The sequence below is a fragment of the Euprymna scolopes genome, chromosome 46, assembly GCF_053919585.1.
Source record: "Euprymna scolopes isolate OS-2025 chromosome 46, ASM5391958v1, whole genome shotgun sequence".
NCBI classification, from domain to species: Eukaryota; Metazoa; Mollusca; class Cephalopoda; order Sepiida; family Sepiolidae; genus Euprymna; species Euprymna scolopes.
In genome coordinates, this window is record NC_136527.1 from 5,665,425 (window position 1) to 5,772,321 (window position 106,897).

The following is a 106,897-nucleotide window of genomic DNA, read 5'->3' on the forward strand; positions in this document are numbered from 1 at the left end:
CATACTTATATATCCTCCTCAGAAGTTGGGTTAGAAAAACCCAGTTGATGTCATCATCAGCGACTTTAAAAGTGACAGCGTTTAATTCCAAGTGGTTGATTGACGCCGAAAGTGTAATTCCTGGAAGTAAAAAACGGAGGCGGGGGGGATTTTCTGTCTTTACACGGATGGTGCCATTTAAAGGGAATATAGTAGGGCAAATAGTCGAAAACAGTGTATTTTGGTTCACTTTATCATCTGTGACCTATTTGCGTCAAAATAGTCCATATTTAATAGAAGTTTATAATCTTTGAAGTTACCGTACATATCGGCTGTTAGCGAAGTAGCCATTTTGTTCAGCCAGCAGAAGTTGGATTTTTAACATAAGCAATTGACCAAACAAGATGCCTACTGTGCTCATAACTGATATTTACAGTAACTTAAAATGCTAAGGACTGTATTAAAACATCTTTTGATACTTTTGCATTACACGGGCGACGCCATTGCTAGGGGGCGATAACTCCAATTTCTTCTTGGTAAATAACACGGTAAATAAATAACAAACAAGTTGGGTTTTTTCCCAAACAGAAAAATATTTGGAAACCAAAAAATTTATTGTATAAAAATGTATCATTCAAACACTGCCGTGTTTGAACATATGGTTAAGTGGCAGTTTTAATCATTTAGAACGGCTTTAAAGCTTCACCGCTCAATCATTTTTTTGACCAAATTTCAAACAATTATTACAGTTTATAGATCACCTTCTCAGCTATATTGTGAAAAAGATATTTCAATTTTTTTTCACTAAAACAAAAGTTATGATGAATTTACTGGTGTTTAATATCGTAAAAATATGCAAGAAGGCGAGCAACGCTTTTTATGACTCGTTTTCATAGCAACTACGTTGCTTCAGCAACTACTGTTGCTACTAATTCATTGCTGTCTCAATAAGATAAGTAACAAGTTAAACAGATATAATAAAAGCATGAAAGGGAGATAATTGGGGGGTTTTATTGAAAGCAGACGAGTGCCGTCCATTGTTATTACATGTGTTTATGGGGGCAAAAAAATAAGACTGAAATTAAACAAAGAACAAGCGAATTTAATGGAAGCCTGCAAAAATCATGGATTATAATAGAAAAATGCAAGCATAAAAAGTAATATGGTTAAGCTTAAACATGGAAAAGTAAAGGACTATAATCAATTATTTTTGCTATTCATTTGCACACTGCCAGAGTTACCCCCTTTTTTTTGGGGGGGGGGCTGGTTTTGCCCAACATCGTAGGGAAACAAATACAAATGGCAGAAACTTGTTCCCCCCCCCCTCGCCAATTTTTCATGAAAAACACCTGTCTAGCTGAAACCACTGTCAATAATTTTCTCCACTCTTTATCTGTGCCTAAATCAAAACGTAGATTCCATGAACAAAGCTTCTTTCTTAGAACTGCACGCCTGTGGAACTCTCTTCCGTTTGCCTGTTTCCCACCTGACTACAACTTGGATATCTTCAAGTCCAACATAAACAAATTCCTGACAAACCGCCCCCTTAAGTAAGACGCTTTATCAAAACTCCATTACTAATGATTACTACAATACTATCTCATTGATTACTGTACACGCAATAACCCTTATCCCTGAGTGGCTTCTGGGTCTTGATAAATGGTGAATACTATATAAAAAAAAAAATGTATGTATGTAATCGCGTGCTCCTCTCAAAAGCAGGTTACATTAACCATAAAAAAACACATGCCACAAGCAAAGTGAGCAAAAAACGGAGCCAGAAGTAAAACAAGTTTTAACGAACAACTTTGTTTGGAATATGTGTGGCAGACTGTGCAAGTCTAATGCGGGCCTGAAAAGTCATCTTTGGGCTCACGGACGGGGCTGAGGTGTCGCTGAGGAATGACTGGATAACTATGATGAGGTTGATGGGGAGCATTGGGATGGCTAACGTCTGTAAAGACAATGCAATTAGTGTGTGTATGTATGTATGTATGTATATGTGCGTTGGGGTGGAGAGGGCTCCCGTAAGCCGTGGTGAAGGCAACCTTTCTAGGAGAAGCAAATCTCTGATTTAAAAAACCATAAAGCGGGAGACCAGTACCCGCATTAAGCTGGTCTGCAGTTTAATTTGTTGCTGGCTATCTTGCTCTTGCTTGTTGCTGGATCTCAACATTTTGAACCGAGAGAAAGACTTAGCTGTCGTACAAAGCTAAGACTCTGTAACATCATCTTTGTATAGATACTCTCTCAGGCATTTGGGCTCATGGATTTTAAATGTCTGAGGGAGTGGCACTCGTCTGACAAGAGACGTTGCAATCATCATGTATATGTGTATGTGTATGTGTATGTATGCATGTGTGTATGTGTATATGTGCATGTATGTATGTATGCGTATGAATGCATATATATGTATGTGTATGTATATGTAGGTAAGTGTATGTATATATATGTGCATATGTATGTGTATGTGTAAGTATATGTGTGTATGTATTTGTATATGTGTGTGTATATGTGAATGTATATGTATGTATATGTGTATGCATGCATGTGGGTATGTATATGTATGTTTGTGTATTATGCATTGTGTATGTATATGGGTATATATGAGCGTATGCTTATAGACATGTATGTATGTATGTATGTATGTATATATTTATATGTATGTATACCAATGACCGTCTTGTGTATGTTTGCATGTGTGTGTATGTATATGTATGTGTGCGTAATGTGTATTGTGTATGTATGCATGTATATATGTGTGTGATATGTGTACATATGTATGTGTGCGTGCATGTATATATATATATGTATGTATAACAATGATATGTCATGTCTGCTTGAGCATGTGAATTCACCGGCAGGACTAAATGTCATTTTCGGGCTCATGAACTTTCAGTGTCTGAGGGAGTGGCGCTCGTCTGACAAGATGTTGCAATCATCATCATATCATACATGTGTATGTATGTATGTATGTATGTATGTATCATGATCTTTGTATATATTTATGTATGTCGTGTGTGTGTTTATGTGTGTTCGGGTGGAGAGGGCTCCCGTAAGCACTGGTGAAGGCAACCTTTCTAGGAGAAGCAAATCTCTGATTTAAAAAACCATAAAGCGGAAGACCAGTACCCGCATTAAGCTGGTCTGCAGTTCAATTTGTTGCTGGCTATCTTGCTCTTGCTTGTTGCTGGATCGCAACATTTTGACTGGAGAGAGAGACTTAGCTGTCGTACAAAGCTAAGACTCTGTAACATCATCTGTGTATAGATACTCCCTTAGGCATTTGTCTATAAAAGTGGTCCTGTGGCGATGGAAAAGTTGTGACGCGTGGAGGCTTGAAATGCTGGAAGCATGTAATAATTGATCTCAATGACCATCTTCAGTGTCATGCCTGCTTGAGCGGGTAAATTCACCAGTAGGACTAAAAAAGAAAAAAAAAAGTTATGTTTGGGCTCATGGATTTTAAGTGTCTTAGGGAGTGGCTCTCGTTTGACAAGATGTTGCAATCATCATGTATGTATGTATTTATGTCTCGCAAAAACTTTCGACAGAAACGACAGATCTTGATAGGATTGCTATCATTTTGAAGCTCGATGTCTCGGATGACAAATATCGAAAAAATTAGCCAAAAACATTAATTCCTTCACCCTAAACTCGACCGTTTTGTACAAGGAGGGGTCGATTTTTTTTCGCTGACATTTTAGCAAGTCATTGTCACCGCTGGATTGACTTTGGTTAGTTTCAACGCTTTTGACGTCTGGTCGCGTCATGGAGACATCAGCTAAGACGTCAGATTTTCTTTCACTTTTTTTTCCACCTTTGCGTCACGGATTTGATCCTGTCTGCCTATTACCACTTTTTTTTTTTAACACCTGCCTTCACCCTGGTTGCCTATTGTTGTTTTGATTCCCTCCCCACGTTACTACCAATTTTTTTTTTCAACACCTCTCTCCACATTCCTAGGTTCGAGCCTGCCTGCCGACTACCACTTTTTTTTTTTTTTTTTGCTCAACACACGCCTCCAAACATCCTGGCAATGCCGGACACCCAGGCTAGTATACAATAAGTGTTACCGATCCAAGAAATCTCAATATTCATGAGGTTAGAAGAATACCCGTCCCAAGAATGGTAAAATTAATCCACGAACAGAAAAATTGGCACTTGTGTATTTTAGGTTTAGAGGACAATTTTCGGTGCTTGTTTACATAAGTAACCTTTTAAACTAACGCATTTCAGGTGAAAACATTGTTACGTACTTACATGTTGGGTAGAAATTAGTATAAATTCCAAAAATTATGAAAAATGATCTAGTAGATAACTAATTACCAGATGTATAAGATGTGCTATATGTATTTTTAACAAAAAAAATTATTCACAATTACATTATGAGATCATGTGTTTAGAAATGACAGACCCTTAATTTAAGTCAAGGGAGATAAGTCAGTTTGTCATACTGAATTGGTCGCACAACTCTTCGACATGAAAACAAATGATAAAACTTGATAATCCCCGTTGTCGCAATGTTGCATCTCCATGCCTGTTTTAAAAATATTTTAATGGAATGTGTTCTGATGAACTTGTTGCACTTGTGCCCCCTCGACGTACATATCCCCAACAAACCTGCTTAGCAACAAAATCTCACCTCTTCACTCTTGAGGTTTCTGAATGCCAGAAAGTTTTTTGCTCTAATAGTTTCTTCTCTCGAACTGTTAGACTTTGGAATTCCTTTTCTGCTACCTGCTTCCCCGATATGCAGAAGTTTAAATGTAATGTAAACCAACATCTTGTTCATCTTTCCTAGACATGGTCCCTAATAGTAGCCCCTTACATCGAAGTGGTGATATGCCTTGTTAGGGGTCAATGGGAGTAAAAAAAAAAATTAATTTAGTTGAGCTCAACTGGTCAGCACTGATCCTTAAATTCAATAACTTTTGTTTTACATGCTTTTAGAAATTGTTTCACCTATCTCTGACCTGGTCTCTATTTATCCCTCCTGCTCTCAAATTTACACTTAAATAGGTTAATTTAAAGTGATCCATCTCACCATGAAAATAAAAACTGTTCCATCTTTAATATAAATCTCACCTGTCTGCTTAAATGTATGTATGTATGTATGTATGTCTGCCTAAAACTTTCGACAGAGGCAACGGATTTTCATGAGATCGGTGTCATTTTGAAGCTCGACCTTCAGATAACAAATATTGAAAAATTGGCAAAATTCATCCTCAGCTGGGCACTTTTTGATATACAGGGAGGGGAGATTTTTTCGCTGAATATTTTCGAAAGTCATCCCCTCTTTTTGATTAATTTAAACATACATCACTTATGGTTTGGTGATGGGCGCAACAGCAAACACGTTATGTTTTTTTTTTCACATTCTTTTCTTCCTTCATGGTACAGGTTCAAGCCTGCCCGCCTACTACCACATTTTTTTTTTTTTTGCTCAACACACACCTCCAAACACCCAGGCAACGCCGGGTACCCAGGCTGGTTATATTTTAATATATTATCTCATGCGCCATTTTGAAAAGAATTTCAAGAAAGGAAACAAAATGGCGATAGTGTTCATGCAGATTTTTTAAGGACTTTACAAGACTTTTCAAAGTTTTTTTAAGGCTTTTTCCAGATAAAATTCAAATTTTCAAAGCAAAATTTGGGGTTTGTTTTACAATCCATAGCCTTGTTAGGGGTGAACGTAAGTAAAAAAAAAAAATTATCGATTTAAAAAAAAAAATTTTTTTTTTTTTCAATCGATAACTTTTTTTACTGGATCATTTTTCATAATTTTTGGAATCTATACTAATTTCGACATGACACTAATTATGTTTTCACCTGAAATGCGTGGGTTTAAATAGTTCAAAACAGCAATTGAAGCACATGTTCCCACGCGGAAGTTTTATAGCAAGCCCCACTCTCCCCACAATGGTTTACTTCTAATTGTACAGCTGCTATAGCACAAAACATACCACAGATTTAACCGACATAAGTCCAGTTACAAACAGACAGAAATATATAGAAGCACAAAATAACTGTAAGAAAGAAATAGCGACAGCTAAGAGAGAATTTACTGAAACCACCAAAAAACGCATCGAAGCACAGAAATTAGGAACCCATGACTTCTGGAAAATCTACAACAGTGTAGTAAATAATGGGCAATCAACAATTCCCCCACTATCCAACAATCACTAGGTTATTTACTCAGCAACCGAGAAGGCTAACATGCTTGCCAGTCGGTTTGCCTCGAACTCCACATTGGACCCTGCTAACCACCCCCTCCCTGACTTTTCTTTGTTGACAGACGCCACACTTGACAATCTGAAAATTACTCCTTCTCGGGTGCATGCTATCATAAAAAATCTTGACACTTCAAAAGTATGTAGATCTGATCTCATCCCGGCTGTGCTATTAAAAAAATGCTCCACCGAAGTAGCTCCAGTTCTCTCCAAACTTTACAACAAATACCTTAATGAATCTTGCTTTCCTATCTGCTGGAAAACTGCTTCTGTCATACCAGTTTTCAAGAATTCTGGCGAAAGAACTGACCCAGTAAATTACAACCCCATTAGCCTCCTCCCACTTTTCCCCAAAATATTTGAGTCCATAATTAACCAAGCTCTAGTCCATCACCTTACAGATGCTAAACTTCTGAATTACCAACAATATGGATTTAGGCAAGCCCGTTCCACGGCAGACATCCTTGCTGTAATCTTTGAGCGTATATACCATTCACTGGACAAAGTAGGGGAGGGTAGAGTGGTAGCTCTAGATATATCTAAGGCTTTTGACAGAGTATGGCATGAAGGTCTTCTCAGGAAAATCAGATCATACAGTATCACTGGAAAATATTTAACATAATTAAATCCTTCTTAGATAAGAGAAAAATCCAGGTTGTCCTCGATGGTCATACACCTAAACGATATGATATAAATGCCTCAGGGGTCTATCCTTGGACCTCTATTATTCCTAATATTCATAAATGACCTCCCTGACAAAATTGTCTGTGAGATAGGTATATATACACTCTATAACATACATGACAGGAAAACAAATGAACACACAACTAAAGAAATGGCAGAAACACTAGAGAACGACCTCCAATCTGTAGTGGAATGCGGACAAAAATGAATGGTCACGTTCAATGCTGCCAAGATTTCCTTCTTGTTTCCTTCAATAACTACAAGAAACCTTCTCTGCCACCAATAGCAATGGCCAAAGACTGATTATCTGAAAGTACATCTTTTAAACTCCTTATCCTAACGTTCACAGGAAACATGAATTGGAAAAATTACATTGAGAGCATTGCCAGGACCGCTGCGAAAAAGGTAGGTTCTCTCTTCCGTGCCAGAAAGCTACTAACGCCCGAAAGTATCCTGTACCTCTATAAGGCCACCATTCGCCCATGTATGGAGTATTGCTGTCATATTTGGGCTGGTGCATCTGCTACTAGTCTCTTGCTCCTAGACAAGGTTCAAAAGAGAGTCGCAAACCTGATAGGCCCTGAACTGGCATCTAAGTTTCAGCCTCTGTCCCATCGACGAAATGTTGCATCCCTCTGCCTATTCTACAAGTACTTTAACGGTGAATGCTCCGACGAACTGCAAGCACTTGTACCCCCTCGACGTAAATACCCCGACAAACCCAACAAGCAGCAAAACCCCACCCCTTCACAGTTGAGATCCCTACATGTAAGAAAGCCTTCTACTCCAGTAGTTTCTTCCTCAGAACTGCTAGACTTTGGAATTCCCTTCCGGGTCCCTGCTTCCCCAACTGTACTGACATGCAGAAGTTCAAGTGTAACGTGAACCGACATCTTGCTGCCCAACTCCCTACATGGTACACCTGTAGCTTATGTCCCTGATAGTACCCCTCTACATCAAAGTGGCAATGTGCCTTGTTTGGGGTGAAAATGTAATAAAAAAAAAATGTAAACAAGCACCTACAAACTTAAGCATGACAGAGTGTTTTTTCAAACTTAAGCGAGACAGATCAACACAATTTTTATTTTAAACCTCCCGACAAACTTTCTAGGCCTTATATATACAGATACTACACTTTGATCTTGGCCTTCGGGACCAACATCAAAGTGTAGTATCTGTATATATATAACTCAATGTGAAATATCTGTTCTGATGTTTCACTTCACATTTTTTGGTCTCGGTTAATGGAGGAGAAGTCCTTCATGACTGATATATTTTATTATTTTTTTTACTGGAGAAACTGGGGGTTTGTATTACTGTACACATAGATTCGAAAAAGTTGTCAAAAAACAAATATATAACAAATGTTATCAAAGGCAAGATAAGTTACTTTTCTACCTAACTGGATATATTTTTCGTGTTTTTATTCAATGTAACATGTTTATTCAGCTCGAAAAGCATACAGTGTTTACCGGTGTATTGGAAAATTAAAAATGGCGCTCGACTATTTCTTTAACACGGTAAGTTCGGGAAAAGGTGTTATAAATAATAAACTAGATAAAATACTGTTAGAAATTTGCTCAATATATATTACCGTGACATAGGTCGACATATATTTGGTGTTTTTTTAATAGTATTTTTGTCTAGTTTATTATTTATAACACGTTTTCCCAAACTTACCATGTTAAAGAGAGAGTTGGGCGCCATTTTGAATTTTCCAATACATCGGTTAGCATGTTTTTCGAGCTAAATAAACATGTTACATTGAATAAAAACACAAAAAATATATCCAGTTTTGGCAGAAAAGAAACTTATCTTGCCTTTGATAACATTTATTTGTTATATATTTGTTTTTTGCCAACTTTTTCGAATCTATGTGTACAGTAATACAAACCCGAAACTGGTTTACCCTCACTTTAAAAACTGACCTTGTATCTCACTCTGTCCTCGTGGGGAGGAAAAAAAATGTATTTTTTTACAACCTGCCCCAGCGTAGTATAAACACCCCCAACCTCCCCATGTTAAGAACGGCTTTCGGAATAAACACCCCTCCAACCTCTCCATGTTAAGAACGGCTTTCGGAATAACCCTCCCAACCTCGAAAGCCGTTCTTAACATGGGGAGGTTGGGGGTGGTTATAATACGCTGGGGGTACGTCGTAAAAATTTACAAAAAATAAAAAAAAATTTTGAATTAAAAAAAAAAAGATGATTAGTCGATTAAGTCTGCGTGACCGACAGATCAAAATGATATTAAAGATGCAGCGTGACCGATAATACGACAAGCACATAGTGATGTGGTGTGGACGGATCTTAAACTATAAATATGATCGTCTGATATTTCCTGAAAGTAAGGTTGATTAAATAAAACGGAAAACGAAACGTAACGATTTACATTTTTAAATAATATTTTTAACAATTAAGAATTGAACTGAAAAAGTTCCAAAATAATTTGATTTCGAATTTTTTTTCTTAGATTTATTTCAGAATAAATTTATTTTAATTGAAAAAAAAAAATTCATTTATTTCGTTTTTTTTTTTTTTCATTTAGTCGTTCGAGTCATAAGTTTCACAGCAATAAATAAAAGTAGGTGAATAAACGAAACGGGAAAACGAAACGAAATTTTTCAAAATTCTACCTTGAGCGCTTCTACACTATTGGAACGAAATTTCGGTAATCGTAATACTGAATTTCACATGAAAACAATGGTGTCTATGTATTCCTCGTATTTTGAAGACGATTATATCCAAAAATTACGAAAATCGATGAGGTAGAAAATTATTTATTGAAGAAAATAAAAAATAGAATTTGATGGAAAATGATCGTAAGACACAGAAGAGTTCAAAAGGGAAATAATTTTCCGTTTTGATTTCAACAAGATGGCGGAAATTTTTCACCTGCTACCACGATTAAAGTTTTTTTTTTTTAATAATTCAGTAATATTCAGGTAATTTCGACTGCATAATTTGGAAGCTACCATTGTAACTTGCCAAAAAAAAAAATCAGTTAAAACCATTGTTTTTATCTGAAAACTCCATTTATCGACTACAAAATCTCGTCCCAATTCTGTAGAAGTGCCTACATTTTTTACATGATATACCTTTTATACAAAAAATACATTTTTTTTTTTAAAAAAGGACTCTATTTTTTTTTTATTATTTAAAAAGGGTGTATATGTTCATTTATTTATTTGAAAATTGTGTATATTTTATTTATTTATAAAAAGAAAAGGTATCCAAGTTAATATTTTACAGAGGCAAAATAACCAATGAAGTTTTAACGCGGTCAATGCAAGAGTGCTCAATACCCAAGTAGCGCAAGATCTGCTTTTGTATAAGTAATATCGCCTGAAGAGGTCTCTAGTTATTAGTAACTGTCTGACCGAAACATGTTCATGAATGTGTAGCGACATCTTAATCTTAATGTAAAACAAGTAAAAACATATATAGTGTAAGCAAAAAAATTGTATTTCAATTTACGTTACAATTGTTCCCATGTCCAGTTCGACAATTTCCAGCATTATGTCGTTTGAAAATTTTTAAATTGGAAACAATTGTAATGTAAATTGAAATACACTTTCTGTTGCCACCAGCACTTTGTTTTGAAGTCTTGTTTTTTTCTTACACAGTATATTAATGCTCAATTATAAAATTAGATCATTTTGTAGCTTACCCTTTAAGTCAACCATTTTGGCCTAAAACTCATTGGTATATGAAAATTTACTGAATCTCACGAACTCGGTATAATTACATTAGAAAGCTGATTGACTAACTAGAAATCCTCAACATATATAAAAACAAGAAGCAACTAGAGAATTCGCGCATAAGCCTGACGAATCCTATAGTTGGATGAAACGCAGAATATTCAGTGTAGCTTAATCGCCATATATATTTTATAAATTACTAACTAGCTCTACCTACGTATTGAGCACTTTTGAAGTAAATACTTAAAGTTTACGCATAAATCTATACTTTCGTATACTAAATTTATGTGAATAAATGAAGTAGTTATATATATATATATGTATATACATATATATATATATATATATATATATATATATATATATATATATATATATATATACGAGAAACAGTTGATAAAACGTGTTGAAAAACACTTTGAAATAAGTTAAAAACATATTTTATCTGAAAAGGAAACACTTGGTAAGTGGATAGTCCTTAATCCGCGAGGTTTCGAAGAAATACTTTCCTTCTCATCAGAGGGTAGGAATTAACAAAATGCGGGATCGGATTTTGCATGCAAAAGTATTAAAAATAAGATATGCTTTTACTCTATTCTTATTTCATCAGTGTGGCTAGACAAGCAATTGCCTCAAGCCAAGATCGAAACCTGATCGCCCAAATGACAGTTGGAGCTTCTAATCATGGCGCTATATGGCTGCTGCTATGCGGCCAGTGAATTAACAATGTTTTAATATTGTCCAAATACCTGTAGTGGAATGGGGACAAAAGTGGTTGGTCACATTCAATGCTGCCAAGACTAAACTAGTTTCATTCAATAATTACAAGAAACCCTCTCTACCACCCATAGCAATGGCCAACGACTCTTTATCTGAGAGTCCATCTTTCAAACTGCTTGGCCTAACGTTCACAGGAAACATGAGTTGGAACAATTACATTGAGGGCATTGCCAGGGCCGCTGCAAGAAAGGTGGGCTCTCTCTACCGTACTAGAAAACTACGAACACTCGAAAGTATCCTGTACCTCTATAAGGCCACCATTCGCCCATGTATGGAGTATTGCTGCCACATCTGGGCTGGTGCATCTGCTACTAGTCTCTCGCTCCTTGACAAGGTTCAAAAGAGAGTCGCAAACCTGATAGGCCCTGAACTGGCATCTAAGCTTCAGCCTCTGTCCCATCGACGAAATGTTGCATCCCTCTGCCTTTTCTACAAGTATTTTAGTGGTGAATGCTCTGACGAACTGCAATCACTTGTGCCCCCACGACGTGAGCACCCTCGACAAACCCGACAGGCTGCTAAATCCCACCCCCACACTGTAGAGATCCCTAGATGTAAAAGATCTTTTTACTCCAATAGTTTCTTCCCCAGAACCGTTAGACTCTGGAATTCCATTCCAGGTCCCTGCTTCCCCAACAGTACTGACGTGCAGAAGTTCAAGTGTAACGTGAACCGACATCTTGCTGCCCAAATCCCTACATAGTACCCCAGTAGTTGTTGCCCCTGATAGTAGCCCCCTACACCAAAGTGGCAATTTGCCTTGTTTGGGGTGAAATTGTAATAAAAAAATAAAAAAATAAAAAATACCTAAGCTCAATTTGTTTACACAAAGAGCATCGCTTCATACGCTAATGATAATTTGTATATCACTTCCCAATATGTATGACAAAAAACTATATTCCATTCAAAATGGCGTAATGGAAACATATTAAAGGTATTTGCAGCTTCTCTTCCATTATTCGGATTTTAATCATGTCAAATTACACTTTATTTCCTTTTGACGGATTGATTGCTGTTTCTTCTGATGAGTTTAGGGCATAATAGATTCACGTATTGATATAATAATTAAGTGATTGATTTTGTGCGATGAAACAGATACTGTCAAGAATAGTAAAAGTCAACTGAATTAAAGGAATAAATTATAAGATGGTCAACATCATGAATTTTGGAATATAAATTTTTGTCATTTATTCACTATATTGCTCTGTAATTGCATTGAGCTTCTTAAATAAGGATTGGTATATATTGTAAGTAAATATATTTCTACAGATATATGTGTATGTGTGTGTGTGTGTGTGTGTGTGTGTGTGTGCTATTTATTTTTGTTTGTTTTTGTTTTTGTGATACGTTTTGAATGAATTCAATTATTCAATTATTCACATGAAAGTGCGTTTTTACCTAAATGCGAGTTGGGAATAATTTATCCTTTGACCAATTTCGTACTCCAGGAGCAGCATATATAATATTTTTCAAATATAATTATCCACTGATACGTGTTTCGCTGTCTATGACTCATCAGAGTTGCTCATTCTAGCGAGCTTCGAAATCGGGACCCATTCGAGGGTACCAAGGTTGATGCAGAAATAATGTCGTTTATATATATATATGATTAGATCACTCTGACTGACGTTAAAAACATTTAATAAGAGTTAATGTTTAAATTTCAACTATATCTCTCACGATTAACTGTAGCTGAATGGTTCAGGTCCTTGCTAATGGAGCCAGGCATGACTTCTGTTGCAGGGATTTAAATTTCTCGACTGGCGTTAATCGTGACACCCTGCACTGATGATTCCCGAAAGGATGAAACACTAGTGTCCGTAAGTATTAAGTATAGTAAATAACAATAATAATAATAATAATAATAATAATATATATATATATATATATATATATATTAAATCTGTTTATACAAACATTGATAGGTACATATGTGCATACATGTTTCTGTAATCACCCATATATATATACATATATATTATTATTATTTTTTTTTTTCTTACAAGGAAGTCACCACTTATCAAGGCCCGTAAGCCACTCGGGGATAAGGGTTATTGCGTGTACAATACGTTAGTGTGTTTCGGACCAGGATATATAAATACCCTAACTCGCTACAAGAAAAAAATAATGAAACGAATTGAATGAAGGAAACAAAGAACTCAAATGCTGGAATAAAATAAACATGTCGTTTATTTTCTGTTGAGAAATGAAAGCCTTGGGTGTACAAGTGTTCATTCAGCCGTTGACGACTACGCGCGTGGAAGGAAAGGGGAATGCAACAGAGAAACGCAAAGTGGCAAGCCGGCCTGTAGAAAGAGAGGGTTAAGCTCAGTAGAGAGTCGCTCACATGTCTGTTTTGATGGACCAAAGCCGAAGGGGAGATAGAGTGAGAATGTCAATCCAGCTTATGGAGATAGAAAGCGTATAAAGTGTACGTACTGTTTGTTGGCTTTTTTGACCCACATAGTAGCAAGTGGTGTGAGGTACGCGTGTGCCGAAAAGGCACGCTGTCAGTCTGTAGACCGCCCAGCTCGAAAGCTGGTCCTAAAAGGAAGAAGCCGCTTATTGCTCTTGCTTTTATACTTGTTTCCAGTGGTCTTTTGCGCATGTGTGGATTTCCTTTGAAAGGGGAAGTGACGTTGTCCTTGTGTGCGTGTATGTACGTACGTTAGCGTGTGTGTGTGTGTGTGTATACATGAATGTGAGTGTATGTACGCGAACGTGGATATATGTATGTGTGTGGGCGTGGGCGCGTATGTATATGACAAGTAATGTAGCTTGAAATGTGAACGCGTGTTTTTGTGTGAGACTAGAAAAGGCTCGCGCAAGTGTTAGAGACTTGATAAAGTGTCTTACTTAAGGAGGCGGTTCATCAGGAATTTGTTTACATTGGACTTGAAGACATCCAGTTTGTAGTCAGGTGGGAAACAGGCAACCAAAACAGAGTTCCACAGGCGTGCACTTCTGATGATGATCATCATCATCATGATAAAAATGAAAATAATATCCCGACGAGATAAAGGCATAAAAAAGAAACAAACTTAGTTATGTATTCATCAACGTTTCGTCCTTATTGCAAGACTTCTTCTGGAATGAATTCCTCAAGAAGAAGTCTTACAATGAAGACGAAACGTTGATGAACACATAACTTGTTCCTTCTTTCTCTCTCTCTCTCTCTCTCTCTTTCTTTCTCTCCCTCTGTCTGTCTGTCTGTCTGTCTGTCTCTCTCTCTCTCTCTCTCTATATATATATATATATATATATAAGAAGCAGCCTCTTTTGATTAAATAAGATATACATATACATCTATATATATATATATATATATATATATATATATATACTTGTTTATTGTTATATAAACATGCTCACATCCCGCTGCTACAAATAGCCACTTGTTTCAATCAAACAACAGATATCATCAGGCAGCGACTTGACTATTCAAAAGTTCAATGAATAATTATTCATTGAACTTTTGAATAGTCAAGTCGCTGCCTGATGATATCTGTTGTTTGATTGAAACAAGTGGCTATTTGTAGCAGCGGGATGTGAGCATGTTTATATAACAATAAACAAGTATTATCAGCTCTTTTTATTGAGCACTATCTAACAACCTCGTTGAATTCATTAGTCCATTACTTTTGAATATAAAAAAAACCCCGAGTATATATATATATAAATAAAATAAAATAAATAAAATATGCATCCGATTTTGATTATATATATATATATATATATATATATATATATATATATATATATATATACATATATATATATATATATATATATATATATATATATATATATATATATATATATATATATATATGAGCAAACAGTTAATAAAATATGTTAAAAAACACTTTGAAATGAGTTAAAAACATATTTAATCTGAAAAGGAAACACTAGATAAATGGATATATATATATATATATATATATATATATATATATATATATATATATATATATATATATATATATATATATATATATATCAAAAGCGGATGCTTATTTTAACTATTTATTATTTATTCATTTATTTGTTTTAAAGGATGTCTATTTATAATATCTATTTTTATTTATTTTAAAAATGAAAGTATTTCTTGGTAATTTCCTCTTAAAAATAAAACCAGAAAAAAAATTAATATTTAAGAGTTTCGTGTTCCGTTTCTGTCATTCCGCAATTTGGCTGAACCTCGATAACATGTGACAGTTTCAAAAAGACAAAATGGCGTATGTTATTGTTTTCGCTCGACCGCACTGAGCACATCATTCGAGTTTGTTTTGTTTTTTAGGTTTTAAAATTAAAAAAGACGATGGCCGAAAATCAGCCGCTGTTAAACAACGATAGACAATACCATCAGTATTCGGCCAGGACAGCTCGGAGACCCCCATCGGCGATTTTAATTGAGAACCACGAAACCCCGAAATGGAAAATACGGACTTCATGCGCAATCATCCTCCTTGTTGAAATCTGTGAAACGATCGCTTTCTACAGTTTGATCGGGAATTTCGTCCTTTTCCTCAAGGACTCCCCGTTCGTCTGGAGTAATGTCCACGCGGCCTTCGTCTCGTTCATCTTCCTGGGGGTTTCTTTTATTACTTCCTTGTTCGGGGGTCTGCTCGCCGATGCGACCCTCGGGCGGTTCAAGACCCTCGTCTTAGCCTTCCTGCTCTATGGGCTTGGTTATTCGTTGCTGACGACTTTGTCGTTCGGCAAATTCTCCTGCGCTTTCGAAAAAGAAATCGCCAACAAGACCATCCTACCTGTCACCCCATCATCACCCAGTATTTCGGACGAAAACTGTTCAATTACGGTCTTTTTAATCGTATGCACGATCGCCCTCGGTGGGGGGATATTCAGGGCCAACATCGCACCCTTCGGAGCAGATCAGGTATCGTAACCGAATTATTCTTTTCTTTCTTTTTTAAAGGGGGGGGGTCTTATGCACTTATGTTACCGTGCTATTTAAAAAAAAAAAAAAAAAAAAAGTACTCATGCACTTATTGATCCGTGCTGAAATAATAACGTTATAATTTAAAAAGCCATTCTTAACATGAGGAGGAGAGGGTGTTTTGTACCTAATCTGCACTTTAACTTAAGAAATCGTTACCTTAAAAGTTAAGAAAGCCATTCTTAATGTAGAGAGGAGCATGTTAACTAATCTGTACTTTCACCCAATAATTAAATAAGCACAAGATATGATAAAAATTCAATTTAACTTGGAAATTTCTTCCAAAAATATTTTTTTTTATTTTACAAGCTGCCCCACTGTGGTATTAACACCTACAATCTCTCCCTGATAAGAACGGCTTTCTGAAAAAGAAAACACCTCCCAATCTAGAAAGCCGTTCTTAACATGGAGAGATTGGGGAGGGACATTCCGAAAGTCGTTCTTAAAATGGGGAGAGGAAGGCGTTTTGTAACTATTCCGTACAGTCACCTAACAATTTAATAAAAAACCTCAGGTTTGTATTACTGTACACATAGATTCGAAAAAGTTGTCAAAAAACAAATATATAACAAATAAATGTTATCAAAGGCAAGATAATTACTTTTCTACCAAACTGGATTATTATTTTTAGTGTTTTTATATAATGTAACATGTTTATTCAGTTCGAAAAACATACAGTGTTTACCGATGTATGGGAAAATTAAAAATGGCGCCCGACTCTCTCTTTTACACGGTATGTTTGGGAAAAGGAGTTAAAAATAAAAAAAAATATACAAAATACTGTTAGAAACTAGCTCAATATGTGTTACCCTGACATAGGCTGACATATATTCGGTGGATTTTTAACAGTATGTGATCTAGTTTTTTATTTTTTAACTCATTTTCCTAAACTTACCGTGTTCAGCAGAGAGTTTGACGCGATAAACTGTAGAAGTACCCCCCCCCCAAATAGTATTTGCAAGATAAATTTAAGTTTTACGATATCTATTTTGGTCAGTCTTACCTGCAAAGGGTGTTTATTCCGAAAGCCGTTCTTAACAAGGGGAGATTGGACGTAATACCCCTAAAAAGCAACTTTTTGCAGGTAAGTCGGTATTAGTGCACACGAATGCACGATCCGTGCTGAAATAATGTTATCATTTAAAAAGCTATTCTTAACATGAGGAGGGGAGGGTGTTTTGTAGCTGTTCTGTCTTACAAGTTAATAAAAAAAACAAAAACAAAAACAGGATGGACGTGAAGGGCAACAATTCCTTTCCGTGTTTACAAAATGGGGGATCGATTTACTATAACGTTGTAATTAAAAAGTAAGCACCCCTTTCAAATGTCGAAACTTTAATATTTATTTATTTATTTATTTATTTTTTTTTAATATTCTGGTTAATTAGTATCGGATCAATACTAACCCACAGAAAAAATTGCCAAAAAACAAACAGAAAAAAAACAAACAAAATTAGAGTGAGGGGGGGGGGCTCGTTCAGGTCCACCAAAAACAGATATCATAAAACTTGAAAATACTATTTAAAAAATAGCGCGGATTAGTAAGTGCACTCTTTCCAACTAAAAAAAAAAAAAAAAAAACTTATTTATTTATTTATTTTTTTTTTTTACGACCTGCCCCAGCGGAGAGCGCCGGAGCGGAGGAGCGCAAAGTATAAACACTCCGAACCTCCCCATGTTAAGAATGGCTTTCGAGGTTGAGGGGAGTGTTTATTCCGAAAGCCATTCTTAACATGGAGAGGTTAGGAATGTTGATACTACGCTGGGGTAGGTCGTAAAAAAATAGCAAAAAACCTTTACAATGACGATTTGTATAGGTTTTGAGGTATGCTGAAAACGAATACTACAGTAAAATTTTCCGCAAACAAGTAGTCGGGTAATGTAACCGAATTATTCTGAAAAAAGAGGGGTGTGCTTATTTACTTATGTTACCGTGTTATTTTTATTTTTATTTTAAATAATATTTGCAAGTTAAATCCAACTTTTCCTGGCACATCCTGCCTGGGCCCCCAAAAATAAACTAATATCAGTCCCCGGTGGTTTTTCGATAGGAGTTTTACTTCTGTCTGTGCAGTTCTAGAATGCTCACCCTCCCAGGCTTTGCGAAGAGGTTAGTTTATTGCCAATCGCCAGAGGCACTCTCATTGGGGAATACCGATGAGGATCCTTCAAGTTTTACGATTATCTTTTTTTTCATTGAAGTCAAGATTCTTTCCAACCCCCCCCCCCAAAAAAAAAACAAACAAAAATCCTTTACAATGACGACTTGTTGAGGTTTTCGGGTATGCTGAAAACGAATATAACATTTAAAAGTGGTGCAGAGAAATAGTTTATTTTGGAAGTATATTTCATAAAGAAAATTGACAACCCACTTTAAAAACAGAAATTACGAGTTTTATATATTTTATTCGCAGTTTTTTGTTGGGGGTGTCAAAAATTCCGCCTAAAATTCTGATACACCTACCGGATCACGTGACTCTTCTGGCGGCCATGTTGTAAGCCCTAACGGTATTTTTGGAGATTACCCTTTTTTTTCATTGAAGTCAAGATTCTTTCCAACTCCCCCCCCCCAAAAAAAATCCTTTACAATGACGACTTTTATAGGTTTTCGGGTATGCTGAAAACGAATATAACATTTAAAAGTGGTGCAGAGAAATAGTTTTCATGATATGAAGAAATTACTTTTTTTCTTTTTTTTTTTTTCAAAAAAGTGGGGATCACTTTTCTATATCGATTTAACGTAAAATGGGCACCCACTTTCTGGCCATCTAATGATATATTTTTTTAATGTTTGAAGGCTTTTTTTTTTTTTTTTTTTTTTTTTTGTAAATTTTTGCTTACTTTCCAACTTAAAAATCACTTATAAAATGACGACTTTTATAAGTTTTCGGGCATGCTGAAAACGGATACTGCATTAAATTTTTCCGCAAACAAGTAGTTTTCCAGATATAAAGCAATGTCATTCCTTATGTTATCAGTGGTGACCATTTGTGTACACGCAAGCGCACATGTTTGTCGTAAAAAAATTAAATTTTAGGCAGCCCAAAAAATACAAAGAAAAAAAATTATCACTAGGTAGCCTGAAAATGGGTGTTCATTTTACGTTAAATTTATATAGAAAAGTGAGTTCTTCATATCGTGAAAACTATTTCTCTGTGCCACTTTTAAATGCTGCATTCGTTTTCAGCATCCTCGAAAATCCTTCTAGGCATTGACCCTTTTTGTTAAATTGTTAGGTGAAAGTTACAGAATAGCTACAAAACACCCTCCCCATGTTAAGAATGACTTTCTAAATAAAAGTTATTATTGCAGCACGGTAACATAAGCGTCTAAGTACCAAAAGAAAAAAAAATCTTGGTGCTTATTCAAATTGGTACTTATGACGGCAATTAGTGAATCTCTCGACAAAGGCTTCTTTTCTAGGGCAATTGCTCTTGGCATATCAAAGGCCTTCGATAAGGTTTGGCATAAGGGCCTACTTCACAAGATTTCTAGCTACGGTATAACTGGAAATGTTTTCTCAATTATTAAATCATTTCTCTCTGGTAGGCTCATAAGAATAGTGGTCGATGGACAAAAATCAGAGGCCCACAATATTAATGCTTGAGTCTCTCAAGGATCCATCCTGGGCCCAACTCTTTTCCTGATCTACATCTATGATCTCCCAAAACACATACTTAAATCACTCGTTTATGCTGACGACACGACCATCGATGGCAACACATCAAAGGCCGTAAATGATAAAGTTCTCTCTGATTCTCTCTCCTCTGGTCTTGAGCGCGTGGTAGTACAATGAGGGAAGAGGTGACTGGTTACTTTTAATGCATCTAAAATCAAGCTTCTATCTTTACATCATCAACACTCTGATCCCCATCTGGCATCAATTGAAATGGATGGCTCTTATTTTGGGGAGGCTCCATATTTTGACAAGCTTCTGGGATTGACCTTTACTCCTGATCTGAAATGGAACATGTACATCAAATCTGTTGCCAAGGTTGCTGGAAAAATGGTAGGATTCTTTTACCGCTCTAGAAGATATCTCACTACTAATACAACTCTGGGCCTTGATAATGTGGTGATGCCTTTGTAAAAAAAAAAAAAAAAAAAAAATTCTCTATCTATATAAAATCCAAGTACGTCCAAGGATGGAGTACTGCTGTACATCTGGGCAGGAGCTGCTAAAAACAGCCTATCCTGCCTTGACAGAGTACAAAATAGACTTTGTGTCTTAGTGAGGGATGCCCTTTTCTCTTCCCTGCAACCTCTCTCCCACAAAAGAGACGTTGCAAGCCTGTCATTGTTTTATCGTTATTTCCATGGCAAGTGCTCGTCTGAGCTCCAATCTCTGCTCCCCCCTTGCCAATCTTTCACGATAAACACCTGTCTAGCTGAAACCACTGTCAATAATTTCCCCCACTCTTTATCTGTGCCTAAACCTAAACGTAGATTTCATGAACAAAGCTTTTTTCTTAGAAGTGCATGCCTGTGGAACTCTCTTCCATTTGCCTGTTTCCCACCTGACTACAACTTGGATGTCTTCAAGTCCAACGTAAACAAATTCCTAATGAACCGCCCTCTTAAGTAGACACTTTAAATATGCACACTAACGTATTGTACTTACAATAACCCTCATCCCTGAGTGGCTTCCGGGCCTTGGATGTTTTCAAGTCCAACATAAACAAATTCCTGATGAACCGTCCCCTTAAGTAAGGCACTTTATGAGATCTCCATTACTAGCGATTACTGGTGACTTAATTGTAAAAAAAAAAAAAATTAAAATAAAAATAAAGGTGCTGTGCAGTTTACCAACGATATTCAAAAATGAAAATATTTAAAAAAAAAAAAAAAAAAAAAAGAAAAAGTTATAGTATACGTACCCGTTATGGAATAAAGTTCTCATTAAAAAGTCAAATTTCAATGAGATTGATCGTATCGCGGCCATCTTGGATATTCGCGTAGATGAGAAGGGGGGGGGCACCTTTGATTGACAAAATGAAAAAGGGATTTAGAAGGCACATAAATGCTCTGTAAAATACGTGAAAAAAAAAATTTATTTTTTATTTTTATTTTTTTTAATAATCTCGTCAAATTTTCACCGTCTTTAAGCGGTGATGGAGATATCTCCCCTAGCGCCCTCACCATGTCACAGAAAAAGGCAAGAGGACCACAATACATTTGATATTATTAAAATTTGATTTTCCTTTGTAAAAAAAAAAAATTTACTTGATCAAATTGATTTTTTTAATGAAAATTTTGACATCACAAGTATGTACAATAGTTTTATTTGTTTTTCAATATCTTTGTTTTTTTTTTAATGTCTTGTTTATTTTCCTTTTATTTTATGAGAACTTTATAACATAATGCGTACGTACACTATAACTTTGTTTTCAATATTTCCGTTTTTTAATGTGTTTGAGTCTAACGTTCACAGCAAACATGAGTTGAAACAATTACATTGAGGGCATTGCCAGGGTCGCTGCAAGGAAGGTGGGCTCTCTCTACCGTGCTAGAAAACTACTAACACCCGAAAGTATCCTGTACCTCTATAAGGCAACCATTCGCCCATGTATGGGGTATTGCTGTCCTATTTGGGCTGGTGAATCAGCTACTAGTCTCTCGCTCCTTGACAAGGTTCAAAAGAGTCGCAAATCTGATCGGCCCTGAACTGGCATCTAAGCTCCAGCCTCTGTCCCATTGATGAAACGTTGCATCCCTCTGCCTTTTCTACAAGTATTTTAATGGTGAATGCTTTAACGAACTGCAAGCACTTGTGCCCCCACGACGTAGACACCCTTGACAGACCCGACAGGCTGCAAAATCCCACCCCCACACTGTAGAGATCCCTAGATGTAAAAGATCTTTCTACTCCAGTAGTTTCTTCCCTAGAACCGCTAGACTTTGGAATTCCATTCCAGGGCACTGCTTCCCCAACTGTACTGACGTGCAGAAGTTTAAGTGTAACGTGAACTGACATCTTGCTGCCCAAATCACTACATAGTGCCCCAGTAGTTGTTGCGTCTCATAGTAGCCCCCTACACCAAAGTGGCAATGTGCCTTGTTTGGGGGAAAATTTAATAAAAACATAAATAAACTTCACAAACATCATAAAATACAGACAGGTCGGTGCATCTGTTATTGCACTATATTTTTTTTTGTTGTTTTGTTTAGTAATATTGTCAAGTTAAATTCAATTTTTTTTGTTTAGCAATATTTTCAAGTTAAATTCAATTTTTTTGTTTAGTAATATTTTCAAGTTAAATTCAATTGTTTTTGTTTAGTAATATTTTCAAGTTAAATTCAATTGTTTTTGTTTAGTAATATTTTCAAGTTAAATTCAATTGTTTTTGTTTAGTAATATTTTCAAGTTAAATTCAATTGTTTTTGTTTAGTAATATTTTCAAGTTAAATTCAATTGTTTTTGTTTAGTAATATTTTCAAGTTAAATTCAATTGTTTTTGTTTAGTAATATTTTCAAGTTAAATTCAATTGTTTTTGTTTAGTAATATTTTCAAGTTAAATTCAATTGTTTTTGTTTAGTAATATTTTCAAGTTAAATTCAATTGTTTTTGTTTAGTAATATTTTCAAGTTAAATTCAATTGTTTTTGTTTAGTAATATTTTCAAGTTAAATTCAATTATTACAGTACATTTGCTTATTAAATTGGGTATTTTTTTTTTACATTAGGTTCACCTCCGCGATTGTAGTTACAAATATAAAGACCTGTATTATGCTCTGTAATTCTTCGGGTCTTTGATGCTCATGAGTACCTAGAATAGTTTAAAAAAAAAAAACTCTGTCTTATTCTATGTAGGTACTTTTCAAATAAATAAAACGGTTAATACAGTTCTGACTTTTTGAGATAGGGCTGATTTGTTTCTATTACTTGTTTTGATCAGACTATTATTCTCATCTTGCGTGTTTTTTTTGTTATTTGTGCAACGTTTTGGTCTGATTGTCCTTCGACTCTTGTCAGCCATGTTGGTTTTTTTCCTTGGAAAAGAAAAGAGAAAAGTTACTAGCTCGGTAGATATTTTCGTATTCTTGGAGTTGTTGTTTATTTTTTTTTCACATGTGTAAAAAAAAAAAAAAAAAAAAAACTTTTTTACAAAGGGAAGACAACTCTAATTATCTCTCCTCCAAATTTTAAGGCCAACCCGACCGAAACGTTGCACAAATATCCCTCAAGATGAGAACACTAGTCCTATCAAAACGGTAATATAAAACAGTTAATGTTGTTTATTTTATTATTTTTTAATATAACTAAAAATAAGTGAAATTTTAGCTTCAGTCTATTAAGTAGTGTGATTATTTCGTTTTAATTTCGATCGATTTCTGTTTGTAAATAAAACTCTATTCTGAACTCCTTTTTGTTTTTGTAGTCAACATTATCTCGATTTCAATAAGTGATGCATTCCCAGCGCTCTCCGGCCAAAAACAGATGCGAAACAACTTGTAGAAAAATAAATGTTTTCATTTTTTTCCAAAATGCTGCGACTACTAAAATCAATTGTTCGCGTGTAGCAATGAGAAACTTAGCAACGACATGGAATAGAGAGGGCGGCGGTTGTCGGTGAACAATCAAGCGGTACCCCAACAACCGAGCGCGTCTGTTTTTTTTCTCCTTCTGCCTCTGACAGGCTACCCACTTTGTTTATATCGGTCTCGAGTTCCCCGATGCACCTGCGATGTCAACGGCTTTAACCTGTGACCCCATCGAGTACATCCGGCCTCCGCTACCGTTGACAATCCAACACGTGCATATGCTTCTGCACAATGCACTGTGCGACATAAAAACTTGATGTTTCTATATTACTAGCCTGGGTGCCCGGCATTGCCCAGGTGTTTGGAGGTGTGTATTGAGAAAAAAAAAATAAAAAAAAGTTGTAGTAGGTAGGCAGGCTCGAACCCGTACTGCTAAGGAGGAAAAGAACGTGGAAAATAAAGTGACGTCTTTGCTGTTACGCCCATCACCAAACCAGAAAAGTGGCTATTTGAGTGTGAAGGAATTAATGTTTTTAACCAATTTTTCAATATTTGTTGTCCAAAAGGTCGAGCCTCAAAACAATACTGATTTTGTGAATGTTTTTGCAAGACATACATGCAAACATACATACATGCATTTAAACAGACAAGTGAGATTTATGTTATAGACTAGCGGGGGTGCCTGGCATTACCCTGTGTGTGTGTGTAGGGGAAAAAAAAGTTTTGGTAGGCTCGAACCCAAAGCCTTGAGGCGAGGGTGAAAAGAGAGAGCCTAATAACTTACCATGACGCTTCGAGGGAAGAGGAAGTCAGGATGGTTGAAATTAAACGATTAAAAAGGTAAGTGACACAGGTGTGTAAATTTAATGAGGTCAAATATCACGCGATAGGGGAATGAAATCACGCACTTAACTTTGGCTGCAAGCCAGTTTCTGTGTATTTGTTTCTTTCCCCAAGATGTCCGGGGAGGGTGGGGAGACCAGCTACCCATAGAAAGGGGAGTGTCCAGCTGAATAGCAATTGTCTGATATGACGGGTTTTGGCCGCATCGATCAAACCTGCTTTCTGGATGTCCCTGGCACTCCTGCCACCAGGGAGCTTCGTTTGCTACGTGTTCAGTTTCATAAATTGTAGAAATTATGATGAAGGGAAAAAATTAAAAAGTTCTAAGAAATAAGGATAAGGGTTAAAGAGCATACAGTAGTCAATTGGACAATATAGTAATTGTCAGTAATGGAAATTCAGTAAATTTGTTAACTTTAGGGGAACGGCTTATCAAGAACTTGTTTACATTGGACTTGAAGACAACCATATTGTAGTCAGCTGGAAGTTTAGGCATAGATAAAGAGTGGGGAGAATTATTGATAGTGTTTTCTGCTAGACGGGTGTTTCTTGTACAAAAAAGTGCACACAAACACACACACACACACACACACACATTCTCACTTTTATAGAATAGATTACTTCCGCCCTCAAACCGGGTTTTTCCATTTTATACATTTCTAGACATAACTTAACATGGGGAGGTTGGGGGTGTTTATTCAGAAAGAAAGCCGTTCTTAACATGGGGTGGTTGGTGGTGTTTATACTAAGCTTAGGCAGGTCGCAGGTCGTAAAAAAAAATACCAAAATTTTAATGCTAAGGATTGTATGAAAAATAGCGGGGGAGGGGGGGGGGTCAAGACGTAATTATACTAAATTTTAGCAAAAAGAGTGGTCCTTAACATTAAAACAAATTTTAATGGTAAAAACAGCCTATCCTGCCAGACAGAGTACAAAATAGACTTCATAGCCTAGTGGGGGATGCCTTTTTCTCTTCCCTGTAACCTCTCTCCCACAAAAGAGACGTTGCAAGCCTGTCTTTGTTTTATCGTTACTTCCATGGCAAGTGCTAGTCTGAGCTCCAATCTCTGGTTCCTCCTCGCCAATCTTTCACGATAAATACCCGTCTAGCTGAAACTTGTTTAGATTGGACTTGAAGACAACCATATTGTAGTCAGCTGGAAGACGGTTCCACAGGCGTGCAGTTCTAAGAAAGAAACTTTGTTCATGGAATCTACGTTTAGGTTTAGGCACAGATAAAGAGTGGGGGGAATTAGTGATAGTGTTTTCTGCTAGATGGGTGTTTCTCGTACAAAAAAGTGCACACACACACACACACACACACAAACACACACACAAACACACACATTCTCGCTTTTATAGAATAGATTACTTCCGCCCTCAAACCGGGTTTTTCCATTTTATACATTTCTAGATATACATACATACATGCATTTAAACAGACAGGTGAGATTTATGTTATAGGTTATTTTCACCTTCAAACCGGATTTTCCATTTCATGTAGGAAAAACCCGTTTTGAGATTGAAGTAATTTAAAAATACAACAAATAAATGTTAGCAAAGGCAAGATAATTTACCTTACAAAACTGTTTAAACGTTGTCTTAAGGAGAATAGTTTCCCATCTCCCTGAAAAATCTCATCAGTATGCCCTGTATTTAAGAATTCAGGTGATCGCTCATCCCCCTCTCAGTACAGGCCAATAAGTCTCCTGTGCATCATGAGTAAGTTGCTAGAATCTGTGTTAAATACAGAAGTAATCAACCATCTCAACAAAAATAACCTTCTTAGTGACACTCAATATGGTTTCCGTTCTGCTAGATCTACAGCAGATGTGCTTACAGTTATATCGCATAGGATTAGCAAATCTCTCGACGGTGGCAATCTTTCTAGGGCAATTGCTCTTGACATATCTAAAGCCTTTGATAGGGTATGGCATAAAGGTTTATTTCATAAGATCGCTAGCTATGGTATAGCTGGAAAAGTCTTCTCAATTATTAAATCATTTCTCTCTGATAGGTTTATAAGAGTAGTAGTTGAGGGGCAAAAATCAGAAGCTCACAGTATTAATGCCGGTGTCCCTCAGGGATCCATCCTGGGCCCAACTCTTTTCCTGATCTACATTAATGATCTTCCAAATCACATCCTTACATTATTTGTAGACATTTATGCTGACGACACTACCATTTATGGTACCACATCTAAGACAGTAAACGACCAAGTTCTCTCCAATTCTCTCTCCTCTGATCTTGAGCACGTAGTACAATGGGGAAAGGAGTGGCTGGTTACTTTTAATGCATCTAAAACCAAGCTTCTCTCTTTACATCATCAACATTCTAATCCACATTTGGCATCAATTGAAATGAATGGCTCTCGTCTTCAGGAGGCCTCAAGTTTTGACAAGCTTCTGGGCTTGACCATTACTCCTGATCTTAAATGGAACACGTACATCAAATCTGTTGCCAAGGCCGCTGGAAAAATGGTGGGATCTTTCTATCGATCCGGTAGATATCTCACTGCTGATGCTATTCTCTATCTATATAAGAGCCAGGTACGTCCAAGGATGGAATACTGTTGCCACATCTGGGCAGGAGCTGCTAGAAAGGACTTGTCCTTCCTTGATAGAGTTCAAAATAGACTTCGTAGCCTCATAGGAGATGTCCTTTTCTCCTCCTTGCAACCTCTATCTCACAGAAGAGATGTTGCAAGTTTTTCTCTGATGTATCGTTATTTTCATGGAAAGTGTTCGACTGAGCTTCAATCTATGGTCCCCCCTCGCCAAACTTTCACAAGAAACACTCGTCTAGCTGTAAACACTATCAATAATTTCCCCCACTCTTTATCTGTACCTAAACCTAAACGTAGATTCCATGAACAAAGCTTCTTTCTTAGAACTGCATGCCTGTGGAATTGTCTTCGGTTTTCCTGCTTTCCGGCTGACTACAATATGGTTGTGTTCAAGTCTAAAGTAAATAAGTTCTTGATGAGCCGTTCCATATAAGTTATCAAATTTACCAAATTTTCATTACTAATGATTACTATATTGTCCAATTTCTACTGTACACTCTTTAACCCTTATCCTTGAATGGCCTCTGGGCCTTGATAATGTGGTGATGCCTATGTAAAAAAAAAAAAAAAAAAAAAAGTACCTCCAAGACATGCTACAACTTTTAAACCTCCCCCCCCCTATATAAGAGGAAGCTTGACCTCTATTATGACCCCTTATAGCTAGCATTTTAGTCCAGCGTTGCCCGGGTGTTTGGAGGTGTATGTTGAGCAAAAAAAAAAAAGTTCAATTTGTTTTAACTTTGACCCCTATTATGACCTTTATTATCATTTATTGTTTTGGGCTCAAATCAAGTTATAAAGTTAGGTCCATATCCAAGGAACCTATATCTAAAATTTCAAATGTTTAGACCCAAAATTGGTGGAGGAGTTTGGTAGAATTCTCAAAGGTCAAATCGTTGAACTTTGACCCCTTAACAGCCAAATTTCTGGCTGAACACGGGTTACAAAGATTTTCCTAATAATAAGAATTGCAATTAAGTTTACCAAGATAATCCAAGATGGTAAATCTAAAGTACATTATAAATATTAAAAAGTTAATACTTATAAAGTAATCTCAACCAGATGTAAAAGTTTCATAAGACCAAATAGGAAATAGAGTTTATAATAAGATGCAATTCTCTATCTATATAAGAGCCAGGTATGTCTTAGGATGGAGGGCTGTTGTCACATTTGAGCAGGAGCTACTAGAAAGGACTTATCCTGCCTTGATAGAGTTCAAAATAGACTTCGTAGCCTCGTAGGGGATGTCCTTTTCTCTTCCCTGCAACCTCTTTCTCACAGAAGAGATGTTGCGAGTTTGTCTCTGCTTTATCGTTATTTTCATGAAAAGTGCTCGCCTGAGCTCCAATCTCTGGTCCTCCCTCACCAAACTTTCACAAGAAACACCCATCTAGCAGAAAACACTACCACTAATTTCCCCCGCTCTTTATCTGTGCCTAAACCTAAGCGTAGATTCCATGAACAAAGCTTCTTTCTTAGAACTGCACGCCTGTGGAATTTTCTTCTGTTTTCCTGCTTTCCAGTTGACTACAATATTGTTGTCTTCAAGTCTAACGTAAACAAGTTTTTGATGAGCCGTTCCATATAAGTTAACATATTTATCGAATTTCCATTACTAACGATTACTATATTGTTCAACTGACTACTGTACACTCTTAACCCTTATCCTCGAGTGGTCTTTGGGCCTTGATAAGTGGTGATGCCTATGTAAAAAAAAAAAAAAAAAAACGTCATTAAAACTTGTTAAAAAACACTTTGAAAAAGAGTTAAAAACATATTTAATTTTAAAAAGGGAGCACAAAATAAGTGGATAGTCCTTAATCCGTGGAGTTAATCCGATCCCGCATTTTGCTAAATCCTACCCTCTGATGAGACGGAAATTATCACTTATTTTGTGCTTCCTTTTTAAAATTAAATATGTTTATAACTCTTTTTTTAAAAGTGTTTTTTAACAGCGTTTTAAAGTGTTTTGACAAGCTTCTGGGTTTGACCTTTACTCCTGATCTGAAATGGAACACGTACATCAAGTCTGTTGCCAAGGTCGCTGGAAAGATGGTGGAATCCTTCTACCGCTCCAGAAGATATCTCACTACGGATGCAATTCTCTATCTATATAAAAGCCAAGTACGTCCAAGGATGGAATACTGTTGCCATATCTGGGCAGGAGCTGCTAAAAACAGCCTATCCTGCCTTGACAGAGTACAAAATAGACTTCGTGGCTTAGTGGGGGATGCCCTTTTCTCTACCCTCCAACCTCTCTCCCACAGAAGAGACGTTGCGAGCCTGTCATTGTTTTATCGTTATTTCCATGGCAGATGCTCGTCTGAACTCCAATCTCTGGTCCCCCCTCGCCAATCTTTCACGAAAAACACCCGTCTAGCTGAATCCACTGTGACAAATTTCCTCCACTCTATATCTGTGCCTAAATCAAAACGCAGATTCCATGAACAAAGCTTCTTTCTTAGAACTGCACGCCTGTGGAACTCTGTTCCGTCTGCCTGCTTCCCTCCGGACTACAACTTGGATGTCTTCAAGTCCAATGTTAACAAATTCCTAATGAACCGCCCCCTTAAGTAAACATTTCAGCAAATCTCCTCACTAACGTAATGTACTTGCAATAACCCTTATCCCTGAGTGGCTTCCGGGCCTTGATAAGTGGTGATCACTGTGTAAAAAAAAAAAAAAAAAAAAAAAAAAAACAGGTTTTATTAACTTTTTGTTCTATACTCAGGGTTTTTTTTTTATATACTCGGGTTTTTTTTTATTCAAAAGTAATGGACTAATGAATTCAACGAGGTTGTTAGATAGTGCTCAATAAAAAGAGCTGATAATACTTGTTTATTGTTATATAAACATGCTCACATCCTGCTGCTACAAACAGCCACTTGTTTCAATCAAACAACAGATATCATCAGGCAGCGACTTGACTATTCAAAAGTTCAATGAATAATGGATTTTTATTTTAGGTAGGAACTCTTTCAAAGTTGGAGTTAAAAATCTTAAAACACAGAACTTTAATTATAAAATAATCTTTATTCATTGAACTTTTGAATAAGTCAAGTCGCTGCCTGATGATATCTGTTGTTTGATTGAAACAAGTGGCTGTTTGTAGCAGCGGGATGTGAGCATGTTTATATAACAATAAACAAATATATATATATATATATATATATATATATATATATAATATAATATAATTATATCCGAATTGCATGTTTGTATCTACATGTATTTATATCTTTTCTGTATTTACTTCCTGTGTGTTGACGTGTAGGAATACAAAAAGTATCCCCGAAAAAAAAAAAAAAGGAAGATATTTCTTTCAAAAATACATCATTTTTGGTTGACCGAAAAAAAATTTAGCAAAAAAAAAAAATATTTAAATAGTAAGGATGAGGGGTGCTAAGCAATAAAAAATAATTTTGGTAAATTTTTACGTGCCCCAGCGTATAATAAACACTCCAACCTCCCCACGTTAAGAATGGCTTTCAGAATAAATACCCCCCTCAACCTCGAAAGCCATTCTTAACATGGGGAGGTTGGGGGTGTTTATTCAGAAAGAAAGCCGTTCTTTACATGGGGTGGTTGGTGGTGTTTATACTAAGCTTAGGCAGGTCGTAAAAAAATACCAAAATTTTAATGCTAAGGGTTGTATGAAAAATAGCGGGGGACGGGGGGGGGGGGGTCAAGACGTAATTATACTAAATTTTAGCAAAAAGAGTGGTCCTTAACATATTAAAACAAATTTTAATGGTAAAAACAGCCTATCCTGCCAGACAGAGTACAAAATAGACTTCATAGCCTAGTGGGGGATGCCCTTTTCTCTTCCCTGTAACCTCTCTCCCACAAAAGAGACGTTGCAAGCCTGTCTTTGTTTTATCGTTACTTCCATGGCAAGTGCTAGTCTGAGCTCCAATCTCTAGTTCCTCCTCGCCAATCTTTCATGATAAACACCCGTCTAGCTGAAACCACTGTCAAAAGTCAAAAATTTTCCCCACTCTTTATCTGTGCCAAAATCAAAACGTAGATTCCATGAACAAAACTTCTTTCTTAGAAGTGCACACCTGTGGAACTCTGTTCTGTTTGCCTGTTTCCCACCTGACTACAACTTGGATGTCTTCAAGTCCAACATAAACAAATTTCTGATCACCCCCCCCTCCCCTTAAGTAAGACACTTTATCAAATCTCCAATACTAACGATTACTACGATACTATCCCATTGATTACTATACACGCAATAACCCTTATCCCCGAGTGGCTTCCAGGCCTTGATAAGTGGTGACTACTATGTAAAAAGAAGAAAAAAAAAAAATTGTATAAAAAAAAAAGGGTTGTATAAAAAAAATGCAGCAGTCCTTAGCAATAATAAAAAAAATTAATTTTAATAAAATTTTATTAAAAATGGAGGCGGGGGGGGGGGCTTTGTATTAAAAAAAATTTAATGGCAAGTGTTGTATAAAAAAGGTGGTGTCCTTAGCAATAGAAAAGAAAAAAAAAAAATTTATTGGAAAAAGTTGTCTAAAAAAAAAATGGGTGCGTTGCCCGGTCGTACAATATCCTTAAATATGGTATTTTAATAATATAATATTTTAATTTAGAAGGGTGTTTATCGTGAAAGATTGGCGAGGGGGGGGCCAGAGATTGGAGCTCAGACGAGCACTTGCCACGGAAGCAATGATAAAACAAAGACAGACTCGCAACGTCTCTTCTGTGAGAGAGAGGTGGCAGGGAAGAGAAAAGGGCATCCCCCACTAAGCCACAAAGTCTATTTTGTACTCTGTCAAGGCAGGATAGGCTGTTTTTACCATTAAAATTTTTTTTAATGTTAAGGACCACTCTTTTTGCTAAAATTTATCTAATAAGGATTTAATTATGCTATGTATTCTTCCAGTGATACCATATGATCTGATTTTCCTTAGAAGATCATCATGGCATACCCTGTCAAAAGCCTTAGAGCTACTGCTCTACCCTCCTCTGCTTTGTCCAGTGAATGCTATATACGTTCAGAGATTACAGTTACGATGTCTGCTGTGGAACGGGTTTGCCTAAATCCATATTGATGGTCGGTCAGAAGTTTAGCATCTGTAAGGTGATGGACTAGAGCTTGGTTAATTATGGACTCAAATATTTTGGTGAAAAGTGAGAGGAGGCTAATGGGGCGATAATTTGCTGGGTCAGTTCTTTCGCTAGAATTCTTGAAAACTGGTACTACAGAAGCAGTTTTCCTGCAGTTGGAGGCAAACCGACTGGCAATCATGTTAGCCTTCTAGAGTAAAAAACGAGTAAAAACGATGTTCAACTTGCTTTGCAACCGAAGCATACTACGCTACTGCTTGACTAGTGCTCACAATGGCCGACATATTTGACTCGTCTGGTGTACACTATTAAATAAACTACATCAAGTCTGTTGCCAAGGTCGCTGGAAAGATGGTGGAATCCTTCTACCACTCCAGAAGATATCTCACTACTGATGCAATTCTCTATCTATATAAAAGCCAAGTACGTCCAAGGATGGAATACTGCTGCCATATTCTCTACCCTGCAACCTCTCTCCCACAGAAGAGACGTTGCGAGCCTATCCTTGTTTTATCCTTATTTCCATGGCAGGTGCTCGTCTGAACTCCAATCTCTGGTCCCCCCTCGCCAATCTTTCACGAAAAACACCCGTCTAGCTGAATCCACTGTGAAAAATTTTCCCCACTCTTTATCTGTGCCTAAATCAAAACGTAGATTCCATGAACAAAGCTTCTTTCTTAGAACTGCACGCCTGTGGAACTCTGTTCCGTATGCCTGCTTCCCACCTGACTATAACTTGGATGTCTTCAAGTCCAACGTTAACAAATTCCTAATGAACCACCCCCTTAGGTAAACACTTCATCAAATCTCCACACTAACGTAATGTACTTGCAATAAGCCTTATCCCTGAGTGGCTTCCGGGCCTTGATGAGTGGTGACCACCGTGTAAAAACAAAATAATTTCATTTGCGTTTATTTTTTTTTTCTCCCCGCCGCCTGATTTTCAGGTGTTCGTGCATATCACATGATACCTACGTAATACGTTTGTTCAACCTTGCGTAACGATCTCAACCATTGTCCGTTCTAAATAACATCATTGTTCTGTCCGACACAACCAAATCCGACGTCATTGTAAATAATTATTGCTTGAAAAAACAAAAGAAAGACAAAACTTTAATTAAATGGAAACAAAAGTTATCGTAAAACGTTGTCTTTCACCCGCAGGCTGTCAACCTAGCAATAAAAGCGAGACTGGATGGTTTAGATGTCAACACCCGAGAAATACTTGGACAAAATTTGAAATATATATATTTTTCTTATTTTGATGCATTTTTTTTTATTTTACAAAAGAGTTACCACTTATCAAGGCTCAGAGGCCACTCGAGGATAAAGGTTAATAAGTGTACAGTAGTCAATGGGAAAATATTGTAGTAATCGTTAGTTGTGGAAATTTGGTAAATTGGATTACTTTATATATATATATATATATATATATATATATATATATATATAAAAACTACATTTAACAATAATTCTGTAAGTAAATAGATAAAGAAAGCTCAATATTATATATATAGATATAGAGCAATAATATAAATGGAAAAGGAGTACAGATAGTTATTAAAGACTTTAATGATTACCTGTACTCCTAAGTTCAAACAATAAATATATATATATATATATATATATATATATATGTGTTATAATGGAATAAATCCAGAGGAAATCCGGGTATGAGAGCTCAATGTGGTAAACAGAGCAATAAGATAAAAATATAACACGGAAATTACATAATTGTCGATGCAATAATTTATTTCAACCTTATGGTATTTTCAAGCATCTAAATCAGACAATTACATTTTTGATACTGAAAAAAAGAAAAGAAAAGATCGGGCTTCGACCCTCAAAAAACCAGAGGTGGTGGTAGTAGCAATCCACTTAATACATTTAATAGAGAGGGTGGTAGGGATTTAAAAAATAAAAATTAAAAATAACAAATAAAAATATTAGACACTTATAAGCGGCAGCTCGATGTAACCATAGATACACACACACACACACACACTCACACACACACGCAACACATACACCTACACCCACATACACACACACACACGCCTCTAAGATGTACGTTCTGACATGTAAATGCCTTGACACGCGTTTACTAACCTAGGAAGAAAGGGGCGAAAGTATACGGATATATAGTGAAAAGAAATAGAACAGCGCGTAATGAAAAAAAGAAGAAAAAAAGAGGAAGAAAAAAAGAGGAGACAGTGATCAAATGTTAACTGTCATATATATATATATATATATATATATATGAGAGAAATAAAAAGGAACAAACCGTATTATGTGTTCATCAACGTTTCGTCCTTATTTCAAGACTTCCTCTGGATGAATGAGATTAAGAAACAAAAAATACCAGTACAAAATATATATATATATATATATAAATAACTTCCGTACATTTATATCAGATCTACCTCTGCGTTCCATGTTTAAAAAGGATGTGTCCTCTATAGTATCAGACCTGACGGAATGATTAATTGTAGGTATAGACCGTTTCATACCCTCAAAAAAATTCCAGCAAAAACCTAACAGCTCGCCATCGTTCTCTCCAGAATGTGCTGCTGCCGTTGCACACATGATGGGCAGAAATCACAAGCTCTCAGTATTAATGCTGGAGTCCCTCAGGGGTCCATCCCGGGCCAAACTCTCTTCCTGATCTACATTAATGAGCTTCCAAATCACATCCTTACATCATTCGTAGACAACTATGCTGATGACACTACTATCTATGGTAGCACATCTAAGGCAGTAAACGACCAAGCTCTCTCTGATTCTCTCTCCTCTGATCTTGAGCATGTGGTACAATGGAGAAAGGAGTGGCTGGTTACTTTTAATGCATCCAAAACCAAGCTTTTATCTTTACATCATCAACGCTCTGATCCCCATCTGGCATCAATTGAAATGAATGACTCTTGTCTTAGGGAGGCCTCATGTTTTGACAAGCTTCTGGGCTTGACTTTTACTCCTGATCTTAAGTGGAACACATACATTAAATCCGTTGCCAAGGCCGCTAGAAAAATGGTGGAATCCTTCTATCGATCCAGTAGATATCTCACTGCTGATGCACTTCTCTACCTATGTAAGAGTCAGGTACGTCCAAGGATGGAGTACTGTTGCCACATCTGGGCAGGAGCTGCTAGAAGCAGCTTATCCTGCCTTGATAGAGTTCAAAATAGACTTCATAGCCTAGTAGGGGATGCCCTTTTCTTTTCCCTGCAACCTCTTTTTCACAAAAGAAATGTTGCGAGTTTGTCTCTGCTTTATCATTATTTTCATGGCAAGTGCTTGGCTGAGCTTCAATCTATGGCCCCGCCCCCTCGCCAAACTTTCACAAGAAACCCCCGTCTAGCAGAAATCACTATCAATAATTTCTCCCACTCTTTATCTGTACCTAGACCTAAAGGTAGATTCCATGATCAAAGCTTCTTTCTTAGAACTGCATGCCTATGGAATTGTTTTCCTGCTTTCCAGCTGATTACAATATGGTTGTCTTCAAGTCTAATGTAAACAAGTTTTTGATGAGCCGTTCCATATAAGTTAACAAATTCACCAAATTTTCATTACTAACGGTTACTATATTGTCCAATTTCTACTGTACACTCTTTAACCCTTGTCCTCGAGTGGCCTCAAGGCCTTGATAAGCGGTGATGCCCAGTTAAAAAAAAAAAAGATATATATATATATATTTTAACAAAATGCAAATGAATGGATAGACTAAGATACTTACAGGCTTTAAAAGCGGGCGAATAAAAGATATATCTTATTATTAATTGCTATTATTATTTTTGGTGTCTTTAAACCCCCCCCCTCCTCTTTTTGCTGATGAGGAGACTTTGTTTTATAAAATCAAATGATAAAATTATTTTCTAAGACGTATTGTGTATCTCAATAAAAACATTGTTTCCGAAACGATCGTACAATTTATTGATTTTGTTTGTTCTTCCTTATAAAACTGATTTTTAATTCAAAATTATGAATTGTTTTACTCAATATTAAAATAGCTCTAGGATATCTATGTCTATTGAGCTTATTATATATCTACATTACAACGAGCACAGTTTTCTTTTCTTTTATTTTAATGTATTATTGAATGCACTAATACATTAAAATATACTCTGCTCTTACGACTCTTGTTCTTATCCCCAAAGTATATATGGGGAGGCCTCATGTTTTCTTTTAATTGTAATAATGCATTTACTGATACATTAAAATAAACTCCGCTCTTTAGACTGTTGGTCTAATTCCCTTAAAATTATATATATATATATATATATATATATATATACTAGCAAAAGTACCAGTCGTTGACTGGGTTCAAAAACAGCCTACAGAAAATGGACTCTGATTTTTATGAAAGTATGATAGGTTATGAAAAGGAAGGGTTGTAAAGAGATAGCTTCGAATTTGGGGGTATCAAAACCAAAGCAAAATATGATGAAAGTAAAAATAAAACAGATAAACCCCATAATTTATTATACCATACCTGTTCACACTGAAACACTTATCACAATATTCTGTGGATCTATATTAAAACAAAAATATATATATATTACCATATACAAGTTAGGTCACTGTTCTATGAATCAAATTATTTGTGTTTAAACTTATTTTAAAGCGTTTCTTAGTTCAAAATGAATCTTAACTCTGTTAAGTTAGAATAAAAAATGGCTGTCCCTACACCCTGCATGAGAACTGTTGATAAATTAAACACACAATCAGAACACATCAGTTAAATGTCACCAATTGTGCAAAAATGTTTAACCAGTTTTTTGTTTAATTTTCGATTTTTGAGCTATTAGATAAGATTAATGTAAAAAATAGTTTGTTAATGTCTCTAAAATGTTAGAAGTGATTGGTATTGATGGCCATTTTATATTAAACTAGCTGGCCGCCCAGGGTTGCTCGATCATACAATATGTCCAAACATGATTTTTTAATTTATACAGATTGCATATGCATTATAGAATCGATCCTATATAAAAGGGTCCTGGATAAGACCTTAAACTGATGGTGAGGCCCCAGCTTGCAGGCTTAGGTGAAAGTACAGAATAGTTACAATAGACCCGGTAACCTGGCCCTGTCGGTGGGGCATTAGAATACGCCGACTGCCCCCCCTGCAAATGGTAAAAGTCCCTCAATGGGGGTCCTTGATATGACCTTAAACTATATCCAGTGGTGAGGTCCCAGCTTGTGGGCTTTGGGGAGTGTGGAGCCACCCTTTAATTACCATTGCTCCCAGGTCCACTCTGACCCGGAGTGGTAGTACCTGTTAGGGTCCCAACTATGGGTTAAATAGAAACCGACTTGAAAACAACAAATATATTCTATTTAAAAAAATTTTTCTTCAAAATCTTTGGATTCGGCATTAAATAACCCGAAAAGGGTTGATATGCCGTAAAACAAAAACAACCAACCAACTTCTATGGAAAAAAGTATCCTCATGCCAGGTTGTTCTGACAAACCCCTGTACAGAGAGACCTTAGACACTCGAGGATAGTGTCTAGTAGGCATTCAAGCTCTCTCCTTTCTGTAGTGTTCAATCAATTGCTGCCAAAATATACAAATACATATACTATTATATGATTACTTCATTTAATCACGTAAATGAATATACGAAAATATAATTTTATGCGTAAATTTTTCAGTATTTACTTCAACATTGCTCAACACATAGGTAGAGCTAGGTAATAAGTTATGGAAATATATATGGCAATTAAGCTACACAGAATATTCCGTGTTTCATTCTGACAAATTCTCACGAGAATGAAACGCAAAATATTCTGTGTAGCTTAATTGCCATATATATTTTCATAACTTACTATATCTTTCACGAAAAACACCCGTCTAGCTGAATCCACTGTGAAAAATGCATAATGTTTATTTCAATTTGATGACATTTCTATTACTTTTGCGCATGCGCAAATTCATTCATAGCTTGAAGAGGTTTAATTTTAAATATTTCCCTACCATTAACGGTCCTGGATATGATCTAAAACTATATCTGATGGTGAGGCCCCACCTTGCAGGCCTTGGGGAGTGTGGAGCCACCCTTTAATTGCCATTGTTCCCAGGTCCACTCTGACCCCGAGTTAGGGTCCCAACTATGGGTTAAATAGAAACCGACTTGAAAACAACAAACATATTCTATTAAAAAAATTTTTCTTCAAAATAACTCGTGGTTTACTTATTATTTCTACAATTATGTTCTTGTATTTGCCACTAGTCTTTCACCCCTAGACAAAATTCAAAAGAGTCGCAAACCTGTCATCTAAACTTCAGCCTCTGTCCCATCGACGAAATGTAGCATCCCTCTGCCTGTTCTACAAGTACTTTAACGGTGAATGCTCTGACGAACTGCAAGCACTTGTGCCCCCACAACGTAAATACCCCCGACAAGCAGCTAAATCCCACCCCTTCACAGTAGAGATCCCTAGATGTAAGAAAGCCTTCTACTCCAGTAGTTTCTTCCCCAGAACTCTATTAAAAAAAATTGTTCTTCAAAATCACTGGCTTCGGCATTAAATAACCCGAAAAGGGTTGATATGCCGTAAAACAAAAGCAACCAGTTCTCGGTATATCACAGAAGTTAAGCAATATTGAGCCTGGTCAGTGCCAGATGGGTGACCATTTGGTAATACTAGTCGCTGTATGTATAAGGACAATGTCTTTGTTTTATCGTTATTTCCATAGCAGGTGCTCGTCTGAGCTCCAATCCCTCATCCCCCCTCGCCAATCTTTCACGAGAAACACCCGTCTGGCTGAAACTACTGTCAATAATTTCCCCCACTCGTTAACTGTGCCTAAATCCAAACGTGGATTCCATGAGCAAAGCTTCTTTCTTAGAAGTGCACGCCAGTGGAACTCTCTGCCGCTTGCCTGTTTCCCACCTGCCTACAACTTGGACGTCTTCAAGTCCAACATAAACAAACTCCTGACAAACCGCCCCCTTAAGTAAGACACTATCAAAACCCGCAATACTAATGATTACTACAATACTATCTCATTGATTACTGTACACGCAATAACCCTTATCCCTGAGTGGCCTTCGGGCCTTGATAAGTGGTGACCCCTATGTAAAAAAAAAAAACAACCAACCAACCTATATAAAAGTTTTTAAATAAAGCTGTAGTGTTTTCTTTAGCACGACTACTTTATCGTTTCACCCTGTATGTATTTGTGTGTGAAATCAAATATAGCCCACATTACGCATCCTTATGCCTTTCGGCTGTGTTTCGTTTGTGTTTATTTTTATTTCCTCACCTGATTTTCAGGTTTGCATTCATATCACATGATCACATGACATCAACTTAATGCGTTTGTTCACCGTTGTGTAATTTTCTCGAATCTTGTTGGTTCAAAAATAACATTGTTCTCTCTGACAAACCAAATCCGACGTTAGACCATAACAATACTTCATTGTTAATGAATATTATTAAAAAATATATATATAAAAAACAAACTTTAATCAAAAAAAGAAAAGGTTAAAATTTACCATTAAATTTGACCTTTTTTTGTTTCTGTTTGTCAAGGGACAAGGGGGGATGCCCAATTCTCTTCCTTGCAACCTCTTTCCCACAGAAGAGACGTTGCAAGCCAGCCTGTCTGAGCTCCAATCTATTCCCCCCCCCCTGGTCTGACTTTCACAAAAAAAACACTCGTCTAACTGAAACCACTGTCAATAACTTCCCTCACTCTCTATCTGTGCCTAAACCTTTTTTTTTATTATTAAATTTTCACCCCAAACAAGGCAATTGCTACTTTGGTGTAGGGGGCTACTATCAGGGGCAACAACTACTGGAGTACTATGTAGGGATTTGGGCAGCAAGATGTTGGTTCACGTTGCACTTGAACTTCTGCATGTCAGTACTGTTGGGGAAGCAGGGACCTGGAATGGAATTCCAAAGTCTAGCGGTTCTGTGGAAGAAACTACTTGAGTAGAAAGATCTTTTACATCTAGGGATCTCAACTGTGTGGGGGTGGGATTTAGCAGCCTGTCGGGTTTGTCGAGGGTGTTCACATCGTGGGGACACAAGTGCTTGCAGTTCATCAGAGCATTCACCACTAAAATACTTGTAGAACAGGCAGACGTAGATTCTATGAACAAAGTTTCTTTCTTAGAACTGCACGTCTGTGGAACGCTTTCGTTTCCCTGCTTTCCAACTGACTACAATATGGTTGTCTTCAAGTCCAACGTAAACAAATTCTTGATGAGCCGTCCCCCTTAAGTAATCTAATTTACCAAATTTCCACTACTAACGATTACTACCAAATTTTTCACATTGACTACTGTACACTGATTAGCCCTTATCCTCGAGTGGCCTCTGAGCCTTGATAAGTGGTGACTCCTTTGTAAAAAAAAAAAAAAAAAGTGGGGGGGGGGGGAGTGAGACTTGTTGTTTATCTGGCTGAAATTTGAAATAAAACTATAATTATAAGGGTCGTTTCTAAAGTCAAAATCGCCTGTTCTTTCTTTCGTCGGATTATTTCGATTATCATATCAAAAACATTCCGATACAAAGAACGCTGTACCTAAAGTACTTTCTTGTGAAATTTCATAAACATCAGCCCAGCCGTTTGTGAGTTCATAGGGAACGAACTCACAGACACCCAGACAAAATTATTTTCATATAATAGTAAAGATAAAGATCCTCTGATCTTGAGCATGTGGTGCAATGGGGAAAGAGGTGACTGGTTAATTTTAATGCATCCAAAACCAAACTTTTATTTTTACATCATCAACGTTCTGATCCCCATCTGGCATCAATTGAAATGAATGGCTCTCGTCTTAGGGAGGCCTCATGTTTTGACAAGCTTCTGGACTTGACTTTTACTCCTGATCTAAAGTGAAACACATACATTAAATCCGTTGCCAAGGTCGCTGGAAAAATAGTGGAATCCTTCTATCGATCTAGTAGATATCTCACTGCTGATGCAATTCTCTATCTATATAAGAGCCAAGTACGTCCAAAGATGGAATACTGTTGCCACATCTGGGCAGGAGCTGCTAGAAAGGACTTGTCCTGCCTTGATAGAGTTCAAAATAGACTTTGTAGCTTTGTAGGAGATGTCCTTTTCTCTTCCCTGCAACCTCTTTCTCACAGAAGAGATGTTGCAAGTTTTTCTCTGCTTTATCGTTATTTTCATGGCAAGTGCTCGGCTGAGCTCCAATCTATGGTCCTCCCCTCGTCAAACTTTCACAAGAAACACTCGTCTAGTTGAAAACAGTATAAAAAATTCCCCTCACTCTTTATCTGTGCCTAAACCTAAACGTAGATTCCATGAACAAAGCTTCTTTCTTAGAACTGCACGCCTGTGGAATTGTCTTCCGTTCTCCTGCTTTCCAGCTGACTACAATCTGATTGTCTTCAAGTCTAAACGTAAACAAGTTCTTGATGAGCCGTTCCACTTTAGTTAACAAATTTACCGAATTTCCATTACTAACGATTACTATATTGTCCAATTGACCACTGTACATTCTTAACCCTTATCCTCGAGTGGTTTCTGGCCTTGATAAGTGGTGATGCCTATGTAAAAAAAAAAAAATTTTGTAAAGATAAATTGCTTTTTTTCATGTCTGGAGTCTTGCTGCCTTTTCTATACATTGCAAGCTTCTGCATTTTAAATTACATTTTTCTACCGTCCTCATAGCCGCCCCCCTCCTCAATCAAAGGCCCCCTCGGTTAAAAAACACTGCCATAGCATAAGGATAGCCAGATGATTCGAAGGCTGCTTGAGTAATTGGCCGTCTCAAAACTTGATGTCCTAATAATGATAAATCGTCTTTTTTTTTTTTTTTTTTTTTACACAGTGATCACCACTTATCAAGGCCCGGAAGCCACTCAGGGATAAGGGTTATTGGAAGTACATTACGTTAGTGTGGAGATTTGATGAAGTGTTTACTTAAGGGGGCGGTTCATTAGGAATTTGTTAACGTTGGACTTGAAGACATCCAAGTTGTAGTCCAGTGGGAAGCAGGCATACGGAACAGTTCCACAAGCGTGCAGTTCTAAGAAAGAAGCTTTGTTCATGGAATCCACGTTTTGATTTAGGCACAGATAAAGAGTGGGGGAAATTTTTCACAGTGGATTCAGCTAGACGGGTGTTTTTCGTGAAAGATTGGCGAGGGGGGACCAGAGATTGGAGTTCAGACGGGGAAGAAACTACTGGCTCTCTTACATCTAGGAATCTCTACTGTGTAGGGGTGAGATTTTTCGTGAAAGATTGGCTGTGTGGCGAGAGATATATCAGTGGATAGCAAAAAACAATGGTGCCTCCGTGCAATCTCAAGACAATGGACACCCCCTGTAACGGTAGGTGTGCATGAAATTGTGAGGCAAGGGTTATGCAATCGTCGGCCACACCCCTCCTGAATCGGCACTGCTTTAGTCTGGTGGCACATACAGCACCTGGAAATCCCAAACGGTCACCCGTTTTAGTGTTGATCAGGTTCAACGTTGCTTAACTTTGATGATCTGACAGGAAGTGGTGTGTTGACGTGATTATGCCGTACATCAGTTTAATAATGGAAATAAATGATCAGACTAACCCATGAACAGTGACAAATAGACACGGTAAGTCCGGGCGACCACTAGAGACCTAGCATAAGGATTACCAGACAGTGTATAGCGTCTTGTCGAAATCAACATAGATACTAAACTGGGATAGCGAGTGATAATTATGTCAAGGTAATTAATTATTGTGTTCAATCAATATCACTAACATTTGTTCCTTTTTTTTTTTTTAACGGGCTTAGGTTTTATAAAGCGCAGATTGTCGACTCGCAAGTTGTATAATACAATGAATTTTTTTTTTTTTTCACTAAGCGGCTTTTCTTTTTTCCTTTTTTTTTCTTCTATAAATGCCGTTTTTGTTTTTATCTATAAGAAGATTAAGGTACTTATGCCGAATACGGACAGTGTTATTGTCAGCATGTTATGGGCAGGTTACGTAGATTGCTGAAAAGTGCCAATATGCTTATTCCTGGGGTGCCCATTACGTCAATCACGAAGATGTGAGGTGGCATGATGTGGCCCTCGCTTAAAACTACGCCAAAGACCGTAACCGTGTTGAAGGAAACACAGCATGGTGAAAACTAAAATATTCTGTATATATAAAGATAGCTACTTCTTGACATAAATTTGCCATCTCTTCAGTTAAGTGTTATTGCGTCCGTGTCTGCGTAGGTGACTTTTCAATCCAGATTTAGTCCAACATGAATGTTCACAAATGTGGTGTAAATACTTTCTTTCTTGTAAAGGTGATCGCGGCCCTGTCGGTGGGGCATTAGAATACACCGACTCCACCCCCCTGCAGAGGGTAAAAGTCCCTCAATGGGGGTCCTGGATATGACCTTAAACTATATCCAGTGGTGAGGCCCCAGCTTGTGGGCTTTGGGGAGTGTGGAGCCACCCTTTAATTACCATTGCTCCCAGGTCCACTCTGACCCGGAGTGGTAGTACCTGTTAGGGTCCCAACTATGGGTTAAATAGAAACCGACGTGAAAGCAACAAATATATTCTATTAAAAAAATTTTTCTTCAAAATCTTTGGATTTGGCATTAAATAACCCGGAAAGGGTTGATATGCCGTAAAACAAAAACAACAAACCAACTTCTATGGAAAAAAGTATCCTTATACCAGGTTGTTCTGACAAACCCCTGTACAGAGAGACCTTAGACACTCGAGGACAGTGTCTAGTAGGCATTCAAGTTCTCTCTTCTCTAGTGTTCAATCAGACGTGCTTGAATAATGACTTGCTGCCACAATATACAAATACATATGCTATTATATGATTTTTTTTTTTTTTTTTTTTTTACACAGTGATCACCACTTATCAAGGCCCGGAAGCCACTCAGGGATAAGGGTTATTGCAAGTACATTAAGTTAGTGAGGACATTTGCTGAAGTGTTTACTTAAGGGGGCGGTTCATTAGGAATTTGTTAACATTGGACTTGAAGACATCCAAGTTGTAGTCCGGAGGGAAGCAGGCAGACGGAACAGAGTTCCACAGGCGTGCAGTTCTAAGAAAGAAGCTTTGTTCATGGAATCCGCGTTTTGATTTAGGCACAGATATAGAGTGGGGGAAATTATTCACAGTGGATTAAGCTAGACGGGTGTTTTTCGTGAAAGATTGGTGAGGGGGGACCAGAGATTGGAGTTCAGACGAGCATCTGCCATGGAAATAACGATAAAACAAGGACAGGCTCGCAACGTCTCTTCTGTGGGAGAGAGGTTGCAGGGTAGAGAAAAGGGCATCCCCCACTAAGCCACGAAGTCTATTTTGTACTCTGTCAAGGCAGGATAGGCTGTTTTTAGCAGCTCCTGCCCAGATATGGCAACAGTATTCCATCCTTGGACGTACTTGGCTTTTATATAGATAGAGAATTGCATCAGTAGTGAGATATCTTCTCGAGCGGTAGAAGGATCCCACCATCTTTCCAGCGACCTTGGCAACAGACTTGATGTACGTGTTCCATTTCAGGTCAGGAGTAAAGGTCAAACCCAGAAGCTTGTCCTGCCTTCTTAAAACGCGTTTTAAGACAGCAAACTCTACACGCTCCTCTTCAAAAATCTGACAACTTTTTCTGATGGTTTTCCTCCATAGTGGGTCCTGAATATGACCTAAAACTATATCCGATGGTGAGGCCCCACCTTACAGGCTTTGGGAGTGTGTAGCCACCCTTTAATTGCCATTGCTCCCAGGTCCACTCTGACCCAGAGTGGTAGTACCTGTTAGGGTCCAAACTATGGGTTAAATAGAATCTGACTTAAAAAAAAAAATATACTCCATTAAAAATCGTTCCTCAAAATAACTAGATTCGGTATTAAATAACCTGATATGCCGTAAAACAAAAACAATCCTCCATAGTTACTGATCTTTCGCTTGAGCTTCCCAGTTATGTACACCCATTTACTCTGTGAAACATTATTGGCTACATATGTGCATACATTTTTCTGCCAATATTTTTCATGGTCCTGGTTGGTTGTTTTTGTTTTACGGCATATCAACCCTTTCCGAGTTATTTAATGCCGAATCCAAAGATTTTGAAGAAAAGTTTTTTTAATAGAATATATTTGTTGTTTTCACGTCGGTTTCTATTTAACCCATAGTTGGGACCCTAACAGGTACTACCACTCCAGGTCAGAGTAGACCTGGGAGCAATGGTAATTAAAGGATGGCTTCACACTCCCCAAAGCCCACAAGCTGGGGCCTCACCACTGGATATAGTTTAAGGTCATATCCAGGACCCCCACTGAGGAACTTTTACCCTCTGCAGGGGGACAGTCGGTGTATTCTAATGCCCCACCGACAGGGCCGCTCATGGTCCTGGATATGACCTTAAACTATATCCAGTGGTGAGGTCCCAGCTTGCGGGCTTTGAGAAGTGTGGAGCCACCCTTTAATTGCCATTGCTCCCAGGTTCACACTGACCCGGAGTGATAGTATTTTCCATACTAGCAGGTCATCCCGGCTTTGCTTGCGCCCTATGTACCATTCATAATTTTATGTGCATATGTGTTGCAATTTCTCTGACATTAAATTTTTGTCCTGCTTTCTTAAAATGTGTTTTAAGATAGCAAGCTCTACACACTGCTCTTCAAAAATCTTACAACTTTCTTTGATGGTTTTCCCCCATAGTGATCGATCTTTCACTTGGGCTTCCCAGTTATGGACATCCAACTCAAGTATTTTCTGCATATATATATATGTATAACGTTGTATATATGTACGTGTCTTGAAACTCGTTTAACATAAGGTAGTGATCGTCTCATAATGTTAATATGTGCGTGTATATTTATAACAGTGTCTAGTGCAGGGGTGGCCATTACGTCGATTGTTATTGACTGATTGATTTGACCCCTTAACATTTATTGTTTTGGGCTCGAATCAAATTAAAAAGTTTGATCCATGTTCAAGTAACATCCAAAATTGGTGGAGGAGTTTGGTAGAGTTTTCAAAGGCCAAATCGTTGAACTTTGACCCCTTGACAGCCAAATTTCTGGCTAAAAACTCATTAAAAAGATTTTCCCAAATTTCAATACCCCTTACATCAAATCTCGAGTTTGTAGACTGAAAATTTATAGAGTAGTTTGGTAGGGAAATGTGCACACACAGACAGACAATTGTACTTACAAATCGAGCATAGGTAGTTCAGATGATGTCATAACATCATTAAATTCATGACTCACACAGCAGCCGCCGATAGCGTAGTGGTTAGGAGTCTTGACTGTCGTAGAGACAGTCGGGTCTAGCCGCACTGATGAGGTATGAAACAGTACTGTATGTGGATGACTATATATATAATGTGTGTGTGTGTGTTTATGTATATATATATATATATATATATATATATTATAGTTTTTATTTTTAAAATAATATACAGTTTGAATGGAATGCATCCCCTGTTCTTTGACCAAGAAGTGCCACCTGGCGACAGTTTAGTGAAATACGCATAAAAAATGGTACCGTCCGTGTAATGCAGAAGTACCAAAAAAAATTATTTTCAAAACGATTTTTTTTTTTTTTTTTTTTTTTTTTTAAATCATTTTTTTTTTTCCCCTGAATTTATTTTTGCATGAGATTTTTACATCATATTCCAAAATTCTGTTAGCCAGTGTAGACTGGTATGGATTTATGACCTAACTTATTAATAGATAATTACCTTTGAACTGGTATCTTATCAAATGTAAGGGAGGTAATTCGTTTTTTATCTGATATGGAATATTTATACTTATCTATTATGTCAATTTCTGTCGGAATAAGTTTAAATTAAAAATAATGTATAAGTCATGAGATTATTTGGTACTCGTACAGTTTAATCAACAAATTAAAAAAAAAATGAAAATATTGAAAAATTTATATTGTACGTAATCGTTATAGAATAAAGTTTTCATTAAAAAAAAAAAATATCACTTAATTTGATCAAGTAGTTTTTTTTTTTTTTTTTTTTTTTTTTACCCAGGAAAATCAAATTTTAACGAGATCGATCGTATCGCAGTCATCTTGCCTATTTTGCAGACGAAAGGGGAGGGACTTTAAACGAAAAAAAGTGATTAACAAATGAAAAAGAGATTAAAAATAAAATAGTTGAAAAAAAAAATAGAATATTTATCTAGGTATTTTCTTTTTTTTTTTTTTTTTACTCAGGAAAATAAAATTTTAAGGAGATCGATCGTATCGCAGTCATCTTGCCTATTTTGCAGACGAGGGGGAGGGGCTTTAAACGAAAAAAGTGATTAACAAATGAAAAAGAGATTAAAAAGGACACAAAATAAAATAGTTGAAAAAAAAATATTTATCTAGGTATTTTTTTTTCAACTATTTTAAACGAAAAAGTGATTAACAAATGAAAAAGAGATTAAAAATAAAATAGTTGAAAAAAAATATTTATCTAGGTATTTTTTTTTTCAACTATTTTAAACGAAAAAGTGATTAACAAATGAAAAAGAGATTAAAAATAAAATAGTTGAAAAAAAAAATCTTTATCTAGGTATCTTTTTTTTCAACTATTTTAAACGACAAAGTGATTAACAAATGAAAAAGAGATTAAAAATAAAATAGTTGAAAAAAAATATTTATCTAGGTATTTTTTTTTCAACTATTTTAAACGAAAAAGTGATTAACAAATGAAAAAGAGATTAAAAATAAAATAGTTGAAAAAAAATATTTATCTAGGTATTTTTTTTTCAACTATTTTAAACGAAAAAGTGATTAACAAATGAAAAAGAGATTAAAAATAAAAAAGTTGAAAAAAAAATATTTATCTTTGTATTTTTTTTCAACTATTTTAAACGAAAAAGTGATTAACAAATGAAAAAGAGATTAAAAATAAAAAAGTTGAAAAAAAAATATTTATCTAGGTATTTTTTTTTTCAACTATTTTAAACGACAAAGTGATTAACAAATGAAAAAGAGATTAAAAATAAAATAGTTGAAAAAAAAAATAGAATCTAGGTATTTTTTTTTCAACTATTTTAAACGAAAAAGTGATTAACAAATGAAAAAGAGATTAAAAATAAAATAGTTGAAAAAAAAATAGAATCTAGGTATTTTTTTTTCAACTATTTTAAACGAAAAAGTGATTAACAAATGAAAAAGAGATTAAAAATAAAAAAGTTGAAAAAAAAAATATTTATCTAGGTATTTTTTTTTCAACTATTTTAAACGAAAAAGTGATTAACAAATGAAAAAGAGATTAAAAATAAAATAGTTGAAAAAAAAAAAATAGAATCTAGGTATTTTTTTTCAACTATTTTAAACGAAAAAGTGATTAACAAATGAAAAAGAGATTAAAAATAAAATAGTTGAAAAAAAAATATTTATCTAGATATTTTTTTTTTCAACTATTTTAAACGAAAAAGTGATTAACAAATGAAAAAGATTAAAAATAAAATAGTTGAAAAAAAAAAAATAGAATCTAGGTATTTTTTTTTTTCTGCCCAATGTTTCAAAATAATCTTGTCAAATTTTGACAAACTTTAAACAGTGATCGGAGTTATCTCCCGTGGCCCCCCACTTCTTGTCTTAGAAATACGCAAAATGAACGCGACATGATCAATGTCATTAACAACCTCCTCTGCAAAAAAAAATTAAAAAAAAAAACATGATCCAATTAATTGATTTTTCTTTTTGCATGAAAACTTCATTCCATAACGAGTAGGTACAATATAACTTTTTTATTTAAAAAAAAAAAATAGAATAATTTCGGTACTTGTACAGTTTAACCAACACATTAAAAAATAAAAATATTGAAAAAAAATTAAATTATACATACTCATTATGGAATAAAGTTTACAATTCTCTCTCCTCTGATCTTGAGCACGTAGTACAATGGGGAAAGGAGTGGCTGGTTACTTTTAATGCATCTAAAACCAAGCTTCTCTCTTTACATCATCAACATTCTGATCCACATCTGGCATCAATTGAATTGAATGGCTCTCGTCTTCAGGAGGCCTCAAGTTTTGACAAGCTTCTGGGCTTGATCATTACTCCTGATCTTAAATGGAACACGTACATCAAATCTGTTGCCAAGGCCGCTGGAAAAATGGTGGGATCTCTCTATCGATCTGGTAGATATCTCACTGCTGATGCAATTCTCTATCTATATAAGAGCCAGGTACGTCCAAGGATGGAATACTGTTGCCACATCTGGGCAGGAGCTACTAGAAAGGGCTTATCCTGCCTTGATAGAGTTCAAAATAGACTTTGTAGCCTCGTAGGAGATGTCCTTTTCTCTTCCTTGCAACCTCTATCTCACAGAAGAGATGTTGCGAGTTTGTCTCTGATGTATCGTTATTTTCATGGAAAGTGTTTGACTGAGCTTCAATCTATGGTCCCCCCTCGACTAACTTTCACAAGAAACACTCATCTAGCTGAAAACACTATCAATAATTCCCCCCACTCTTTATCTGTGCCTAAACCTAAACGTAGATTCCATGAACAAAGCTTCTTTCTTAGAACTGCACGCCTGTGGAATTGTCTTCCGTTTTCCTGCTTTCTGGCTGACTACATTATGGTTGTGTTCAAGTCTAACGTAAATAAGTTCTTGATGAGCCGTTCCATATAAGTTATCAAATTTACCAAATTTTCATTACTAATGATTACTATATTGTCCAATTTCTACTGTACGCTCTTTAACCCTTATCCTTGAGTGGCCTTTTGGCGTTGATAATGTGGTGATGCCTATGGAAAAAAAAAAAAAACAACATACAAAAAAGAAAAATCACTTAATTTGATCGTGTTTTTTAAAAAAATTTTTCACCCAGAAAAATCAAATTTTAACGAGATCGATCATATCGTGGCCATCTTGCCTATTTCACGGCCGAGGACGGGGTGGGGGGATGCCTTTAAACGAAAAAGTGATTAAAAAAGGACACAGAAACTCTGTAAAAATAATTGAAAAAAAATACCTAAAATATTAATCTATGTATTTTTTTTTTCTGCCCAATATTTCAAAATAATCTTGTCAAATTTTGATTGGAGTTATCTTCCCTGTCGCCCCACTTCTCATCTGAGGAATACGCAAGATGAACGCAACATGATCAATCTCATTAACGTTTGATTTTCCTCTGTAAAAAAAAAGAAAAAAAAAAGATAACTACTTGATCAAATTAAATGATTTTTTTTTTTTCTTTTTAATGAAAACTTTATTCCATAACGAATCCATACAGTATAATTTTCGTGATTGTATCCGAGCTTCTAAGCACCGTAGGAGTCGCTAAAAAATATCTGACACAAAATGGTCGTTCATACCAATAATATTTTTATTATTACTTTCTGAAAATTATGTAGATTATTATTTGTGAAAGGATATTAATTTCTCAACAAAAACATATATATATATATATATATTTATAAAGTACTTGTATTGATTGGACTCGTCTTGAGTGTTATTTGTGCAATGTTTCGGTCGGTTTGGCCTTTGACCGTCTTCAGGCATCTTGATTGTTGTTTGAAAAGGAAAGAGAAATGTTACTGTTCCGTAGATATTTTCTTATTCTGTGAGTTAGTCTCTATTTTATGGTTATTGTTTTGTATTTGTGAAAAAATTAGTTGACAGGGATGGGGGCAAACTTAATAAAGATCGACATGGGATTATCTCCCTTCAATTGTAGAAATTTTAATTGTAGAAAAAACATTGTACATCTTTTTTTCTTTCCCCTTTTTTTCTTTTTCCTTTTTTCTTTCTCCTTTTTCCTTTTCCTTTTTTCTTTCTCCTTTTTCCTTTTCCTTTTTTCTTTCTCCTTTTCCTTTTTTCTTTCTCCTTTTTCCTTTTTTCTTTCTCCTTTTTCCTTTTCCTTTTTTCTTTTCCTTTTTTCTTTCTCCTTTTTCCTTTTTTCTTTCTCCTTTTTCCTTTTTTCTTTCTCCTTTTTCCTTTTCCTTTTTTCTTTTCCTTTTTCCTTTTTTCTTTCTCCTTTTTCCTTTTTCTTTTTTCTTACTCCTTTTTCCTTTTTCTTTTTTCTTTCTCCTTTTTCCTTTTCCTTTTTTCTTTCTCCTTTTTCCTTTTCCTTTTTTCTTTTCCTTTTTTCTCCTTTTTCCTTTTCCTTTTTTCTTTCTCCTTTTTCCTTTTCCTTTTTTCTTTTCCTTTTTTCTTTCTCCTTTTTCCTTTTTTCTTTCTCCTTTTTCCTTTTTTCTTTCTCCTTTTTCCTTTTCCTTCTTTCTCCTTTTTCCTTTTTTCTTTCTCCTTTTTCCTTTTTTCTTTCTCCTTTTTCCTTTTTTCTTTCTCCTTTTTCCTTTTCCTTTTTTCTTTTTCCTTTTTCCTTTTCCTTTTTTCTTTCTCCTTTTTTCTTTCTCCTTTTTTCTTTCTCCTTTTTTCTTTCTCCTTTTTTCTTTCTCCTTTTTTCTTTCTCCTTTTTTCTTTCTCCTTTTTTCTTTCTCCTTTTTTCTTTCTCCTTTTTCCTTTTTTCTTTTTCCTTTTTCTTTCTCCTTTTTTCTTTCTCCTTTTTTCTTTCTCCTTTTTTCTTTCTCCTTTTTTCTTTCTCCTTTTTTTTTCTCCTTTTTTCTTTCTCCTTTTTTCTTTTTTCTTTCTCCTTTTTTCTTTCTCCTTTTTCCTTTTTTCTTTTTTCTTTCTCCTTTTTTCTTTCTCCTTTTTTCTTTCTCCTTTTTTCTTTCTCCTTTTTTCTTTCTCCTTTTTTCTTTCTCCTTTTTTCTTTTTCCTTTTTTCTTTTTTCTTTCTCCTTTTTTCTTTTTCCTTTTTTCTTTTTTCTTTCTCCTTTTTTCTTTCTCCTTTTTCCTTTTTTCTTTTTTCTTTCTCCTTTTTCCTTTTTTCTTTCTCCTTTTTTCTTTCTCCTTTTTTCTTTCTCCTTTTTTCTTTCTCCTTTTTTCTTTCTCCTTTTTTCTTTCTCCTTTTTTCTTTCTCCTTTTTTCTTTCTCCTTTTTTCTTTCTCCTTTTTTCTTTCTCCTTTTTTCTTTCTCCTTTTTTCTTTCTCCTTTTTTCTTTCTCCTTTTTTCTTTTTTCTTTCTCCTTTTTCCTTTTTTCTTTCTCCTTTTTCCTTTTTTCTTTCTCCTTTTTCCTTTTTTCTTTCTCCTTTTTCCTTTTTTCTTTTTCCTTTTTCTTTCTCCTTTTTTCTTTCTCCTTTTTTCTTTCTCCTTTTTTCTTTCTCCTTTTTTCTTTTTTCTTTCTCCTTTTTTCTTTCTCCTTTTTCCTTTTTTCTTTTTCTTTCTCCTTTTTTCTTTCTCCTTTTTTCTTTCTCCTTTTTTCTTTCTCCTTTTTTCTTTCTCCTTTTTTCTTTCTCCTTTTTTCTTTCTCCTTTTTTCTTTTCCTTTTTTCTTTCTCCTTTTTTCTTTCTCCTTTCTCCTTTTTTCTTTTTTCTTTCTCCTTTTTTCTTTCTCCTTTCTCCTTTTTTCTTTCTCCTTTTTTCTTTCTCCTTTTTCCTTTTTTCTTTCTCCTTTTTCCTTTTTTCTTTCTCCTTTCTCCTTTTTTCTTTCTCCTTTCTCTTTTTTTCTTTCTCCTTTTTCCTTTTTTCTTTCTCCTTTTTCCTTTTCCTTTTTTCTTTTCCTTTTTTCTTTCTCCTTTTTCCTTTTTTCTTTCTCCTTTTTCCTTTTTTCTTTCTCCTTTTTCTTTTTTCTTTCTCCTTTTTCCTTTTTCTTTTTTCTTTCTCTTTTTTTCTATTCATTATGTTGGATTATTAATTCCATACTAAGATATATTTTGTTTTGTTTTTTTCACATTTTAGTTGCGGGATACGAACCCTCTAAAAGTGCGAACCTTCTTCAATTACTTTTATATGTGCCTTAATATTGGAGCCATTATCGGACTTGGGGTCGTCTCCTATTTTCAACAACAGTACGGATTTCATTATGGTTACATTGGAGCAATGGGTTCCTTAGCTTTCGGATTCATCTTATTCCTTTGTGGTAAGTAAAAAAAAAAAAGTAAAATTGTTATTAAGAAGGATATTTTTACAGATTGATTTTGACCATTGTTAGGGGTCCGCATTCAACCACCCAGAAGTCTATTGCTCAATTAGAGATAACAGCTAAAGGTTATTAAATATTATATTATATATAAAAGAAAAAGAAAAAATTAAACAGTAAGTAAAGTTTTGTTTTTATGTAGCCAGACTTTGTGGGCACCATGTAGATTATGCAGCCAGACTTTGTGGGCGCCGTGTAGATCATGCAGCCAGATTTTGTGGGCGCCGTGTAGATCATGCAGCCAGATTTTGTGGGCGCCGTGTAGATCATGCAGCCAGACTTTGCGGGCGCCGTGTAGATCATGCAGCCAGACTTTGTGGGTACCATGTATATACATATTTACTATCTTCAGACAATGCTCATCTGGAACCGTAGAGATTCAACGTCTCTATCAACTGCGCCACGGGCCCCGAAGGGTTTCAATCCCACCCAAAGCGTGCCAGAGGTAATTGGTCAAAAATGTGGTGAGACGACAACAACTACGGATGGCAGTGATGGCTGAGAATGCAGTTAGGAGATTCAAAGTTCCTATCCGTCGCGGTTACCACCTGACGAAGGCCAGAGGAAGTTGGCCGAAACGTTGTGAACCAATAAAAAAGATAAAAATAAAACAACAACTAATAAAGATGAGACTAATAGTTCGAAATAAAAATAAGATTAACATATCTAAACTATTTTATATGACAATTTAACAATGCGGAATTCTAACATTAGATTTTCTGAATCTATTTCTGAACCTTCCTTACAAAATTTGAATTATTTTCCACTTATCTAATGTTATTCTTGCTTGCAGCTTGAAACCTAAAGTACCATGCTAAGCTGAACTTTTTTAATATTATATATTTTAGTGATGGGATAATTCCAATATTTCTCTAGATTCCGATACAATTACTGATTCCGATTCTTTATAAATCTCTCTATTTTTTTTTCTAATTACCATAAAAACATGCATGTTTAATGTGCAAATATTTTCCAAGACATAAAAATATACTTGTGGGGGATGATCTATCCATTTTAGCTTTACTGGTATTTTCAAATCAATAAATATTTATTATTTTATCATTATTAACAGCAATGGAAGATTTTGCTTTAAACAAAATCAAATAAAAAGACAATTAAAAGAATCGTTTTGGCATCGGAAAATTGATACAAATTTTTCGGATTCTGGGTTCCGATTAATCGTCCCAACACTAATATATAAGACATTTGAGTTGAAACTTTTGTAATATTATTTACTGTATTATGGATTGAACACCTACTATTTGCCATAAAGTACTAGATCTTTAAATATATATATATATATATATAATGCTCCCTATCTTGGGTTGAGCATATTGGGGCGTGATATACAAACTGCCATTAGCATATTAAGAGACGCTCTTTGTGTAAATCACTGTACCATCTATATTTATTACTTTTGTGTGAATTTTGCAGGAAGGAACTCGCATACACACGCAAACGTGACTTTTATATAATATTATTGAGATGAAACGCTTATCTTTTCGCGATTGTATTTCTTTCACTGACAATCTTCCGAAGCTCACTACTGAGTGAAAAATATCTTTTCAAATTTTTTTTTTTTAAATAAAACGAACAAAGTTAAATTATTTTTTTTTTTTTTTTTTTTTTTTTTTACACAGTGATCACCACTTATCAAGGCCCGGAAGCCACTCAGGGATAAGGGTTATTGCAAGTACATCACGTTAGTGAGGAGATTTTATGAAGTGTTTAATTTAAAAAATAAAAGTTTAATAGAACGATATTCTTTTTTTTTTTTAACGAAGGCTGTTTTAAAAATATTAAAAAAATATCTGAAGGAATTAGAATGTTTATACGTTCAAGTATTAACATAAAATTTGTTGTATATTTAGAATCAGCAACTATGTCCCAAAGCCTAGCTGGAGTCCGAACACGGTACCCCCGTAATAATAATAAAGGGTTGGGTTCGAGACTCCTAACAAACGGTTCCCCAGTTCGATACAAAACACCTGACGAAGGCCGGAGGGCAAAACGTCCGAAACGTTGTGACAATAACAACCAAGATGAGGAAGTCAGTCCGACAATCTCAATTAATGAAAACACCTCATCTCAAAAACACAGACAGTGACGGACAGGAACTTTGAATCTCCTAACTGCATTCTCAGCAATCATTGCCACCTGTAGTTGTTGTCGTCTCACCACGTTTTTGGCCAAGTAAACCTCTGGCACGCTTTGGCTAGGATTGAAATAGCTATATTCAGACAATATCCGTTGGAACCATAGAGATTCAACGTCTCTATCAACTATTACGGTGTAATCAGCAACTATGTCCCAAAGCCTAGCTGGAGTCCGAACACGGTACCCCCGTAATAATAATAAAGGGTTGGGTTCGAGACTCCTAACAAACGGTTCCCCAGTTTGATACAAAACACCTGACGAAGGCCGGAGGGCAAAACGTCCGAAACGTTGTGACAATAACAACCAAGATGAGGAAGTCAGTCCGACAATCTCAATTAATGAAAACACCTCATCTCAAAAACACAGACAGTGACGGACAGGAACTTTGAATCTCCTAACTGCATTCTCAGCAATCATTGCCACCTGTAGTTGTTGTCGTCTCACCACGTTTTTGGCCAAGTAAACCTCTGGCACGCTTTGGCTAGGATTGAAATAGCTATATTCAGACAATATCCGTTGGAACCATAGAGATTCAACGTCTCTATCAACTATTACGGTGTAATCAGCAACTATGTCCCAAAGCCTAGCTGGAGTCCGAACACGGTACCCCCGTAATAATAATAAAGGGTTGGGTTCGAGACTCCTAACAAACGGTTCCCCAGTTCGATACAAAACACCTGACGAAGGCCGGAGGGCAAAACGTCCGAAACGTTGTGACAATAACAACCAAGATGAGGAAGTCAGTCCGACAATCTCAATCAAATAAAAAGTTTAATAGAACAATAAAAAAAGGCTGGTTTTAAAAAATATCTGAAGAAATGAGAATGTTTATACGTTCAAGTATCAACATAAAATTTGTTGTATATTTAGAATTACACTTATTTAAAAAGCATAAACATGGAAAAATCTTTATGATGTACATAATCGTCACAGAACTAAGATGTCATATTCTAAAAATCATGTAGGTTTGGTTAGTAACTTTTCTGTTTGGCTAGAAAATTTGTTAAATCTTTATGATGTACATAATCGTCACAGAACGAAGCTGTCATATTCTAAAAATCATGTGGGTTTAGCTAGTAAACGAAAATAGTTAGTTATCAAAGGTTGACTAAAGATAAGTTTGTCTGGGGACTAGAAATAATGAAATGCTTATCTTTTGGCGATTTGTAGTTCAGACTCAGTGTCTTCTTTTTTTTAAAACTTGATAAATGGGTGCCTCACTAATTGAACGACAACCGAAAGAAAGGCTATTCATTATTTAGATGAGTATTATTTATTCATTTATTTATTGCGGATTATTATCCTCATCTTTATATAGTTGTCCAGGACTCTACATTTTTTTTAACAAAGGCTGTTTAAAAAAAACATCTGAAGAAATGAGAATGTTTATACGTTCAAGTATCAACATAAAATTTGTTGTATATTTAGAATTACACTTATTTAAAAATATACAGAAAAATCTTTATGACGTGCATACTCGTCACAGAACGAAAATGTCATATTCTAAAAATCATGTGGGTTTGGCTAGTAACTTTGTTATTTGGCTAGTAAACGAAAATATTTAGTTGTCAAAGGTCAACTAGAGATAAATTTGTCCGTAGAGCTCTGTACTAGCAAAGATACCCGCACTTCAAGGGGCATTCCAAAAGTAATGCCACCTATTTTTTTTTCAATCCAAACGAATCAGAGGGGATGATGACCGAACTTATACATTCATGATCTATTAGTTTCATCTCTCTATTGTCATATATTTAGAATTACACTTGTTATCAAGACAAAAAAAGGTGTGTCCAACAGCTTCTGCCCAGATATTGCAACAATACTCCGTTTTAGGATGTACCTGCCTACTTATACAGATAGAGGATTGCATCGGCAGTGAGACAACTACTGGAGTGATAGAGTGATCCAATCATTTTTCCAGCAATCTTGGCAACAGATTTGATGTCTGTGTTCCATTTCAGATTAGGAGTAAAGGTCAGTCGTAGAAGCTTGTCAAAACATGGAGCTTCTCCTAGACGAGAACCATTCATTTCAATTGGGGCCAGATGGGGATCAGAGCGATGGTGATGAAAAGGGAGGAGCTTAGTTTTAGATGTATTAAAAAATATACAGAAAAATCTTTATTGCGGAATTTTAACATTCCATTTTCTGAATCCGTTTCTGAACCTTGCTTACAAAGTTTGAATCTCGGTCAATCATTTTCCACTTATCTAATGTTCTTCTTACAAGCCTTACCAATTGTAAATCACTGTACCATCTATATTTATTACTTTTGTGTGAATTTTGCAGGAAGGAACTCGCATGCACACGCAAACGTGACTTTTATATAATAGTAGATGTTACCTAGCATCTTCTCTACTCCTCTGATGAGAAGCATTAGGCTTCGAAATGCCCCAAACAATAAACGTGACTTTTATATAATAGTAGATATTAACAAAATTACAAAAAAAAAAAAGAAGAAACAATCAAAATACTGAGGATGGAGTTCGACTCTAAAATATATTTTTAAATTATAAATTGCAAACAAGTAAAATATTTATTATTTTAATTGGAATTCATTATTGAGATGAAACGCTTATCTTTTCGCGATTGTATTTCTTTCACTGACAATCTTCCGAAGCTCACTACTGAGTGAAAAATATTTTTTTTTTTAATATAAAACGAAGAAAGTTAAATTATTTAAACAATAAAAGTTTAATAGAACGATATTCTTTTTTTTTGTTTTTAACGAAGTATCAACATAAAATTTGTTGTATATTTAGAATTACATTTATTTAAAAACAAACATAGAAAAATCTTTATGATGTACATGATCGCCACAGAACGAAGATGTCATATTCTAAAAATCATGTGGGTTTAGCTAGTAAACGAAAATATTTAGTTGTCAAAGATTAACTAAAGATAAGTCCCGTAGTATAAAGTATTTATCCAGAGTGAAACAGTCGCATTTTAAAGTGATTTTTCAAAATGGGGACTAGAAATAATGAAACGCTTATCTTTTGGCGATTTGTAGTTCAGACTCAGTGTCTTTTTTTTTTAAAACTTGATAAATGGGTGCCTCACTAATTGAACGACAACCGAAAGAAAGGCTATTTAATTAATTAGAATTCATTATTTAGATGAGTATTATTTATTCATTTATTTATTGCGGATTATTATCCTCATCTTTATAGTTGTCCAGGCCTCTACATTTTTTTTAACAAAGGCTGTTTAAAAGAAACATCTGTAGAAATTCGAATGTTTATACGTTCAAGTATCAACATAAAATTTGTCGTATATTTAGAATTACACTTATTTAAAAATACACAGAAAAATCTTTATGATGTATATACTCGTCACAGAACAAAGATGTCATATTCTAAAAATCATGTGGGTTTGGCTAATAACTTTTCTATTTGGCTAGTAAACGAAAATATTTAGTTGTCAAAGGTTAACTAAAGATAAATTTGTCTGTAGAGCCCACAGAACGAAGATGTCATATTCTAAAAATCATGTGGGTTTAGCTAGTAAACGAAAATATTTAGTTGTTAAAGATTAACTAAAGATAAGCCCCGTAGTATAAAGTATTTATCCAGAGTGAAACAGTCGCATTTTAAAGTGATTTTTCAAAATGGCGACTAGAAATAATGAAATGCTTATCTTTTGGCGATTGTATTTCTTTCACTGACAATCTTCCAAAGCTAACTACTGAGTGAAAAATACCTTTTTAACTTTTTTTTTTTTTTTTTAATAAAACGAACAAAATTAAATTATATTATTTTAATTGGAATTCATTATTGATATGAGTATTATTTATATTTATTTATTGCGGATTATTATTCTCATCTTTTTTTTTCTTTTTTTTTTTAATATAAAACAAGCAAAGTTAAATTATATTATTTTAATTGGAATTCATTATTGATATGAGTATTATTTATATTTATTTATTGCGGATTATTATTCTCATCTTTTTTTTTCTTTTTTTTTTTAATATAAAACAAGCAAAGTTAAATTATATTATTTTAATTGGAATTCATTATTGATATGAGTATTATTTATATTTATTTATTGCGGATTATTATTCTCATCTTTTTTTTTCTTTTTTTTTTTAATATAAAACAAGCAAAGTTAAATTATATTATTTTAATTGGAATTCATTATTGAGATGAGTATTATTTATATTTATTTATTGCGGACTATTATTCTCATCTATTTCTTAGTTACTGTTTCACAACGTTTCGGCCAACTATTTAAAAAATCAACATTCAAACAATCTTTATTTATGAAAAATAACGTCTTTTAAATGTTGCCCATCAATGATCTAAAGACAACAGTCTGTTACACAACATACATTATGATTTATCTGTGCCACATAAACACATCACGATGCAAATAATATATAGAATCATATATATATATATCCATTATGATATATTATACATATATACAATACATATATAGAATCCTCAGCGACGCAAATGCATAACATTATGATTTATTATACATATATACAATACATATATAGAATCCTATACATATATATACATGCATATATACAATACACATATAGAATCCTATATATATATATACATGCATACATACAATACATATATAGAATCCTATATATATATATACATGCATATATACAATACATATATACAATCCTATATATATATATATATATATATATATATATATATATACATGCATATATACAATACATATATAGAATCCTATATATATATATACATGCATATATACAATACATATATAGAATCCTATATATATATATACATGCATATATACAATACATATATAGAATCCTCTATATATATATATATATATATATATATATATATATATATATATATATAATACATATATAGAATCCTCTATATATATATATATATATATACATGCATATATACAATACATATATAGAATCCTATATATATATATATATATATATATATATATATACATGCATACATACAATACATATATAGAATCCTATATATGTATATATATATATACATGCATACATACAATACATATATAGAATCCTATATATGTATATATATATATACATGCATACATACAATACATATATAGAATCCTATATATGTATATATATATATACATGCATACATACAATACATATATAGAATCCTATATATGTATATATATATATATACATGCATATATACAATACATATATAGAATCCTCTCTCTATATATATATATACATGCATATATAGAATACATATATAGAATCCTATATATATATATATATATACATGCATATATACAATACATATATAGAATCCTATATATATATATACATGCATATATACAATACATATATAGAATCCTATATATATATATATATACATGCATATATACAATACATATATAGAATCCTATATATATATATATATATATACATGCATATATACAATACGTATATAGAATCCTATATATATATATATATATATATATATACATGCATATATACAATACATATATAGAATCCTATATATATATATATATACATGTATATATACAATACATATATAGAATCCTATATATATATATATATATATATATATACATGCATATATACAATACATATATAGAATCCTATATATATATATATACATGCATATATACAATACATATATAGAATCCTATATATATATATATACATGCATATATACAATACATATATAGAATCCTATATATATATATATACATGCATAATTACAATACATATATAGAATCCTATATATATATATACATGCATATATACAATACACATATAGAATCCTATATATATATATATACATGCATATATACAATACATATATAGAATCCTATATATATATACAATACATATATAGAATCCTATATATATACACACATATATAGAATCCTCAGCGACGCAAATACATAACATTATGATTTATTATACATATATAGAATCCTATATATATACACACATATATAGAATCCTCAACGATGCAAATACATAACATTATGATTTATTATGCATATATACAATACATATATAGAATCCTATATATATACAATACATATATAGAATCCTCAGCGACGCAAACACATAACAGACATGTATGTACACAGATACATTTATGTGGTAGAGTATATACACTGGTATATAGACATCCACCCTGCTACGAAACTAGAGGAGGCTCTTCTAACACCCAAGCCGAACCATAGTTTGGTGGATATTTATATTATTAAAGGAAGGTTCATTTGTTATTTTTTTATTTATTATTTTTTCTAATCAATTTTCACCCCAAACAAGGCACAGTGCCACTTTGAAGTAGGGGGTAACTATCGGGGACATAATTTGCAGGGGTATAATGAGGGGAGATGAGTAGAAAGATGTTTGTTCACATTACACTTGAACTTCTGCATATCAGTACAGTTGGGAAAGCAGAATCCCGGAAGGGAGTTCCAAAGACTTGCAGTTCTGGGGAAGAAACTATTGGAGTAAAAGGCTTTCTTACACCTAGGGATCTCTACTGTAAAGGGGTGGGTTGCTTGTCGGGTTTGTCGAGGGGTAGTCACATCGAGGAGGTACAAGTGCTTGCAGTTCGTCAGAGCATTCACCAATAAAGTACTTGTAGAACAGGCAGAGGGATGCAACATTTTTCCATTCTATGGAGGTCAGGTGCAAACTAACACCCCATAATGAAATATAATTATCAAAGTATACTTCCGCAGATAGATATGAAAAGTCTTTATTAAAGTGTGTGCCTATTTCCATTCTATGGAGGCCAGGCGTGAACGCAGACCCCACAATTTTATTATACCATCCCTATTTAAGTTAAAACATACTTATCAAAGTATTCTTATGTACATCTATATCAAAAATGCTTGTAAACTTTTTTTTTTTTTTTTAATTTTTTATTTCCGTACTTTGTGGACCAGGCGCGAACGCAGACCCCACAGTTTTAATGAACCACCATTTTTGCCAGATCAAACATACCCATTCCTGTGTCTTGATACATCTATCATTATATGTAATCAGTTTTTTTTAAATAGTTAACCATATAGGAGCCTATTCGTGACCAGACGCAGACATTCAGCTTTTTATATATATATATATATATATATATATATATATATTGAATGATGATTTAAAATCGTGTGTGTATATATATATATATATCTATATATATAAAAATGTAACTCTCTGTTCGTTCGCAATTAATAGTCTAAAAAAACACTGGACGGATGGCTTCCACATTTTGGTATATGTTTACTATATCCATGTGTGTTTTTATATATTTCTTTTCAATTATAACATTATACTTAATTTTTCTATGATAAATAGGTGGTTTTCTTTGTACCGATAGGCCATTTTTTTTTTTTTTTTTTAGGGACAATTATTTATTACCGCTTCCTGTCATGTGACCAGTGTTTCTAATTTAGCGGTTTTCCTGCTAGATCTGGAGATTACGTTTGCAATCTAGCGGGAAATTCTAGAAAATCTGGAGATATTTCGCACCCACACACCCGCAATTTTAGATTAAATAATAAAGAAAAGCGCTTGAAAATACTTTAAAACATAAAATAAACTCATTCATGTAAGTAAAAAAAAAAGTAGCATTTATTGCCTTTGGTAACAATTATTTATTGATTATTTGTTTTGTTTTTCACCTTTTTTCGGCTAACCATTCTTAAATCTTGCTATAAAATCGATTTTTCCAAGTAGATTTTAGGTGGGGGGGCATTCCAGCCTCCGAAGTTTAGTTTAAAATACGAAATTTAGAAGTATTTAGTCGAAAATTGTAAAAAGCAAGAAACAACAGCAAAAAAAAAACTTATACCAATGCAGTAGAATTTAATTATCTACCAACTTAAATACTTTTAACATGCTAAAGCAAAGTTTTTTGTTTTTTTATTTTTCTAATTTCAAAATATGTTGCACCATTATTGTGATGTTTAATTTGCAGTATATTTCAATTTAACTTTTATTATAAAAAGTTTGAGTTTATGATTTGTTTCCTGCAAAAAAAAAAAAAAAAAAAAAAAAAATACCCTCTCTGAAAAAACAGGTAAAACTAGCTGATAAAATACGGGAGCTAGCCGCTTCAATATAATTCCAGAAACATATAGTGAGAAAACACGGAACATTTTATATATTGAATATACTATATTTATAATTTTTTTATGTTAGGAAGTTAAAATATGGAGTTTTTTTGGGGGGGTGGGGAATTAGCGATTTTTGAAAATTGCAGATGATAAAAGCTAAAAATCTAGCGATCTTTTGTTTTTTCATTGTTTATACGGTCCCGAGCAACACCGGGTAGCCCTGATCTCGCGGGTTTTTTTTAAATCTCAGTTGCCAACACTGCATCACTAAAAAAACGCTACAGGTTTAATATAAACAGAATGTGTTTACAATATCGGTAAATTTTCAATGGGTTTAATCACATGATTATTGATAAATTAACCACACGTGGTCGCTTTCCTATTAAATATTCATCGAAAAATGTTAGGTACCGACAAAATGAATGCAGACGTTCAAAGTGTATAAACATTTTGACCCCTCCCTTTACTTAAAAATTCACCAAAAATCAGGAAATAATGATTGCAGAATATAATGAACTAATTATTTTCACTTAACTCTTAGTGAAAATGTTTTATTTTGTTTAAACAAAAAATACCTTTACTAAAGTTATGGTTTTCAGTAGTAAATAAAAAACGCAAGAATTTATTTTTGCTTTTTTTAAAGCATCGTAATTTGTAACAATAAAAAATAATTTTTACAGTAACATTACGAAAAAAGCCCCTAAAGTCCGTATTAATGAATTCGATATAACTCGAATAAAAATGAATTCTCGCATACTATTCAGGAAATTAAAGATTCAATTAGATTCCTATTTCAGTCACCTAAATTATTTAGGGTGAAATGAGTTTAGGAATTTATAGTCAAACCTAAATATTTTTTTTTTTTTTTTTTTTGCTTAAAAAAAAATAGCATTAATACAGTAAGTTAGGTAAACTGCTTTACGATTGTTGTAAAAATGGAACAGAAATTTGAATTTTGTTCCCTTTTACATTCGGTATATTTTTACATTACGCCCAACTCATCGTTCACATTCGACACATCAACTTTTATAGCTTTTCGGATATGCTGGCAAGGTTAGGGGTGTCTATTCCGAAAGCCGTTCTTAACATGGGTAGATTGGTAGGTGTGTCAGAAATTTCGTGAAAAATAGTGAATAATTCCACCCCGTTTTTCCAAGCTTATAACTCCTCGAAAAATGTAACTCAAGCCCTAATTTTTTTCAATTAAGGGAGCAAGGACCAAGGTTTCCTTAAAAAAAACAAAAACAAAAAAAAAACAAACGTGTTTTTAAAAAAAAAAAAAAAAAGGTTTTAAACTTCGGACTTTACAGGTAAATTTCTAAAAAAACACTACTTTTTTTGTTTTAAATTTGAATATATTACTTATTGACCTTTTTTCTTCAATTTGTGATATATAACACTTTGGTGAGTAAATTAATTATTTACTTTTTAATAAACACTTGAAAATGGGGGAGCATCAATTAAAAAAAAAAACGTTTGTCTAAAATATTATATTCAGTTTATTGGAAAGGGCATAAAATTTCACATTGACCCTGAAAATATCGTAAAAATAGAATCAATAGAAAAATTTTGATAGATTTTTAAAGTTTAAAAATTGAAAAATATTGAGTTCGTAAAATTCATTAGTTTGTTAAAAAATAAAAAAAAATATTTCTATTACTTTTAAAACAACTTTATTAGTTTATTTTGGAAGTATAATTCATAAAGAAAATAAACAACCCACTTTTAAAAGAGAAATTACAAGTTTTTTATATTTTATTCACAGTTTCGTGATAAGGGTGTCAAAAATTCTGATACATCTACTAGATTGGAGTGTTTGTTCGTTGTAAACGTACCCTACAACCTATAAATGTCGACATTTCCAATGTGAATGGTAAGCTGGACTTATGTAAAAAATGACAAAAAGATATACCAAACTGACTTTTTCGTTTAAAAATGGAATTATTTCCCTTTCGTTATTAACTTTTTTTTTTTTTTAATAAATATTTTGTGTTTTATATACATAAAGTACAATTGTTGAATGTTACTGTTTTGATTATATTCGTTTGGGGGGGGCACAATTAAAAAATTAAGAAAGATTAAAACGAAGCGAAATTTAAGTTTCCGTTCCATTTTTACAACAACCGTAAAACAGCGCATACTCAGCAAGTTTTATCGTAATTTATAAGCATGATGTTGAAACACTAAATCAACATTTTATTTATTTTTTTGCATAATTAATAATGGAAGTATTTTTCTGTTTATTTTCTGAACATCTGTTAAAAAAAAATTTGTACATTCTCTTGAAAAAAAGAATCAAATTTTTCTCTACTTTCACATAACTATTTACAGTGTTCATTTTAATGGCATTTTAATGGCCAGTCATTAAAATCATTTTCAAGCAATTCATGGGAATTTATGATGTACAAGGCTGATTATCATCATCATCATCATCATCATCATCAGCATGCAGTACATCAGCCTTGATGATGACTAGTCGGAGTTTTCTTTCTGGATGATTATAGATTACTAGCAGGGACGCCCGCCATAGCCCAGTCATAAAATACGATTAAATATATTTTAATTTATACAGATTTTGTATATATTATGATAGTCAATTTTCTATTGATTCTATCTATTAGAAAGTTGTGATTTAAAAAAAAATATATATATTCTGGCCATTAGTACTTGCAAAGAACGGGTACCTAGAGTCTTTCAGTTCTGATGAAGTTAGTTCCAAATATTGATAGAGAATCTAAAGTAAGTTCCGGAAATGACCAATACAGTTTACAATTTGAAAATTGTTTAAAAAAAATATATAAAGGTAGATGACACTAAATATGTGAAGGGTTGCGTTGTTTGTTTTTGTTTATTTCTTTAAATTTAGCATCTAAAAGAAATAATTAAAAAAATAAACTTTTTAAAAAATCTTTAAAATAAATCTATACTCCTATAAATTTGTTTTTGTGTGTATTATGGAAAACTGCAAGGCAGCAGTAGGATTTGAAGTCAGAGTTTCCATCTGTTAGCCTTTTGCTGCGATAAGGCCCACAATACAGTGGTGTTTGATTTTTGGGTTGGTTCCCCTAGTCTTCGCCCAACCAAGGGCACCCACAAGACAGTGGGGTAGGGGTTGGTAGTGTGCCAGGGCATGTCCACATATCGGTGGGCCATAACACACTACCTTTGGGGTCCCCTACTACTCCGAGATCTCCTGTGTGTGGTCAACGTGGAGGTACTGTAGGAGTCTTGATGATGGAGAGGCTACGTACTGGCAGGGAAGACTTATGATTGGTTGGTAGCAGAACATGAATTAATTTGATTCGTCAGTTCCTAGCAGCATCGTTTATAAATAGAATCTCCCATTATCATACCCCATTATCAAAATATTGCAACACTCTCCCTCTTAGATAAAGTCCAAAAAAAAGTTGTCAATCTAATCGGTCCCACTTTATCAACTAAGCTCCAGCCCCTGTCCCATCACCGCAATGTTGCATCACTGTGTCTGTTTTACAAATATTTTAATGGAATGTGTTCTGATGAACTCGTTTCACTTGTACCCCTTCGACGTAAATATCCCCAACAAACCCGCTTAGCAATAAGATCTCACCCCTTCGTTGTTGTTGTCCTTAAATGCCAGAAAGCTTTCTATTCTAATAGTTTCTTCCCTCGAACAGCTGGACTTTGGAATTCCCTTCCTGCTGCCTGCTTCCCTGGCTGTACTGATATGCAGAAGTTTAAATGTAACATAAACAAATATCTTGTTCATCTTTCCTAGACGTGGCCCCAAATAGTGACCCCATACGTCCAAGTGGCGATATGCTTTGTAAGCGGTGAACATGAGTTTTAAAAAAAAAAAAAAAAAAAAAAAAAAGGTTGGCAGCTAATTTTTTTTTTTCCAATGCACCCCCATCCTCTTTTCCCATATTAGGAATGGCTTTCTAAATTCTCACAAAGGTTTGAATTATTTAAAACTAGCCTCGGTGCCCGACGTTGCCTGGGTGTTTGGAGGTGTGTGTTAAGCAAAAAAAAAAAAAAAAAAGTGGTATTAGGTAGGCAGGCTTGAACCCGTACCGCAAAGGGAGAAAAGAATGTGAAAAAAGAAAATGTGACGTCTTTGCCGTTGCATCCATCACCAAACCGGAAGTGGTGAAGGGTTAAATTAAGGCTAAACAATCAAAAAGAGGGGATGACTTTCAAAAATATCGGCAAAAAAAGCGACCCCCCCTCCCTGTAAAAAGTGCCCAGTTGAGGGTGAAGGATTTAATGTTTTTAGCCAATTTGTTGATATTTATCATCTGAAGGGTTGATCTTCAAAACAATACCGGGGACATAAGTTGATCTTCAAAACAATACCGGGGACATAAGTTGATCTTCAAAACAATATCGGGGACATAAGTTGATCTTCAAAACAATATCGGGGACATAAGTTGATCTTCAAAACAATATCGGGGACATAAGTTACAGGGGTATTATGAAGGGAGATGAGTAGCAAGATGTCTGTTCACATTACACTTGAACTTCTGCATGTCAGTACAGTTGGGAAAACAGGAACCAGGAAGGGAGTTCCAAAGTCTAGCAGTTCTGGCGAAGAAACTATTGGAGTAAAAGGGATCTCTACTGTAAAAGGGTAGGATTTAGCTGCTTGTTGGGTTTTTCGGGGACATTTCCGTTGAGAGGGTAGAAGTGCTTGTAGTTCGTCAGAGCGTTCACTATTAAAGAGGCTGAAGCTTAGATAACAGTTCAGGATCTATCAGGTTGGCGACTATCTTTTGAATTCTGTCAAGAAGTGAGAGACAAGTAGCAGATGCACCAGCCCAAATGCGTGTCAGAGGCTAGTATGGATTAGCACTGAATTTTCCACTATTCTAACCTTATACTTAAAATTACGGTTTCTAACATGTCTTTTTACACATCTTCCTGGACAATTATTACTTAAAGGATAAATTTATCAGGACTTCATTTTCCTATTGTTCTATTATTATTAGCAAGATGTCTGTTCACATTACACTTGAACTTCTGCATGTCAGTACAGTTGGGGAAGCAGGAACCAGGAAGGGAGTTCCAAAGTCTAGCAGTTCTGGCGAAGAAACTATTGGAGTAGAAGGCTTTCTTACACCTAGGGATCTCTACTGTGTGTGTGGGGGGGGGGTATTTTCGTCGAGAGGGTACAAGTGCTTGTAGTTCGTCAGAGCATTCACCATTAAAGTATTTATAAAACAGGCAGAGGGATGCAACATTTCGTCGATGGGACAGAGGCTAGTATGGCTTAGCACCGAATTTTCCACTATTCTAACCTTATGCTTAAAATTACCGTTTCTAACATTTTTTTTTACACATCTTCCTGGACAATTATTACTTAAAGGATAAATGCTTTCAATTTTATCTATCATCATTCTTATATTGTTTTTTTTTATTGTTTTTTTTATTGTTTTTTTTTATTGTTTTTTTGTTTTTTATTATTGTTTCCTTTTTATTGTTTTCTTTTTGTTTTCTTGTTTTTTATTTTTTCTTTTGTTTTTTTTCTTGTTTTTTATTGTTTTCTTTTTGTTTTTTTTTGTTTTCTTTATTGTTTTTTTATTATTTATTGTTTTTTGTTTTTTTTTTATTGTTTTTTAATTGTTTTTTATTGTTTTTTTGTCTTTTTATTATTTTTGTTTATTTTTTATTGTTTTATTATTGTTTTCTTTTTATTGTTTTTTTTTTTTTTTTTTTTTTTTTTTTTTTGTAGGACGGTGTATGTATAAAATTACTCCTCCAAATGGTAGTGTCCTCCTCAACATTTGTCGGATCACGAAAGATGCATTCCGCAGTAAAAAGGAACACAAGAGACGCACTAGTCTCACAAGTTTGTAAGTTTTAAGTTTAATTTATGTTTCCCAAATAATTGTGTGACATTGCTTCTTATGGTTATGTGTCATGAAGCCATTTAAATTTTTTTTTTTTTTTACAAAGGAGTCACCACTTAATAAGGAGGGCACTCAACGATAAGGGTTAATGAGTGTACAGTGGTCAATGGGAAACATGTCGTCGTAATCGTTAGTAGTGGAAATTTGGTAAATTGGATAAATTAAGGGGAGGGCTCATCAAGAATTTGTTTATGTTGGACTTGAAGGCAACCAAATTGTAGTCAGTTGGAGAGCAGGAAAATGGAACAATTCCACAGGCGTGCAGTTCCAAGAAAGAAACTTTGTTCATGGAATCTACGTTTAGGTTTAGGCACAGATAAAGAGTGGGGGAAATTATTGATAGTAGTTTCAGCTAGACTAGTGTTTTTCATGAAAGTCAGGACAGGGGTGACCATAGATTGGAGCTCAGACGAGCACTTGCAATGAAAATAACGATAAAGCAGAGACAGGCTCACAACGTCTCTTCTGTGAAAAAGAGGTTGCAGGGAAGAGAAAAGGGCATCCCCCACTAAGCTACGAAGTCTATTTTGTACTTTGTCAAGCCCGGATAAGCTGTTTCTAGCAGCTCCTGCCCAGATGTGACAACAGTACTCCATCTTTGGACATACTTGGCTCTTATATAGATAGAGAATTGCATCAGTAGTGAGATATCTTCTGGAGTGGTAGAATGATCCCACAATTTTCCAGCAGTCTTGGCAACGGATTTGATGTACACGTTCCACCTCAGATCAGGAGTAAAGGTCAGACATAGGAGCTCAAAACATGGAGCCTCCTCAAGACGAGAATCATTCATTTCGATTGATGCCAGACAGGGATCAGAGTGTTGATGATGTAAAGATAGAAGCTTGGTTTTAAATGCATTAAAATTAACCAGCCACCTCTTTCCCCATTGCACCACGTAATCAAGATCAGAGGAGAGAGAATCAAAGAGGACTTGGTCGTTTATGGCCTTTGATGTGCTACCATAGGATGGTAGTGTTGTCAGCAAAAATGTCTACGAATGATGTAAGGATGTGATTTGGAAGATCATTAATGTAGAGCAGGAAAAGTGTTGGACCCAGGAAGAGATTTGGGGCCAGGATGGACCCCTGAGGGACTCCAATATTAATACTGTGAGATTGTGATTTCTGCCCATCAACCACTACTTTTATGAACCTATCAGTGAGAAATGATTTAATAATTGAAGAGACATTTTCAGCTATACCGTAGCTAGAGATTTTGTGGAGTAGACCTTTATGCCATACCCTATCAAAGGCTTTTGGTATGTCAATAGCAGTTGCCCTAGAAAGGAAACCTCCGTCGAGAGATTCGCGTCCTATAAGATATAACTGTTAGCACATCTGCTGTAGATCTAGCAGAACGGAAACCGTCTTGCATGTCACTGATGTTTGGTTGTTTTTGTTTTACGGCATATCAACCTTTTTCAGGTTATTTAATGCCGAATCTAGTTATTTTGAGGAACGACTTTTAATGGAGTATATTTTTTTTTTAAAGTCAGATTCTATTTAACCCATAGTTGGGACCCTAACAGGTACTACCACTCCGGGTCAGAGTGGACCTGGGAGCAATGACAATTAAAGGGTGGCTCCACACTCCCCAAGGCCCGCAAGGTGGAGCCTCACCATCGGATATAGTTTTAGGTCATATCCAGGACCGCATGTTATTGAGGAGGTTATTTTTGCTGAGATGGTTGATTACTTCTCTATTTAACAGATTCCAGCAACTTACTCATGACGCACAGGAGACTGTATTGAAAGGGAGATGACCGATCACCTGAATTTTTAAATACAGGACATACTGATGAGGTTTTCTAGGATGTTGGGAAGCAATTTAATTTTATTTTGTCTCTTATGGTCATATGAAGTCATAGTCTTTCATCTACAGAGCAGAGAAGAAAGACGCAGTGGTGGCTAGCGGGTCAGAGTGCCGCGTCGCAATTAAGAGGAGAGAGGGAAAGGCATCTTTGCCCAGAGAGAAGGCAAAAACGAAGAGGTATCAACCCCAAAACCCTTCCCGCAAACAACCCCAACAGGAAGCGACAAAGAGACCCGGTCTGCTCGATCCAACGGGAGAGCAGCGAAGGAAGACAAAGACTAGCGGGTCAGAGTGCCGCTAGTTAATTAAGAGGGAGAATTAGACATTCCTCCCAGAGAGAGGGAGAAAAGAAGAAAACTTAATACTAAAAACCTTAATTCTAAAAACCTTAGACTATGCTGAAGGTCCTGACTCCCTAAAGGAGGGTGTCTGGTCCTTGCAGACGTAAAAAAGATGCCTTAACCTGGCTAAAAAGCCCGGTGGCAGATCCCTTCGCAGACAAGTAGCTGAAGAGCAAAAGTTTCGCACTGAGAACAGATACTACACTTTGATCTTATTTATATATTTTATTTTCGGCAAAAGTACATACATATTTCCATAAAAATTGAAATTTTATAAAAAACATACAACAATTACAAAAAACAAAATTAGGCACAAGGCCCTACAAGAAATTGGGAGGGGGAGGGTACAGGGTCTTTGTGACTATTTAACATTGTTGAAAATGCAGACTTTGGAGTTTTACTCTTGACTGGCAACATTTACCAAAATACCTCATTCACTCTGTGGATCCTAATCTAACTATACACCCACATTATATATATATATATATATATAAATATATATATGATAATTCTAGTGAGATTTTGTTCGTAGGAGTTAATCCAGTGAATCTTTATTGTGTTTATATAATAGTGCTCAATAACAAGTAGAGCTATATATTTATTTAGTATACATTTGTATTTCTAATAACATTTTGTCTAGACATTTTCAGACATATTCCAGCTCCAGCTGGAAATCAGTTGGGCCTCTTCAAGCCAAATTCTTAGCATGAAGAGAAGATAGAGTGGAGCTGTTTTCATACTAAAAAATTTGGCCTGAAGCATCTCGGTTGATTTCCAATTGGAGTTGAAACATGTTTGTAAACGTGTAGCCAAATTGTTTGGTATGAATGCCAATTTATACTAAATATAATAAAGGTAATAAAGTCTCTACAAAATGTATAGCGTTCAGTGTAAAAATAACATATTTACAATTTTTAAAAAACTTGTCTGTATGTTGTGTGTGCATTTTTTTTTTTTTTTTTAAATAAAAATAAAACAAAATAGTGTGTGAGTGCATTTGTTAAGTGTCCAAAAAAGTTCAAATTCATTAAAAAAATATGTACAGTTTGTAATCAATTTGTAAAAGCACGTGGAGTCGGGCAAGCTAGTAAAAAGAGTTCAATTTAAACATAAAAGATAAAGCCTACTTGGTTTGTTAGTATTGACCCCCCTACTAATCTAACGTCTAGACCCCCCACTGTTTTCCGGGGAACCGAAAACAAGCAGGGAGATCCCTATATGGGGTTGGGGTGAAGCCTTAATAGGAGAAAAGAAATCAATGGGAGGAGGGGTTGATTGGTGACCTCTGAGTACTGGGGGAAAGACCAGGATTACATCCAAAACAAAAGCAGGTAACGGGGGAGCGGGTGGACTCAGAGGTTCTCTAGCACCGAAAATAATAACAGGGGCGGGATCTCGTTTATACCACCAGTCAAGAGTCTCTTTAATTAATTATGCTAAACTAAGCGGGATGGGTTCCGAAGGACCCAGCACCGCCCGTGCCATGCTTAAGGAGGGAACACGTATTGGAACTTGGCTCCTCGACGGATGCACAGACTAGTGTTGTGCACCCACCTCTTGTTAAACTCCGTTCGGGGCAACCTCCTCCAATCGCATCTGATTTTTACTTTAAGCAGATGTTTAAAGTAAACAATCAGATCCCGATCCGGAACAGATATCCCTTCGCGGACCAACTTGAGGCGCGTGATCCATATCACCATGCGCGCCACTGCTAGGATCGCCAGGAAAACCATTCTTTCCTCCCTGGGGAATGGCGGCTCCATGTTGTAAACAAAATATCCTTCGTCGAGTTCGAGCGGGCACTCGGCATCGATGCAGGCCGTTACCCCTTCGACGTATTCCAATAGGGCCTGGATCCGGCTGCAACTAAAAAACACATGCTCGAGGGTTTCGAGCCTGTGTTCGTCGCAGCGCGGGCACCAGGCACTTGTATGTTGTTTGTACTTGCTGAATTCGTCGAAGAGGGGCAGTGCTTTTCGGACCAGTCGCCAGGTCAGGGAAAATTCCGAGTTAGTCAAAAAATCCCGACCCGGCGCCCAACTCCATTGAGAGCGGATAACCTCCATCGACCAACCTAACCGCCTACAAAGAGGATCCTTCGCGATACCCACCACTAACTCCCGATAAAGGCTCTTTCTAGGCTGTTTGAGGACACTGGTCCCCGGCAAAGCTCTAAGTGCGGTCCAGCATTCGGCAAAGAACTTGGGCTCCCCCCTCGGTTTACGACGACCTTCTACCGAGGGGTCAGGTTTGAGATTGGGAAACGAGTTCTCAACCACAGGGACCCATGGAGCGTTCTCCTCTAGCGAACGGCTCAGGAAAGCCAATCTCTCAGCGTTTTTATGACACGAGAGACTGGGCTGACCCAGGCCTCCCTCACTCGGACTTTGGACACAGACCTCTCTGCACACATAATGCTTACCCTCGTCCCACAGAAGTGAGTCGAGGCACTCTTGTAAGCGGGTTAGGCGTTGTGCAGGGAGAGGAAGTACAGACAATCGGTAAAGGATGAGCGGAAAGACGTATGTGGCACACGCCTCCGCCCGACCCTTCAAGGACAATTTCCTTCGAATCCAAGTCTTGACCGACGATTTGACCTTGCCATATACTTCCGACCAGTTTTTCTCCAGCTGAAGTCCCGGTCCAAACCAGACACCGAGAATACGGACCGGTCCATCGGTCCAGCTGAAGATGCCTGGAAGCGAGTTTACCCCGGTCCAGGCCCCCAACCGCAACTGTGACTTCTTCGTATCGAGCGAGCGCCTCGACCACCGCTTGAACGTCCGTGGGGCAAGACACGAACACAGTGACGTCATCGGCGAACGCAGAAACCCTGGCTCGTGTGCCTCCAGGGAGAGCTATTCCGCGCAGGACTGGTGTAGCCGCCTCGTCCCTTAACTTGCGAAGGAGGGGTTCCAATGCCAGGACGTACAAAAGAGGCGACAGCGGACAACCCTGACGCACCGACCGGGAGACGGCGAAAGACTCCGACAGCTTACCGTTGATCTGCATCGCTACCGCCGGCCTATCATACAGGACAAAGATCCACTTGCGGAAGTCCGGATTAAATCCGGCGGCCTCTAAAACAGATCCCAGGAACCGATGGTCGACCCTATCGAACGCCTTGGACTGATCCAAACTGATCAGCGCGGCTTCCGTGTCGTCTTCTGTTCCCTCTATGATCGAGCGAATCAAATGAAGATTGTCTTGAATCGATCTCCCCTTCACAGCATGTCTGGTCCGGTTCGATCAAATCAGTGATGACAACCTGCAAGCGATTCGCAAGAATCTTTGCCAAAATCTTTAACTCTGTGTTTGGCAGAGTCAAGGGCCTAAAGTCATCAAAGTTTTCCACCCCACCATGCCGTTGACCTTTCCTCAGCAATGTGATCACTCCTTTGGTTACCTGTCCAGGGATGGATCCCTGGGCAAACCAATGGTTGAACATATCCTTTAGAATAGGGACCAACATGGACGACAGCCTCAAGTAAAATTCGTAGGGTAAACCATCAAGCCCCGGGGACTTGTTGTAGCCGACCTGCTTCAACACAGTAATGACCTCATGTTCCGTAACAAGACCATCACAGCTAGCCGCTCGAGCCGCCGTGAGGCAGGGCGAGTCAGCCAAATAGCTGCCAAACTCATCGACCCTGAGTCCGGGTAGTTGGGTGAAGCGCTCCGATAGATGCTCCCGAAACCCCCCGCAAATCTCCCGCGTCGATACCAGAGCGTGTCCTTCCAGGTTATACACTTTCCGAATGTACCCGTCCGAACCGCGCCTTAGAGCAGCCTTACGCTCAACAGCGTCAACATTAACAGCTTCGTTAGAGACTTTCATTAACCTAGCCCTAACTACCTGACCTTCATACCGCTCGCTAGCCAAGCGGCCGAGGTCCTGTTTAGCTAGTGCTACCTCTAGGGGGTCCCCCCCCCTCCACCGCCCGGGTCAGCTTATCCTCTATACGCTTCTTTGCCTTGGCCTTATCTAACGCGAGGCGTTGGCTGTATTGGACAGAGAAGCGTCTAATTTTGGCCTTAAGGCTAACCCACCACTTACTCCCTGTGACCGCCCCCACTAAAGCCCGCTGAATTAATTCGGTAACCTTCAACCGGTAGTCCTCCAGCTCCAACAAGGTGCTGTTGAACTTCCAGTATCCGGCTAGTTTAGGCCTAGCACTTAAGTTCAAACGGGCCATAACGAGTTTATGGTCCGAGTGTCCTAGCAAGTGGAACGTGGGGCACGATAGAAAGTCTACGTCGCCTCTTCTAACTAACATCCGATCCAAGTAAGTACTCGGATGGGAAGGCACTACAGAATGCCACGTCCACATCTCCCGCCCCGGGTAATCCAGACGAAATCTGTCGACGAGGTCGCACGAAGCCATCAGGTCAGACAGACTGTTGTCATACCACACAGACCCGCTAGCCCCCCCGACCTTATCTATATTGGGATCAAGGATTGCATTCCAATCACCCATTAACACTAGCCGTTCCGGATCCACTAAGTAGCCCTCCAACCGTCAAAAAAAGGATACCCTCTCTCCATGAGAATTAGGAGCATAAACAGCGACAATCCGAAAAACACCGCAATTAATGGCAACATCAACAACGACCGCCCGCCCGTCCTCGCCTGCGTGAACAACATTCACCGATGCTGACAGGGTGCGATTCACTAGCAAGGAGATTCCACGACTATAAGTATTGCCATATGCTGAGTAGACATCGTAATCGTTTACCAGCACCTGACAATCCTCGTCACAAACAAAGTGGGTCTCCTGGATAGCGGCAATATCTACCTTAAGGGACACCAAGTCTCTAACAACGCGCGAGGCCTTGCTTCGACACCTGATGCCCCTCACATTAAAAGTGGCCAAGTTCAAAGACATGTTCACTTACCTTAAGCAGTGTCACAAACGGGTCTGAAATCCTCGGGGGTGAGGACGCAGCAGGCATGGCCGAGACTGCCCGTGAGCAGTTCGGATGAAAAAATTCCGTCTCGGGAGGCACCTCCTACATCCAATGGGAAGGTTAACTTAAGTGCCCTGTAAAATGAGGGGTGCACATAAACAGGGATCCTTCCTTCGCACCTAAGAGAAAGTTTATGGAGAGATGGGTGCTCGAGGTCTACCACTTTGACTTCTTCAAAAGCCGTCTTGGCAGCCTCCAGCATGTTCCAGAGTCCTTTAGTTCTGCCGTCCCTGTCTGCTCTCACAAAGGTGGTCAGCATTGGGGCATCCGCGAAGTGCAGAGGGTTTGTGATCTCTTTCCCCTCGACTGCCTCCATTTGTTTCAGCTTCTGAAGTTGGGCCCTAGGTTTGCCTTTCAAATCGTTGTTGGTTTGCGTAGGGCCAACTTCACTTATTTTGCTTCCTGGCAGGAACGGAAGCTTTTTCGTGCGTTCCGTCCTGACAGGTATGCTTTCTTTCTGGTCCGCTTTGTCTTTAGGAGCTGCGGAAGAAAGGGGGGTCTGTAGAGAAGTGTTTAGAGGGGCGACGGCTTGTTCCGCCTGCGTATCGTTGGTGATGTTGTTCCCCTCCTCCGGTGAAGCCATTACGTTGTTGGTAACATCCCTGGTTGGAGTGGTTTCCCTCTTTCTTTTGTTCCTCCTTCTCCCCTTTCTCCTTACTCCTGTTTCCTCGGGCTCCACGACAATCTCCTCCGAGCCCGCTTCCTCCTCCGATTCTGTTGGGGAGAAAGGAAGCTTCCTTTTACTGGAAGTCAGCGTCTCCATTTTTTCCGGGGACGGTTCTTAACCTCCGTTATTCGTAGACCTGGAGTCTGCCTGTTCTGTGGATATAGTGTTTTTGTTTTCGTTGTCTGTGTGCGTGATAGTTTTATTGTGGGTGTTTGTATCTGCGATTTTAGTATTTGTAGTGTTTTTGCTTGAGTTGTCTGTGTTTGTGGTGTTTTTATTTGTGGTGATTGTGGTGTTCTTGTTTGAGTTGTCTGTGTTTGTGGTGTTTTTGCTTGTGGTGACCGGTGTGTTTTTGTTTGTGTTGACTGCAATGTTTTTTGGATTGTTTGTATTGTCCTTGGTGGGTTTGGCATTGTCTTTGCTGACGTTGTTGGTGTTGATGTTCTGAGGTCTGCTGTTTGTCTGTTGCTGTCCTGGTCGGTTTTTACGGACGACCTTGCTCCAGCCGTCGTCGTTTCCTTGGTTCGCCGGAGCAGATGTGGTTGTCTTGGTCTCTGCCGGCTTGGTTGGTGCCTTAGCCGCTGGTCTTGTGGGACAGTCCTTGGACATATGTCCTTGCTTTTGACAATGCCAGCAATGTGGCTTTCTCCCCTCTACTATCACCGACATTGTCCATTCTCGGTACTTAAGCACCGCCGGAATTTTATTAAATCCGCTCCTGTCGACTCTCATGACCAGCTTGTAATCTCCCGTCATGAGGTTCCGCGGGCCTCTAACCGGACACACCGACTCTACCTCTCCATACTGGCTGAGCACCGCACCCAGTTGACGCGAGCCCAAGTAACAGGGCACACCAAGTATCGACACCGTTGTCCTTCTTCTTCCCTGATATTCCGGCTTCATAGAGAGGTGCTTCCACGTGAGGTTGCTCTTGGAAAGTCTCTCAGCATCCTCCTTATCGGGCAGCAGGACTTCCTACTTGGCGTAGCTACAACGACATATGTAACTCGCCGGCACATTTAGGTCCTGGAGCAGCTGCGCCATAGTTTCCTTCGGCACTCCTGTCAGGCTTCTGCTACGGTTGTCAGTCGTGATGAAGGACAAGACCCGCTGCTGAAGTTCCTCCACAGTTCCAGGAAGAGGCAGAATCACATTTCCGTCAGTATACTGCTTGAATGTGGATTCAAACAGCTCCCTATATTCCTGTGGAGACAGTTGTTTTTGTGGGCCCCAGGCTTGGGTTGCATCCTGGTTGCTATTCTTGTTGTTGGGGCAATCCTTGGTGGGTGGCACCTTAACCTTAGCGGCTGTTGTTGCCCCATCTTTGGGCTCCACCGTTAAATCCTTGGGGGAGCCTTTGGCAGAAGGTAAGGCAGGCCATTCCTCTCCTGCCTCTTGGGTTGTCTCCCCTTCTGCTAGTGCCTCTTTTGTGGCTCGAGGTTTATTCCCGGTTGAGCCGGCAGATTTTCCTTTTGCCGCCTCTACCCTAGGTGGGTCAGCTTTCGGCGGGCTGTTGCCTGCGACAGTTGCTGGATCCTTCCAACTTGAAGGGGGCCCCAGGAGTCTTTCTAGAGATGCCAGCGTCTCTTTAATTCGCTCAGCATCTCTATTAGTTACCCCGTCCGCATCGGGTGCATCCCCCTTCTTTGGCTTATCAGAAGCGGGGAGGAGTGGGACATTTGGTGTCCCCACCTTCTTTGTTTCAATGGCTGGTTCCTCCTCCTGAATCATCTCTATCGACTGGGCGCCTGGAGTCTCCTGAGGATCTGCCATTGCTGGGGTTTGGTCGGCTCCGCTTTTGGGGGTGCTGACCTCTTGGGGAGCATGGGGTGGGTTTGGTGACCCCAGTTGCTCAGCTACATCTAGGGGAGCAGCAGGCAACTTCTCTCCCCTCTCATCGTCATTTGTTGCCTTTTTGGCACATTTTGCTCCCCTCGGAGGGGAACCCTCCTGGGGAGTGGCGCTTTCTTTTGCCCCTTTTTTGGACGGCATCTCGTGGTCTACTAAAGTTCGCTGACCCCGTGACGTCGAACAAAGTGTAGCGTGGGTGGGGAGAAAAGAAAAAAAGGAGGGACGGGGGGGAAGGAAGAAATAAGGGGGGGTTTAGAAGGGGCGGGCTCTTGAAGAAAAAGAGTTTTGACCTCCCCTCACGGGGACGCCTGGTTAGCAGCTCAAATCCCCCCGCGAGGGGGGGGAGCAGAGAAGGAAGACGCAGTGGGTGCTAGCGGAACAGGGCGCCGCGTCGCAATTAAGAGCGAGAGGGGATAGGCATCTCCGCCCACAGAGGGGAGCCGAGACGAAGCACCCACCCTACCCCACGTCCCCCTGCCCACTTAGCTACCCAAACAGAAGCGATAAAGGGAACCCTGTCTGCTCAATCCTCTGGGAGAGCAGCGAAAGGATAGACACAGTTTGGGCCTGGCAGGTCAGAGTGCTGCTCAGGCAATTAAGGGTGGAGAAAGTAGACCATCTCGGTCTCGAGAGGTGAGACCAAAACGAAGAAAAAACAACAAAAAATAAAAAGAAAAAACCAACAAAAGCAGGTCACAACTACCAACTTAGTGGTGCTGGTCCCGAAATTCCAGACTCCCAGAAGGGATCGGTTTTCGGGTCCTAGCTCCCACAAATGTGGAGTCGGTCCTTCAGGTCCTGACTCCCCAAAGGAGGGGGTCTGGTCCTTGCAAACGAAGGTTAGTAAATAAACACCTTAAACCTAGCCCGAGAGCCCGGTGGTGGATCCCTTCTAAGAGCAAAAGTTTTGTATGCTGAAGAACAGATGGTATTTATTCGCTCCCCCACCGAGCAAATTAGGCACAAGGCCGATTTTTAATGTGAGGAGTGAAGGGAGGGGGAAGGGGAAAAGGGGACCAGCTCCCGAGAGGAGGGAAATGGGAGCTGGTTAAAGGTCAGGCATGTGGGGTTGCCCCCACATCTGGTCTTTGCTAGTCATAGCTAGTCATAGCTTGCAGTATCTGCCGGACAGATACTACACTTTGATCTTGGCCAGAAGAGGCTGAGAAGCGATCATCAATATATTACAAATGAGTCCCCTGTGGAATTTCCACAGGTCGCACTAGTAATTGATTGTTACTCTTTTTTTTTCTGATTTCAGTCAAAGGCAATACGACAATTCCGGCAGCCTTTACTATGAACCCAGCTTTTTAGATTGGGCAAAGATCCGACACGGAGGACATTTTCACGATTCGCTTGTCGATGACGTCAAATCATTGGGAAAAGTCATCATCTTCTTCCTGTTTTTTGTGCCATATTGGATTGTCTACTTCCAGGTGAGATTTTCTTTTTTTTCTTTTTTTTTTCTTTTTTTTTTTTTTTTGTCTACTTCCAGGTGAGATTTTCTTTTCTTTTTTGCTGCCTTTGTGTTAATCAAGTCAGTAGAGCTAGGTAGTAAGTTTCGAATAATATATATATATATATATATATATATATATATTTTCTTTTTTTTTTTTTTTTTTTTTGCTGCCTTTGTGTTAATCGAGTAAGTAGAGCTAGGTAGTAAGTTTCGAATAATATATATATATATATATATATATATATATATATATATATATTATTCGAAACTTACTACCTAGCTCTACTGACTTGATTAACACAAAGGCAGCAAAAAAAAAAAAAGAAATTTCGAATCGTTCGACTGGTAGTAATCGTGACACCCTGCACTGAAGAATCCCGAAAGGATGAAACACTAGTGTCTGTAGGTATTTAATTATTATAGTAAAAAAATAATTATGACAGCCCCTTTAAAAAATTTGTTTCTTATCGTTGAGCACTTTCAGTTGAATTAAAAGTCGGTCAATTTAGCTCTTATGCGTAGATCATCGTATAACGATTTGATCACTGTCTGTCTGACGTAATGAACATTTAAATTAAAATGTTTAAAATTCCACGCTATTTCACACGATTAATGGTAGCCGAATGGATACGGCCTCCGCTAATCGAGCCAGAGATGTCTCGTGTCGCGGGGTTCGAATCGTTCGACTGGTAGTAATCGTGACACCCTGCACTGAAGAATCCCGAAAGGATGAAACACTAGTGTCTGTAGGTATTTAATTATTATAGTAAAAAAATAATTATATATATATATATATATATATATATGGCAATTAAGCTACACAGAATTTTCCGCGTTTCATCATTGCAAGGATTTGTCAAGCTATTGCATAGAAATGTTGCCTCACGATTTTATATATTCCCGTGGGACTAGGTTTGCTAGTCAGCCAATCAGATTCTTTGTTATTCATACATCTGTTTATCATAGCCAATGGGCACGCATTCATAAGGTAAGGGTTTACTTCAACAGTTTCTTTGTTCTTTTTTGGCGGGGATGGTTTTCTCTTTTCTTTATGTTGGGAGGTGACTTAGTTTTAATTGAAAAAAATTCCAGGTGTGCTTTTTCGCTGCCTTTGTGTTAGGCAAGTAAGTAGAGCTAGGTAGTAATGTAATGTAGCAGGGGGTGGGGATTTTGTCTTTTGTAATGTCATTACGTGTGTCTCTTTGTCAGTAGCTTGCTGAATGGCTCTAATACCAGGCAAAAGATGAACGGAAATAGTCACCACTTATCAATGCCCTGAGGCTGTTACAGGGAAAGGCTGTCCCGTTTTCATGTAAATAAGAAGAATATGAGATAGGTAAAAATGAGATTAGGATAAGCCAAGAATCGAACCCTGTAGGCAAAGTTAAGAAATGGAATGTTAGAAATTAAGTTGATTGTCCGATTCTTTTAGACAAAATGTTGAAGGTAGACATCTTTGAATTTTTTGAACACGCCACAGGGAGATAACTCCGTTTAAAGCACTGACACTACCTCCCCATCTTTAATACTAGCTTTTCTTTCTAAAAATCAAACATTTTGCTCGGTATTATAACAAATTGTTTTTTCGCTGTAAAAAAAAAACTACTTGATGAAATTAAGTGAAATTTTTTTTTTCAGATAACTTTATTCCATAACGGTTACGTACAATATAACGCTTTTCCGATATTTACATTTTTTAATGACTTCATTAAACTGTACATTTTTATTTCTTTTACATTAAAACAGGATTGAAAGATTTTTAAACTTTGTATTACATGGAAAAGGGTTAGGGTTAGGTCCCCTTTCCACATAAATCAGAAGAATACTAGATAAGTGAAAATGAGATTAGGATAAGCCTAGAATCGAACCCTGTACGCAAAGTTAAGAAATTACTCTATTGTAAAACTCTATTAGAATAGTTAAATGTTGTTTATATCGGAAAAAAAAAAAAGTTGATTGCCCATTCTTTAGAAATCTGAATATGTCAGTAAAAGAATGAACAATGCAAATTAAAAATAGGTTAGTTTAGAATTGAGGATTCTTTTGTTGTCAAGTGTGTTTTGGACAAACATATGCATAGCCACGTGAAATTAGTCACATTTGAAAAACACACTTCTGACATTATAGACAATGGACATTTCTCCATATTACGAGTTCGAATTTTAGTCAGTCAGTTAGAGAGAGTTGATCAGCCAAGAGTTGACACATATGCACACATACACACACACACACACACACACACACACACACACACACACATATATGCACGCACACAATAATTAAAGTGATAATATCAGTAAAGTTACATGAAATTTAGTCTTTTGGACTTTGTGTATCATGTCACCATTTTCATGAATTATGGCCAGAATAGATAACCGATACAGAAAAACTTTTTGGTGTTTTGAGAAGTAAGGGTCATAAATGTCCTCAGTAATACTTAATACAATTTTGATTGTGGGGATCATCTGTGGTGGTCGTGGTGGTGCTGTGGTTGCCAATGCGGGTTCATAACACGAGATGTTTGTCATATTTTTAAACGTACAGATATGGTCTCTTTGATTACTGGCCGGATTTATATTATAGGAGTCACATGTGTGAGGCATTAAAAATAGGAAATAACTCTAACTCACTTGTTCTTTTTATTTTCTTTCTTATTGTTCTCGTCTTGAGTGTTATTCATGCAACGTTTCGGTCCGTTCCGTAGATTTTTTTTTACATATAAGTCACCACTTATCAAGGCTCAGATGCCACTCAAGGATAAGGGTTAAAGAGTGTACAGTAGTCAATGGGACAATATCATAGTAATCGTTAGAAGTGTAAATTTGGTAAATTGGATTAATTAAGCGGAACAGCTCATCAAGAACTTGTTTACGTTGGACTTGAAGACGACCATATCGTAATCAGCTGAAAAGCAGGAAAACAGAAGAGAGTTCCACAGGTGTGCAGTTCTAAGAAAGAAGCTTTGTTCATGGAATCTACGTTTAGGTTTAGGCACAGATAAAGAGTGGGGGGAATTATTGATAGTGTTTTGATTTTTTGCAGTCCCGTTAGTGTGGCTTAAAACATACAAATATGGTCTCTTTGATTACTGGCCAGATTTATATTATAAATCAAGGCACCGTAGGAGTCACATGTGCGAAGCATTATTGTATTTTCTATGTTTCTATAGTCCTCAAGGATGGTCTTATTAATCAACAACAGGTTCTTTTGTTGACTTTAATTTCGTACCAGTTGGAGTATCCGGCATGGCTCACACACACACACACACACACACACACACACACACACACACACACACACACACATTTTCGCTTTTATATATATAGATAAAAAGCAGTCGCCTGTCTTTGTTTTATCGTTATTTCCATGGCAAGTGCTCGTCTGAGCTCCAAGCTTTGTTCCTGGAATCTACGTTTAGATTTTGGCACAGATAAAGAGTGGGGAAAATTATTGACAGTGGTTTCAGTTAGACAGGTGTTTTTCGTGAAAGCTTGACGGGGGGGGGGGGGGGGGACCAGAGATTGGAGCTCATACGAGCACTTGCCATGGAAATAACGATAAAACAAAGGCAGGTGCTCGCAACGTCTCTTCTGTGGGAGAGAGGTTGCAGGGAAGAGAAAAGGGCATCCCCCACTAAGCCACGAAGTCTATTTTGTACTCTGTCAAGGCAGGATAGGCTGTTTTTAGCAGCTCCTGCCCATGTGTGGCGGCAGTACTTTATACTTGGAGGTGCTTGGCTTTTATATAGATAGAGAATTGCATCAGTAGTGAGATATCTTCTGGAGCGGTAGAAGGATCCTACCATTTTTCCAGCGACCTTGGCAACAGACTTGATGTACGTGTTCCATTTCAGGTCAGGAGTAAAAGTCAATCCCAGAAGCTTGTTAAAAGATTGAGCCTCCCCAAGACAAGAGCCATCCATTTCAATTGATGCCAGATGAGGATCAGAGTGTTGATGATGTAAAGATAGGAACTTGGTTTTAGATGCATTAAAAGTAACCAGACACTTTTTCCCCCACTGTACCGTGCGCTCATGATCAGAGGAGAGTTTTTGGAGATCATTGGTGTAGATCAGGAAGAGAGTTGGGCCCAGGATGTTATGTTTGGGATGGTGCATCTTTGACTAGTCTCTCGCACCTGGACAGGATTTAAAAAACAGTCGCCAGCCTGATAGGTCCTGAACTATCATCAAAAACTAATTTCATAAGAAGGACTCCGTTCCCTCTGGAGAAAAGAAGACTCCTGTAAGAGTTTGGAACTCTCTTCCGGGTTCCTACTTCCTGCAAGACGGTCAAACAAGACTCTGCGTTAGGGTTAGTCTATGTTGCTCATGACTGCTGCGGCATTGGATCGTCGTGGTCGGCCCCAATTCGAGATGTGACTAGCGCAATGGGCGGAGCCGACTCAACCGATCAACAGTGATGACCAAAACAAGTACAAGTAGTTCCTGCTGCTTCCCCAACGGCCATATTGTATTCTTTGTTCAAACAATAAATTTTTGTTTTGATAAATTATATTTTTTCTGAATATATATTTCATTTCATTTTGCTCTATCTAGTATATTGAGCAATTTTATTTAGCTGGGATTGTCTTATATAAAAATAATTGCCTGGGTGTTTGGAGGTGTATGTTAAACAAAAAAAAAACATGACGTCTTTGCTGTTGCTTCCATCGCCAAACCAGAAGTGACGAATGTCTAAATTGAAGCTAGTCAATCGAAAAGAGGGGATGACTTTTGAAAAAAAACCTTGTAGAAAAGTGCCCAGCTGAGGGTGAATGTTTTTAGCCAATTTTTCTATATCTGTCGTCCGAAGGGCCGAGCTTCAAGATGATACCGATCTCGTGAAAATCCGTTGCCTCTATCGAAAGTTTTTATGAGACATACAAACATACATGATTGCAACGTCTTGTCAGACGAGTGCCACTCCCTCAGACACTTAAAAATCCATGAGCCCAAAAATGATTTTCATCGCCACAGGCCATTTTAATAGACAAGTGTCTGAGGGAGTATCTATACACAGATGATGTTACAGAGTCTTAGTTTTGTACGACAGCTAAGTCTCTCTCTCGGTTCAAAATGTTGGGATCCAGCAACAAGCAAGAGCAAGATAGCCAGCAACAAATTAAAATTAAATGTTGAAGAAATTTACTATCAGTCTTACATCGCAATGCTACTCACAAACCAAATAAATGTTATGTTCTTGGGGTCCGTATATGTAAGATTTCGGGGGTGAGGGGGATTTTGTCTGTTACGTGTATATCTTCAATCTGAGTCCCTCTCTTGAATCCAAATCAAATGTCTTCTCTCGACTAACTCCTAACTCTCTTGTATATATTCAAATAAAACCTCTTAACGTGCAACTTTAGAATCACATTTTGTTCATCATCACATTTTTCTTTACGCAAAAAAACAAGAAATGACTAAGTCCATCACCCCCCCCCCCATTTAGCTCCAAAAGTTTCCAAGGCCAAAAAAAAAAATCCGTTCTGTTACTTTTCTTTTTTACTCATATCATGTTTAATGTTTGTGCAAAATTCTTTAAAAATTCCAAGGCGTAATTATTGACAAAAGTGCAGACAGACGAACGAACAAACGGACAAGGGTGAATTTACAGGTCCTTTTGTCGGGGGGACCAAAAAGAAAAGTATAATTAAGCTAAAGAATTGTTATTTTCACAATGTTTGCTTGAATGAAAAACTGCTGCTTAAATACATACAATATCTGTTGCTAAGGCCGCTGGAAAAATGGTGGGATCCTTCTATCGATCCAATAGATATCTCACTGCTGATGCAATTCTCTATCTATATAAGAGCCAGATACGTCCAAGGATGGAATACTGTTGCCACATATGGGCACTAGGCAGGAGCTGCTAGAAAGGACTTGTCCTGCCTTGATAGAGTTCAAAATAGACTTTGTAGCATCGTAGGAGATATCCTTTTCTCTTCCCTGCAACCTCTTTCTCACAGAAGAGATGTAGCGAGTTTGTCTCTGCTTTATCGTTATTTTCATGGCAAGTGCTCGACTGAGCTTCAATCTCTGGTCCCCCCCCTCGCCAAACTTTCACAAGAAACACTCGTCTAGCTGAAAACACTATCAATAATTGCCCCCCCCACTCTTTATCTGTGCCTAAACCTAAACATAGATTCCATGAACAAAGCTTCTTTCTTAGAACTGCATGCCTGTGGAATTGTCTTCCGTTTTCCTGTTTTCCAGTTGACTACAATATGGTTGTGTTCAAGTCCAACGTAAATAAGTTCTTGATGAGCCGTTCCACTTAAGTTAAAACATTTACCAAATTTCCATTACTAACGATCAAAGTTTATGATATGTTTTTTATTCAATTGTAAGGTAAAGTACAGAATAGGTACAAAACACTCTCCCCATGTTAAGAATGGCTTTTTAAATAATAATGTTATTGTGTTAGCACGGATCAATAAGTGCATGAGTACCACAATTATTATATTGTCCAATTGACTACTGTACACTCTTAACCCTTATCCTCGAATGGTCTCTGGGCCTTGATAAGTGGCGATGCCTATGTAAAAAAAAAATGTTTGCACGTATATATTTGTGTGTTTTATGTAATTTTTTTTTTTTTTTTTTTTTCAGATTGAAACGACATTCCTTTTACAAGGTTTACATATGAAATTGGATCCATTCAAAGTGAGCAATTTTACTGCTCAACCCAATATTTATAATTGCTCCGAAATTGCCACCGTGAAATCTCCGCAGGTAAATTTTCTTTTCTTGTTTAGATGGTCATCAATGTACGTCATAATCACGCTGACATCTTTGGTTCTTGAGCCTGGTCAGTACTAAAAATATAGTTATCCACACTTGCATAAATGTACACACACATTATCAACCACATGCATAAATGTATATACGCACACTACCACTCTAGCGTACATATGTCACCTCTCACACACATAAATGTATATACACTCGTGTGTACTCTCTAGAAATTTAGAAAAGATATGTTTTAAATCCTTTCTTTCTCCTTCATAACAGCTCTAACTGCGTTTTGTTCTTACCTTCCTTCCTTTGTTCCTTTCCCGCCAATCAACGTGCCAGGCATTTCTTTCCCTATATTTAAGAAAAAAAAAAAAAAAAACATCTGTCGCCAATAACCTGTTGTCGGTCAAAGGTCAGGGTTGATTATTGACACCAACATTCCCACCCGCAGCCTATCTCCCCGATGTCGAAAATAAAAGGTCCAAAAATAACAAGCTAGGTAGGCATTAACTTTTATGGTAACATGTCGTTACGCGCGGCGAAGGAGTATCCTTCCCTTTCTCAACCCGAGTTAGAATTAGACTTCGGATCCTTTTTACAAACTTAAATTTTTTTATTCTATTTATTTATTTATTAATTTTTTTTTTTAAACATTTTCATCCTAAACAAGGCACATTGCCACTTTGATGTAGGGGGCTACTATCAATGACATAATCTACAGGGAGTACTATGTGGGAAGTTGGGCAGCAAGATCGGTTCGCGTCACACTTGAACTTCTGCATGACAGTACAGTTGGGGAAGCAGGAACCCGGAAGGGACTTCCGAAGTCTAGCGGTTCTGGGGAAGAAACTACTGGAGTAGAAGGGTTTCTTACATCTAGGGATCTCAACTGTGAAGGGGTGAGATTTTGCTGCTTGTCAGGTTTGTCAAGGGTATTTACGTCGAGGAGGGTACGAGTGCTTGCAGTTCATCGGGGCATTCACCGTTAAAGTACTTGTAGAACAGGCAGAGTTTCTTTTCAGTATTTTTTGTTTTATTTTACTTCAATCGAAGTTCTCAGAAATCAAGGGGCCCACTACCTGGGGCTAACACTTGAACTAGGTATTCGAATATTCTATTAAAGTTCTTTATCTTTCAAACACTGAGTTAGTAAAGAAATTGAGAACATAATTTTCCTCTCCCCAATTAACCATTTTTATACGTTGTAGTATATTTTTCGTTTTGGTCTCTTGGTCTTACTGAATTCCAGGACAAGAATTTATCTAGTCTGGTGGAATATCCAGCTTCGTGCTATTATTTGAGGTAACACCACTTGGAGAAGGTGCACCATTCCTTGTAAAAGCTAATGTGGGTTAGCCATAGTGAGGAGATCTTATTTGGGCAGCGAATACTTTGTGATTTTGAATATTTGATCAGGGTTTACTTCGATGGAAGTATCCTCGTGCCAGGTTATTCTGACAAACCCCTGTACAGAGGGACCTTAGACACTCGAGGATACTGTCTAGTAGGCATCCAAGTTCTCTCATAACGATTGTATGTGAAATCAAATAAAATATATTTTCCCACGATTCAAGCTGGCTTTGGTGTTGTAGGAGGTCATGTTGGTGATGTTAACCACGTATGACCAAACGAAGTAGTCCAACGAGTTCAAATCCAATCAAATATATATTTTTCTAAGATTTAGGTTGTCATTAGTCATCCGGTCAGCCTTCTATCATGTCTGAAAGAACCACATAAGTGTTAATGGGTATACATTAGTCAATTGGGATCATAAATAGTGGAAATTTTGTAAATTGGATTACTTAGGGGGACGGTTCATCAAGAACTTGTTTACATTAGACTTGAAGACAGTCAAATTGTAGTCAGCTGGAAAGCAGGAAAACGGAAGAGAGTTCCAGAGGCGTGCAGTTCTAAGAAAGAAGCTTTCTCCATGAAATCTACGTTTAGGTTTTGGCACAGATAAAGAGTGGGGGGGGGGCAATTATTGATAGTGTTTTCAGCTAGACGAGTGTTTCTTGTGAAAGTTTGGCGAGGGGGGGACCAGAGATTGAAGCTCAGTCGAGCACTTGCCATGAAAATAATAATAAAGCAAAGACAGGCTCACAACGTCTCTTCTGTGAGGAAGAGATTGCAGGAAAGAGAAAATGGCATCCCCCCACTAAGTTATGAAGTCTATTTTGAACCCTGTCAAGGCAGGATAAGCTGCTTCTAGCAGCTTATCCTGCTTAGATGTGGTAACAGTATTCTGTTAATTGGCCGTACCTGGCTTTTCTATAAGTAAAGAATTGCATCAGGAGTAAGGTATCTACTGGAGCGGTAGAAGGATCCTACCATTTTTCCAGCGACATTGGCAACAGATTTGATGCATGTGTTCTATTTCAGATCAGGTGTAAGCCCAGAATATTTGTTTTCGCTGTTTATCATTTCAAATTAATTCTTTCACTCCTTTTTAGTTTTTTTTTTTCTTTTTTTTTTTTCAATATTGTCTTGCACATAACACTGTGGCTTAAACTACGACTATTGCATATAATTACATTCCATTCTCAACATTTGGTGAATTTCTTCTTTTTTTCTCAAACGCTGTATGTTCCCCTATTTTTTTTTTTTTTTTTTTTTTTTCTCTCTCAGATCAGCATATCCTGGCTGTCTTTATTCAACGTCCTCGTCATATTGGTCTCCATTCCATTAATGGAGAAAATTATCTTGCCCTGGCTAGACAAAAATGGCCGACCGATTTCCCTCCAGCAGAGAATTATCATTGGAATGGTGTCTGCCATGTTGGCCATGGTCGCTGCCGGCCTTGTAGAGTTCCAACGCCTCAAGTCCATCTTCTACGACAGAGAAAATTCCTGCAAATGTAAAATGGTACAGCAAATACTTAATAAGGGTAAGTGACTGTTTACGTCTAACCTTGACATCTATTTCTTTCTTTTATTTTTTACTAGCGGGGGTACCCGGCGTTGCCCGAGTGTTTGTTTCCGGGATGGTGGGGGGAGTTTTAAAAAATGTTATGGTAGGTAAGTAGGAAGGATCAAACCCGGAGTCATGAGTAAAAGTAGGAAAATAAAGTGTGAAAAAAAAAACAAAAAAAACATCTGCAACGTTAACAGTTCGGCCACCAAGAAAAGTCCATTCCAGTTGTTTAGGAAAAAAAACAAAAAAAAAAACGACTACGGTAGGTCGGCGCGAACGTGAAAATATAATGTGAATTGTCCAGCACGCTAACCACTACGCCACAGAGCACTGCAGCTTAGTTTAGTGATTTTAAATAACTTCACATGAAAGAACTACGAAGCCAAACCGGTGTTCTCTTCTCAACTGTTCCTTGTGAACGATCCCCAAACGGTGTTAAGTGGTGGCAGGGGGAGGAGGAATTTATGAGAGAGAAAATATTTTACCACTTCCATTGATCTTAACCGATTTTGGCCGTGACTTCTCAGCAGAAAAAGTATAGAAATCTAAGATTATCGAGGAATTTGAGAAATAATAAGCCTATAACACACCTCAGATATTGTTCTGCCGTTTGTGCATATTATATTTGCATGAAATATCTTGATTTTTAATCCTATTAAGGTTAAAATCAGGCGGGGAAAAAATGAGTTCATTTTATTTATATAGAGATTATTGCATTTTCACAAAACATCTTTTTTTTTTTTTTTCTCACCCCAAAGAAGACACACATTAAAGTTGCAGGGGTATTATGAAGGGAGATGAGTAGCAAAGTGTCTTTCACTCCCCCCTTTTAGTTTTTTTTTTTCCAATATTTTCTTGCACGTAATTCCATTCTCAACATTCTATGAATTTCTTTTTTTTCTCTCAAATGCTGTATGCCCCCCCCCCCACACACACACACATTTTTTTTTTTTTTTTTTCAGATCAGCATATCCTGGCGGTCTTTATTTATTTTTTTAATTTCATTTTCACAAAACATCTTAAACATCTATTTTTTTTTTTTTTTCCGCCCCAAGCAAGGCACAGTGGCACTTTGAAGTAGGGGACTACCATACATAAGTTGGAGGGGTATTATGAAGGGAGATGAGTAGTAAGATGCCTGTTCACATTACACTTGAACTTCTGCATGTCAGTACAGTTGGGAAAGCAGAAACTTGGAAGTGAAGAGCTGAGCAGCAAGATGTCCGTTTACATTTTAACTTCTGCATGTCAGTCTGTTACGTTATCTAACATGAACGGCACCCATGTAAACGTCTAACCCTAACATCTATTTTTTTTTTTTTTTTAATCACAGTGATCACCACTTATCAAGGCCTGGAAGCCACTCAGGGATAAGGGTTATTGCAAGTACATTACGTTAGTGTGGAGATTTGATGAAGTGTTTACTTAAGGGGGCGGTTCATTAGGAATTTGTTAATGTTGGACTTGAAGACATCCAAGTTGTAGTCAGGTGGGAAGCAGGCAGACGGAACAGAGTTCCACAGGCGTGCGGTTCTAAGAAAGAAGCTTTGTTCATGGAATCAACGTTTTGATTTAGGCACAGATAAAGAGTGGGGGAAATTTTTCACAGTGGATTCAGCTAGACGGATGTTTTTCGTGAAGGATTGGCGAGGGGGGGACCAGAGATTGGAGTTCAGACGAGCACCTGCCATAGAAATAACGATAAAACAAGGATAGGCTCGCAGCGTCTCTTCTGTGGGAGAGAGGTTGCAGGGTAGAGAAAAGGGCATTTTTGTACTCTGTCAAGGCAGGATAGGCTGTTTTTAGCAGCTCCTGCCCAAATATACATTTTGATTTAGGCACAGATAAAGAGTGGGGAAAATTACTGACAGTGGTTTAAGCTAGACGGGTGTTTTTCGTGAAAGATTGGCAAGGGCGAACCAGAGATTGGAGTTCGGAAATAACGATAAAACAAAGATAGGCTTGCAACGTCTCTTCTGTGGGAGAGAGGTTGCAGGGTAGAGAAAAGGGCATCCCCCACTAAGCCACGAAGTCTATTTTGTACTCTGTCAAGACAGGATAGGCTGTTTTTAGCAGCTCCTGCCCAGATATGGCAGCAGTACTCCATCCTTGGACGTACTTGGCTTTTATACAGATAGAGTATTACATCAGTAGTGAGATATCTTCTGGAGCGGTAGAAGGATCCTACCATTTTCCCAGCGACCTTGGCAACAGACTTGATGTATGTGTTCCATTTTAGATCAGGAGTAAAGGTCAAACCATCATTGAATAGATAGATAGATAGACAGATAGATCGATATCCTTTGACAATGTTAATTATCTAACAGAAGGGGGGGGTACAAGTGCTTGTAGTCCACCATTAAAGTACTTGTAAAAGATGTAGAGGGATGCAACATTTCATCGATGGGACAGCGGTTGAAGCCTAGATTACAGTGCGAGACCCTTTAGGTTGGCGACTCTCCTTTGAAGCCTAAGAGTGAGAGTGGCAGATGCACCAGCCGTAATGTGACAGCAGTACTCCATACATGGGCGAATGGTGGTCTTGTAGAGGTACAGAATGGGTTGGTGCATCTACAACTAGTCTCTCCCTCCTGAGAGTCTTCAATCTAATAGGTCCAATTTTGTCAACTAAGCCCCAACCTCTGTCCCATCACTGCAGTGTTTCTCCGTACCTGTTTTACAAGTATTTTAGCTCTGATGAACTCGTTGCACTTGTGCCCCCTCGACATATCCCCGACAAACCTGCTTAACAACAAAATCACACCCCTTCACTGTTGAGGTCCCTAAAAACCAGAAAGCTTTCTACTCTAATAGTTTCTTCCCTCGAACAGCTAGACTTTGGAATTCCCTTCCTACTGCCTGCTTCCCGGGCTGTACTGATATGCAGAAGTTTAAATGTAACGTAAACCAACATCTTGTTAATCTTTCTAAGAGTGAGATACTAGTGGCAGATGCACCAGCCTAAATGTGACAGCAGTACTCCATACATGGGCGAATGGTGGTTTTGTAGAGGTACAGTGCTTGCAGTTCGTCAGAGCATTCACCATTAAAGTACTTGTAGAACAGGCAGAGGAATGCAACATATTGTCGATGGGACACAGGTTGAAGCGTAGATGAGAGTTCAGAACCTATCAGGTTAGCGACTCTCTTTTGACCCTGTTAAACGGTTGCAAAGAAAAACAGAACGCCAAAATAAAGTAGCAACATATATTGCAAAGCATACAATAGGTAGGTCGTTCGTCGTAGCCGACGAACGACCTAGGTTGGTCCACTTCCTACTGCTTGCTTCCCGGGCTGTACTGATATGCAGAAGTTTAAATGTAACGTAAACCAACATCTTGTTAAACTTTCCTAGACATGATCCCATCCCAAATAGTAGTCCCTTACGTCCAAATGGCAATGTTAGCGGTGAACGTGATTTAAAAAAAAAAAAAAAAAAAAAAAAACCCTAACTTTTCAAATTATTTTGCAGATAACGTTTACTATGCCGCTGACTTCACGATATTTTACCAAATTCCTCAGTATGTTCTGCTCGGACTGAGTGAAGTTTTTACCATAGTTGCAGGTAAATATGGAAATCTTTTTTTATGTTTTGGAACAATTATCAGAATAATAAATCAATGATAGAAACACCATTTCCAGTTTTCCTTGGCCTTTTGGTTAGGAGCAACGTGCAATATCTGTTCTGATGCTACAGTTCATCTGTTCTCTCCTCAGTGAAGAAGAAATCCTTCTCAACTGAAGTAATTTTAATTCTGGTTTTAATTCAATTTAATTTTGATTCGCCTTTTGTTCCTCTAATATAATTGAAATATTTTAGTATTCACGTCAATTAAAAAAAAATTACTCCTGATTGAGGAGGCAAAAAGAAATTCCGCAGCAACAAATTCGCTTAAAACCAGATTAAATTATCGCCCCTAAATCAGTTTAAAATATCCACCAATAGGCAACAAAGCATCTCTAATCGTAATTGTTGCTGTTCCAGGTTATACAACGTAACATTTAGTCCATATGCTGCGATTTTCTCTTAGTGATCGTCAAGAGCTCATTAATTTCCACCTTTCTGTGAAGTTTTTACCATAGTTGCAGGTAAATATGGAAATGTTTATAATTGAACTAGCCGGACGCCTGGCATTGCCCGGTTGTACAATACGCTTAACCCTGATCTTTTAATTTATGCATTCTATTGAATATTATATATATAGAAACGAGCCAACGACATGAACGTTCTTGCTAAATATATTGCTGTTGCAATATTTTATAATGATTTTGCACAGTCGGGAGATTCTATTTATAAACGATGCTGCTAGGAACTGACGAATCAAATTAATTCACGTTCAGCTACCATTCGGCATTAAATAACCTGAAAAGGGTTGATATGCCGTAAAACAAAAACAACCAACCAACCAATCCTATCCGTCATAATTGCATTGTCTGCAAGTAGAGGCCCATCCTTAAACTGTTCCAAAACATGTTATTAATTGTAATTCATACCCTGTCTTACGTAATCAATCACATTCCTATTAAATTCAAACCTTCTTTGTCCTGGATATTACCTTAAACTATATCCGATTGTGAGGCCCCAGCTATGAAACTATGGGTTAAATAGAAACCGACTTTAAAAGAAACAAAAAACAAATATACTCCAGTAAAAAATTGTTCTTCAAAATCACTGGATTCGGCATTAAATAACCTGAAAAAGGGTTGATATGCCGTAAAAAAAAACACCAACCAACCAATCCTATCCGTCATAACTGCATTGTCTGCAGGTAGAGACCCAACCTTAAACTGTTCCAAAACATGTTGTTAATTGTAATTCATACCCTGTCTTACGTAATCAATCACATCCCTATTAAACTCAAACCTTCTTTGTCCTGGATATGACCTTAAACTATATCCGATTGTGAGGCCCCAGCTTGCGGGCTTTGGGGAGTGTGGAGCCACCCTTTAATTGCCATTGCTCCCAGGTCCACTCTGACCGGACTGGTAGTACCTGTTATGAGTTAAATAGAAACCGACTTAAAAAAAAAAAAAAAACAACAAATATACTGCAGTAAAAAATTGTTCGTCAAAATCACTGGATTTGGCATTAAATAACCTGAAAAAGGGTTGATATGCTGTGAAGCAAACTTTCTTATACAACCTAACAGGGCAGCATTAGTATGTGTGTTACAATATCTTTTGGACCATAATATGGTTATGATGCCACATAATTGGGAGATTCTATTTATAAACGATTCTGCTAGGAACTGACGAACCGAATTAATTCACGTTCTGCTACCAACCAATCAGAAACAAGAATTGCTCCATAAATATATGAACCTTTTCTGTAGCAATTTTGCATATGTTTTCTTCGTGTCAACATGGGAAGAATCTTTTGCTCTGTAGATTCCAACTTAAGAACTGTCTACTGAGAACCACTCAACCTCAGGACCTGTGTAGAACAGCTAACCATCGGAAACTGTTCCGTCTATTGCGGACCACTCATCTGCAGGGCTTGTGTAGAACAACTAATCATCGGAAACTGTTCCGTCTATTGCGGACCACTCATCTGCAGGGCTTGTGTAGAACAACTAACCATCGGAAACTGTTCCGTCTATTGCGGACCACTCATCTGCAGGGCTTGTGTAGAACAGCTAACCATCGGAAACTGTTCCGTCTATTGCGGACCACTCATCTGCAGGGCTTGTGTAGAACAACTAACCATCGGAAACTGTTCTGTCTATTGCGGACCACTCATCTGCAGGGCTTGTGTAGAACAACTAACCATCGGAAACTGTTCCGTCTATTGCGGACCACTCATCTGCAGGGCTTGTGTAGAACAGCTAACCATCGGAAACTGTTCCGTCTATTGCGGACCACTCATCTGCAGGGCTTGTGTAGAACAGCTAACCATCGGAAACTGTTCCGTCTATTGCGGACCACTCATCTGCAGGGCTTGTGTAGAACAACTAACCATTGGAAACTGTTCTGTCTATTGCGGACCACTCATCTGCAGGACTTGTGTAGAACAACTAACCATCGGAAACTGTTCCGTCTATTGCGGACCACTCATCTGCAGGGCTTGTGTAGAACAACTAATCATCGGAAACTGTTCTGTCTATTGCGGAACACTCATCTGCAGGGCTTGTGTAGAACAACTAACCATCGGAAACTGTTCTGTCTATTGCGGACCACTCATCTGCAGGGCTTGTGTAGAACAACTAACCATCGGAAACTGTTCTGTCTATTGCGGACCACTCATCTGCAGGGCTTGTGTAGAACAACTAACCATCGGAAACTGTTCTGTCTATTGCGGACCACTCATCTGCAGGGCTTGTGTAGAACAACTAACCATCGGAAACTGTTCTGTCTATTGCGGACCACTCATCTGCAGGGCTTGTGTAGAACAACTAACCATCGGAAACTGTTCTGTCTATTGCGGACCACTCATCTGCAGGGCTTGTGTAGAACAACTAACCATCGGAAACTGTTCTGTCTATTGCGGACCACTCATCTGCAGGGCTTGTGTAGAACAACTAACCATCGGAAACTGTTCTGTCTATTGCGGACCACTCATCTGCAGGGCTTGTGTAGAACAACTAACCATCGGAAACTGTTCTGTCTATTGCGGACCACTCATCTGCAGGGCTTGTGTAGAACAACTAACCATCGGAAACTGTTCTGTCTATTGCGGACCACTGATCTGCAGGGCTTGTGTAGAACAACTAACCATCGGAAACTGTTCTGTCTATTGCGGACCACTCATCTGCAGGGCTTGTGTAGAACAACTAACCATCGGAAACTGTTCTGTCTATTGCGGACCACTCATCTGCAGGGCTTGTGTAGAACAACTAATCATCGGAAACTGTTCTGTCTATTGCGGACCACTCATCTGCAGGACTTGTGTATAACAACTAACCATCGGAAACTGTTCTGTCTATTGCGGACCACTCATTTGCAGGGCTTGTGTAGAACAACTAACCATCAGAAACTGTTCTGTCTATTGCGGACCACTCATCTGCAGGGCTTGTGTAGAACAACTAACCATCGGAAACTGTTCTGTCTATTGCGGACCACTTATCTGCAGGGCTTGTGTAGAACAACTAACCATCGGAAACTGTTCCGTCTACTGCGAACTAGTCACTTTCAGGACTTGTGTTGAACAACTAACCGTCGGAAACTGTTCTGAAACTAAACATGGCTTACACTTCTAGAATTACGATGAATAATTTGGCCACTGAACTAATTTGCAAAAAAAAAAAAAAATAATAATAATGATAATGTCGTTCATCAAATTCCATCCGTGTTTGTTTACAATATCACGTCAGCTGATATTTGGGCTTGACAATGAATGCCCTGGAGAAGTCACTGTTGATTAATGTTTAGTTTTAAATCATGCAAACAAAGAAATGATCAGTCGATCCGTAGTTGAATGCTCTACCACTGAGGTATACCTCTTCTGTTTTTTTTTTTTTTTAAGAATAAATAATTTGCTAAGATTTTATTTTCTCTCTAATTCGCAAAAAAAATAAAATGATAATGATAATGTTGTTTTATCAAATTCCATCTATGTTCACAATAATATGTCAGTTGATATTTAGGCTTGACAATCATTTTTCTCTTATAGATAAAAAAAAGTATTTTTACAGGGGAATATTTTATGTTACACCGGCCAAGGTGACACCAATGTAACAGAAAATATTCCCCCTCTAAAAATTTTTTTATCTATATGAAAAACTATTTTTAAGAATTTTTTATTTTTGATACTTGTTGGATGACTTTTTGTACAATCTAAGAACACTGCCAGACATAAATTAGCTTTCTGTGAAATTTGAAGAAGATAAGCTCAGCTGTTTCGGAACCTATGAGGAACTCACACACACACACACACACACACACACAAAGTGATTTTTATACAATATTATTATTTTGCTCATTACAACTATCAGTTAATTCTTCTTGAAGCTGAGGTTTCAATCTTTACTACAGTCATGTCTGATGGGACAAGAATAATCTACTCTCAAGGATTAAAAAAGTTCAATGATTAGGTTCCTTCTCTTTTTTCTTTTCACCTACCCCATTCCCATTTTTTTTTTTTTTTTTTTTTTTTTTTTTTTTTTCCGGTTCCCATTTTTTCTTTTCGCCCTCCCAATTTTTCTACTTACCCCCTTCCCATTATTCTTTCCACACTCGTTTCTTATTTTTACCTCTTTTCCTTTCTCTCTATTCACGCCCTTTTTTTTTTCGCCCCTTTACACTCCTTATCTCTTTCTCTCTTTCAATTATTTACATCATTCCATTGCTCTAAGCACTTATCATTGTCCGAGTTTACGCGTCCGATACAAATATTTAAATTCTCTCACTTTTCTTTCAGGTTTGGAGTTTGCTTATTCAATGGCACCCAAGTCGATGAAAGCCATCATCATGGGATTGTTTCAATTCTTCACGGGCGTCGGTAGCCTCCTCGGTCCACCAGTTATCGAGATATTTAAGGAGTCGTTTTTCCTGAAAGACATTAACAAATCGCAATGCAAGAACGGACAGATCGTCTCCACGTCTCATCTTGACTATTATTTCTACATCATGGCGGCCGTTCAGGCGTTCTTCGTTATCGTTTTTATGATTGTGGCGTACTGCCTGAATTTTAGCTATAGCACTTCCATTTATGAGTCGCGAGACCCTCGTAATGGTGACGTGCCACAGAAAACTCCTAAAGTAAATAGATCATGGTGAATATATTCCTAAAACTGTGTATATATATATAATTATTACTATAAATAGATCATGGTGAATATATTCCTAAAACTGTGTATATATATATAATTATTACTATAAATAGATCATGGTGAATATATTCCTAAAACTGTGTATATATATATATATATATATATATAATTATTACTATAATAATTTTTAAATACCTAAAGGCACTAGTGTTTCATTCTTTTGGGAATCATCAGTGCAGGGAATTGTGATTACAGAGGGCTGGGAGATTCAAACCTGGCCGCGAAGCTATCTCTGACTCCATTAACAAACACACGCTGTTAACTGCGAGAAATTAAGATGAAATTTATATACACACACACACACAAACACACACACATACATACACGCACATATATATATGTATAATCATCACATACTCACACACACATGTGCACATATACATTCACACACACATACACATATGACACGTGTACATTTGAAAAAAATCTATATGGACATATTTTTATAAATATATATATATATATATATGTATATATATATATATATATATATATATATATATAGAGAGAGAGATATTTGGCAAGAAAAATGTATATACAGACACATGTATGAGTATATTTGAATATATATATATATATATATATATATATATATATGTATATATATATGTATATTTGAATAAATATATATATATTTATATATATATATATATATATATATATATATATATATATGGAGATGTGGAAGCTTGTTTTTGTGTTTTTTTGCATATTTCTATTAAGTCTCCAAATGAATAACCATAAAAAAACTGCCACTTAACCATATATTTAAACACTACCATGTTTGAATTTATGGTTAAGTGGCAGTTTTAGTTATTTCGAACTGCTTTAAAGCTTCACCGCTAACTCATTTTTCGACCAAATTTCAAACAATTATTACAGTTTACAGATCACCTTCTCAGCTATATTGTGAAAAAAAAAAAAAAACCCTTTCAATTTTCATTCAGTAAAACAAAAGTTATGATGAATTTTCTGGTGTTCAAAATCATAAAAAAAAAAAAACGTAAGGAGACCAGCAACGTTTTTTTAACCCGACGGTTTCCATAGCCTCCATGTATGTGTGTATGTGTGTGTGAATGTATATGTGCGACTAATGTTGCTACTAATTCACTGCTGTCGCAAAAAGAGAAGTAACAAGTGAAACAGAGAGAATGAAATCATGAAAGGGAGATAATTTGAAGGATTTTATTGAAAGCAGACGAGTGCCGTACATTGTTATTACATATGTTATGGGGGCAAAAAAATAAGACTGAAATTAAACAAAGAACAAGTGAATTTATTGGAAGCCTGGAAAAAATCATGGATTACAATAGAAAAATGCGAGCATGAAAAGTAATACGGTTAAGCTTAAACATGGAAAAGTAAAGGACTAGTTGTTAAAACTGGAAAAGAAAAGGACAAGATATTCTAGTAAAAAATATAAATTTATAACTTAAAATATTGCAGCATTAAGAATTGATTATATAATGTTATTACAATAGAAAAATGTGAGCATGAAAAGTAATATGGTTAAGTTTAAACATGGAAAAGTAAAGGACTAGTTGTTAAAACTGGAAAAGAAAAGGACAAGATATTCTAGTAAAAACTATAATAAATTTATAGCTTAAAATATTGCAGCATTAAGAATTGATTATATAATGTTATTACAATAGAAAAATGCGAGCATGAAAAGTAATATGGTTAAGCTTAAACATGGAAAAGTAAAGGACTAGTTGTTAAAAATGGAAAAGAAAAGGACAAGATATTCTAGTAAAAACTATAATAAATTTATAGCTTAAAATATTGCAACATTAAGAATTGATTATATAATGTTATTACAATAGAAAAATGCGAGCATGAAAAGTAATATGGTTAAGCTTAAACATGGAAAAGTAAAGGACTAGTTGTTAAAACTGGAAAAGAAAAGGACAAGATATTCTAGTAAAAAATATAAATTTATAACTTAAAATATTGCAGCATTAAGAATTGATTATATAATGTTATTACAATAGAAAAATGTGAGCATGAAAAGTAATATGGTTAAGCTTAAACATGGAAAAGTAAAGGACTAGTTGTTAAAACTGGAAAAGAAAAGGACAAGATATTCTAGTAAAAATTATAATAAATTTATAACTTAAAATATTGCAGCATTAAGAATTGATTATATAATGTTATTACAATAGAAAAATGCGAGCATGAAAAGAAATATGGTTAAGCTTAAACATGGAAAAGTAAAGGACTAGTTGTTAAAACTGCAAAAGAAAAGGACAAGATATTCTAGTAAAAATTATAATAAATTTATAACTTAAAATATTGCAGCATTAGAATTGATTATATAATGTTAATTTGAATATAAAAAATATTCCTACTGCTGCAATATTTTAAGTTATAAATTCATTGTATTTTTTATTAGAATATCTTGTCCTTTACTTTTCCATGTTAAAGCTTAACCATATTACTTTGCATGCTCACATTTTTCTATCAATATGCAAATATATATAAGGTTAGTGGGAAATAATTCCAGGAGAGTGCTCGATTTTTTAGATGATTTCAAAATCAGAGCATAATATTTATTTATATATGTGTTACAGAAGATCAGACACAACATTGGTACCATCGGTTTCAAATGCAAAATAAAGGGGAATAATATCTGATCACTTATGTTGGACTCTCTTCAGTCTATGTCTCTATTTGTCTCCCCAGAAATAAACACTATTTTTGGGAAAGGCTGAAGAGAGTTCAACATAGGCAACCAAATATTCTATATTTTTGTATTTGAAACTGACGGTACTGAAGTTGTTTTTTTGTTTTTTTTCTAATTTTCTGTAACATATATGTATGAATATTAATCCAGTAAATTTTACATCCTCGGTGAAATGAAGATTCAAAAGATAGCAATTAAAAATTGAAATTGAAAAGTGGGGGTGGTAAGAAAAAGAAAGGAATAATGAAAAAGAGAGAACAGAGAAGAGGAAGAAAGAATAGTAAGAAGCTGAAAAAAGAGAAAGAAAGAAAGGGTCAACTCACCTTAGATCTAAAAACTGCCCGGTATTAAATGTAATGTTAAATTTATTTTTTTTAAAAATGAAGTAAAAACAACAAAAAAAAACAAAAGGAAACTGAGACATGTGCATGTATGTTTTTCTTAAACGGTTCACTTCTTGTAAGAAAAAAAAAAAAAAAACTCAAACTTAGATCGAAACCAAAACCTAAAGACAGTGAGTTAAGTATGATACCGTTAAACTTTGTGACACATTTCCATTCTATGGAGGTCAGGCGCAAACGAACACCCCATAATTTTATTATACCATATTCCTTCAAACTGAAACATAATTATCAAAGTATACTTACACAGATAGATATGAAAAGTCTTTTATAAAGTTTGTGCCTATTTCCATTCTATGGAGGTCAGGCGCGAATGCAGACCCCACAATTTTATTATACCATCCCTATTTAAGTTGAAACATACTTATCAAAGTATTATTATGTATATCTACAGGGTGGTCAAAAAGTCAGGTAACATTTTAAAGAAAAACGATATAAGCAATACACGTATATTTAAGTACCATACATTGAAATATAAAATGAAACAAACATGAAATATGTTTATTTTGTTAATTGTCGTCCATTTATCTCTATCAATCGTTGGAAGCGATTAACCACTGATTGTGTAACATGTGTAATCATGTCAGCTGATATCCGCGCAATCTCCTCTTCAATAAATAACTTTAAAGACGCTATTGTATCAGGCTTCTTGCCATAAACGCTATCCTTTACATAGCCCCAAAGCCAGAAATCAGGAGCGGTAAGATCCGGAGATCTGGCTGGCCATTCAACTGGGCCACGGCGACCAATCCATCGTTGTTTTTTCTACCTTTAACATGTTACCTGACTTTTTGACCACCCTGTATATCAAAAACACTTGTAAACGTTTTTTTTTAATTTTAAAATTTTTTATTTCCATACTTTGTGGACCAGGTGCGTACACAGACCCCACAATTTTAATGAATCATCATTATGTCAGATCAAACATACCCATTCCTGTGTCTTGATACATCTTCTATCATTATATGTGATCAGTTTTTTAAAATAGTCAACCATATGAGCCTATTCGTGACCAGATACACACACACACACACACACACACACACGTTCAGCTTTATATTATATATTATTTTTTTCCTTGTACACATGTTTGTGAATTATTCCATGGATTTCTGCCTTTGGATTATTATGGACCATCTTCTTCCAGTTACGGGATGTCTTTGGATTTTACTTGTACAAATGGAAATTCTTTTAACTTTCTTTAAATTATAGACTTGGATTTTACCGTCACTGGATTTTTTATCTTCCACCAGACTATCCATTCATGTGTAATCACCTTTTTATTTACCATATTCCCTCTGCTTAACTTATTTTGTTTTCAAGTAAGATCTTTGACTTATTTGTTGTTTCATCAAATACTTCTGCATGCAAAATCCGATCCCGCATTTTGCTAATTCCTACCCTTTGATGAGAAGGAGAGTATTTCTTTGAAACTCCACGGATGAAGGACTATCCATTTATCAAGTGTTTCCTTTTCAGATTAAATATGTTTTTAACTCATTTCAAAGTGTTTTTTAACATATTTTATAAACTGTGTGTGTGTGTGTGTGTGTGTGTGTGTGTGTGTGTGTGTGTGTGTGTGTGTGGAGAGAGAGAGAGAGAGAGAGAGAGAATTGAATATCAAACTCTGGAATGCGACTATTTTTAAGTCAAGTAGGAAACCCAATCATGGAGTCCTCCAAGGAGCTACTGTAGGCATCTCTTATATTTGAGAGATGGAATTCTGTAACTACAAAAAGAAACGCAGAACAAGTATGAACAAATTTAAATAACCGTTTGAAAAAGGGAAGAAAAAAAAATGAAGCAAGGGAAGTAACTCAACATAGAAAATATGTAGTTATCTCCCATGTTATCGGGAAGCCATCAGTGATATCTTTATATGACTACTCCTCCAGTGTACGTATGTTTCTCACGTCAACGTAACTTTGATAATTACAAATTGAATTATTATTATTAATAATAATGGAATGTTTTTTTTTGTTTTGCTTGAATGGCAGTATCGATTATATTTAATCTTGAAAGAAAGTGGACTTCCCCCGTAAGGGCAGCTGCGTTAGGTGTATCAGAATTTTTGTAGGAATTTTTAACACGAAACTGCGAATAAAATATAAAAAAACTCGTAATTTCTCTTTTAAAATTGGGTTGTTTATTTTCTTTATGGATTATACTTCCAAAATAAACTATTAAAGTTGTATAAAAAGTAATAGAAATATTTTTTTTATTTTTTAAAAAACAGTAATGAATTTTACAAACTCAATATTTTTCAATTTTTAAACTTTAAAAATCTATCAAAATTTTTCTATTGATTCTATTTTTACGATATTTTCAGGGTCAATGTGAAATTTTATGCTCTTTCTAATAAACCGAATATAATATTTTAGGCAAACGTTTTTTTTTTTTTATTCACGCCCCCACCCCCTCATTTTCAAGTGTCTATTAAAAAGTAAATAATTAATTTACTCACCAAAGTTTTATATATCACAAATTGAAGAGAAAAGGTCAATAAATAATATATTCAAATTTAAAACAAAAAAAGTAATTTTTTTTAGAAAATTACCTGTAAAGTTCGAAGTTTAAAACCTTTTTTTTTAACCACGTTGTTTTTTTAATGAAACCTTGGTCCTTGCTCCTTTAATTGAAAAAAAATTAAGGCTTGAATTACATTTTTCGAGGAGTTATAAGCTTGGAAAGACAGGGGGTTGAATAATTCACGCCTCCCATTTTGAAATGTCTATTAAAAAGTAAATAATTAATTTACTCACCAAAGTGTTATATATCACAAATTGAAGAGAAAAGGTCAATAAATAATATATTCAAATTTAAAACAAAAAAAGGTATTGTTTTTTAGAAATTTACCTGTACAGTCCGAAGTTTAAAACCTTTTAAAAAAAAAAAAACTTTTTTTTTTTTTGTTTTGTTTTTTTAATGAAACCTTGGTCCTGGCTCCTTTAATTGAGAAAAAAAAAATTAGGACTTGAATTACATTTTTCGAGGAGTTATAAGCTTGGAAAGACGGGGTGGAATTATTGAATATTTTTTACGAAATTTCTGATACACCTACAGCTGCGCATGTAATTGTGAGAATAGCAGTTTGAATAATCCATATAGCACACATTCTTAAAACAATTTCAAAACAACTTCTGAAGTTTTTTATACAAAAAAAAATTATTTAAAAGAAAACATACAAACAAATTCAAAATTTATTTATATATAATTCACAAAAAAAATCAAATTCCATGAAATGTACAAAATATTTTTGCAAATCTGTTGTGATTACAATTTTTAATTTCTTTTGTAATAAAATTCTATTCAACTGAATGTTTGTTTGTTTTTTTATGATTTTTATTTCAGTTCATCTTTTTTTTTTTTTGTTTTAATCAGAAATTGTAGCTCAACAGCCGAATTATTATAGCTGAGTTATTCTAGGTCAAAGGTCGTTCAGATAATAACTGACACAGATTAAAAGTCCTTCATCTATGAAGGAAAATAAATCGAAAGAAAATGAAAGAAAATGGAGGAAAGAAAAAGAATTGAATGAAACTAAATTAAAGAAAAGGGAATAAAACTAATTGAAAGAAAATGAATAAAAAAGAATTAAAGAAAGAATGAAAAGAATTGAAGTAAAATCAAAGAATTGAAGGAAGAAAAATAAATAAAATCAAAGAAAATGTAGGAAAAAATTGAATGAAAAAAAATAAAAGAAAAGAATGAAAGAAAAAGAATTGTTGTGGTCCGGTTGAAGGGGTTTAAGAGTCCTGGGGTTCACACTCTTTGCTTGAAGGTTTTTTTTTTTTTTTTTTTTTTTTTTACATGGGAATCACCACTTATCAAGGCCCGGAGGATAAGGGTTATTTTGTGTACAGTAATCAATGAGATAGTATTGTAGTAATCATTAGTACTGGAGATTTGATAAAGTGTCTTACTTAAGGGGGCGGTTTGTCAGGAATTTGTTTATATTGGACTTGAAGACGTCCAAGTTATAGACAGGTGGGAAACAGGCGAACGGAAGAGAGTTCCACAGTCGTGCACTTCTGAGAAAGAAGCTTTGTTTATGGAATCTACGTTTTGATTTAGGCACAGATAAAGAGTGGGGAAAATTTTTTTTTTTTAGGTGTGATTCAGCTAGATAGGTGTTTTTCGTGAAAGATTGACGAGGGGGGACCAGAGATTGGAGTTCAGATGAGCACCTGCCATGGAAATAACAATAAAACAAAGACAGGCTCGCAACGTCACTTCTGTGGGAGAGAGATTGCAGGGAAGAGAAAAGAGCATCCCCCACCAAACTACGAAGCCTATTTTGTACTCTGTCAAGGCAGGATAGGCAACACATCAAAGGCCATGATCTTGAGTGCATGGTACAGTGGGGTAAGAGGTGGCTGGTCACTTTTAATTCATCCAAAACTAAGCTTCTATCTTTACATCATCAACGCTCTGATCCACATCTGGCATCAATTGAAATGGATGGCTCTCGTCTTGGGGACTCCATGTTTTGACAAGCTTCTGGGTTTGACCTTTACTCCTGATCTGAAATGGAACAAGTACATCAAGTCAGTTGCCAAGGTCACTGGGAAAATAGTAGGATCTTTCTACCACTCCAGAAGATATCTCACTACTGATGCAATTCTCTATCTATAGAAAAGCCAAGTACGTCCAAGGATGGAGTATTGCTGCCACATCTGGGCAGGAGCTGCTAAAAACAGCCTATCCTGCCTTAACAGAGTACAAAATAGACTTTGTAGCCTAGTGGGGGATGCCCTTTTCTCTTCCCTGCAACCTCTCTCCGACAGAAGGGGCGTTGCGAGCCTGTCTTTGTTTTATCGTTACTTCCATGGCAAGTGCTCATCTGAGCTCCAATCTCTGGTCCCCTCTTGCCAATCTTTCACGATAAACACCCGACTAGTTAAAACCACTGT

At 36.5% G+C, this 106,897-nt stretch overlaps 1 protein-coding gene across 1 annotated transcript; it reads left to right on the plus strand.

Annotated features, from left to right (window-relative positions):
- The first annotated feature begins 15,560 nt into the window (after positions 1-15,560).
- On the plus strand, positions 15,561-99,444 carry LOC145271113 (solute carrier family 15 member 4-like). Its single transcript, XM_080126654.1, has 8 exons — positions 15,561-16,282; positions 52,994-53,174; positions 69,205-69,325; positions 80,286-80,460; positions 87,094-87,216; positions 89,848-90,106; positions 93,605-93,697; positions 98,489-99,444. Exons 1-8 carry the CDS (start codon positions 15,704-15,706, stop codon positions 98,845-98,847), a joined length of 1,890 nt encoding a protein of 629 aa, XP_079982780.1. The 5' UTR covers positions 15,561-15,703; the 3' UTR covers positions 98,848-99,444.
- Positions 99,445-106,897: the final 7,453 nt, after the last annotated feature.

Excerpts from the sequence above, each read along its gene's own strand:
- LOC145271113 (XM_080126654.1), top strand. The coding sequence starts at position 15,704 with ATGGCCGAAAATCAGCCGCTGTTAAACAACGATAGACAATACCATCAG. Across the intron at positions 53,175-69,204 it reads ATTCATCTTATTCCTTTGTG|GACGGTGTATGTATAAAATT; the intron begins GTAAGTAAAAAA and ends TTTTTTTTGTAG. Across the intron at positions 90,107-93,604 it reads ACAGCAAATACTTAATAAGG|ATAACGTTTACTATGCCGCT; the intron begins GTAAGTGACTGT and ends ATTATTTTGCAG.